Source organism: Barbus barbus (genome assembly GCF_936440315.1).
Source record: "Barbus barbus genome assembly, chromosome: 12".
Lineage (NCBI taxonomy): Eukaryota > Metazoa > Chordata > Actinopteri > Cypriniformes > Cyprinidae > Barbus > Barbus barbus.
Genome location: NC_136740.1, coordinates 3,102,415 through 3,217,910, shown reverse-complemented (window position 1 = coordinate 3,217,910; position 115,496 = coordinate 3,102,415). Strand labels below are relative to the sequence as shown.

Here is a 115,496-nt window from a genome sequence, read left to right as displayed (position 1 = left end):
ACCGACATTAAAATCTCTAAGTGGGAACCAAAATTCAAGTCACTGTGGCACTGATATATGTGGTAGACAATGCTATAAATACAATATAGCTAGATGTAAAATAGAGAGGATCACTTGTATCATCATTTTATATTGTCAAATTGCCCAACCCTAAAACATATAGGGCATTACAGACATAACCGTATAACTTTCTATAAAGCTGCTTTGAAATTGTGTTTTTTGTGAAATAATCATACAAATACATTTGACTTGACTTGAATTTGGCTATAATTATTTATACATTATTTAAAAATACAAAATTAAACAGTTGTACAATATGTCAAGCCCTCAACCAGCAGGGAAACAATTAACCTCGACAATGATGTAAAAGTAAAGCTCAAGTTCCTCACTTAGTAACTCAACACTTGTTTGACATTATAAAACTTTCATTTACAGGCTTTTTATAAAATAATCTTTTCTCTCATTCATCCAGCAAAACAGCCTGGATCAACTGTTTTTCTGTGCCGTGTGTGGAGAGACAGATGTGGCGTTTTCATGGGAGAACTGAAATATACATGCTGTTTCATTTCATCTGATATGATACTGTTTCCGATTTTGGCGATTACAGCATACGAGGTCTGACCACAATAAAGCAGTGAGCAGCGTTTAGTGGTTCTGACCGAGACTCTGGTTTCCCCCCGTGTTTTGCTGTTGTCTGACCACTCAGCCATGACCCACCCCTCTCTGTCTCCCCGCTGGCCGTCCTGCCCAGAGAGTGAGGGGGCACAAACCTCGAAATTTGTCTTCCACTGGCTCGCAGTTGCGCTAATGAGTCAGACTTGCGAAACCCCAAACTGTTGAGGGGGGAGGGGGGGAAGAAGGACGTCACCGCATTTGGCTCGGTTTAAGTGAGCGTGGGAGAGAGAATTTTTAGATGATGAGTTTAGTTTGGGTGCACACACACGAGCAGAGGGCAAAGTGCCTTTTAAATGTGACTTCCAGGGAAAAAACAACACATTTGTAGCGAGAGCGAGAGCGAGAGCGAGAGCTCAGGTTTCTGGACGAAAATGACAGGGTGAGCGGAACAATCGTGTCCCCACGTCTGACTCGTTCACGTCGCCCTTCCACCCTCTCCCGTTGCTCCCAGAAATGTTTGGAAAGTAGGAAATATTGCCAGACAGTTGGAAAACTGATTTTGTGGGGTAACGGGATCACCATGCCACATCACAATTCAGACATGTCAAAGGATAGACACACTTCTCTTAAAGTCTTACAGAGCTGACATCACGAGCTTAGAGAGCTTGAAATATAGGATGCTGACAGGGAGAAGAGGATGAGTGATTACGCTAATGATAAAAATAAAGGGTGTGCGTTAGAAGGCGCAGGCTGAGATACCCCATTTGTAGAGACACCCAGAGACATAGAGTCTGGCCCCTAATGCTCCCAATGATGAGGGAGATGTGCGGCTTGGAGCCAAATCCATGTGTAACAGTACATTTTAGGCTGCCGGCTTTGCGGCGGGGGCTCCTCTCGCACTCATGACATCACTTTCCCTGCCGCCTGTGCGCACGCTTTCGCAAATATAATAAAATTATACGTCTGGTTTATAAGGCAAACATGTTGTGATTCAGTGCGGCGTGGTATTTCGAGAGATGTACGACCAGACGTTCGCTTTCGTGGGAGTTGGCACCGAAAGGTCGACTGAGAAAACAAGGGCAGGGGTCATTTCGAGTGAAATAAATGGCTCTCTTCCCCGTACCAGATGGTGGCCGCTGATCACATATGAGCAGCCTCATTATCATGAGGTGAATTACAGTAAGACATTACCAATCTCTAGCCTGTAATGAGCTTTACAGATGTGGCTCAAACTTGTGGTCTTGTTTCCCTACTGAGCACTCATTTCGAAAGCTCATTTTACCTGGTTAACATGCCCCTCGGGCTCAGGGAGGGACGGGACAGCGAGAAAAGCCCTCAACAGTTGCATGTATCGCTTGAGAGAAATATGGACTCTGAGTAACGCAGCTAGGCCATGTTGCTTTCAATATCTTATGTTCACTTATGATCATTGAAGTTTGTCCGAAATAAATGATAGCCCTTAAATCACTTGTAAAGTATTCAAATGCAAAACTAGCAACATTAAGCCCAAAGTATTTTTCGGGTTTTACGCAAACGTGAGGGTCCGCTGGCCCATGCAGGCCATTGTTTCACAGTAGAAAATGAAACTAATAGAAGGAACATCAGCATTATAGCGGAGACTGCAACAACAACAGACAATGACAAGTGGTGGTGTGAGAGGGATATGAGATAGCTCAAAAGTATATCTTAAGTTTAAAACATTTTTATCGGTCATAACTTCTGGAGAGAAATAGAGCAGACACTAGACAAAGATGACGCTTTCTAGAGTGCATGTGTCGACCGCCTACGTTTGCATATGAAAAGCTACGTTCGACTGTACGAATATGAGCTTTTTTACAATTGTTTTTGTAACTGCGCGCAGGTCGCAGATTGAATTTGTTTTGCATGAATCAGTTGTTCCACAGGGTGGCAACACTGACCTCGGCCACTGTTTCACAGTAGAAAACAACAGATGATGAAACGACAACAACAAATTAGCGGAGACTGGATGAAGCCTTTAAGTGCGCATGTGTCGACCACCCGCGTTCACGCACAACATCAAATGGAGTATACTTTGAAACACTACACGTTCGACTGTACGCATATGCTAGCGTGCACGTACAGAAACAAAGTATACTTGGGGCTTTAGAGTTTGGTTGCATGCTGCAAAGGAACTGTTTCTGAAAATGATTGTTCAGTTTTAGAGATTTCGGTCAGTTCAAGTTCATGTCAGAAGTCTTTAGTATATGCAGTTTTGTGCCAATTTGCCTTTAATTTGACAGGAAGCAATGGGAAAGGAGCAGGACTGGGAAAGGACCTCAAACTTCAGGTTCACCTGAGATGCTGCTGCAACATACTGTTGCCAACTTTAGAATCAGAATCAGAATCAGAATGAGCTTTATTGGCCAAGTTTACCTTTACCAAACCTTTACACATACGAGGAATTTGTTTTAGTGACAGAAGCTCACAGCGCAACAGAGAGACAGAAACAGGACAGGACACAGATAATAAAGAATAATACAAATATCCAAATAGACAATGTACATCATTGCATGGTTTGGGTATTATTAATTTTTTTCACTGCCAGCATTTAAAAAAAAAAGAAAGTTGCCAGTCACTGTAACCATTTTGATAATTTTCACAAAACTTTCATGCCCCCAGAGAGCCTCTGTTATAAAACGTCAAAAAATCTAGCTTGATGCACTTTTATTGTTTTTTTTTTAAATCAACAATTCAATATGGGTAATTATCATTAAAAAAAAGCATAATTTTGAACAAAAAGCCAAGAAAATCTAATTTTTGTCAAAGACTACGCATTAGCAAGAAGTGATAGAGAATGATATTAAGTCTACTATTCCTTCCCCTGAAACTTCCCTTGCTCTTGCTGCATTATACATTGGCTGTGGCCAATTTAATTTCCAATCGAAACACATTTAACACTGTAAGACTCTGAATCGCTGTCACGGTACGCTGTAGGGAGGAGCACGAGAGAAACGGGAATACAATCAATAGTCTTTAATCCATAGAACATAGAGGAAATCCCCACAATAGGCACTGGAGCAAACACACGTACACAACGAGTGGACCCGACAGAGAAGAAACACAGACATGAACTTAAATACACAGGATAATTAATTAAACACAGGTGCAGGGAATGAATGAATTACACTAGACGAGGACCGGAAAACAAGACTAAATAAGGGAACGCTTAACAGAAACAGGTCCATAATCCGGACAATCGCAGAAAGGTCCAGAAATTTAGGCCTATCAGTGCTTCTCTCAGATCACATCTTTGATAATTAACACTATGCAAGAACTGATTTGCCTTAGATTCGTGGTTTTTTCAGTGATTTCCAGAAACTGTCGGAAAGGGAAAATTGGGCCTAAAATGGTCTCGTCTATACTAGTTCCCATGATCCTGGAAACCTCAACTGATAAATGAAAAGTCTGTACATACCAAGGAAGCAGCATTTGTCTCAAACTAATCATAGAATATCCGCAAATGTGAGCAGAATGCTCCACCACTGTAATTTTGTGGCACTTGATCTTAATCACTTAATCTCATTAGTCCTCCTGGAAAATGGATTCAAGACACGTATAGGTAAAATGCTAAAAATCTTTAAAAATTCAATTATTTTAAATATAAAACTATTATAATTTTCAATATTTGGCTATTACAGTCAACTACTTGCACTGTTCAGACGTCCATTAACATCAAACTTACCAAACTATTTATTGACACTGGTGGCAGTCCAGTTTAAATGGTACATGGATGGACCTGCATCATCTGGGTTATAATATGTCATATTTGGTGTTCTGAGAAGGATAACCAAGATAATAGGATTCAACTGAGGACAAGCTGGACCTTGGATTGCAGAAATCATCTAGATTAATCTTCTTCTAGATCCAAGACGTGCTCTTAGAGAGTGGGGCTCTGCCACATCCACACCAATCTTTCAAATTTACCGACAAAGGATGTGCCCAAATACGCATTGCTGAGGGAATCAAAGGCAGCATTTTAAGAACTGGTTATTGAAAACACAATCATCTATCACAAAATTTCTATGGTAGTTACCAAGGGGTCATGGTTTGGCTGGTTATAATGGTCCAGTTGAAGGTAGATGAAGGATGTGGGACTGCATCAGCCAAGCAGCTGCCATTTAGATAAATGGGAATATTAGAGGATAGCTTTCTCCAGGAATTATAAACCTCCTTGATGGCAGCCTTGGCCAGAGGTCCTCATCTGAATCACTTAGTTCTAAATGAAATCTTTGATCCCTTTCCCTTGTGTCTTGATTCACAATCATTATCTAAGAACATTGCATTTTGCTACATTTTGAGTGTTTTTATACATAGTTGTTTTGCATTAGGGGTCATAGAGATGTTAAAACGTTATATTAGTTATCTCAATTCCTGTGTAGTTTCCACTCTTTAAAAAGCTTGTATGGACTTTGTTATGTTTATAGGCGCATATGATTGGTCACACCCTTCCTATATAACATTAGTAAAGATGTCAGTAATCATCTCTCGACATATGAAATGCATTAAATGGCTTTTCAATTTTTTTAGAGTTAAAATGGCTTAAACAACTGCTCCCTGTTAAGAATGCATTACATAACAGTTTTTATGACACTTCTATAAATAAAGCAAAAATAAAAAATAAAACGCTCTGGTAAAACCATCAGTGGTCTCATAAACAACACACCCCTGAACGCCCTGTGAATCTGGCTCTGAACGTCACAGCCCATAAGACCTGGCAAAGACGGCCTATCAAAAATCCATGACAAATACAAGAACAGTCTGTCTGTAATGCAATGCCGTGTGTCAACCACTGGATGGATTCAGACTGCTGGAATGCGATCTAGAATGTCTACAACTATTGGCCAGATCACCCGTGCTATTAGTCAGGCATTATGTGATTGGCTAAAGTCGTTATACCAGCAGCACTTTGTATTTTTAACTCACTCTCAATAGGAGTGACATTTCACAGATCTCCATGCGGTGTATCCTATAGTCTAATCTTTCACTGTTTTTTATTATTCAAGTCAAATCACATGCATTTATACAACACTTTATACAATACAGACTGTTTCAAAGCAGCTTCACATTAATAAACAGAAAAAAAAACAGTGGTAGGTCCAGATTTAACAGCTTGCATAAGCGCAAATCTTTTGGCATTAAAAACTTCTGTCAGGATTTACTAAAGCCATGCAGTTAAAATGTATTTAATCTTTTATTATTTTTGTGACTGACCTTATTGCATGTGCATCTGTAGGAGTTTCCCTTTCAGATGCAAAATTTATGGGAGAAGAGTATTATATGAATCATGCAACGATTTACTAAAGTTAGCAGCTAATCATGGTAAAAATGGTATTTGCCCCATACTTTACCACCCAAGAAAAGCACATTTTGCGCTTGACATGGCTGTGATGATTGCTAATTTGTGCTGCTCATGGTAGACTACGTCTTTATGGAAAGGAGTCTTTATATATACACGATGTCAGCACATCAACTTTCCACTCCAAGTCAGTGCGCATACCCCTAAGCTGCATAGGGCCCCTGAACCACCAGGGGGCCTCGTTGCTCTCAAAGATTGATTTACAGACTGTGTGGTTATTAGCCTGCGTCCCAATATGCATACTATCCATCCTAAATTCTATGTGATAGTAGTAATTTTCAATACTATTTAGGGCAGATAGGGTGGATAGCATGCACACTGGGACGCAGGGTTAGAATTTTAGTTTTGTATTTGATTTTGGCTTCCATCGATTATGACCGCACAATGTTGCATTCTTTTTCTTTCCTTTAAAACGGAGCACTGTTGCCCTTCCCATACGTAACACCCAAATCAGTCAAATCATGTGACGTGACTGTTGTAATATATACCCATGAGCCATTACATTATGACAACCTAACTAAAAACCGGTAAGACCTCCTCTAGCCCACAAAACAGTGGCCATGTAGCGATGCATTGATTTGACGAGGTTTGCCAATAGGTTCCCGTACATTGTTGGGTGGTGGTGATAGCGCAAACCCACTTTTCGACTGAGTTCATGTCAGGTGAATTTTGTTGAAGCTGCTGGTGATTTGTCACACAGTGGCCCTGCAGTCGCTGGAAACAATGCACAACAGTCACTGCTCCCCTCTAGCATCAATGAGCTGCAGGCAACACATGGCTAGACGACGGTTCGTCGTTTGGCCATCCGTGCACCACTTTTGATACATTCTCACTACAGTGGCTTGTGAACAACCCACAATGTGTGCCATTTCGGAGATTGAAGTTCCAAAATGACGCGCCATCACAATTTGTCCTTTGTTAAACTCAATTCTGACAACGAAAACTCTACTGACCAAAAGCCGGTCTTCGGATTGTATATATACTGCTCTGTGAACTGCACCTGCAGCAGCATTCGGTTGCAAGACACACTCATTGCTCTAGGCTGGGGTGGTCATAACGTAATGGCTCCTCAGTGTATTTTTATATCGATACTACAAAAAAAAAAAAGAAAAGAAAAAAAAAGTGTTAAAAGCGTATCGAGCTGTGAAAGTGATGCTGTTCCCCAGGTGGCTTTTTGTGCACAAGATCCAAGACGGAGCAAAATGTGCACATGTATAAGCTACTTTAGGCTTCGGATATGCGCTATGGACAAATACACACAAAAATGTCAAAATGTCCATTTTGGTGAGTTTTCACTCAAATGCGGTTAGTTATGCCATAAGATGACATACACAGTTGAGAAAGTAATTGAATGCTTGTGAGAATATTAGATTTGTGGAGCAGCCAGTAAGCCAAACAACTAAAGAAAACAGAATAATCATACACTGCTCTTCACTGAACAACTTTAGTAACTTTAATAAGAATCAGTGTATATTTAGTTCTTACGGAGAAGACTATGCAGTGTTTTATTTTTATATTTGATTATTCAGTTTCTGTATAGTAGGCTATTATTTTATTATTTTTAGTAGGCTTTAGTGTCTTTTTTTCTATTGTATTTATCCTATTTGTTAGTACTTTTTATTGTATTACTAACGGTTTCAACTCACTGTTTGTTGACCGTGAAATGGCTCTGAAAGAACAGATTAAGTGGTTGGGGGGCATTTTAAAATTATGAATGCACTGGCACGGGCCTCCTGACAAAGTTTTACTTAGGGCCTCCTTTGCTTAGGACTTTTATGGGATTGTGGTCTCAGGCTAATTTGTCCAGTTTAGTAAATATGGCCTTCAATGTTGTGAAATACATCAGTTATAAAATAAATTAAATTTTTGTTATAAGAAACTTCATAGTAGTCTCATTATTCAGTCCGGTTTAGTTCAGTTTTGATTCAATTCAGTTCAATAACGGTGTAGATGTTACAAAGTTAGTGTCATTATTCAGCTCATATCAGTTCAAATTTTGTTCTCGTCCAATAGTGTCAGTGCAGTATTACTGAAGAAGACCAAGGTGCAGTGACAGGGAGCCAAAACTCCATCAGCTGACAGTAATCAATGGAAACACATTGTGGTGAAAGTCAAGGTAGAATTACAGAGCGCACCGTTCCCATTGTGTAAATTGAGGCTATAAAAAAGCTCACCGCATGACTCCACCTTACATTGGCAGCGAGATCAGAAGAATATTTGTGTGGAGGTGCGAGGGGTGTGATCTTACACAGCCGTATGTTTAGCTTAAAAATGCAAGATGGAAAGGGAAAATAGTGCATGTGAACTACAAATAAACAAAAAAGGAGTGTAAAAGAAATCAAGGGGAGTTAAATGGATGGCTGTTTAGCTGAATGTGTGCACCACATCAAAGCGTCACTGAATTTGCTTGTGCGGCGCTTGCTTTGTACTATACCACAGACCTTAAATGGGGAAGGCCATCTATAGCATCTTTGAACACAGTGCAGGCACCGTCTCATGATAGCACAGACTGTAGAAAAATATGTGTTTTGGAGGAGTGCCCAACGCTAAAGTACCTCCTTCAGGCACTAATGTAAACGTTTGGGGACTTCTACCATCTTATTGTGTCTTAAACAGACACACAGAGGGACTGTCTTCCAAGAACTTAATGTACTGAAGCCAGTGGCGTGTATTTTTTAGGTTGGTCCAGCCGATGTGCATGCGTTTAACCTTTGTTGTGCACTGCACAAGTTTCACAAAGGCAAGATTGTGACTGTGCCAATTGATGATTAGCTGTTGTGTTTGGATGCCAGGACTTGAATTACTAGACCTGCCATATTAAGTGTTCCACTTTTGTCTCATTCATTGTAATTTGTCCATTGGCCCGTCTCATATATACAGTCTCTGGTGATACTCTTATAGTTTCCCATTAAATTACAATGTATTTTCCACAAAACAACATTTTCAGTTTGTGATGTTGCACCATGATGTAGAATTTTTTATTTATTTATTTTTTTACCTGAGCCACCATATTGGTCGTTCCAGTTTCTCCCATTCATTGTAACAGTCCCAGTCCCAGTACTATTTGTGCTAGTTATAGTTTCCCATTAAATGTATTTGTCCCGAAACATTAACATTTCAGATTGCATTGTTAAACCATTTAACTTTTTTTTTTTTTTATTGCCATCAATGACCTCAGTGTTTTTGAATGGCAAAAAATGGAAACACCTTACTTAATGCCTTTAGTGTAATGCATTATAAAGTAGCTCTAATGCATTAATTATGCCTTGTAATGCAAATTATAATGCACTGTATGATCAAATGAATAATTGTAACCACAGTTATAATACATTAAGTCAGGTCAATTCAAGTCGCTATTATTTGTATTGCGCTTTTAACAATACAAATTGTGTCAAAGCAGCTTTACATCAGCTTGATATAAAGCTGGGTGGCTTTATATCAGCTTAACAGTATTTAGATTGCTAGTGATCCAGTTATTGATACCAATTTGCAAAATTAACAATGTACAGTTGATAAGTTTCATCAGGTCACGAAGAAATGTAGAGCGGAGTATCATCAGCATAACAGTGAAAGCTAACACCATGTTTCCAAATGAAATCTCCCAAGGGTAACATGTAAAGCGTGAAAAGTAAGGGGCCAAGTACTGAGCCTTGAGGTACTCCATACTGCACTTGTGATGGGTATGATACCTCTTCATTTACTGCCACAAATTGATGGCGGTCAGATAAGTACGATTTGAACCATGCCAGTGCACTTCTTCTAACGCCAACATAATTTTCTAGTCTATTTAAAAGAATGTTGTGGTCGATAGTGTCAAACGCGGTGCTAAGATCCAGTAGCACTAATAGAGAGATACAACCAGGATCAGATGATAAAAGCGGGTTGTTTGTAACTCTAATGAGAGCAGTCTCAGTACTATGATATGGTCTTAAACCTGACTGGAAATCCTCACATATATAATTTTTCTCTGAGAAGGAACATAGTTGTGAATACTACCTTTTCTAATATCTTTGACAGAAAAGGGAGATTCGCGATCGGTCTGTAATTAATTAAATCTTTGGGGTCAAGTTGTGTTTTTTTAATGAGAGCCAGTTTGAAGGTTTTCAGGACATATCCAAATGACAATGATGAGTTAATAATATTCAGGAGAGGATCTATTACTTCTGGAAGCACCTCTTTTAGAAGCTTAGATGGAACAGGGTCTAACATACAGGTTGTTGGTTTAGATGATTTAACAAGTTTGTACAATTCTTAATTTCCAATAGAAGAGCATGAGTGGAATTGTTCCTCAGGGGATCTACAGCATACTATCTGATGCGCGATACTGTGGCTGACAGCTGCATGGTTACAATTTTATCTCTAATAGTTAGTCATAGCATAGTCATTACTACTGTGCTGCTGGGTAATGTCTGCACCTGCTGATGTTATATTTTTTGTTAATTTAGCCACTGTATTGAATAAATACTTGGGGTTGTGTTTGTTTTCTTTAAAAGAGAAGTTAAGTAAGCAGATCTAGCAGTTTTTAAGGCTTTCCTGTAGGAGCGAGAATTCTCCCACCAAGCAATACGAAATACCTCTAATTTTGTTTTTCTCCAGCTGCGCTCCATTTTAAGGGCTGCTCTCTTTAGGGCCCGAGTGTGCTCATTATACCACGGTGTGGACTCTTTTCCTTAATCTTCCTTAAGCGTAAAGGAGCAACCATATCTAAAGTGCTATAAAAGAGAGAGTCCATAGTTTCTATTACTAGATAATGATCTGAGATATCATCGCTCTGCTGCAAAATTTCTATGCCACTGACATCAATTCCATGTGACCGTATTAAATCTAGAGTATGATTTCGACAATGAGTAGGTCATGACACGTGCTGTTTAACACCAATGGAGTTATGGAGAATGTCTATAAATGCTGATCCCAACAAATATTTTTCATTATCAACATGGATATTAAAAATCACCAGCAATTAGGACTTTATCTGCAGCCAGCACTAACTCCGATAGAAAATCAGCAAATTCTTTAATAAAGTCTGTATGGTGCCCTGGTGGCCTGTGTACAGTAGCCAGTACAAACATCACAGGGGATTTATCATTAACACTTGTTTCTTTGGATAACACTTGATTCTTTGGATTATATGAAGCACCATTATTTTCGAACGAATTATACTTGAAACCCGACCTCTGAGAAATACTGAAAATATTGCTATAAATTGTAGCAACACCTCCCCCTTTACCTTTTGGATGCGGTTCATGTTTGTAACAGTAATCTTGGGGGTAGACTCGTTTAAAGTAAAGTAATGTGATCATCTGGTTTTAGTCAGGTTTCTGTCAAACAAAGCACATCTAGTTTATGGTCAGTGATCATATAATTTACAAAAAGTGCTTTTGTAGAAGGGGATCTAATATTCAATAAGCCAAGCTTTATCATTTGTTTATCTGTATTATGTCTGTTTTTTATTTGTTGAACATCAATTAAATTGTTACTCTTACTTTGGTTTGGATGTTTTCTGTATTTTCTAGTTCGGGGAACAGACACAGTCTCTATAGTGTGATATCTAGGTGAAGGAGTCTCTATGTCCTGAGAATTAACTGACTTCTGTGACGTAAGGCGGCTAGCAGATGGTCGGTTTAGCCAGTCTGTCTGCTTCCTGACCTGGGCCCCAGTAAGTCAAGTATGAACTCTCAGACTATGTGCCATATTTCTAGAGAGAAGAGCGGCACCACCTCAGGAGGGATGAAGACCATCTCTTTTCAACAGGTCAGGTCTGCCCCAAAAATTATTTCAATTGTCTATAAAACCTATGTTATTCTGCGGGCACCACTTAGACATCCAGCCACTGAGTGACGACAGTCTGCTATGAATCTCATCACCCCGGTAAGCAGGGAGCGGACCAGAGCATATTACAGTGTCTGACATTGTACTTGCAGATTCATACACCTCTTTAACATTATTTTTAGTCGAACGTCATTAGCGCTGACATGAATAACAATCTTACCGAATTTACGTTTAGCATTAGCCAGCACTTTTAAATTTGCCAAGATGTCAAGCACTCTGGCTCCCGGTAAACATAGGACTATGGTGGCTGGTGTCTCTATTTTGACGTTCCGTACAATTGAATCGCCAATAACTAGAGCACTTTCATCAGGTTTCTCAGAGGGTGCACCACTGAGTGGGAAGAACCTGTTTGATGTTTTGATCGGAACGGAAGAGCAGTGTTTTGACCTCACAGTCACCCAGTTGCCCTGCTGCACGGGCTCTAATACCGGAACCGAACAATGTACAGGACTCCCTGAGCTAGTCGATTCTTCTTTATTAAGAACCCTGCATATAATAAATATCCATTGTTACACCTTTAGAAAGTATTTCCGCGAGCCCTCTGCCCTTACCTATCTATATCCGTTGGTCCCGTACCGCTTGATGCCTCCAGCAAATAGGTTTCCACTTGTTTAGAGAGTTGTGTCTTGTACGGTTTTGTGGATCATATCTAACTGGGCTTGGCTAATGTGGTTTTGTCTGGTGTGGCTGCACAAATTTTCTGTGAGTGCTGTCTTAAACTGTGGAAAGAGATGTCTTTCACTATTAATAACTTTTTGGCTCCGAGACAGCTGGCTCTAGTTGTAGCCGGCCTTGTGTTGTTTCACATTAATAGCATTGATAGCATGGATCTTTGTTATACCTCATCGCAGCTGCATAACCTTAACTGTCCCTCCCATCTGGATATATCTACATATGAATGGTGCAAAACCCTCAGAATTACTCGTCGTCCACGTTACAGCCATCGGTCTGCAAAACGTCGGTGGATTTATGACTGCAACTCTCTTTCTTCAATACCTGTGATCTGGTCGCGCAGATCTAAGCGTCACCATAGTAATGATGTGACTCTCCATCATGTCCATACTCTCATACCCTTAACAGTAGATATTTCTCATTCGCCAAGGTGTGCAACGCATGTGCCCCGCAGACACAACTGTGCCCTTTTGAACACTCGTTCCTTGAATGGCAAGGGTACACTGCTGAGTGACATTATAGAGAAATCTGGATTTACTATTTTTAACTGAAACTTGGCAAATGCCTGATGACTTCATTGAAATTAATCTATTAACCACTCCTGGATATAGTTATCTGACAAAACCTTGTCTCACTGGCAGAGGTGGTGGTTTGGCTGTCGCATTTAAGAACAATAATAAAATTACCAAATATGATGTTCTTAATGTTTCAAGTTTTGAATGTCTCTCATTTAAACTTGCTGGTCCTGCTCCACTTCTGATTCTGTTGATTTATCAGAAATCCTATTCGCGAATTGACTGTATTTTCATTTCTAATTCTTTATCTTCAGCTGTTCGTGATGCCGATATCTGTTCCTTATCTTTGTCGGATCATGGTCGAAATTTGTGCAGATTATCTTTGATCCCTCGGCCATCTCGTGCCAATAGATGGCGATTTAACCCTAAATTGTTACAGGATGAAAATTTTTGCAGTCAATTCAGAAATAAATTTGCTGAGTTTATTGAAATTAACCAAGGTTCAGTGGATGATCCTCGAACACTTTGGAATGCAGTTAAAGGATTTATAAGGAATAACTCAATTTCATATGCCTCTTTCCTTCAGAAAAACTGACACAAAAAGATAGTTGAACTGGGTTCACAGCTCCAGAATCTGACTAGAGATAATCAGCGTTGTTTCTCAGACAATACACTCAGTAAAATCATGGCGGTTAGGTCCGAAATCAATTCATTACTGAGATCCAGGGCAGAATTCCTGATCCAAAGATCCAGGCAGAATTATTATTTTCAAGGGAGTAGACCAAGCCACCTTTTAGTTTTAAGATTATGCAACATTGAAAAGTTTGCTAATATTTCAGCTGTGAAATCCCAATCTGGGCTCGTTATGACAGACCCAAAAGACATTAATACATCAAAAATCGCCTTTCACTCTTTTTACTCTAACCTCTATACTTCTTCCGCTGATGGTGACCCTGACTCTTTTGCATCTTTTCTGTCCAATCTTGATTTACCTTGGCTGTCAGATTCAGATTCAGAATACCTGGCTGAACCGATCTCTCTTCAGGAGCTGGAGTCAGCAATTCGATCTATGAACAAGGGGAAATCCCCAGGTATAGATGGCATTCCAGTCGAATTGTATACTACTTTTTGGTCGGATTTAGGCCCCCTCATGTTAGATATGATACATTTTTCAGTTACTCAAGGCTCATCTCACCCATCTATTAATATAGCTGTTATTTCTCTCTTGTTAAAAAAAGATAAAGATCTGACTTCCTGTTCTAGTTATCGGCCACTTTCTTTGATAGGGACTGATGTTAAATTATATGCTAAAGTACTATCTCGTCGTCTAGAGAAATTTATGAATAGGCTAGTTCATCATGACCAAACAGGATTCATTAAATCTCAGCTTTGGATAACTTACACAGGTTATATCATATTATTAATTCAAACAATAGTTTGTCCTCTCCTTGCACAGTATTATCTCTATGTGATGAAATTTATGGGCGGGTCTGGGATCGAGTTTCATAAATATGATAAAAGTTCTGTATGTCAATCCAACAGCCACTGTTCTCTCAGGTGCTTTTCACTCTAACCCACTCTTTATACATCGAGGTACTCGTCAGGGTTGCCTGCTGTCTCCTCTGTTATTTGCCCTATCCTTGGGACCCTTAGCTCCAGCGGTCCGACAATCTGAAACTATTTCTCCCATAAATATACGGAATACTCATCATCATATGTCTTTGTTTGCTGATGATATCTTATTGTTTTTGGAGAAGCCGTCACAGTCCATTCCTCATGTGCTGAATTTATTTGACCATTTTGGATCTCTCAGGGTTTAAAATTAATTGGAGTCATGTTAATTCCCCTCAATTCTAAAATTGATTCTATGTCCCTTTCTATATCTATTCCATTGGTTCAAAACTTGAAGTACTTGGGGATAGATGTTTTTCCTTCCCTGCTGGAAATCGTCTCAAAAAACTATAATGGTATTCTAGCCAAAGTATCCTCATATTTGGAAAATTGGTCTCGTCTTCCTGCTTATTTTCAGGCCCGTATATCGGTGATTAAAATGAATGTTCTCCCACGTATTAATTTATTTTCTTCCATGATTCCTCTCGTTCCACCGGTTGGCTACTGGAATAAACTAGATGCATGTGTTTCATGGTATATATGGGATGGGAAACGTCCTCATATTAAACTGACTACCTTACAATGACGTAGATTACATGGAGGTCTTTCTTTCCCTATTTTTAGACTGTATGCTCAAGCCTTTTCCCTCTGCCCTTTAGCAGTTTGGTTTGATCCTGACGCTTCTGTGTCTTGGAGAGCAATTGAGGAATCTATCGTTTATCCGTATAAATTGAAGCATCTTGTTTTTTCAGGAGTTACGCTTAGGAAGTGTAAATCTCGGTTTGGTCCCATTGTAACCCATCTCCTCTCCACATGGAGGGATGTTGAAAGACGTTCACAACTAGCTACAAAATGGCATAGGCATTCACCTATTTTCCACAATAATAACCTTTTGTCAGGCAGTACTCCATTTCATTGTCCACAATGGACTCACAGTAAAGTAAACACTCTGGGAGATATCTATGATGATAGTGGTTTAAAATCCTTCCAGAATCTTAAAACTCAATATAATCTGCCAGGCACCTCCTCCTTTATGTATTTGCGCATTAGAGCGGCGCTACGGGTGTATGGGGTGCCTTGGAACTCTCTGCCTGTTCATCCTTTACACAAACTAATCCTTCCTTCTGAGGAATCTCCCTCCTCTGCTTCAGTCATCTATCTCTTTCTTCTTGAGCATTCATACAAACCTTTATCTATCACAACTGTTTGGGCTAAGGATCTTAATGAGGATGTGCATGTTTTATTTTCCTTTATCAGGTATGGGGTATGTTTAAATTGTCTTCTAAAAACCCTAATCACCAAATGATTCATTGGAAATTGCTGCATAGGGTTTACTTGACTCCAATGAAAGTTTTTATATGAATCTGTCGTGTTCTCCTAAGTGTAATCTCTGTTCCCAAGGATTTTTAGGCACGTTTTTGCATTTTTTTAGGGAGTGCCCCTCTCTCCCATCTTTTTGAACTCAGCTCTCACTGGACCTTTCGTATTTGTTGGGTACTGAGATATGTTTGACTCCGTGCCATTTTTTCATGAATGACTTTTGGGACTTCACCTTGTCCGTCCAATAAAGATCTTTACTGTTAGCTGCTCTCACAGCAGCAAAAAAATTTGCTTGTCAACTGTTGGAATCCTCCTCACACAATGGACAGATGAACCTGGACGGTGTATTTGTTGGAGATTATCTCGATGGAACTCTTGTTCTTGTATACATGGATCTAACGTGAAAACTGCAAATTCATGGCATTCAGCTTTTAATGTTGTGTCTTCTTTTCTAAACTCTTTGTAAAAATTATTTTATTGTTATTTGTTTATCTATTAATATTAATTAATGTCTTTATTATTATTATTTATTTTATTTAATTTATTTTTTTAGTCTACCAAGGGTGGGATGGGTTGGGGTGGGTTTTAAATTTGTACAGCTGCTTTTTGTTTTGTACTACTGTTCCACAAAATAAAACTGAATAAACAGTTGTTAACAAAAAAAGAAAATAGATATGTCTGTGATTGCCTTACTGCTCATTGCTGCAGAAACACACTGTAAATAGAAACCTTTGACCTGATCCGTAAGACGACGGGATTGGTTACATGTTTGTGACGGGTGGTTTCAAACTGTGTTTTTGAGACTGTCTTTGGTACTCTGCAGTTTTAAGGAGAAAATTCCATAACAAGAACTCAGACTACAACACTGGCACCTGCGGCTGTACCAAGCATATGTTGTTTTAGTCGCAACATGGCATAGCACTTCTCGTCAGATGTGTGATCCCTTTAGTCAACAAATCCACTGAAAACACAGCAGACAGTCAAATGCATCATGAACGTCATTGGAGCATCTCAAAAGAGCACCAGAATTGAAACCATAATTTCCAGAAATTTTAGGTTAATTTAGATTCAGACATGAGCAAACGTGGTGATGCCTGAGTTATTGGACAGTGTTATTTTAGAAAAAGGAGTGCTTTACATAATTAGTAATATTTGTTGTATTGTATTTTAGTACTGATCGCCTCTGAATCTTTTTGAGGAGTCACTGCCTCTGTCCCGCCTGCGGCTGCGGGCACTACATTAAAAGTAACATGTTCAGCCATTTGATCATGCTTTGAAATGTTAATAGTGTGAAATCTGAATTTGATCCATCTTCAAAATAAGCAGCAATGGGCAGCATGTGTTGTGATTGGAGAGAGAAGTATTTACCCTTGTGCTGGACCGCAGTATCTACAAGCTAGAGGTTTTCTCTGGCAGGAATGGCCCCACGCAGCCCAAATAAAGTGGCGGATGATTAAAAAAAAAATAAAAAAATAAGGTTGAGTAAGTCTCTGTCACCCTGAGCGCTCCAGCTGCCTGGCCCCCAAACACCGAATGAAAACATGAGCGCCCTCACGGGGCTCTGAGTCAATACTGCCTCCTTCCGCTGGCGGATGCTTGCAGCTGCTTTTGTAATCACAGGAAAACCTATCAGCAGAGCTCTAGATGAACCAATAGTCACAAATGCATACGGTCACGCCTGTAAATGCACAATACATCAGTGTTGGAGACTAACTAAAGGTAGAGACGCTATTAACTGAGTCAGATTTTTCAGCAGTGTGACAGTAGCACAGCCGTTTAGCTTTTCCAAGTTAACTATTTTTTCCAAGTGAGTGTTGTGAGGCATAATCAAACATTGAGGCAATAATCAAACACACTTCAGTCAATGTCTAGACTGTCTCGTTCTCAAATAGGGTTGGGAAGTCTGATGAATTTTTAGTAAGTAGTTTGTTTGGATTGTTCATTTTAGTTGAATAGGTAAAAAAATAAAATAAATCATTCCAATCATCACCACAGATGTGTTTCTAGAATACCTAGCATTATATTTTATGACTAATATGAACTATTATGAATAAATATTTTATGTACAACTATGTTTTTGATTCAGCTATACATATATTTGGTGAAAACAGTCTGGTGTAAGATTGCTAGTAAATTTAACAAATTATTACAAAGAAATGTCAATAAATTGAATAAAATGTGAAATGTGAAATTTTGAACTCTATCTATCTATCTATCTATCTATCTATCTATCTATCTATCTATCTATCTATCTATCTATCTATCTATCTATCTATCTATCTATCTATCTATCTATCATTTCACTAAAAAATAAACTCATGTATATGTGTGTGTGTGTGTTTATACTGTATAGTCCAACCAAAATTATTCATACACCAGATATCATTTTTGATATTTGTTTACTTGTGGGTGCAGGACACTATAGTTCATTTATGGAAGTGAGGACTGTGACATATTATACCCAAAATATTCTTCATACAGTGGACTACCAGTAAAATTAGTACAAATTTGGGGCCAAAAATTATTCAGACACTTTGACCTGAGCATGATTTGCTTAAGTATTTTCTTTAATTGCTAATGCAAAATTTTTCCACCACAGACTGAACATAATGAAGCATTGGTTGGTAATTGGTTGACCTAAATTGGTATTATCTTACTGTGCACTTAAATTTATCATTATATTTATGGCCATGACATGTGGAGTCCCACAAGGCTCAATTCTTGCACCGCTCTTGTTTAGCCTGTATATGCTCCCACTAAGTCAGATAATGAGGAAGAACCAAATTGCCTATCACAGCTATGCTGATGATACCCAGATTTACCTAGCCTTATCTCCAAATGACTACAGCCCCATTGACTCCCTCTGCCAATGCATTGATGAAATTAACAGTTGGATGTGCCAGAACTTTCTTCAGTTAAACAAGGAGAAAACTGAAGTCATTGCATTTGGAAACAAAGATGAAGTTCTCAAGGTGAATGCATACCTTGACTTTAGGGGTCAAACAACTAAAAATCAAGTCAGAAATCTTGGGGTGATTCTGGAGACAGACCTTAGTGTCAGTAGTCATGTCAAAGCAGTAACTAAATCAGCATACTATCATCTCAAAAACATTGCAAGAATTAGATGTTTTGTTTCCAGTCAAGACTTGGAGAAACTTGTTCATGCCTTTATCACCAGCAGGGTGGATTACTGTAATGGTCTCCTCACCGGCCTTCCCAAGAAGACCATTAGACAACTGCAGCTCATCCAGAACGCTGCTGCCAGGATTCTGACTAGAACCAGAAAATCTGAGCATATCACACCAGTCCTCAGGTCCTTACACTGGCTTCCAGTTACATTTAGGATTGATTTTTTAAAGTACTTTTACTTGTTTATAAGTCACTCAATGGCCCAGGACCTAAATATATTGCTGATATGCTCACTGAATATAAACCGAACAGACCACTCAGATCATTAGGATCGAGTCAGTTAGAAATACCAAGGGTTCACACAAAACAAGAGGAGTCTGCTTTTAGCTATTATGCGGCCCGCAGTTGGAACCAGCTTCCAGAAGAGATCAGATGGGCTAAAACATTAGCCACATTTAAATCAAGACTCAAAACTCATCTGTTTAACTGTGCATTTGTTGAATGAGCGCTGTGCTATATGTCCGAACTGACTGCAATTAATTTTATGTATAATCATTTTCTTTAAATTTATTTTAAATCAATTTCTATATCATTTTAAAATTCCTTGTTTTTACTATTTTTATTATTATTTATTTTTATTTCTATTTCACTTTCTTTTATGTAAAGCACTTTGAATTACCACAGTGTATGAAATGTGCTATATAAATAAACTTGCCTTGCCTTGCCTTATCAGCTGACAGCTATTCAACCGAATTCATTACATACCTGTCTATCAAAGTTATCTGACATCAAGATGAATTTGTTCTGACAGTTATTGTCATATTTTATTACCATTTTCTTAAGCGAATAAACTGTGATAATGTGAGAAATGTTGAAGGTGTCTGAAGAAATTTTGTCATGTTTCAGTGTTTTGTCACTTTAAGAATTCTAATATATTAGTTTATTTGTGAGATAAATACTGATCTTGTTATCCAAATCCTATAATCTGCTAATTATATAGGTAGCATAAGAGCAGGCGCCATTTGTAACTTGAATGTGTGAGGCATCCGCTGTTGTTCGCCTCCAGTGATTTTACATTATTTATTATCATCATCAAAAACATACTGGTTTGTAGTATAAATAATTTTAGTTTACTGCACTTTGTTGTTCTTCTGGTTATTTATATAGAAGCTAATGAATCTCTTATGGAAACCTGTTTCTGCCACTGAAAAAAAAAAATCAAAACGTTGTTGCGACTTTTTTCTCTCGCAATCGTGAGTTTACATCTCGCAATTCTGACTTTTTTCCTCAAAATTGCGTGATATAAACTCTTGACTTTCTTGTAATTGTGAGTTTATTTCTTGCATATCTGACTTTTTTCTCAAAATTCAGACGTTTTTTGAGAGACATAAACTTGCAATTGCGCATTACAAAGTCCAAATTGCGGGAAATAAACTCACACTTGTGAGTTATAAAGTCTGACTTTTCTTGCAATTGCGAGTTTATATCTCACAATTCTGACTTTATAACTCGCAATTGCGACTTTATATCATGCAATTCTGACTTTAAGATGTAAATTCACAATTGCGAGTCACAATTACGTTGCAATTACATTTTTTTTTTCTCAAGTGGCAGAAACAGGCTTCCATAATCTCTATCTTCTGCGTTGCAAAAATATGGATAACTTAAATGTATTTAATTTACTTTTTTTTTCTTAAACTGTATTTTAAGTGTAGGGTAAGCGATTTCAGAGAGGCAGACCAGCGGCTAACCAGCGACACAATGAAAGATTGTGTCTGTGAGAACAAGGTATTCAAATACATACGTTGACGGGCATGTAGGACAGCCTATCGTAGTCCTCGGACCGAGGGATATGATTGTACGAACATTTTACGGTCCTACGCCTTCAACAGACAATATAAATGCATGTAATAAATTTAGACCACTTAACTTAGTGATTGCTATCGGGATGTGAAGAGACTTTCAACCAGCATAACGAAAAAAGTTTTTGAATCATTGAACTATTTAAACAATTTGAATTAGTTAGTAATATGACAGGTTACAGTTTCAAAGCAGCAGTTTCCTCAAAACTAATTATTCCACATGTCTTACTGGCAACGTAGACAAATAATCAGACTGCTGGACAGCTACGTCCACGTAGACCAACATGAGTCATCTGGTTACGTGTGCTCACAAATTCCCCAAACTCTCACCATGACACGCGCACTGCTGTTTATACTTTCATTATTTAAAGCAGAATATTCCCCGTCTCCCAGTAAAATTTAGAAGCAGTGACACAATGAGTGATTCACAAAACTGTAATGATATCATTGAGTCTGAAAACGGCAGTATGACTAATCTGCGCAGACACCGGTGCCGTTGTGTGTGACATCACTGTAAGAGCAGGCTGATTTGATGCAAGGTATTCACATCTTAATTCCAAAATTTTATACCATGTGTTGGCCGTCTCAAAGAAGGATGAGTGTTCTCTTGGCAAGCGCAAATGTTTTCCAGATAAAAACTCACATAAACACAAAAAGGAGTGAGGGAAGAAAAACAGACAGACAGACAGACACACAGACAGACAGACAGTACATGAGTCATTTAGTCGTGACATTACCACATTTGAAATATATGTGCTATGACTAGCGCAATAGACCGGTCTCAAGGTAGATGCGAGTAAATTTAAGCGTGACATCATCATGTAAAGAACGTCTGCTGCTTTATCTCTGACAAAGTTCCTGAGCTGCTCGCTCACACAGCATCTTTAGTCATGGCAGGAAATCAACCGCACCGGGTAGTTAGTTAGTACTGCACTTTTTACAACTATCTGCTGAATTCAAACTACTTTTTATTATTTTTAGTAGTTTGATCTTCCTTGAAGTTTCTTTAAAGGAATATTTGAGGTTAAACTCATTTGTCAGCATTTGTGGCATATGTCAAACATAAGTAAATAAATAAATAGTCTGTCTAGTTACACATTTATTTATTAAATTTAAATGCATAAAATCTGGCTTATATTCAGGCACTTGCAATTGAACTGAAGCTAATTTGTAAATGTTAATATACTTACTGTTTCAACATTATGGCCACAAGATGCAGACAATATGCTCATTACTTAGTGTGATAAAAATTGCTTATTAACTTTTTCTGTATAAAGTCATGTCCAAGTTAATAATTTAGCTACCATGATGACCATTTAATGACATAAACCTTAAAATGAGTGAAACAAAATGTCTAAACAGCTTTACAGCTCAAATAACACACTAATTAATCACAATTAAAAACCATTATTTTAGTATCAATTATGATTATAGTATTTATTATTGTTGAATGAGCTTTTATTTTTATAATTTCAGTTTTGTTTTTAATTTTAGTTTTTGTAAGTCATTTTATTCGTTTTTTAAATGTCTATATAGTACTTAAACTTGTTTATTTCAGTTATTTCCATTTCCATTACATTTTTTATTTTTTTTTACTTTATTGTGTATGTTATTTCATTTTATTTTATTACTAACTACACCAATTTTTAATTACGGATGTGTCAAAATAATCTTTTTTTTTTTTTTTTTTTTTTTATTTAGTGTGAATCAACATTATGCCACAAATACTGCTGTTTGAGTGGATCACAAAATGTCTTTAAAGTGTTTGTTGGCCCAGAAAAACAAACTTCTGTCAGGATTTACACAAGGCTATTAAATAACTTTGGAAAACTTGGCACACTAGACATGTAGACTATTGTTATGATGCTTTGGAGCCTGATGACTTCTGTCCTCATTCATTTTCAGTGCACATTCTGTAATAGTCTCCACAGAAAAAAAGCAAGTCATACCAGTCGGAGAAAGCGGATGATGGAGAGCAAATAATGACAGAACATTTTTGGATGAACTATCCCTTTAAGATATTTTTTTCCTACATTTGGGTTTGTTGTCATTGTTGCTCTCCACAGTAAAACAGCCATATTAGCTTGTTTATTTGGTGACCGTTAAATGCATAATGGAACCAGCTATTTTTTAGGGCTTTTTAATGTTATAAAGCCTATCCGTAAGAAACAGGAAAAGGCCAATTGGATTAGGACAATTAGGATGAGCTCAGCTAAAGCTGCTTTCTTATGGCCTCATGCAGGCGAGCTGCTCCTCAGGGAGAGGGCTGGCGCTCGTATAGGGAGATAAGTCAGCATGGAGCTCCGCTTACGCTAGCTCTCAAATGCCCATGAGAAAGCAGGAGGTAATACGTTTTCATCATGCGCATATACACTATGACACAGCCTACGGGAACTCTCGCTGCATAATTTTGAGAGGCCCTGCGAGGCCACTGACAAACAGAGGATGACAATTAAAAACACAGATGTCTTTGAGCTCAGGGGTGGCCTTCTCGTGCCAGCTACGACTACATTCAGCTGCCTTGAATATGGGAAGTCCTACACTCCCAGAAACATCGTACAGCTCTGTTGCGTCGGCACTCGAGACCATAATAGCGTGAAAATGGAAAAGCCATAATAGGAGGGCAAATTCAGCACTGGGGGTTTAGAGTGCATGGGATCAGGGGAAGAATAATATGGGGTATGGGAACAGAATGTCTGGAATAATTACGTGTAGTAGTCCTACTGTGGGTGTTTTTGCACCTCCCATAATTTAATTAACATTTAACATAGACATGAATGCATGAATTAAGACATGAGAAGACTGTGGTGATGTCATGCGTTTGTAAGGCTTGTGCATGTGTCTGTATTGGGACAGAATCAGAGATGAGCAGGGCTTAAACAAGAAGCATGTCAAACTAAATGAAAAGGCAATTTCTTTAATGTAATTCTAGTCCATTTGAAGTTTCTATTTTGCAAATATGCCTCGTGTACTACACAAGTATTTTTTTTTTATCTTGATCTAAATCAAAGCTAATGTATTTAACATAAATGTGAATGATGGATACTATAGTTTTGAATCTGTTCAGCAAAAAGATTCGTTCATTCTCCCTTTCAGCAGGATACAATGACAATAAGTGACTTATGATAATATTTTGTGCCACAATTTGGTGCAAGTGAGTCATTGAATCATTAACACAACAAAGTTGTAAGAAACAGCGAGTTGTTCATGACAGAATTAACGCTTAATATTTATTTCATTTTAATTCCTTTGTTGAAATTCAAGTGTACAATTCTAAAGCGAGACTGCAAAAAATCCTGAAAATGACAACAAAGCAGATCTATTATTTTTTTCTCAGATGATTGAGATGCTATAACAGTTTTTATTACTCTTTGGAATTTTTTTTTTTATCATTTGTTTTGTATTTTTCTTATTTCTTTTATATTTTCATTTCATTGTAAATTTTAGCTGTAGTTGTAGAAATTTTGAGTTTTGTCATTTTTGTCAGTTTTTAAAAAATATTTAAAAGTTTAAACCTAGTACTGAGTATCTGATAAATTTAGCATTCAGAACTTGTAGAGTTCAAGCAAACAGCTCTCCGGTGGAAAACCTGTTGACAGGTGAAGATCAGCAAACCTTGGTCTCACACATGTAACATCTTCATTGAGAAATCATGATCCTCCGTTCTAGACTAAAGAGAGAGAAAGAGGAAAGGCTTGATTATTCACCGTCTGACAGATGAATTGAATAAAATCCAGTTTGGGTTTCAAAGCCCAGGGTTAGAGCAAACAACAGTGTGATTGTATTACCCTTAATATGAACTACAGATCTGGATGTGGTACAGAAGTTCAGGTCAGTCGTCCAGCAGAGCAGTGACCCTCAGATGGGGGGCGTGGCCAATGGGGGCGATCTGGGATCCGTCAACACCTCCGTTCCCCAAATAAGCTTCTTCTGCCCAGAGCCTCTGGAGCGGCACCACATGGAAAGTAAGTGCAGAGTGGAAACTTGCTGCCAAAAAGTCCAAGCTCTGCACCTCTTCCAGATTAGCATTCCTTCCATCTGACACATGTGCTGTGAAGCAGATTATCATCTAAGTGGACAAAGCACAATTTAGAGAAAGGTGGAAACCTCAAAGGCAGGGTGAGGAGGTACCTTATAACAACACCATTCACGGAGGGTAATTGCAGCATGGGAAAATGAGGCAGTTATGTGATTTGGGAAATGGTCACCGGGAGTTTGTGGAATGTAAATATTACACGTCATCTTAGTTGAGACTCAGGTGGGCAAACCATTATTTCATAAATACTTTGATTCCACAAACAGTTCTGGAATGTCTGCGTAGGAACATAGCATCATTATAAAATATCAGAATAAAAATAAATAATAAAAAACTGCAACTTTATCTCACAATTCTGAATTTATATCTCAATTCGGAAACACAGAATACACACACACACACACACACACACAAAAACAGAATTGTAAAATAAAAAAAAATAAAAATCACAATTACCTTTTTTTTTTTTTTTTATTATTATTAATAGACAAAATTAATTTTGGAGAATTGTGAGATGCAAACTCAAAATTCTGCCAGTCCCACACTTCCGAGTTTAAATCTTGCAATTCTGAGTTCATATCTCGTAATTATGACTTTTTTCTTCTGAATTCCGATTTTCTATGTCACAATTCTGACTTTCTTTTTTGTTTCCACCACAGAAAAAAATAAATAAATAATAAAAAAAATCTGGGTTTATATCTTGCAATTCTGTTTTCATATCATACAATTCTTCAGTTATATCTCAACAATTCTGCATTTTCTTGCAATTCTGCCTTTTTTTCCTCAGAATTAGAAGAAAAAGGTCCAAATTATTAGATATAAACTAGGAATTGCGAGAAAAAAGTATAAATTGTGAGATAAAAAGTTGCAGTTACCTTTTTATAATCAAACATCAATCAGTGGCTGTGTATTCAGACTGAATCTTCTGCAAATGAATCATTCATCCTTTTGAACCAATTCCATTCAATGAATCTGTTGGTCAAGTCTGATTCGTTTACAAATTTAACTTGATGGCTTCAGTAGACTTGGAAAATGGTGCACAGATTTTATGGAAATCTTTTATTATACCTTAATTGTGTTTTTCGGCCTTGTGCTTTGTTAATTTGACAAAAAACAGAAACAGCAATTCATATGGCTCGAGTAAATGATAACAGAATTTTCATTCAGTGAGAACTACTCCCTTTAAAGACATCAAGTTTAAAAGACACTGATGTGTGTTCATTTCCTCACCTGATGTTACCCCATGAGGAGCAGACGGTTAGGAGCCATCTTCATTACCGTCATCTATCCCTGCAGTTAAATCATAAAATGCCTGAGCTGCAGTCTGGCTCTGGCGCTGGATGAGGAGGAGCGGAGCAGAGCAAGTGTGGGAGAGGATGACACCCTACTCTACAAACAGCTGGAAGTGAGAGAGAGGGAGAGAGACGTGACAAAAACAGAAAAAGAAAAGGACAGAAAGTCCAGTTCTATTTTAGTGTCATTGATGTCCTTTTACAGTTTTTGTTAAAACAGGTTTTATGAAGCAGTCAAAGACTTTTTAAGACCTTTTCGAGACCAAGTACAGAAAATTTAAGGAATAAACTAAACACAATTTGTCAAAATATCCAGGAAGCACACAAGTCGCATTAGCAACACTACAAAATTTGACAATACAACTTCCAACTTCTTTCACTGCACCTTCTGATCAAATTGCAAAAAAGTACGGTTCTTCATCTGTTTTTGTCTTGCTTTCCAGAATGGGCTCAGAAAAATTAAAAAAAAAAACTTAATTCAAAGGGAAAAAAAACTTTTTCAAGTATTAACTCATTTAATGTTGTTCAGTTTCTCAAAAAACAAGAATTTGTGTAAGACTTTTGGCTCAGAACTTGTGGAAGGAAGACCCAAAGAGACCCTGTAATATTAAGATGAAAAAGAAATGAGATTATTTTTATTTTATTTTTAATTTTAGTAAAAGTTTTCATTTATATAATTTTTATATTTTTAATTTCAGTAAAAGTTATAGTAACCACTGGTAGGTAGTAACGAGTTACATTTACTTCATTACATTTACTTGAGTAAATCTTTTGGGTAACTAATACTTTTAGAGTACTTTTACTCTTACTCTGTACTTTTACTTCGCTACTGTGGGCGACGCTCCTCTCGTTACTTTTTCTTAATGCAATACAAGTTAAAAATGCTTCAATTTATTCCAAACGCGCGCCGTCTATTTTTCCCTGGGCAATGAGCGATGCTCATTCGCGAATGATTCATTATTTTGAGTCAATTCTGTTCAAAGGCTTGATCAAACCAGTTGGCAAACCGGTGAATTGGCTCGCGAATCAGTTTGAATGATTCGTTCAGTTCCTTGCTGCACGTGCTGAGTCGTCTGAAGCGGTTCTCACTCAGGGTTGTAACAGAAAGTTTAAGAACATCAAGATCGTTGAAGACGTGCCTTTGGATCTACAGTCAATTGAAAGCAAATCTGCAAAGGCTATTGTTTGCTAGCTATAAAGATCTTTATTAGATAAACACCGCGTGTGCTGTCTACGCTTCCACTGGTAACGTTATAGATAGGCTACATTCGATTACAGTACATGATACCACTATATGACATTACTAGTTTGCTGTACATGTACCTTATACATTAAATACAAAGTATAATTTATACATCAAATAAGCGGCGCGCGACCTGTTCTAGGAGGAATGCCTTTGCCTAGACACAATTAATATAGGCTGCATTTGTTTACATTTTGCAGAACAGACCTGCGTGCAACCCTCTTGATGGAGGCCAATGCAAACAGGAGAAAAGTCCTCATTGAAAGAAACTTCAGCTCGACTGTCTGCAAAGGCTCAAATGGGCCCTGCTGTAGTGCTCTGAGCACTAGAGACAGGTCCCAAGAGAGTATAGAGGGGGGCCGTAGAGGATTTAACCTTCTCGCCCTCCTAAGAAACCTGATAAGCAAGTCATGCTTCCCGACCGACTTCCCTTCCACGGGGTTCCATGGTTAGTAGCAATCGCAGCCACATAGACTTTAAGGGTGGAGGGAGACAGCCTTCGCTCCAACCCTTGCTGCAAAAAGGACAGCACAACTCTGATCGGGCACTTCCGGGGGTCTTTTCGGTGAGAAGAGCACCACTCGACGAACAGGTTCCACTTCAAAGCGTAAGTGTGTCTCGTAGACAGTGCTCTCGCCAAAGTGATGGTGTCAACTACCTCTTGGGGTAGATCACCCAGAATCTCCGCGTCCCGTCCAGGGACCAGACACAAAGTTTCCAGAGGTCTGGACGCGGGTGCCATTAGGTGCCCCGTCTCTGAGTCAGTAGATCCTTCCTCAGAGGAATCTGCCAAGGAGGGGCTGTCATGAGGAGCATCAGTTCGGGGAACCAAGTCCGAGTGGGCCAATACGGCGCCACGAGAAGGACCTGCTCCTCGTCCTCCCTGATCTTCCACAATGTCTGTGCGAGAAGGCTCACTGGGGGAAACGCACACTTGCAAAGGCCCTGCGGCCAGCTGTGTGCCAGGGCGTCCGTGCCGAGTGTTCCCTCGGTCAAGGAGTAAAACAACTGGCAATGAGAGGTCTCTCAATCAGCTGGACCATCTGGGGATGAAATCTCCACTCTCTGGGGAGCGCAGCTCGTGAAAGCTTGTAGGCTGCCCGGTTGAGCCCGGTGACTGCCGCTGCAGCTGTCATATGCCCCAGGAGCCTCTGAAACACCGACTGAGTACGTTCCTGCATGAGGCGTGCTGTCTGATCGACCGAATCCAACTCCTTACAGAGAAAAGAGATCCTCTGGGTCAGGGAGAGTTTGCTTTTTTCCCAGTTGACCCAAAGGCCCAACTGGCTGATGTGCGAGAGCACCAAGTCCTTGAGTTCGCACAACTGATCCTGAGACTGAGGCAGTATGAGCCAGTCGTCGAGGTAGTTGAGAATGTGAATGCCCTGTTCTCTCAGGGGAACAAGGGCTGCATCCGCAACTTTCGTGAAGATTGACACATGGAAGTACTCATCCTTCAGGTCGATCGCTGCAAACCAATCTCAGGGACGGATGCACCCGAAGATTTTGCTTCTGCATGAGCATCTTGCCCGGTTCAAGACGTGCATATCCAAGATTGGTCTCAACCCACCGCCTTTCTTGGGCACAATGAAGTAAGGGCTGTAAAACCCTGTCTCCATATCGGCTGGAGGGACCGGCTCAATCACGTCCTTCGCCAGTAGGACAGCGATCTCCCCACACAAGACATGAGCATCTGCTGCCTTCCCTGCTGTAAGGTGGATGCCCCTGAACTTGGGAGGACGCCGGGCGAACTGAATCGCATAGCCGAATCAGATGGTCCAACAGGAGCCAGCGAGATGGGCTCTCCACAGGCCACATTAGCATCGCCGGACAGACCAGACGAGTACCTACAGGCCCAGAAGAGGAGGCACGGTTTGCCCTGCCACGTGGCATCGCAACCGACCGCTCCACCGAGGGGGCCCCCATATACCCCCTAGCTGCACCACCATCGAGGGTGGTGAGGGAGGAGGACCTAGGAAGTGGGTTTCTGGCAGTAAAAGGTGCCGTCCATGACCTGTAAGCTTCCCATGCACCTCCGGGAAGAGAGGCACCGGGGCAGGGCGCTGAGAACCAGCGCAAGCTACCCCGAGAAACCAGTCATACAACCTCGAGGGCTCGGGACACGGTGGAAGTCTCTACTCGAGCCCTACCCTCTAAGTGGCCCGGGAAAGCATAGCCGTCATTTCCGGATCCAACTTAGGCATTGCTACCGCCGGAGCAGCAGCGCAGCCGAATCTTCTTCCCCAGAACCGATGCAGCGATCCGGTCGTCAGGAGGAGCGCCAAAGATATTGCTGGTACGCTATAGAGGGCCCAGCATGTTCCATTGGCAGCTCAACTGGTTTCGGAACGCAAGAGGAGCGATGGTCCCTCGAGGGTTGCCACCACTGTATTGCTCAGAGCACCCGTGCCACTGCCTGAAGTAGTCCTCGCCTGTCTGCAGCCAGAACGAGAACTAGATTGAGGCAGAGGCAACAGAGATCCGCCCATTTGTCGAGGTGACGGAGTCTGGCCCGCAACTCAGAGGTGATCATCTTCCCACATTGAGAAGATGACTCATTCACGAATGCCACCTCAGCGTGCTCACTGCCCAGGCACGTGAGGCAATTATCGTGACCATCACCCGGCGCCAGGTAACGACTGCATCCAGAAACGCACGGGTGACACGTTGTCTGTAGCAAGACCCAACTCGTCTTTACAAAGACATAACGTCGAGTTTGCCAGATGCAACATCGTCTTTAAAAAGATACACCCATGAATGCTCTTTTAGGGAAAAAGCTCTTTTAGCGTACAGAAGCGCACAGGGGAGATGGTCGCCTGCAACACAAACAGGGGGTAGTGCAACCTGATGTGTGTAATCCACTCGACACGGGAAGAACCACCGCCGTTGTAGTGTCGTACCACCAGCACGAGAGTCTTCCGAAGAGCGTACTCAACTCGTTGAATTCACTCGTCAGCAAAAGTCAGGAGCAGAACGATGTAACCGCTCGGCTCTGAAGCGAAAAGCTGAATATGTGCTGCACCTGCTGCCTTATACTCATGCTGTGATCAGTGACAGCTGGATAAAATAATCGCATGCCAATGTGCATTGGCTCGTTTAGTTTCACTCGAAGTGGATTGGTCTGTCTAAGCGAGATCCCAATTCGTCGGTCACCTGGCGTGACTCGGAGTGACCGACTGAAAGGGAAATAGTAACTAACTACTTGATTAGGTTTTTTTTCCCCGATACTTTTTTACTCTTACTCAAGTAACTATTCAGACTATTAATTTTACTTTTACTTGAGTAAATATTTCTATAAGTACTTTTACTTTTACTTGAGTACAGTTTTTGGGTACTCTGCCCACCTCTGTTAGAAACCTTATTGTGTTGTTGTTGTTGTATTTTTTAGGGGCCAAGCACCAAAGGTGCTTAGGCACGTATTGTATCCGTTAGTTGTCGTCTTCTTCTTGACAGCCCATTGAACCGCTTGCGGGAAAGTTATGAAATTTAGCAACAGGCCAAATTTGCCCTCATGTGTCTGCTAGTAACTTTTGAACCGTAAGGTCTAGAAGCAAAATCCGTGCAAAAATCTTCGCAACACTTTAGCGGATTCAGACCAAACGTGGTGCGAGTTATACCAAGCATGACCAGAGAGAACATGAGTAGTTTGGCACAGCATCACCAACTGGTCAAAATTTACATTTTTGTTCATAATTTCTGATCAGTTTCACCAAAAATCATAAGAATTAGATCTCGTTAGATTCGGAGTGGCATACCGAATCAAACAATACTACATTTTCCAACATAGGCTCATTGGAAATACAGACCTCTACCTACATTTTTGCAAAACTCGTACCTATACATATGAATCGCTGCAGTGTCAGTTGAAATGAACACTAGAGGCAGTAAAACTCCCACAACTTTTATTCCTTTTCAAACAAAGTATGATTTGCAGGTCCACAGTTTCGATTAATAAAGCTTAATTTTCGAATAATTACTTGAGGAATATTATGTTATGAATTCAAAACTATTTTAACATGCTGCGAGATTTTAAAACTGATGCATTTGAAGGTTAGCATCACATATCCAGCTTCATATGCATGAGTTTTCTAACGCAGTAGGTTTGCTCCGTAGCTCACGTGATGAAGAGCTTCAGTATGAACCACGTGAAACTACGGTTCAACAAAACAGCTCAAATCCGCGAAAGGAAGTGTAAATAGTACAGCTGCATCAACAAATGCATTTTTATATCCCTTTTGCATATGTTAACACTATCGGGTAGGTTTAGGGTTGGGTTTCGTGTAGGGGATATTTCCAACACGATAGAGCATTAACTTTTAGCGACACTCATCTGATATTTGAATTATGAACCACCGCAATACGTACCTGAAGCAATGTAATAAAACACAGCAATACGTGCCTATATCAATGTAACAAAAACCTGCCAGGGTCACGTATTGAACCCACGTTTGAGCGCCACTCACTAGACGTTTTACTTTGAAACTGCTGCGAAACGTGCAGTAAGGTACGTAACAACGGTGCTGCAGAAATGTATTTAGAGGAACGTATTTCGAATGAGCCTGGGTTGAAATTTTCCTATATCAGCCATTTTGAGCATGGATCATTTCAGTAAAATTTCATTTCAGTGGACCATATATAGTAAAATGCTATATTTTTCAAACGCTTTAGTGTGTTGTTATGAATATTATAGAATCGCTTGCAGGAAATTTATGAGAGATGGCACACGGATAGAGGACAGTCTCATCATTAACCACAGCAAATTTGGAGTATCTAACTCAAACTCTCTGGCGCCACCAATAGGCCAAATTTGCACTCATGTTTCTGCTAATAAAAGATACTTCATTTTCCTATATCAGCTTCAACCCTAATCAAACACACATGAACCAGTTAATCAAAGGTGTTCAGGGATACTTAATTACAGACAGGTGTGTTGAAGCAGGGTTGGAACTTAAGTCTGCAGGAAGGTATCTCTCCAGGAGCAGGGTTGGAGAACCCTGGTCTTTACTGAGTAATTAAAGACAGCTCCTTAGCTTTTCATTTTACCTCTGTTGTGCTTGGCCCGTTAATTGCTGCTTGCAGCTATATTTATTACTGTTTTAATTTTTAAATATGTCTACAGTTTGTTTTAAGGGATAGTTCACCCAAAAATGAAATTATTTTTTATGGTTTTAGTTTTAATTCAATAATCCAACTTCACACAGCAGCATATGTTCTTGTTTTATAGTGTTGATTTTTCAAATAAAAAAATGTGTACTTGCCTTGTTTGTATAAGTAATGATGTTTACGCATAATTTGAAGGTGATATGTGAAATTGGTGCAACTATAGCATCAAAGGAAATAATTTTTGCATTTTCAAACAAGTTTCTTTAACACTCCCTACTCTGTGACAAACACTTTAAGTACTCGTTGTGGGCCAGTATGCACCCGTAACGGCCGTTCCTTGCTATTCTATTAACAGCAATTATTTTTGCATAATGGCAGGTCTTGCTGGTTCTCTCTCATCAGAAGAATCTCCAGACAAATAACCTGACACCCCTCATAAACACCATGAATGAGCGATCTACTGTGAACAACACTGAAAAACTGTTGATCATCAAGACCCAATTTAGCATTTCTGCATGATTCAGAAAAATTGTCTCGTGTGCAAGACGTTTTCAGAGCAACTGATGCAGCACTTAATATGCTACTGAATAGAACAGGATGTTACATAAGTTTTGGAATGCAGCTGAATTTAACAAGCCTCACTGGCCGAGTAAGAAATGGCTTGCCATTGCCAAAACATTCTGAATATACAGTTTATATGACGGAATGACAGTGAGCATATATAAGTAATGCAAATAAAGTTTTGTGTAGAAAATATTTGCTTTTGACTTTCCAGCTCTTTCTCCTCTGCTCAAGCTGAGTGTCTTTTAATGTTGCTGTACTGAAGCAAAATATGGAAATCAAACACACTGGGATGTTTTCAAATTAACTGACTGTGCAAAATCCAGCTGACTGGGCAAACCGAGAACTGCACGCACACTAATACCGTCATTCAATGAGGAAATTGGGTAGAGGAAATTAATATTTCTTGTGATCTGCTCACTAAAGCTGCATTTATTTGACTAGAAGTGCAGTAAAAGAAGTAATATTTTAAAATATTATTACAATAACTCTTTTCTATTTAACTATTCTGTAAAATGTTATTTATTCCTGTGATCAAAGCTGTATTTTCAGCATCATTACTCCAGTCTTCAGTGTCACATGATCCTTCAGAAATCATTCTAATATGCTGATTTGCTGCTCAAGAAACATTTCTGATTATTATCAATGCTGAAAAGAGTTGTGCTGCTTCATATTTTTGTAGAAACGGATACTTTTTTTAAATTCTTACACGAATAGAAAGTTCAAAAGAACAGCATTATTTGAATTTTGTAATAAATGCATTTACATTCTTGCTAATTAAAAGTATTCATTTATATATACAAAAAAAAGTTAAACAGTAGTGTAGGAACTTCTTCAATAATGAATAAAAGCATCCAGCAATGTACAATTGGTTGAGATTATATCCAAAGTGAGCACAGCTGGAATCCAGACAAAGAAAAAGCTCAGATATGGGAAATTTGGTCACTACATAATTCCCATACTTCCATTTGTGCCATTGCATACGTTTGATGATTACTATTATTCTAGCATGTGGAAAACAGTCCTAGTAAAGAATGAGTCTTTGCACTCCTGACTGGAAGTATATATTCTCATTGTGCCCATTACAAATGACATTTGCAGTATCTTTGATGCATTAAGGTCTTTTAGCGCTGTCGGAAAGTCATTCTCAGTGTCCAGACGGTGCATGTTGGTACTGGACTGTAGCCTCACTACATCCACAGGACTTTAAAACCTGCTAACCACTTCCCCCCAATAACCATTAATGAAGCTACTGTTCGAGCGAACCTCCAAACACATGTACAGCAGATTTCATGCCGAGCAATAATAGTGTGGAGGGAAAAAACGGGTAGAACAGGAGTGAGAGATACCTCACTCTGCAGGAAACAAGATGGTGCCAAACAGACCGAATTCCGGCTCCAAACCACAGAGCCGAGTGGCATTCCTCCCCTCCGGTGTGATGGCTCTACCTGCCGCTTCAGCCTGACCACAGGCTCTAGAGCCAAACCAGACTCCATGGAACAGTCATCACAGCCTGCAGAATGTGCTCCACTGAACACTTTAAAGTGGTTAGCGCTACAGGCTATGAAATGTGCACAATAAGTAGAGTCTTTGTGAGGTGGAACACATGCTGGTGAATCAAAGTTTATACAGCTATATTAACTCTGATTAAACATGTGGATGGTTGCAAAAACTTCAGATTTTTCACACTCAGCGCATTAGTTCCAGCAGGTGCAATGCACAAAGTTGGAAAAGAAGAAACATAACAGTTTATTCTGAGTCAAATAAGCAGATAATTTAAAAGTAATAGTTGAATTCTGTCATTTACTCACCCTAAATATTATGTTATTATCCTTTTTCTTGTTTTGGAGATTCACTTACAGTATAAACACTGTATATAGAGAGCGATTGGAAAATTTTAAGATCAGTTTTGTTTTTTGTTTTTCTTTTTGAAAGAAATTAATACTTTTATTCAGCAAGAATGCATTCAATTAATCAAAAGATTCAATTGATTCAGTTGAGCGTATTCAAAAGATTCAACTGATTCAAATAAATGCTGTCAAATAAACTACTAAAAATAAATGTATCACTGTTTCCATGAAACTTGATTGACTGATTGATAATGTTTCTTGAGCAGTAAATCAGTATATTAGAATGATTTCTGAAGAATCATGTGACACTGAAGACTGGAGTACTGGAATATATGACTGATTTTACTGTATTTTGGTCAAATAAACGCAGACTTGGTTAGCATAAAAGTCTTCTTTCAAAACTGAAACATTTTAAATGGTAGTGTACTCTATACTTGTTGTTCTGTGTGTATATGTGTATATATATATATATATATATATACACACATGTACATATACACAACACACACACACTAATAAAATGCCATCTTGTGACAACATGAATGAGAGTACAGTACATGCTGATTATTTTAGGATATAGGGAAGCAGTGCATGGTGATTATTGTAGGATATAGGGAAGCAGTGGCCATTGTCCAGCATTAATAATGCTCTAAAGAAAAGGTTTCTTCAGGCTCCAGGAGCACAGTAACTCCAGTTCTTGTCGACACAACTGGTGGTTGAGGTCTGGGAAGGAATGGAAAGATGTGCTGAGGCCAGCTTTCTTCAACAGTGAGTTGGTCTCCTCACCCCAGCTATGGAAAACCAGCTCATCTGCTGTGCCGTGACACTGAAGCAGCTCAGGTAGAGGCCGTTGGGATGCATTTTCAACTGCCTGTGCAGAAGAATAGAGATGTGTTTGACATCGTGCTATGAAAAATCCTTGGTCGTAAGGCATTCTGAAGGCTATTAACTACCTAATATACAACTGAGTCTTTGTTAAGAAAGCTGGACAGAGTGAAGATGCCAGACACATCCTAGTGATACCTGCAAACCAGGTGTAATGCCATGGCACCACCCATCGAAAAGCCACCTAGAGTCAAACATACAGACATTAGACAAGGTCTCAATCACACTGTAAGCATTCAGTGGCTCTGTCTTAAAGCCTGTTGAGCTGACTTCTCTTATGGTAATTTCTACTATACTTGAGTCAATGTTTTTTACTGTGCTACTCACAAAGAGCATTTTATGCTAAAATTAGGGAGCTTAGCAGCCAACATACTGGGCTGCTTACAATTTGAGACAGACCTCTCATCAGTAGAATGCATTTGGTACCTTAAAATGCTATTTAGTCTGCTCACTAGGTTTGGAGACATCATGGTTTAAAGAAAGTGTCACCTTGTGAAAAAAGTGTGCTTAATTGTATTGAATGCACTTTTAGTGTGCTTCAAAACTTGATGTATTAATGTATTGACTAACATACTAAAGCACACGTAAACTGTATTGTGTTGTTCAATTTTACATTTAAAGTTATTATATTTTAATTTGACTAAAATACAAATTCATAATTACAAATAAAAATCAAATACATGAGATAAGTTTCTGCAGACATTAAGTGTATTAAGTTGAAATTATGTACATATAAAGATACATTAAGTTCTACTTATGTGGGTCAAAAAACCCCCCCAAAAAACTAACAGAGCTACATGTAATGTAAAACTACATTTAATATAATTTTAAACCATGGTTTGCACTTAGGAGTACACTTTCAATGCATATGATTTATTTAATATGCTCTTTTTGTTAAAGTATACTGCACTTCTTTTTGTGTCAAATAACAGAGCCAGTGTCTGAAAATGAAAGACTATAGAAATATTAAACCCTGACATTTCATGATTAAGGCTGAACTGAACGTCTTAGATGGGAAAGGCATCACTTTAAATGTAAATTTATTATTTTTGTGCAATCAATTTGCCACGCGACGCAGCAGTCGCATGTTTAATTTGTTTCAATGAAAGACATGCAGCAAGTGGCAAATCGCAGGTGGTTTGGTTGTAAACCCTTTTCCATGATCTTTTCTCACTCTGCAGTGGCAGATGCACCGGTCTTGATGAGTCATTGATTCAACCACTGCTTTAAATTAAATATTTTAATTTTTTTTTCACTTCTACAGGTCAGTGACCTCTCATAATCAGTGCATTTTTTTCATGCATTATACAGATATGATTATTGTTAATAATCACATTATTGGTTTGCATGCAAACAGTCTGTGACAGAATTTTTATGTCTGCAGGCTATGAAAACCTTATGGAGCAATTAAGTCAGGAGGACATTAATAAATGCACGCAATTCAAAGTGGTCTACAGTAGCCAATCTGCCCAAACTGAAATTTAAAACAAAAAAAGAAAGAGAGAAGAAAGCTGGCCTTTAGTTTCACTTCATCATTTTTCTGAAGTCCTCTTTCATGCCTGTGCTTAATCTTACACATCTGGGCACTACATCTGGGAAAGTGAACAAGTACCCATCAGGCTGTCAGAGCCGATGGGAGGAGCCATGTTGAGACAGAGGATGGATGGAGTTCACATGTTCTTCAAACCTCTTATAGAGATGTTGTAACCAGGACTAATTAACAGGTCTTCTACTTTTCCCTTTACACACTTCTCAGAGACAAAACCAATGACCGCCATCCTAATATTGAACTTACTGAGAAATCCACATGATGTTTGGCTAAAATATTCTGTGCATGCATGTTTGACTTTGGCTTTTCCCATTAACTACGACACCTAAAAGATTGAAAAACGCAATATATATATATATATGACAGCGTTTTCCATGGAAAGTTCTGGCGCTTGTCAGTCCGTCAGCCTGGGAAGTGGACTCAGCGCACAGACCACTTCGTTTCTCCAGCGTGCAGAGTGACTCCAATGAGTATTTATAGTTAATGACAAAATGTTATGATTTAGGAAGATAATATTTCAGCAGTCTCACAGGAACATGTGTTTTTTGAATCAGTTTCTTTGGAACCGAGTTCAGGGGCTTTTCTGTCCTTCCACACAGATCCTTTTCACACAAAGACTTTTTTTTTTTGCACTCTTCACGTTTTACTTGTAACTATTTCAGGGTATTTATGTGTTATTGGTTTGTCGGTTAACCCTTCCTCGAATGTTGCTATTGGGTTTAACTCTCTGAGCAAATCGTAACCTCGGTTTAATGTCTATCCGGTCTTCCTCACACTCCCTGAGGGAATTTACCTGGGTTCTGCTAAGATCTCTTTAAACTGAATGATTTTCTGCCACTTTTATCTCACTGTGATATATATGTGAACCCGATAACCCGAATATTCTGAGATAAAGCTTAGCAGAAACTCGAGAATCATCCAGAAATTCTTCTTGGCCCATTCTGGCAACAAATGAAAGGAATAAGACACTTGATAAGTTTCATTCTTCATTTTACAAGAGGGAGAGACTTATGAGCAGTGGTCTGAGACTCTGCTTAATTTGGAACAAGTGGAGTGTGAGAGTATGTAAGACAGAGGAAAGCAATAAGGTAGGGAGAGATAGATGGATGGGGAGGAGAGAGAGAAAGGATAGGAGAGAGATGAGCCAGTAGCCATACCAATAACCATCCTGTGTTTCGGGATTCCCGCTCGGATCTCCTCCTGGACAATGGAGCTTAAATTATCACACATGGAATCTGTAGACTCCAAATGTTCTGGGCAGTCCTGGGAAATCTTGTGACGATTGAACCACATACTGAGCCCCTCGCATGGGTGTGTAAGGCCTAAAAACAAACAATTATAGCACTGAAATGAAGAAACTGAAAAATTTATTATTGCATTTACAGAGCTGTGAGAAATGTATGTTTGGAATTACATGAATTTCTGCTTGAATTGCACCTTCATTTAACCCTCTGATGCTCTTTGGTCACTTTTGTCTGAAAAATTTTCTGTTTTGAATTTTTAAAAATCATAGCTTCAGCTGAATGGTACGAGGCAACTTTTATGGCATTTGGAATGTGAACACAAAAAAACTGAGGGCATGATTCGAGCAGGCTATGCGGTTGTAAAAAAATAGTCACACTTGTGGTCTTAGGTCAAAAATGACCGACCATAGGAAATGAATGGGAAATTGACAAAAACACAAAAATTCAGCAGCTTTTTGTGTGTACAATCTACAAATCTGCCACAATGCAGAAAACAATACACAGCAATGTGAATGGGGAGAAACTCTAAAACATCAAGGGCCCTATTTTAACGATCTAAGCGCATAGTCTAAAGCGCACGGCGCAAGTGAAAGTGAAAACGGTCGGCGCGCCCGGGCGCATGGTCTAAACTGATTCTCCCTATTCTCTTAATTCTCCCTTGTGCCAGGTGTATGATAGGGCCCCAAGAGTGCAAAACCAACACATCCACTCACACACTTATACACACGCACACCTATGAACTGGTGTGACTGTAACACAGCAAATATATAAAATAAAAGCAATAATTCAACTACAATGCAGTAAAAAAGTGGACAGCAAGGAAGGGGTTACACTCTGAAACATCAAGAGTGCAAAACACACACATTCACTCACTCACACACACACATACACACACTCACAGATACATACACACACAAATATACACATTCAAATGAATTGGTATGGTTATAAGCATATAGCCATAGCAACTCAGAAAACTGAAATAAGAGGTTGAAATCAGATCAGACCCAGAAGCATTAAGCTCTGATAAAACATTCCTGTTCATTTTGGTTACTTTTTATAGAATTTTTATATTTTGTGTTACAAAATGCTTTCTCTGTGTTCAGGTTTGACAACATATATATATAAAAAAATAAAATAAAATCTCAGCCTTTACAAAAAGTTGTCTTTGAAAATGTCTAAATATATATCCAAACCCACAACTTATTTTTATTAAGTATTTATGTATAAAATCAATTAGAGAATTAATAGGCCGTTTATATAGAGTGAAGTGAAGTGAAGTGACATTCAGCCAAGTATGGTGACCCATACTCGGAATTCGTGCTCTGCATTTAACCCATCCAATGTGCACACACACAGCAGTGAACACACACACACACCGTGAACATACACCCGGAGCAGTGGGCAGCCATTTTATGCTGCAGTGCCCGGGGAGCAGTTGGGGGTTCGGTGCCTTGCTCAAGGGCACCTCAGTCGTGGTATTGAGGGTGGAGAGAGCGCTGGACATTCACTCCCCCCACCTACAATTCCTGCCGGCCGGAGACTCGAACCCGCAACCTTCGGATTACAAGTGCGACTCTCTAACCATTAGGCCACGACTTCCCAGAGCTATATTATCTATATTATCTTAACTCAACTCTTTTAGGGAACTATAGACCGGTTTCCCTTTTTCCTTTCATTGCAAAAACACTTGAACGAGTTGTGTTCAACCAAGTCTCTGTCTTTCTCACACAGAACAACCTCCTGGACAGTAACCAATCTGGCTTCAGAAGTGGACATTCGACCGAAACTGCATTGCTTTCTGTTGTTGAAGCCCTAAGACTTGCAAGAGGGGCTTTCAAATTTTCATTACTTATCTTTCTGGATCTGTCTGCTGCTTTTGATACGGTCAACCATCAGATCCTCTTGTCAACCCTATTGAGAGAGGGCATCTCAGGAACCGCACTCCAGTGGTTTGAGTCTTACCTCTCTGATAGGTCCTTCAAAGTATCTTGGCGAGGTGAGGTATCCAAGTCGCAACATCTAGCTACTGGGGTGCCTCAGGGCTCAGTTCTTGGACCACTTCTCTTTTCTGTCTACATGGCATCACTAGGTTCTGTCATTCAGAAACATGGCTTTTCATATCACTGCTATGCTGATGACACTGAACTCTACCTCTCATTCCATCCTGATGATCCGACGATAGCAGCTCGCATCTCAGCGTGTCTAACAGACATTTCTTGCTGGATGATGGACCATCACCTTCAACTCAACCTAGCTAAGACAGAACTGCTTGTAGTTTCACCTAACCCATCGCTTCATCACAATCTCACCTTCCAGTTAGGCTCATCTACCATAACTCCTTCAAAAACAGCCAGAAACCTTGGAGTTGTGATTGATGATAAGCTGAATTTGCATTATACAATATTAAGAAGATCAGGCCCTTTCTCCCGGAACATGCAACACAACTCCTTGTTCAGGCTCTTGTTCTGTCCAGACTTGACTATTGCAATGCTCTCTTGGCAGGACTTCCAGCCAATTCTATTAAACCTCGACAATTAATCCAAAATGCCGCTGCAAGATTAATCTTTAATGAGCCGAAAAGAATGCACATCACGCTTCTGTTCATCAATTTGCACTGGCTGCTCACATTAAATTCAAGGCATTAATGTTTGCCTACAGAACCACCACTGCCTCTGCACCCCTTTACCTAAATTCATTACTTCAGACTTATGTGCCCTCTAGAAGCGTGCGTTCTTCAAGTGAACTACACATTATTGTGCCATCCCAAAGACACACAAAAACACTTTCACTGACTTTTTCATTAACTGTTCCCATCTGGTGGAATGACCTGCCCAACTCAATCTGAGCAGCCGAATCCTTACCCATCTTCAAGAAACGGCTAAAAACTCATCTGTTCCATCTTTACTTGACCCTCTAACTCTAGCACTCTCTATTCTAATTTTATTGTATCTATGTCTTTTCAAAAAAATAAATACAAATAATAATAATAATAATGATCTGTACTGCGTTAGGCTAACCAAGACTTGTAATATTTGTAAGTCGCTTTTGATAAAAGCGTCTGCTAAATGACTAAATAAAATTAATAAATAAATATGTGAATCTATGGGCTAAACCATGGAATTGCAAATGTTTTTCTTATTTTACTCCCACTAGATGGCAATAATCTGGCTTCAAAAATTTGATTTTAAAGTCATTGGCTCTATTTTAAATGAAATACTGTCATAACTGAAAAGTAATAGAAAATATTTGAAAAAAAATTTTTTCAATGGGAAAATTTTTAAAATAATAATAAAAAACATTTTTCAAATATAATATTGCTTCTATAAAGCAAGATAATAAATTGTATCATGCTGCTTTTGATCTTTTATTCTCTTATTTATAAAATTCTTATTAATAAACAAACATTTCATTATTAGTTTTTTTTTTTAAGTGGAGTTTTGTTACTACTACTGAGACTAAGACTGTAGCAGACTCCACATAAAGAGAAGAATGTCTGTCACAAACATGTGCATTTACGACGAAACAAATATTGTTTTAATAATTATTGTATTTGACCAATACAAATGTAAAGGTGCTGTGAAGACGACAGACAGGGAATGCTTACCTGGTGCTGTGGGATAAATCACCCGGATGTGTTCAAATGCCAGGTTTTGTCCCAATACATTATAAACCCACCTGCGCAAACCTGGCCCTGTGTCTCCAAAATGAAACTGAAGAAAGTTATTATGCCACCATACATCTCAAATTAACCTAAATTATTCAAATATGTCTAAATTAAACGTATTCAAACATTTTGATCTTTTAAACAGAAAAACAAACCTACATGGAAATATTAGTTGCATGTTAAGTAGCTATAATGTTATTATAATGTGGTTTATAAAGTGTTCTAAAGTCTAAAGAACCCACCACCGAGTCTCTAGCTGTGTCCCAAATTACATACTATAAACTATGCACTTACTGTATACTATTTACAAAACTGTTAATAAGGGAGCCCATTTGCACCAGTGAATAATAAATAAAAAAGGTAATTACAATTCTGACTTTTTTTGGAGAACCGAGTGATATAAACTTGCAACTGCCAGTTATAAAATCAGAATTGTGTGATAGCACCTTGCAGTTGTGAGTTACAAAGTTGGAGTTGCGAGATAAATTGAGAAATCAGAATTGCAAGATACAGTTTATATCTCACAACTGTGACATTTTTCTCACAACTGTGAGTGTATATTTTGCAATTCAGACTTTATAGCACACAACTGTGAGTTATAAAGTCAGAATTGGGAAATATAAACTCGCAATTGTAAGAAAAGTCCGTCTTTTATTCTCTCTCAGAATTGGACTTTATAACTTGCATTTGTAAGTTTCTATCTCACAATTCTGAGAAAAAACTCTGAACGTCCTCAAAAAAATCACTCTGAAATCACTCCATCACTCTGAACGTAGGAGCCCCACAGGGCTGTGTCCTGAGTCCCCTGCTCTACTCTCTCTACACGCATGACTGCGTGTCCTCTCACAGCTCCACATCTATCATCAAATTCGCTGATGATACTGTGGTTCTGGGCCTCATCTCCAACAATGATGAGACCGCATACTTGGATGAGGTAGAGAGACTCACATCATGGTGCCAGGACAACTGTCTCTCTCTGAATGTGAGCAAAACTAAAGAGCTGATCATGGACTTTAGGAAGAGACAGCAGCAGCCCTACACTCCTCTTATGTTCAGTGGGACCCCTGTGGAGAGGGTGAGTAGCTTCAAGTACCTCAGTGTAAACATCTCCGAGAACCTGTCTTGGACTACACACATCCAAACACAGGTTAAGAAAGCCAGGCAAAGACTGTACCATCTGCGACAGCTGAGGAAATTCAGGGTCTCACCAGCAATCCTGAAAACTTTCTATTCAGGGACCATAGAAAGTGTATTGACTCAGTGCATCTCAGTGTGGTATGGAAACAGCTCCAATCAGGACTGCAAAGCACTACAGAGAGTTGTGCGCTTAGCTGAGCGCATCTCAGGGTCTGCTCTCCCCTCTCTGCAGGACATCTACCTCAAACGCTGCAAAAATAGAGCTGTCAAAATCATCAAGGACTCTAATCACCCTGGTAACCGTCTATTCACTTTGCTTCCATCTGGTAAACGCTTCCGTAGCCTGATGGTAAAAACTGAGAGACTTAGGAGGAGCTTCTTCCCCCAGGCCATCAGGCTCCTAAACTCTAACTCTGTGTCATAACATCACTTGACTCCATGTAAATATCAATATATCAATAAGCTATTCATAATTTTTCTCTACCTCATATTGCTGCTATTTAAATACCCTGTACAACTTTTTTGCACATTCTTTTGCACATTCCTGTTATATTACTATTTATGTCAACAACATACTGACCTGCACATTTATATTTATATATTTTTTATCTTTTATTTTATTCTTTTATTTTTTTCTACTTTTCTTTTTCTTAATATTTGTATTCTATATAATTGCACTGTCCTTGGAGCGGACCTGACTTACATTTCATACTCTGTATAATTGTGTATGTGGCGAATAAAAATCTTGAATCTTGAAATAAATGCCTCTCATCTCGTGTTTTCTGATGGTAAAAATTAGGGTGAGTGTTGCAGTACAGCTAATTTATTTTTATTATTTTATTTATTTGATCTGTTAGTAAACATTGTGTAGCTTTTCTGTAGCTCAAATAGTAGAGCATGGCGCTAGCAACGTCAAGGTCATGGGTTCGATTCCCAGGGAAAGCAAGAGCTGATGAAATGTAAAAAATGTAACTTGAATGCAATGTAAATCGCTTTGGATAAAAGCGTCTGGTAAATGCATAAATATAAATTTATTTGTAGTTATATCAAGAGAAAATATTCAGTACAGTAGTTTATTTCCCCATCAGTCCAGTTTTGGTAGCCTCCAAGCCTTGCTTTACGTTATTCTACATCCTATATATCGTATAGGCTAGTAATTATCCAAGTAATACAAAAACACAGGCACAAAGTTAAGCAAAAAGAAGAAGAAAAAAAAGCACAATAACAAAACAACAGAAATTGAGTTGAACACCGTGCTTGAAATTTATCATCATGGCTAACATGCCAAAAACTCTCTAATTTAATAAAACCCTTAGTTCCCTATCGATACTCCACTCGTACTGCGTCTTGCTAAAGACGCTATGGGAAAAAGCCTTTTTTCTCCTTTACTGAAGCCTTATTCAATCACGCAGTGAAACTGCACGATCATTGGTTTGTGCAGTGTGATAAAACGAACCAATGCGTCGGCAGCGGAGCTGCACGAGCCTATGGCGACGGAGCCCGCCAGATCCCGCCAGAATGGGCGGGGTTATCTGGCTATATAATCAGCCGTCTCGCCATAGGATCCTCAGATTTCTTCTCCTTCAGCGACGACATCTCGCCTTCGCTGATCCCAAGAAGCCGCCTCGCCGTTGACACGCCTCGCAGCTGAGCCAGAGACCTCCTGCCAGCTGAGACGCCGCTTTCACCGCGCTCCAGCCCCGCAGAAGCCCCGGTCTGTTCGCTGCCGCCATCCGGTGAGTGCTATAAAAATGCATATTTATCGGCGTTGTTGCAAATGCCGCAACAGCGAGTGTGGCTCGTGCAGGGGATCCTGCACGATGCAAAAGAGCAGTGAGCGCGTGCCGCCTGTCTGGGTCTCGCCCACGCACTGACTGCGCGCTTACTGAGACAGCTCGTTCGAGTATGAGTCTCGCTCTTCCCGCTCGCTGTCCGTCTCTGTGGAGGCAGCTCCGCTCTCCCGTTTCCCCTCTCTCAGCAAAGCTCGGAGAATGAAACATCAGAGCCACGGAGCTTCCTGCAGCGCTCGGATCCGCCGGTGTTCACACGTGAGAATCAGAGCTCCTCCTTCATTGGGCGGCTCTATTCTCTTTGGCGGACCGGAGTGGAAAGTTATGTGTGTGCGTCACTGAGACTGCGCTCACACAGGCAGCCTGCTTTCACCGAAAGCCGGGCTTTACTCTGATTTGCTCGCGGTCCTCTATGTAGCAGGCCCCGCCTCCCCCCTTCTCTTCTCCCAGTCACCTCGGAGACAGGAACAGCGAGTGAGGCTGAGCAATCAGGTTGAGTGATTTTTCGCGCCGGCTTAGCCCCGTGTGTTTCACTCTGCATACAGCGCTTTGATCTGCCAGCGCGTGTGGATTAGCGCGCCTCATTACATTGAGTGGCTCAATCCTTCTGCGCGCATTGTAAAATGCTGCGCTGGGCGGCCACCCACTCACGTTTATTTTCTCCCAGTCACCTCGGAGAAAAAGACGGTAAAATCGCATGGCTGGGCGTTCAGGCTTGAGTGATTTTTCGCGCCGGCATAGCCCCGTGTGTTTCACTCTGCATACAGCGCTTTGATCTGCCAGCGCGTGTGGATTAGCGCGCCTCATTACATTGAGTGGCTCAATCCTTCTGTGCACATTGTAACATGCTGCACTGGGCGGCCCCGACTCTCGCGTTTCTCTTCTCCCAGTCACCTCGGAGAAGGAGACGGATAAAAAAAAAAAAAAAAAAAAAAAAAAAAAGGCTTGAGTGATTTTTCGCGCCGGCATAGCCCCGCGTTTTTCACTCTGCATACAGTCTTTGATCTGCCAGTGTGTTTACACTAAGTATTAGCGCCTCTTGCAGCTCTTTGATCTGCCAGGGCTACTTTCATTATGAAAGCTTCAGTCTGTCCCTGCCGCGCTCACGGTCCCTTTCTTCAATGAAGGTGGCCACGCCTCCCCTGCTCTAGTGTTTCTACTCTCCCAGTTATCTCGGGGAAGAAACTGCAAGCTCCAGGGTTCGCGCGATCAAGCTTGAGTGAATTTACGCCAGGGCAGCCCCGCGTTTCACTCTTTGATCTCGGCTCGCCTTCTTCAGTGAAGATGGCCCCTCCCCTCGTCCGCTACGAGCGGATCTGAGAGGATGCGCGCGGCACTTTTGATCTGCTGGTGTGTTTACACAATGGTAATTAATACCCCTCTTCTAAGAGTGGTTGATCCTTTTAGGCAGATCGAAAGCAAGTTGTCACTATGATTATAACTGACAGCTTCAGACTCCTGACGCTTCTGGGCTGTGCCCACGGCCCAAATGGCCTCTGTCATGCCTCCAAACACCCCATTTAGCTCCGGGTGCCGATGGCAATGAGTTTGTGGTAAATACTGTTGTGAACACTGGGCCCTTTCAAAAAGCGCCCACACAACTGATCGCTGTTATAGCAAGGAAATAAGACACAAACATTTTCAAAAGGGAGCACATTCCTCTCCCTCTTATCACGAGCTTCAGGTCCCCGCTTGGCGGCCTGCCACTCGAGTTTATCCAGCCCCTTGCCACGCGGGCCAAGGCCTGGAGGGCCATCCCCGGAGTGTCAGAATGGGTTATACGGATAATAGAACGAGGTTACTCACTCCAATTCGCTCGCAGACCCCCGCGCTTCAGCGGCGTGGTCTCCTCTTCTGTAGACGGCTAGAACGCTCACGTTCTACGTTCAGAAATGATGATGCTGTTGAAAAAAGGAGCCATAGAAATGGTTCCTCCAGCTCAGAGCGAATCAGGCTTTTACAGCCATTACTTCCTCGTTCCCAAGAAGGATGGCGGCCTCCGGCCCATCCTCGATCTCAGACGCCTGAATCGCGCCCTCGTGAGGAGGTCGTTCAGGATGATCACACTGAAGCAGATCCTCTCGCAAATTCGCTCAGAGGACTGGTTCTGTTCCCTGGACCTGAAAGACGCATACTTTCACGTCCAGATAGCCCCCCCATCACAGACGATTCTTGAGATTCGCCTTTGAGGGAGTGGCTTATCAGTACACGGTCCTTTCCTTTGGACTGTCCCTGGCCCCACGCACTTTTACGAAGTGCATGGACGCGGCTCTTTCCCCTCTCAGGCAGATGGGAATCCGCATTCTCAATTACCTCGACGACTGGCTCATTCTGGCCCAGTCAGAGGTACAACTACTCTCACACAGAGCCCTCCTCCTCAGCCACCTAGAATGCCTGGGGCTCAGGGTCAATTTTGCCAAGAGCGCGCTGTTTCCCAGCCGACGGGTGTCGTTTCTGGGAACAGTTTTGGACTCAGCTCAGATGAGAGCTGTGCTAGCGCCGGAACGCGCTCTGGCCGTTTAAAAGCTCGCAGCCTCCTTCCAGAGCGGCACCGCTCGCCCCGTCAAAGCGTTTCAGAGGATGCTGGGCCTCATGGCCACAGCATCGCCGGTGCTACAGTTGGGCCTGCTTCGCATGCGGCCCCTTCAGCGCTGGTTGAAACCACGGGTTCCACCCCACGCATGGCGACATGATCGCCTACATATCAGGGTGAGCCAGGCCTGTGTAACAGCCCTGGTCCCCTGGAAGAACCCACGATGGTTCAGAAAGGGTGTGGCCATAGGGATGGTCTGCAGCAGGAAAGTTGTCACAACAGACGGGGCGCTGTGCGAAGGCAAACCGACCTTTGGTCGAAGGCGGAGCAGAACCTCCACATCAACTGCTTAGAAATGCTAGCAGTGTGTCGAGCCTGCCAGTTTTTCCTGCCAGAGCTAAGGGGACGACATGTGCTGATCCGCTCAGACAACATGTCAGTGGTGTCCTACGTAAATCACCAGGGAGGTCTCTCCTCGAAGCGCCTCTTCCTTATGGTAGAGCGACTTCTGGAGTGGGCTCAGCTCAACTTGCGCTCGCTGAGAGCAGCACATTTGCCGGGCAGATTGAACCAAGGAGCGGATATGTTATCACGGAGCAACGTCCCCTCAGAAGAGTGGATGCTCCACCCGCAGACGGTTCGAATGATCTGGAGAATCTTTGGCAAGGCCGAGGTAGACCTTTTCGCCTCCAAAGACAACTCTCACTGCCCAGCCTATTATTCGAAGGTCAAGGACGCGTTGGCCCACGACTGGCCCAACCTCCTCCTCTATGCATTCCCTCCGATCGCTCTGATTCCTCAGGTCATCAGGCGAATCAGGGAACAACGACACAAGGTCTTGTTGGTGGCCCCCCTGTGGGAGAACCAGCCTTGGATGTCAGAGCTGACCCAGCTGCTAACCGCAGCCCCCTGGCCCGTGCCCCTGAGACGAGACCTCCTCTCTCAGGCGAACGGTTTATTGTGGCACCCTCGTCCCAAACTGTGGGCGCTTCACCTCTGGCCGCTCAACGGGAGCCTACCAGCCTCCCAGAGCGAGTGCTAAATACCATTTCTGAGGCTAGAGCCCCGTCTACGAGACGCCTCTATGCCCTTAAATGGGCGGTTTTCTCCGAATGGTGTCTAAACCGCGGTGAGGACCCCCCTACATCTGAGTTGGCGGTGATTCTGTCCTTCCTGCAGGAACTGCTGGATAAAGGACGCTCTCCCTCCACACTCAGGGTGTTCGTATCGGCTATAGCGGCCTTCCACGCCCCTATCGCGGGCCAATCAGTGGGCAGGGACAATGTTATCGTCCGCTTTCTAAGGGGTGCCAAGAGGCTGAATCCGCCTCGGCCCCTTACTGTCCCTACGTGGGACTTACCCACTGTGCTGAGGGCCCTGAGGGGCCCTCCTTTTGAGCCGCTCCAGTCTACGAACCTTCGGTCGCTGTCGCTGAAGACTGCTTTGCTACTAGCACTAGCGTCAGTCAAGCGAGTAGGAGACCTGCAGGCGCTCTCTGTGAGCCCTGCCTGCCTGGAATTTGGGCCAAACGACTCCAAGGTCGTCCTAAAACCAAGGCATGGATACGTACCTAAGGTACTTTCCACTCCGTTCAGAGCTCAGGTCATCACACTCTCCGCGCTTCCTCCCTCTGAGGAGGACCGGGAGTTCATTCTGTTATGCCCTGTTAGAGCCCTACGGATCTACTTTGAGCGTTCCGCCTCCTTCAGGCGCACGGAACAGCTCTTTGTTAGCTTCGGTAACCGCGCCAAGGGGCTTCCGGTCACGAAGCAGAGACTCTCTAAGTGGATAGTGAATGCCGTTACGCTGGCTTACTCTTCCTTGGGCCTTCAATGCCCCATTGGAGTACGAGCCCATTCGACTAGAGGCATTGCCTCGTCGTGGGCCTGGTCTAGCGGTGTGTCCATTACAGACATTTGTGTGGCGGCCGGCTGGGCCTCGCCGTCCACATTTGCAAAGTTTTATAAGTTGGATGTACCGACCTTACAGGCCAAGGTCCTATCTGCTTAGATGAGTATGACTTATGTTGTGGGAACATCCCTAACGGAGATCTCTTGACTGCATGGGCACTCAAGCTCTCTGATGGGTTCCTTACATATCTCAGCCCTGAAAGTGCTGAGTATGCGAGGAATACATGGAATGACCCGGGCCGAGCGTGACCTCTATGAGCTCAGCTCGCTTTAGCCCGAGTATACTATTATACTTCCCTCTGAGCATGTAATGCTTATGGAGATATTTTACACAGTCGTTCCTCTACCATAGCACGGCGTGATTGAATTGTGTTCCCATAGCGTCTTTAGCAAGACGCAGTACGAGTGGAGTATCGATAGGGAACGTACTCGGTTACTATCGTAACCTCGGTTCCCTGAGATACGGAACGAGTACTGCGTACTTTGCCGTGCCAGGTAGCTGCACGACTCAGTCGTCGCTTCAGTCGAAGTAAACCTGAGGATCCTATGGCGAGACGGCTGATTATATAGCCAGATAACCCCGCCCATTCTGGCGGGATCTGGCGGGCTCCGTCGCCATAGGCTCGTGCAGCTCCGCTGCCGACGCATTGGTTCGTTTTATCACACTGCACAAACCAATGATCGTGCAGTTTCACTGCGTGATTGAATAAGGCTTCAGTAAAGGAGAAAAAAGGCTTTTTCCCATAGCGTCTTTAGCAAGACGCAGTACTCGTTCCGTATCTCAGGGAACCGAGGTTACGATAGTAACCGAGTACGTTCTAACTACAGTGTTGTTATCACTAAGAAGTGGGCTGTAGAGAGCTGGCTATAAATGTCTACTTAAGGATATTTACAGTAGTTTTAAGTTAGGTGAAACCAGGACATTTGAACATCCTAGTTCTTTGTCATCTTTTGTTATCTTTGATTTTTACTTCTATTCTGGACCAGCATCCAGAATTAGTACTCACCAAATGCCAAGTGTTGGTAAAAAATGACTTTGGCCAGTAAATCAAACCATTGATTGGCTGGCCAGCTGGCAGGTTAACATGATGCATGGTTTAAATTGCAAAGTGAGAACAATCCTCTGACCTTTTCCCCATTTCTGTTACAAGAACATCAGAATATTGCATATATTGAGATACTGCAGAATATAGTGTTTATAGCCAGTCTCTTTTCTCAATTCACACCCATAAAAAATGTTCATTCAGGACCTACATCAAGCAATACGTACTTGCAAAAAAATCCCTGTCTAATAAAAAGTTCCACAGCTCTGTTACATTGAACATCGTTGTTTGCTCACAGAGATGTCTATAACTTAAACACATACTGGGGTCTTATCTTTCATAAACTAAGTGCCGTTTCACTTGTTTCTGGTAAATTTCAGTTGCTTTGAACGCTCAGACCACACATTCTGCGTCCTAAATCTCACCTTTTCTCTCACTGTGTGGGAGGGATGGACTACATTTGTGTGTCTCTGTCTCTAATACTGTCAATGGCTGAAGGAGATCCCCCACATGCTAAATCAGTCCTGTATCACCCTGTCTGTTTATGCCCTCTATAGACCCTTTTTCTGTTAGTAAACACTGTGAGGTTTTTCTGTGGGCGGAGCTTAGCTGGAGGCAGAAAGATTCCACTGACCGCTTCACTAACACTAGCTATTAAGTCTGTTTAGCTTGTTTTTAATACTAACTGGAGAAATTCAGATTTTACCTGCATATGTAAGGTATAGCTGCACTGTCTGGGACCGCACTGAATCTGCACTGGCTTGAATTGGCCGCCTCCAGTATTTGCTTTGTTTTGCCTCCAGCTAGCGCTCTGACGTAACCGTGACGTCGGCCCTAAAAGGGTCTATAGGCAGTTTGATAGTGGATCTGACATTTTGAGACGGGACCAGTTTGTTTCTTTGTGTCATAATGTCATAACTTACATTTTCTAAGGCAAAGTATGTCAAATCGTGTAAATTGCTCACACGGAAGTGACTGAGATAATGTAATTAATCTCAATTGGTAGAAAAACATTCAAGGTCTATGACTTTTTATAGATTATTTGATTAATGCTGTAGTGTTTTAGGAAATTTGATTCCTCATGTCATGACCATGTCATGGCTTCATAAAAAAGGTTACACCTTTATTCAATTAGAGTTTTATTCAATTAGATTTTAAATTATACCATGTGTCTATTTATATAATATTAAAAGGATAGTTTACCCAAAAATGAAGATGGTAGCATAATTTACTCCCCCTTAAATTATTCCAAATCTATGAATTCTCTGTGAACACATATCAGCATGTTAACAAGAATATGGACTTTGTATGGAAAGAAAAAAAAAACATTAATCTACAAAACACATACTTTCGTAAAATAGACTCTTGGATTCAATCCCCATGAATTTGTTGTTGGTGTTTCTTCCTGGCTGTGTTTGCAAGAGTGGTTGTGGCTGTCGTGTGTTTGACGCTTGAGGTTGTGGCATTTGTCCTTGCTCTGTGGGATGTCGTGGTTTGTTTCATTGCTCCAGGTTTGGAAGCTTTAATTGCAATGGTTGAACTGTGTTGAACTGATCTCACAATGGTGGCCCCTTTAGTGTTTCATCTTTTCTTTTAGCTGCTAATCCTAAACTCTTTATTTACAGTATCCAGCAAGACTCCACCTTCAGCTTGGTCTACCTGGGAGATGTTGTGATTTCTTCAGAGTACTTGAAAAGCATCTTCTTGGACCAGAAGGTGCTGGTTGGGCTCGACTAACAACCAATCCCCCAAAAGTGTCCTGGCATGCCAAAATATCATAAATGGACTGAATACAGAGGAGATTGGTAAAGCTCCAGGAGAAGGTTGAAGCGTTGAAGAAGTTTCATCAGCCAGCCACCGATCAAAACCCAGGTATGTGCTTTCCATAGGTTGGCAGACTACTATATTTGTTTTCTCCCAAATTATTTCTTGTTGGCCTGCCCCTTCACAGACTCGACATGGAAAAGACAGCTGGAAAATGTTCTTTGCGTTGTGATTGGTGGGATTAAACGATCATGCTTTTCCTAAACTTTCATTTGAACCTTAAGCACATTGTAACAGTGCCACACAGAAACAGTGATATTAATGTGCCAATGGCAAAAAAGTGATAAAGAAACAGTTAAAAGGCACAAATCACCTCCAGATGTCTTTTAGATGCTGTTTTGTTCTTGCTGGTTGAGCAAAAACTACTTAACCACACCATATTAAAAGTAATATAGTGTCACACTGTGTTACCCTTTTTCTGAAGTTTGGGTGAGTGACAAGTAAGGGCGTCTAAGATTGAAAAAGAAAAATCTAGCTAAAAACTATGAGAGGTTACATTTTTAGAAATGTAAGGTCACACTTTAGTTTGGGGACCAATTCTGACTTTTAACTAATTATTAACTATGACTTTTGCCTCAATAAACTCGTAATTTGCTAGTTAGTAAGGTAGTTGTTAAGTTTAGGTATGGAGTTTAAAGATTAAGGGATCTAATATATGCATGCAGAATAAAGCATTAGTATTTTTTTAATATGTTAAATAATGGTCACAGACAAGCTTTTTGATGCACTGTTTTATTAATTAAACATATTCTATTATATACTGTATATATACATTCTATATAAGACTTTAATGACACCTTGGACATATAACAAAGCATATCATGTCAACTAGCTTAATACCTTTCTCTGCTTTTATCATACTGGACAGTTTAAGAGGGGAGGAACTGCTCTCTGAAGGCTGTGATTTTTCATCACATTGTTTTTCTTTGAGTTTTCTTTTCATGTTGCTCTTTTTTTAAAGCATGATCTCACTGGTTCATCCCCCCGTGAGGTTCTCATGGCGCACCACTTAGTGCTCATCAGTCAGTGTTGATGAAAGACTTGCCACATTCATACTAAGCATAGCAATGACTAAAACAACTGACCATTCTGAGTCAGCCCATTCTGAGGTGATTTAAGTTTTCAGTGCGAATAGAGGATGATGGCCTCCAGATGAGTGTTTCAAGGCTCTTCTTCCACAGAGATGAAGCTCATCCGACGGTCATGTGCTGGTCAGTCATGCATTAGAAGTCTCTCTTCAAAATGATGTACACATAATCACAATGTATTATGATTTTGGATTCTGATCGTGGATATGGTGTTCTATTTGCTTGTGCTTTTTGCATGGTTTCAACACATGATTCACTGAAAGAGTTATTGAAATCAGGTAATGGCCCAAAAATAACTGCATAACTGCCAATATGGCTTCTAGAAAATGTACGTTTGTTTTAAACACATTCTCTTTATCTACCGCTAATAATGCAATTGTAAAATTATGTAAATTAGTCTTCCTGTCTCTTGTGAAAAAGAAGTGCACATAATTGTACTCAATGTGCACTTGTGTACTTCAAATCTTAAAAGTACATTTTTAAAAATAGTACTTACATATAATATTCATGAAATAAACCACTTAACTGTACTCTTATTTTGATGTTGACTAACATAATAACGCACATGTAAAGTACTTGATTATAATTTTAAATATTGTGTTATTCAGTATTACATTAGGATGATATATTTTAAATTAAGTTAATGTATTTTAAATGTACTAAAATGCAACTTAATGTGTAATTACAAACCTATTTAAATACATGACCTACAAATTTCAGTGGAAATGACATTAAAGTATATGTTAGTTTACCATAAATGCATTGAGCAGTAACACTTTAACCATATTTCAAAGTCAACAGGAGTAATTATGAAATTACATAGAAATTCCTACTTAAATAGGTCAAAAATTAACATGCAATTAAGTGTCCAAAAACATTACATTCAGTATTAAGTATAAAATAATATAAGTACTCTTTTTTTTTTATATATATGCTCAAGTGTACTTCTTTTTCACAAGGGATGGCAGCTTTACTTAAACCTCTCATGCCAGCTAATATGAGTGTATTGCCGTCACATAAGTGCATGTTTCAAACTAAACCCAGTGTAATTATATTATAGCACCTGTCTTTCATTTTGACATTTTTGATCCAGATCAAACTTTTGCATGAAATTGTGTGTGCTACACTCCGTGACCGGCGTTCTGGCGTGGCTAAAAAGCACGGCGCACTTTCATCTCTCATGTGGTATGCAAAAGCTTTGAGTTGAGCTGGTGATATCAGGACGGCTTTAACACTCATCTCCCCCCCGCTGACTGCTCGAACCTGTGTCCTGCTTCCACCTCTACAGCAGCATGCAATGTTGGCCGCGTACGTGCAGCATTTATGGCTGCACTTCAAAGCTCCTACTGTAGCTCTGCCAGAGATCACCACATAACTCAGCCAACATGAAAGTAAAGCCTGTCGTAAATTTTGCGAAAAATTGAAACAAACATACTGAAGCCAAACACGCTAAATAAGTAGAAGAACAATGTCATTGCTCTGTGGGTTTGTTTATTTGCTGCGCTCCGTCAGCTGTTGCAGGTTTCACTCGCTGTGTTTAACAGCATTTTCCGTATATATGCCCAGGTCATAATTCCATAAACTTACAGCTATGACGAGATATTGGGTTTTGTGGAATGCGCAATGAGGAGCCAAGGAATTTTTTTGCCAATGTAATTTTATTTTCTAGTTTGACTTTGATGTCGGTCAGCGTTTTCTCTGTTCATTCTTTTATAGGGGAAAATTGGACAAGAGCCTGTCAGCACAAGGGTCAAAGAAGAGAGAGAACATTTACTACAAATATGTGTGTAATAAGAAGTATTCACCTATAAAGGAATAACTATGAGAAAATATTGAAGTGACTTAATTTGCACCACTCTCTTTGTTTGGCTTAAGTTTTTAATCAAATCTTATAAAAATTAATTCATAGAACTGATAATGCTGAATAATTTTCTCATTGGCAAGACAGCTATGCAAAAGCAACTGCAAGTAAGCAATTTGTAGGTCAGTGTGGAAGGAAATATGACTTATCACAATCCATGCGTTGTCATATCTCATTGGTATTGCCAAAAAGCTAAAGCAATTTCTCCTTTATATTCTTCTTTTATATTCCATTATATATGGGATCCCATTTCCACATATTTCATATTATCTCACAATTACACCCTTTTTTGAATTTTGAGTTTATGTCTCACTGTTCTGACTTTGTTTCTCGCAATTCTGAGAAAAATATAAATATAAGCAAAAGTGTGAGATATAAATTAGCAATTCTGAATTGCGAGACAAACACACATTTGCAAGAAAAAAATATTATTTTTATTTATTTATTTTTGTTTCGTTGAGGAAATAAAAAAGTGAGAATTGCAAGAAGTAAATTCAGAATAAAAAAGTAAAAATAGGTAATTGGAGCTTTTTCTCTCACAATCTGGATTTGTTTATCGCAATTCTGAGAGAAATGTCAGAACTGCAAATAAAAACAGAATTGCGAAGAGAATTGTGAGACACAAACCCATAATTGTTAGAATTCTGAGTTTATATTTTGCAATTCTTATTTTGTTTCTCAGAATTTTTTTTTGGCGAGAAACAAATTGCAAGAAAACTAATTGTGAGATGTCTGAATTGTGAGACAAAAAGGTCGCAATTACCTTGTTATTTAAAAAAAAAAAAAAAGTAATACGTGGTAGAAATGGGGTTCCGTAGCTTGTTTTCTAGTCCATCTTTCCAGTGAACTTGGCATTGTATTGCTTGGCTCTGTGACAAATTGCTTATGTTCCTCTATTGTCGTTCGCTTAAAAGCATCTGCTGAATGCCACATCTGATTCTAAATATTAGCATGGTCAAACTTGCATTTATGTCAGAGAGGTAGTTCACACACTGCAACTTGGAGAAATCTTGGATAAACTTAACCAAAAATATAAAACTATAGTTCACTTAAAAATGAAATTTCTGTCATTGTTTGCTAACCTTCATATTGTTCCATACCCATTATGTCGTTATTGTTTCAGTGGAATGCACTTTGAAGAAAGCAGTTGCAATGGGATGTGGGAAACTATGTTTTCATCCACACTTCATCTCTCTCACGTTTGCTAATGTAACACTATTTTTGGAAGATGAGGGTTAAAAAAAGCATTACAGGAATATTTGCACGAGAGAGTCATGGATTTTAGAGTTGACTTTGGAGTGCCATGGCACTCTGGATTCGATCTTAACACTTTGTTTTCATAGACCTGCAATTAGGAATGAAGAAAGTAAGAAAAACAGCTGAAATCTGATGGCTCGGTCAAGGAGAGAGGACATAAAAATGACACAGAAGAAAAAGGAAACATTTCAAAGCTTAAGATTCACGTCAAAGTCTTGCTCACTTTGTTGAGGTATATGTTGTGATAATGAATGTACATATTATATTTCCCTTAAAAGGCATTATGACTTTCATCTACAAGTGTGAATCACGTTCATAAGCTATTATTCAAACTTACTGGTATTATTACAACTCCTTGCTCCAGGTTCATGAACTGAGAGGTGTGTTTTTGAGATTTGCTGAAATGTAGGTAGAGCCATGTATTTTCAATTAGGCTGACTATAGTGATTCATAATTGTATTGAATGTCTGAAAATATTATATTCAGTTCATACTTCCATATTTTCTTCAATGAGTACTAAATAAATAGGAAAAGTATGTTAAAGTGTACTTCTTTTTGACTGCTCAGTCAGAGCAATTTTCTGAAAGCACCACTGGGTCACAGTGTTCTTCAGGAAGTTGACCCATGAATGGCTTATCTGTAGTCGACTGCTGAGATAGCGTGTTGTAGCATCAAAAAATTACATGCTTTACTTTTAAACACCAGAAATATTTTTCTTTGAATGGAAAATGTTTTATGTTTCACATTCAAAAATGGAGATGATTCATCCTCCCTCCTCGCGCGAGTTCACACGCCGTCTGCGCTGCCGGTAGAGCCGCGGATGCAAGAGGCTTTGTCCTCGGCTGAAACGCAATAGTCTCCAGGAGAGGAAAGGCTGGGTGGCTCCAGATCTAATTTGCAAGGCCCATTCCTCCCCGCCCTCCCTTTTGGGTCCCAGATCATTAGATGGCTCTTCCCAGGAGTCCACCTCTACTTCCTTCATCATATCCCGACCCTGCCTTTCACCTCTCTTTGAAAGTAGACACTGGAATGATGAAGTTATTTATTATTCTCCGTCCTCCCCACTCATTCTCCTCTGGAGGAAAAGGAGAGGGGGAGCGAAGAGTGAGAAGAAAAGAGGCTTTTGGTGAAAAAGGGAGTTATTGAAATCTCCTCCCCTCTCTCTCTGTCAACATGATATTCGTTCTTCCCCTCGATAAGTATCCAAGCCCAGCTACCGAACGCACAGTGGCCAAATCTCAACTTGGCGGCTATGCAAAGTAAAGGCATGAAGAAAGCATAGAGACCTACTTGTTCCCACAGAAGCAGACCTTGAAGTCAGGGCTGTTTTATTTTACACAGCCGTACTCTCAACAGAGATGTCGCATATCCTGACCTCTTTGAGAGCATCCAGTTTCTGGTACCACATGACTCTTTGAAACTTTGAGAGTTTCAAGTATACATCAAGCCAGATTTGTTTAAATCCATCTCAAATTTCAGGGATTTCTGTGACTGCCCTCCCTGAGATCGGTGATGTTTCTCCTTTCGAAAGTCTCCTGCTTCTCAAATGTTTCTCCTGAGAAAAAAAACTCACGGCCTTCTATAGAGTTTCCAAAGAGATTTCCAAGATAACACAGTCTGCAATCAAAAGTCAGGGTTATGCAAATGCCATTACTTGTATAGCTCCATACACTGACTGGATGCCAAGAATTTTCTCTTATGTATCTATTTTTATTTCTTCTGAGGATGTTTAGGAGAATTTAATTATCTTTGAAAGGGCAATCTCTGAAGAGTAGTTTTCCTCTGGATCCTAAATCAATAAGATTGTGTGGTCTGTATTTTGTAATTGCATAAGAGTTGTATGTTTTTTCAGTTGTTGATCCATCTTCTATGGTGGTAAAGCAATTATTGTGGCTTGGCACAAACTAACTCGATGACTTTGGCCATGGTTTTGTAGTGTCAGAGCAGCAGCTGCTGCCAACAAATGCCATACCAAAGCATATGGATCTGCTGGTAACCCAAAGCTTTGTTTCCCCTTCCTCCCAACTAGAGTGAATGCTGGCAAATGAGTCTTGGAATCTGGAAGAGCATTTCAAGGATTTGCACCCAAGCAAAGTGCCACAAAATCTTACAGACTGAAGTCTGTCAACCCAGGCTCACTGGAAAAGTTTTCTGCAAAATGAGATTACGCTGCTTCTTGCGTGTTTTGGGACACTTTAAAAAGTTAAATGGCCAGTAGTTGGCACTGAAAAGCATTTCATTTTATTCAGAACAGATGAACATGAATCTGGCAATGTTTTATTACAGTGGTTTTTGATCATATTGCAGCATTTCAGAAACGTTTTGGCAGTTGAAATATCGTGTTCATTATCGCAAATGAATCGCCTGCGATAATGAACGCGATATTGCTTAGAGCCGTAGTTCACTGACAAGCTGTCTAGTAAATGCCGCTCCATCTGAAATCAGGTGATGGCGATTTACTGCTAATCACGGAACCGGCTTTACTGATGAGATGCGCATGACAATCGCATGTAATTACTTGTACAGCCCTAAACCTAATTGATGGTCTTTTTTTAAAGATTTATTTTTTGGCTTTTTTTGCCTTTGTGACAGGACAGATCAGAATTGACAGGAAGCAGAGTGGGAGAGAGAGGGGGGTGCGATCGGGAAAGGTCTTTTGAGTTAGGATTCAAACATGAGACACCCGTAAGGCAACGGCACTGTATGTCAACGCACTGCCCAAGGCTAACGACGCTGACACCTAATTGATAGTCGTAACAAATGCAAATGTGAGATAAAAATACATTTGCTAAAGGAGCCGTGGCATTTTAGCTCTAGAAGTCTTTAAAGTTAAACTCTTTTTTTTTTGCAATTCGTTTTTGACAGGACTCACCAAGTGCAATGGTGTACCAGGTGCGCTAATGAGTAAGTTTACCAACCCAGGCTTACTGAAAATATGGGCTTGTGGTAAGTTTTCTGCAACACCGATATTACGTGCTTTAATGCACATTTTGCTGCAGTTTCACAGTGAAATGTTCAGTGAGTCATGCTAAAACGGGCATTAAATGTGACCTTTTTTATTACGGACGTTCATAACTCAAATGTTCAGGGATTGTCGCTAAAAGGTAAACGGTCTATTGTATTGGAAAATACCTGATAGTGTTAATGAAAGCAAAAGTGATATAAAAATGCATTTGCTGATGCAACCATGCTATTTGAATTTCTTTATACACGGGTTTGAGCTGTTTTGTCGAACCATGGTTTCATGTGATTTATACCAGAGTGCTTCAACCCACATGCACAATGCTGTATTGCATGAGCTACCGAGCAAACCCAATGCATTAGAAAACCCATACATATGAAGCTGTATATGTGATGCGAACATTCAAAAGTATTACTTTTCAGATCTTGCAGCATGTTAAAATCGTTTTGAAGTCATAACATAATATTGTGCAAGGAACTGTGCAAGAATTTGGCTTTCTTAATCAAAACTCTGGCCCTGTGTGAAAATGAATAAAAATTGCAGCGATTCGTACATATAGGTATGTTTTTTTGAGTTTTGCTGAAACATAGATAGAGGCACATGCATAGTTTCAATGAGCCTGGGTAGGCTAATGCTCTGTTCCGTTTGAAAATATCACACTATCTACACTAAACCTAACCAATGATTTTAACAAATGCAAACATGAGATAAAAATGCATTTTTTAAAGGAGCCATGCCATGTCAGCTTGCTTATTGAAGTCTTTGAGTTCCTTTATAGTGACTTGTTTTTGACAGGACCCATACCCCATGCTGTGCAATGCTGTACCGTGTGTGCTACAGAGCAAGTTTACATATGAAGTGTTTTGAGGTCATAGCACAGCATTCTTCAAGGAAGGAACTGTACGAAAATAGGTCTTTATTAATCAATCTGGCCTGTGATCATAATTTGTGTGAAAAGGAATGAAAGTTGTTGGTGTTTTACTGCCACAAGTGGTCATTTCAGCTGTTATCTAAAGTGTATTGTATTTTGCAAAAATGGCACAGGCATGTTATTCCAATGAGCCTGGGTTGAATTTAATTATTCAACAAAATCCAGATTTGGAGAAGGATAAAGATTTGACTGTTCCAACATCTCTGTTCAAGTCAACAAACTCATTATCCACCGAGATATAATCTAGATGTGGTAATCGATATGATAAAAGAGATTCGAGAGACTGGTTTGGGCAAAGCAGTGCAATTTGAAATCACATGCTCGTTGAAGAAAGAATGTTGTATCTGAAGTGTTACTCTGAGTGGGGTAACGTAGATTAAACAGCTCTCATCAAGATCTGTCTGTCGGTTTGTGCTCTCGCGTTACAGACTCACGTGTGATGTGTGATGAGTGCTTTAACTTAAGACAGGAGATTTAAGTTAAATGCCAGAATTCGTTTTCATTGGATGGGGCAAAGTGGCTTTGTGTTTTCAGGTGTTTAAGAAATAGTTCACAAAAAATGAAAATTCTGTCATCACTCACCCTCATTCTGACCCTGTATTATTTTCTTTCTTCCGTGAGGCACAAAAGGAGATGTTTGGCAGAATTTCCATTTAGCTTCAGCTTTCCATACAACAAAAGTGGATGGGGATTTAAAATGGCAAGAGGAAAAGAGCAAAAATCTCTTCTAGATCTTCTATCATATCATATGATATTATATGCCAAGCTATCATATAAATTCAGTAGTCTTGGAATATAGCACATATGTCGTATGGACTTTTTGCCATTTACTTTTGTTGCAATGGAAAAGAGCAACTTACACATTTTCAATGAGATCTCCTTTAGAATAAATAAAATTATACTGGTCTGGAACAACACAGAGTGGACAAAATGTCAATTTTTAACCAAGAACAGTTGTGCACTGAAGATTGCTCAGAAGAGATGATGATGTTGAAGGAGAGGCTGGTTTTTGCCCAGTGAAATGGTGAAGCTCTTCGTACCAGGCTTATAAACGTCTTCCCTGTTTCAAGGACGACTGGAGAGCGAAGGGTCATAAATCTCTGTTATTGATGCGTCACTGACATATGAGATCCCTGGGGAAGCCCACTCTCATATATTCAAGCTCAAGTTCAGCACATTTCTTCTTGGGGCGTAAAGCAGGGGTCAGGAGTCAAAGAGCCTGTCAAGAAGGAGGGGTCAGGGGTGTTTAACCAAGCCGGGACAATGTGATCGGTTGGTCTTGAAAGTTTGTTACAACATTCATTCACAATTAAAGATGATGAGTGTTTTCTTTGTTGAAATACTTTTTCCTTTCCCAGTTTAATGTACAGAAATATCTATAAGTAAAACAGTCATAGGTAGATTTCCTGAAGGATAGAAACACTGTGGCACTTTCAAATATTGTTTAAGCAGTGTGACACATCTGTTTGGCACGAGTTTGTGGTGGAATTACCTGCTGTTTGACCAATATAGAAGAGTGGCTGGATGTTTAGAAACATCATTATTGTTGCAGTTCAGTTTGGTGCTGCAGAAATGATGCACATCAGCTTTCACATAAGTTCTCTTAATTTAATGAAATGTATTAAAAAGGGAAGGTACTGTGCAATTACAGGGGAAAACACAGGAAAACGTTCTCTGCAAAAAATAAATAAATAAAAAATCAGTGTTTAAGAAGAGCTTATGTTATGTGGAAAACACTTTGGAGAAAATATTTGGGAACTTCTGCAACACAAAAGAATTTTGTTTTTTCCATAAAAGGAAAATTGATGCTGACTTATATTGCCAAGCTTCAAAGAGTATTGTAAATGTGTCACACAATAGTCCTTATGACTATTTATATGCACTTATATTACAGCTGTTTTTTTTTTTTATGAAAAAAAATCAGCTTTGATACTTTTTTTTTTTTTATCTCCCTTTTTGTTTCACATAAGAAAAAATTACATAGGATCAGATCTTTTAAAATGTGTTTTTAATTTGTCATTTTATACTGTTATTTTAAAATCATTGACATTTGGTTGTAGGTTTTTTTGTTAATATTTTGGATTGCATTTAATTTTGTATATTTCTTGTTTTGACGTTAATTTTAGCTAAAGTTTTAGTAATTTTATTTTGTGCGTTTTTGTCAAATTTGATTAGTTTTTAATGTCTATATAGTATTTTTTATTTTTGCTTATTGGTTTTTTTTTTTTTTTTTTTTTTTTTTTTTTTAAAGAGTTCTTTTAGTATTTCAGCTTCAATGAAAATGAGAAATGTTGCATTGGCAATTAGCTCAAATAACATAACGTTTTTTTCTTTTAATAATTTTATTTCATTTAAGTTAATGTTTATTTTATTTCAAGTAACATTTATTTCCTTATTTTTTATGGCTTTTGTTATATTTTAATTTTAGAATCAGTTTGTTGGCTATTGGAAATTCCAGTACATACAGAAGGTAAAACAATCAAACATAAATTCATACAATTACATGTACAAGTTATTGTTAATATGGTTAAAATAGGACCGCGATGGTGCAGAGATGTGTTGTTTGTGCAGATATTTATAAATAGAGAATATAGTTATTGCTCATGGCGGTTAAATTAGTGGCATAAATAAAATAAAAGTGAGTTATACATACATATTGCACTTAGGTTTACTTAGGTGTGCATTGCAGAAAAAAAGAAAAGAAAAATGAGAGACACTGATTTAATAATGGCTTAATAAAAAATCCCACGCTACAGTTGTTCTTAAGGTTACTGTGCCTTCAAAAAAAGACACACATCAGCTTCCACAGTTGTCATGATGTGGATTTAGGATGAGATCAAACGCAAAGAGCAAACAAATCTTGATCCGATTATTCCTGGACCTGGATGAGGAAAAGTGATAGGTATTATAGTGTGATGAATGGTGATACTGTACTTCCTGCCTAACAAACAACATATGCTTTCACTTTACATTGGAGAGAAACATGATTTGGCAAAGATGGGAAAAGGTTTTTGGTGGTAATGAATATTCCTGTGTGAACAAGGCACTGACTGACTTCAATTTCAGCTCGTTATTTTCCAGCTTTTAGGAATCAGTGAATGTGTAAAAGCCATTTGGACTGTGTGGAAAAAGTGCGCGCTAAGTGAAGAAACAGGCGCTGGTGCCGTTCCAAAGTCATATAGAACATGATCCTAAATAAAGGATGTGAGGGGCTCCTTCGCTCTGTGTTCTCGTGTGCTGGAGTCGGTGCACGTGCGTGAGGAGGAGGATGAAGATGATGATGGTGTTTGTGCATGTGCACTGTGTTTAGATGGCTGCGTCTGTGAGAGCCACCAGACCCGCTTTCGTCGCACGGCCCAGGTGTTCACCGAGCCTTTGAGGCTGAACCAGGGTCAAGGTCTTCTGACGGATCCCTGCGGTCACTCTGCTGGTGGCTGTGGGTAATAAAGGTGCGCAGGTGGAGAGCTGGATTTGCTGAATGGCCACCCATGTGCAATTCACAAGAGCTGCTGCTATTACAATGGACTATATGGGAAATTATTCATATCATAAACTCACATGACATACCTTACAAATCATGGTCAGAAGATATAAAATTGGTGCCTTTTCAGCTTGATGAGGTGATTTTTAAAAGTAATAAGATTTCAGTGATATTTGAAACAATTTATCAGAAAAATAATGTGTTTAAATGTAGACATGATACTAATGTTCACTCTTCAATTGACAGAACTTTGCTTTAAAATCAGGTTAATGGTTGATCATTTGAAGCTGGTCCTGCAGGGTTATTATAGCTGACTAAAATAAATCCATAAAAAAAAGTAAAAACTTCAGCTAGTTTCAAAGGAAACATTTCTTTATTTTGTTTAATTGAACTAAAATAACTAAAACCAGAATTATTATAGACTAATAGCAAACTTATTAATGCTTATTAAACGTACTAATAGCAGTATATAGTTACTAGTAGTGTCTTGTGTATATATGTTAAGTACTCTCTCATTTTTGTTACTTTAAATAAAATAAATAAAAAAAATGATTAATATCAACTTTCATAATAAATAAAGTACTTACTGAACATTAAGCAATACTATATAGAATACTATAATCTATGTACAAAACACAAAAAAAATACAAAATTTGAAGTGAAAACAGGAAATAAAAATCAAATGTAACAAAATGTTAATATAAAGAATTATATCAATAATACTAAAATAACACTGATCCTAACAAACAGAAAAGACTAAAAATAAATAAAGTGAATAAATAAACAAATAGCAAAGTTGATCCATAAACGGTGTATATTCTAGACTTTATTATAATATATTAGGTTAATTACAATGAATATAGATATAGTCTATAGATAAAGTCGTAAAAAACTGTTTTATGTTGGCATTAGATCTTAAAGACTTTTTTTCTATTTTCCGCCCTTTTTTTAGAAAAAGAGAGCAACACAAATGGCATGTTTTGTGAAATTATTATTCTTTTACATATAATTGAATTTTATTTGATCACATAACTTCCAGGGAAAATGTTCTTTTTTCTGAGCACTTAAAACAGACCTTTTTTTGTCATCTTATCCTACCTGCTAATCCATTCCTAAAGTCCTGATGTTCCTCAGGACACCTGTATGCCGTGTAAACGTAGACTCGCGCCGATGACCTTTTGCACAGGAAACAGTTCGAGTTGCAGTGGATTTACATGCAGTTCAGGAGGTCAGTATAATCAGCGTGGGACGATCAATCCTGGAACGTCTCACTTCTACTCCAAACCCCGCTTTCTTTTACTGCTCCTCTTTTATCCTGCCGTTCTCTGTGATTGTAATTCTGTATGCAGATAAAATGGGTGTAGGAAGCACACATATGATATTTCAATGCACACTTTGTGTGTGTGCTTGTGCATGATATAAATTTGAGTGAAAGGAATTTTGTTGCGGAAGACTGCATTTACACAGTCATGCTATTCCATAATGTGGATATGATGTGTTTTCACAGCCGCTGTGAGGCACAGTAGGATATCCTGGTATATATGCATGAAGCTCAGAAATCCTTCAAACGCCTGGTTCTGCTTAGCTCTTCCACACTGATCCTGATGAGGCCTAGAGTCATTTCCACCAGCATTGGGTCCAGGATCATGCGTTTCACAGTCAGGTTTTGATTTACTTGTATATGTCAGTTACCTGATTTTACTTTTTGTATGTTCATAATGTGCTCTATAGACACAGACCACACAGGTGTGGAATTAACACGGCTTATAGTGAAATTCATTAGGGAGATGCATTTTAGAAACAAGCTAAAATGTATTAAATTGAGGTGAAAATGCTGAAGTCATAATCATATTAACAAAAGTATTTAGACATGTATGGAGCAAGTTAATACACTTTAGCATATATGTTATACATTTACAGCAATAATACTTAAAGGAATATAGGTAAGTGTGAACTGAATGTAATGTTTTCGGACACATGATTGCATAATAAGTGCATTAAATATATTATACATTAAAATATATTATAGCAGGGAAGTCTAAATTCAAAGGTCCAAATTCCAGACCAGAACAATTGGTTATTACCAAACGTCTTTTTAATAAACATACATAACATGCATAACAAATCAACACACATTTTTGAAAAAATAAAGCATTGAAAATACATTAATAACAAGTGCAAAAGTGGCAAAACAATTCATTTAAGTGTCAGTATTAGAGGTCAACCGATATGGGTTTTTCTAGCGATCGTTGGCCAATATATGATGCAGATGTATTTAGCCTACACCCCCCCCCACCACCCCTTCATCTCATAAAAGTGAGTAGAGTAATTGTTTATTGCAGGGCACAAGATGGTAGTAGTAGTAGCCTAATTCATAGTAATAATACAGCTCAAAACTTAAGCACCTTCTCAAAACAGTTCTGAAGCTTTTTGTTTATGTTTGCTGACAGACACCAATGTTTCCCACAGACTTGCAAATGCAAATTGATTCTCTGCCAGCAGGAGGCGCTGTTGGAGCGGGAGCTATAATGGTTTCCCCGGTAACGGCTGTAATCAAATCACTGCTCTCTCAAACACTACATTTCAGGAAAGACGAAATGAAAACGACATCAAGCTTTTCTGAAAACGGACGGTTCTTTTCAAAGATACATTCATATAAAACCCCTGCGCCACATTTTTATTTTGAAACATGTAATGCTTATGTTTCAACGAAGTAACGTTATAAGCCTTTTGGAAAATCTAGCTATTTGTGCCGGTCAGTTTTGAAATAGTGACGGGCCGCCACTAATAACTCAATTTACGGGAAACACTTGCTATAAGTCAAATGCCTATATAAGTGATAACAAAAAAAGAAAAAATGACAACAAAGGTCACGAAAAAAATAAAATAAAATGTCACGAAGGAAAATCAAAATCAAAATTCCTGCCTCAAGTGGAGGAGTTTAAGTATCTTGGGGTTTTGTTCACGAGTGAGGGAAGGATGGAACGGGAGATTGACAGACGGATCGGTGCATCTTCTGCAGTAATGCGGTCGATGTACCGGTCTGTCGTGGTGAAGAAAGAGCTGAGCCGCAAGGCGAAGCTCTCGATTTACCGGTCAATCTACGTTCCTACTCTCACCTATGGTCATGAGCTTTGGGTCATGACCGAAAGGACAAGATCGCGGATACAGGCGGCTGAAATGAGCTTTCTCCGCAGGGTGGCTGGGCGATCCCTTAGAGATAGGGTGAGAAGCTCGGTCACTCGGGAGGAGCTCAGAGTAGAGCCGCTTCTCCTTCACATTGAGAGGGGTCAGCTGAGGTGGCTCGGGCATCTGTTCCGGATGCCTCCTGGACGCCTTCCCGGGAAGGTGTTCCGGGCGCGTCCCACTGGGAGGAGACCCCGGGGAAGACCTAGGACACGCTGGAGAGACTATGTCTCCCGGCTGGCCTGGGAACGCCTCGGTGTCCCCCCGGAAGAGCTGGAGGAAGTGTCTAGGGAGAGAGAAGTCTGGGCATCCCTGCTTAGACTGCTGCCCCCGCGACCCGGCCCCGGATAAGCGGAAGAAGATGGATGGATGGATGGAAGGAAAAGTTTGAATATCTCGCATTCGCTTTCATGTCGGACCATCTCCAAAAAGACATTAAAAAACGAAACAAATGATTTAAAAGTTTAACATGCGTTTATCAAAGTAGGAAATATAATTAGTATTCTTGAGATATGAAATTGAGGCGGGTCCCGATTGAATTCCCTCTGGGTCCGGATCCGGTCTGGACTTTGAGAAGCACTGTATTATAGTTTAAATTTATATTAAATGCAGTTAGATGCACTTTAAAGTGTGTATTGAATGTACACTTAATTGTAACTCACATCACTTGTAATGCGTTACCCCCAACACTGTTCATACTGTATATAACTTTTATAGTACTTTTTTTAAACAATCGTGAAGTAAGTTCCCTTACTCGCCAAACTTGTTAACTATGCATTTTGAGTACTTGAGCTTAACTGAGACTTCAGTGTTTGTAGAAGTTTGCGAGGCTGTTGTGTTGACCTTGATTTATTGCAGTTTTGAGGTGTTTAGATTTGTTTTGATTTTAGAAATAGATAGGATTGCTCTCCTCACAAATCATATCTTAGGTGCACTAGTGCATCTTTAAGCCTACATTCAGAATGAGTACTTAAGTACTGTTAAAATCCTTTCACTCAAGCTTTATTGGAATTGGTGACTTGTAATTGTAATGGAGTCATTTTGTCTGTAATGCATCTGTATGTTAACTCAAGTATGGTTTTGAGGTCCTCTAATTGCTCCCAGCAGCTCAGGTGCTTTTTCCGCTGTGTGTCTCTCCTCAGAATGATCAAGATGAGATCACTTCACAAACGTGTGACACGACTTCAGATGTACTGAGTGTTGGTACGCTCCACCCGGTTTGTCCCCGTGGGCCCGGCCAAGCCACACGTGCTTGGGCCAACCTCTCACCTCGGACACAACTGTTGAAATCTTTCCCAATTTTATTAGATCATCGCCTGTGCCACGGTCCAAAGCTTCTGCGGAGAGGAGGCCCTTCATCCAAGTTATCGCAGGAATGTTGGAATTGTGTAACAAAGCAATGAAAAGCAGCACTGAGCCCAGATATCAAAGCCAGAGATCATACAATGGCTCACTGTGGAGTTCTGAAATTGCAGTAATAAACATACAGCAGCTTAATGTGTTGTAAGATGATAGTACACATGCTGTTTGAGCTGAGTGTCCACTTCTGTAGAGCTGAATGTCATCAACCATTAACAAATGGGATATAATTCAGAGTTCTGTAGGTGTGTGAATGCAAGGCCTTTTATTGGGTTCTGGAACTGGGATTTTCAGCTACATGAAGAACACCCACCACATTTTCAGTAGGAATGACAGTGCCATTGGATGTGTCACACTGAAATTTCTAGAATTAAATGGTAACACTTTACAATTAGATTCATTAGTTAATATTAATTGACCACTTTAGTTAACATGAACTAAGAATGAGCAATACATCTACAGCATTTGTTAAGCTTGGTTAATTTCAACATTTAATAATGCACGACTGCATATGAACAACTGCAAATGAACGACTGTATGTTCATTAACTAAACTTAAAGATTAATAAATACTGTAATAAATTTATTGTTTATTGTTTGTTCACGTTAATACAATAGCTAACATTAATTGATGGAACCTTATTGTAAAGTGTTAAAAAATTATGTAAAACTTTTTATTAATAGTAACACATACAATGTAAATGACCAATGCAAATATCTAAAACACTGTGAATACAGATTAGATGAGGAGATTCTCGACTGGTTTTTCATCTTTTTTCTTCACTTTGTGCAAGTGATGACTCAACAAACAAAACAGATAGATTTTAATTATTAATGGTCAACAACAACCTTTGATATCATCAACAACAACGTCTCTAGGTCATGAACCACCAGAATCACTATTACAGTGACCATTTTAAACTATCTGTCAAAAGTCTGGAATAATTAAGATTTTTTAATGTTTTTGAAAGAAGTGTTGTGCTTAGGGCTGCATTTATTTGATAAAAAATACAGTAAAAATAACAATATTGTGAAATATTATTACAGTTTAAAAGAACTGTTTTCTGTGTGAATATATAGTAAAATGTAATTTATTTCTGTGATCAAAGCTGAATTTTCAGCATCATTACTCCAGTCTTCAGTGTCACATGATCCTTCAGAAATCATTCTAATATGCTGATTTGCTGCTCAAGAAACATATTATGATCAATGTTAAAAATGGTTTTTGCTTTATATTCTTTGTGAAACCTATAATACACTACCATTTCAAAGTTTGGGGGTAAGAGAGATTTAAAAGAGGGGGGGGGGCTTCTATTCAGCATGGATGCAGTACATCGATCAAAAGTGTCGGTAAATGCATTTATAATTGTCACGAATCCAGTCCGTAGCCTTCCGTCTGCTCATCACCAGATGTTGTCTTCTCTTTACATTGACTTTCACACCACACAGACTTTTACATGTCACTCCAGACTACAGTTCCCATGAGCCATTGCACTGATTGAACACACAGCTGAAGGCACTGATTACACACACACAGCTGAATCCATTCAGATTTGGACTTCTTCTTGCAGATCGTTGAGTATTATTCTGCGTTTATCACTCAGCTAGTGATAGCTGCTTTACTGAGTCTAGTTTCCAGTTCTAGTTAGTCTTGTCATTTTGTGTAGCCTTGTTTCTTGATTCCTGCCTGTGTATCTTGGATTAACTCTTGTCTCGCCGTTCGGACTCTGTTTGTACCTCGTTTGGATTATTGCTCATGTTATTGGACTACCCCTCTTCTCAAGCCCTCTGCATATTGTTCGCCAATCACAGATAATGCTTGTAACAAATCAGATGTGATGTCTTTCAACAAAAGGGTAGCACTATCACTATCTTTTTTATGTAGGATATTCCAGTTCAACCTCAACTAAACTAATCATAGGCAATTTAGTGAACATTACACAAATGAAAATGATACCTAAATAATCAAAAACATTTTTCACACAATTTTGTTTTTTATAGGGCCAGCAGAGAAGGCCCTGCTTCCCCTGAAGGCCCACCACTGCGCTAGTAGTATAGACGAAAACCAAAATTTTCTTTAAGCCAAACCCATTCCAAACAAGGTTATCTTATTATATTATTGTTACCTTATTTATTTTACCAACCAAACATGTTAACATATTTGTTGTCGTCTTCTAAATGCCGCGAGTGGGGCTTGAGGAAGTGACGTCGCCTGCGTCTGCGAAGTGCAACCTGATGCAGCTCCTGAAGAGAGACACAGGAAACAGAAATTCTGCATAATAATAATAACGCGACTAAACGAGACGAAATAACGTTATAACATTTCGTTTCGTCTCGTTTTAGTCAACGAAAATGAAGAGACATTTTAGCATAGTTTTTATTTTGCAAAACACATTTAGTCTCATTTTTATTCATCAACAGTATTGCATTATACATTTAATTATCGTCATTGTCACATGACCAGCATTTACGTTGTGTCTCGTCTCGTTTTCATCACGTGATAAAGGTTCGTTGACAACGATATTTAGTCACAATTTTCGTTGACGAAAGCAACACTACTGAAGCGCTTCCCATGATAGGGATCGCTTTGTTGCATTTGTGCACCACTACAGAACTGCCCCAGGCGATGGCACCCACTGCAGCTTCTCCAGAAGTGGCGGCACATGCTGCAGAACCTCCTGAAGCGGCGGTGCTCGCTTCAGCTCCTTGTATGGTGGTGGCGCCCAGCAATGTACTCTCAGCCTGTCGTGTCGCGGTCAAAGAGACTCTTTCTTTCCTGTCACAACCAGAAGGGCTGTCCCTGAACTCTCGTCCTGTCCTGTCACGGCTATGTAGGCCGTCTGTGAATCCTCGTCCTGTCAAGGCTAAGGAGGCTGTCTGCAAATTCTCGTCCCATCCTGTCGCAGCTATGGAGGCCGTCTGTGAACTCTTTGCCTGTCCTGTCGCAGCCAAAAGGGCTGTCCCTGAACTCTCGTCCTGTCCTGTCACGGCTAAGGAGGCTGTCTGCGAATCCTCGTCCCATCCTGTAATATTGCCAATTTATTCACAAAAAGGTCAAAATATTTTTACAAGTGAAAGTGAAATATGTTTTATTAAACAGCCTCCCTCAGTCAAACTGGTCTGGTCCATGAACAGGGAAGTCATTCATCATATATAATGACGTCACTCTTATTATAAACAGTTACTACTCTAAAGAAAGGAAGCATAAGCGCACATCTCCGGTATACCTCTTCCCATCACCCCAGCTGAATAAATGTTTTTTTCCCTTTTTTTGTTAGTGTTATGCTCATGTGAACATGACTCGTGTAATCATTTCATTCTCAAAATACAGAATATTCTCCACAGATGAATAAAAGGAAAGGCACAGCTGTTGATATGACATGATCATGACGTGAAGACAACATGCCATGATGAGATGCTGGTCATTGCAACATGAGAAGATCAAATCTGGAGAGTGCTGTTCACAGCTTTGGCAAACGCTTCCATCCAGCCTCTCCCCTATTGCTCGTGTTGCATTTATCTGCAATCAGGATCTCCATCAGGGAGCCCATTGTGAAAGAAATGGGCTCCCTGATGGAGCCCCCCCCCCCCCCCCCCCCCTCCTTCGCAGTGCCTTCCAAAGCCCACTGGCCCGTTTGGTCCAGCCCTCGCACACAGAACGGACAAATGACTACCATCATCCTTAGAGAGTGTGTGCGTGCTCAGCGAGGGGGAAGGAAAACTGTAAAACCCAGTCCCCAGCAGAGATGTTTCACCAGCACTGAGGGCATTGCACTGATGAGAGCCATTTGGAACAGGGAGTCCTTTCGAAATATATGCAACAAAGATTAGATTGTGACATTCTTAAGAAATGCAAGGAACAATTGATGATGATGGTCTTTTAATTGTGTTGTTTGAATTTTCGAATGATTGCATTTGAGCCAGTTAATTATGCCTGATGATATTTTGTGTTTTATGTTGCACAAAAGGTTAATTTCATGAATATTAGAAATAATGACACTACTTGCAGTGCCATTATAAAAGGAATAAATGGGTGATGAAATTCCAAGTGAAACGGGATATCCAACGATTTACAAAACAATGTAGGGCAAGACTTGTTTGTAGACATCAAGAATTGTTTGGATCGTGAAAGGTGGATGTTACATATTAGAATGGAGCCAAGTGGTTGGAAGAGAGGGGCTAAAAATTATGTTATTATAATTATTCACTTTAAAACTAAACCAAAACATGCACAAAACATGTCAACTATGGCGACACAATACTCAACCATAAACCAACTTCATAACTCATTGGTTCTCGCATTTCACCAAACCATTTTCTTTTTGTTTTGGGGTGACCTTACTATAATGCTAAGGACATAAAAGCTTTAAAAATTATTCAAAGCATCTACTTTAGTGTCACAGAAAAAAAAAATCAAATTAGAATAAAAAAATGTTTGAAATGGCATGCAAAATTATGCGCCAATTAGACTAATGCTGCATTTCATTACACCTTACAATCATTGATCATGTGCGTATGTTTTTATGCCTTGCAAATGATAAGCAGCAGTTTATACATCTATAGTTATCATAGAGTTACATTACAGCTATATAATTTCCAACATTTTTCAAAAAAGCCTGTACAGTACAGTAGGTCCAAAAACAGTCAGTAAATATAATTTACAAAAGAGATTTCAAACCTAAAACAAAAGCAACAACCACACACAATTCAGTTATAAATTAAGAGCCAAAGAGAATAATGTGTCTTAAGCTTTACTTTAAAATTGTGTAATGTGTGATGCAGCCCCTGGCTGGATGACCCTAGAGAGCTTGCTGAATCAGAATTCAGAGTCCAAGGTTGCCAGGTCTGTGTAACAAAACCAGCCCAACTGGTAGTCAAAATTAGCCCAACCATGGCCAAAAGTAGCCCAGTCACAATCCAGAGGAAAATGGCTATCAAAATCGTGTTCTGAGGGGTCAAAACCTCCTTCTAGAGAGTCCCACCTCAGTTCCAGGGGCGGAGGGTTTCGCTTCAGCAAAAAAACTAAACAAAAAGAAAAGCATAAACTTGGCAACACTGGTTAAGTCAGTGAAGTATGCAGATGCTAGTCCATTCCATGTTTTAAAAACAAGAACCAACCATTTAAAACTAATTCTGTGATGAAATGGAAGCCAGTCCAAAGAAATTAAAACTGGAGTAAAGTGCTCTCGTTTCAGCACAGCAGTTAAGAGCCTAGTGGCTGCATTCTGTACTAGACGAACAAGAGATGCATGGTTAATATCCATATATAGGAAGTAATCAAGCCTTCTCTAAATTAAAGCATGAATCACCCTCTCAAATTCCTTATAAGACAGAAAAGCTTTCACCTTTGCTAAAACGCGAAGGTGATAGAAAAAACTAAAATAAGTTTTAATCACAGAGCTGAGCTGTTTGTCAAACTTCAGTGCACTATCAAAGAACACACTCAAATTCTACACCAGCAGTTTGACAAATAGAGACAAGTCACTAAAGTTTCAATTTGATGGACTAGCAGCTTCTGAGGGTTCAAAAACTAAACTCTGTTTTGGCCTCAATAATGTGTAAAAAAAAAGTAAGGACATCCATGCCTTTATCTCAGAAAGACAGGCCAAACGGGTGTTCAAATCCCTATTCACATAATATTTAGAGAAAGTTGTCATTCTGCACATAATATTTCCAGGTACTTTTTGCTCTGTCAATGAAAACAGTTCAAAATTATACCCCAGCAAGTATAACGCAACATTGAGAAACTGGATTGATTCCATGCTTTTGAACACATTGGTTGAGTGAATAATTCAATAACTCCCTCATTAAGACACTCACTTGTCGTCACCTACTGGTGTAACAATAAAACCCCCCTTCCATGAATGCACAGACCCCCCGGTTTCACAGACAAGGCTTAAACCTAGTCCTAGACTAAAATATAAGTCTGAGCTGTTTCAACTGAAATAAACTTGCACTGACTGATCTTAAAATATATCAGTGCCTTTGTTTTGTCTCAAGATGCACCCCAGTACTGTTTTATTCTAGGTATGTTTATAAAAATGACTTCAATGTCCTAATTGAACTATGGCCTAATGCTGGCTTAGTCTAAGGCCTGTCTGTGAAACCGGGCCTAAGGGATTGATACAAGCATTGAACATCTCCATTGCTGTTTGACTCCTAAAGCGTTGCTCAACCAAACTGTTGTTTAAAATTAAAAATGGAATTGACCAGTTGGCTAGCAGAAAAATAATTCTTATTGCTGCAATATCTTATTTGGAAAATTATAGTTGAACTACTTTTCATGCCTTTTATTCAACAGTACCTGACTTCACTAATGCCGTTCTTTCTGATCCACTGTGTCTTTCCTTTGATCAAAGTAGAAATCACTAAATCTCTACAACCTTGCTGAAATATCCACCTACTGACCAACAATAACAAACATGTTATGTTCAAATTGACCTAATTACCAGCTATTAAAATGTTCCTTTTGCACTAATGATTGGTTTAATAATTTATGACTAACAGGAGCGGGCTTCAAACACATTGTCGGGGCTTAGTAACGGTTTCTTTTTTTTTCCTTCCATTTTTTTTCTATTGATTGCCTCAGCCTCATCTGATCTGATGTACGCTGTGAGGAATGAGGACAACATGGAGCGCTGTGATATCTTTACATCATCCCCTTGTGTTTTTCTTCCCTCCCTCGCTCAGGATTTGGAAGAAAGGAGAACTTTTGTGATGCAATGTTTCTCTGAGTGTGAATATGCATGTGTTTTTGCCAAAGAGATTCAGCTGTGGAGAAGGGAAAAGGGCACCTCTGCTAATATATCAACAACATAACCCATTAGAGATTGTCAGGCTATTTACCATGGGACAGTATCTGCTAAACAGCTTTATACTTGGTGTATAACAGGGTCTGCAAAATTCAGCCCCCACAGCAAAGATATGTTTTGTTTCCTGGCGGTTTTCCCCCAGATGTCCTGAATACAGGGTGAACGAGTGCCTTGCTGCTCTGCAAAGCAGTCCTGATCTCTGTCTCACTGGCCAGTGATGTAGTTTCTCTGTTTATGTTTGAGAGATATAGAGCAGTGATGCACAGGGTGAGCAGTGTCTTCTGTGAATGGTACAGAACATTCTTGAAAGGCCTTTGGGAAGCTGCTCCAAACAAATGAAAAGGACACAGAAATGAATGGAGAAAAATGAAAACGTCATGATAGCTTATCAAGATGAATCTTTGTCACAAATCAGCTTCGTTTTGATTAAGCAAGATACCAGATAAAAAGAAAAGTGCATGAAGCGACTGTAAAATATTTCAAAGTTTTATCCAAAACAGATGAACGTGAATCCGGCAAAATTTTATTTCATTCGTTGTTCTATGTATCGTGAAATTAAATGTCAGTGAGTGGCCTTAAAAGGTTAATGCTCTGTTGTATTTGAAAATAATGTACCACTACACTAAATCCTTTGGAAGCCTGTTTCCGCCATGGAATAAAATAATAAAATAGGTAATTGCATCAGTTCTGTTTGTTTCCTCACAGTTCTGAACCGTATCTCAAAATTCAGTTTCTCACAAAACGGAATTGTGGGATAAAGGGTCGCAATTTGTTTAAAAATGTTTGTCCTGTGGCAAAAAAAAAAAAAAAAAACTTCAAGATGTAAACGGAGAACTGCAAGTAAAACAGTCACATTTCGAAGATAAAAAGTTGCAATTCCTTTTATAGTTTCTTATTCTGTGGCAAAAAAATAAATACATAAATAGAAATAAAATAAAGAAATAAATAATAAAAAAGAGACTCATATTTGCAAGTAAAATACTGAGTTTATATCTTAAAATTCTAACTTTTTCTCAGAATTGCAAGAAAAAAGTCAGAATTATGAGATAAAAAGTCACAATTACTTTATATTTTTTTATAAAAAGAACAAAAAGAGTCATGTAAACTTGGAATTGCAAGTAAAAATGTAAAAAGGTCAGAATTCTGAGTTTAAATCTTTACATTGAAATATTGAAATATTCAATTAAATAGAATTGAGAATTGCTCGAAACAAAGTCTGAATTGTGAGATTTAAACTCTGAATTGCAAGAAAAAGTAAGAATTATGAGATGAAAAGTCGTTTTTTTTTGTTGTTTTTTTTTTTTTTTTAATTCTGTGGCAAAAAACAAAAACAAACAAACAAAAACAATTGACATAAAGATGTAAACTCTGAACCGCAAAAACTACTATGCAATTTTAGTTTGCTTTTACAGTTTAAGTCCTTGAATTCTTTAATCAAGTGTTGTGTGTCACGGGACTCGGACACGGACATTCCACATGTACCAGGTGAACTACTGCGAAACATCATATGGAGCTGTTTACTTTATGTGAGGCAAACGTGAAAATATATTAGTTTACAAATTGGACTATGGTAAGAGTGTTTTAAGGTCATAACATTGTAGCTTTTGGATAAGGAACTGCCTTATTAATCCTTATTAATCAATTATCTGCTCCTGTAATCATAATTTGTGTGAAAGGGAATAAAAGTTGTTGGCATTTTACTGCCACTACTGTTCATTTCAGCTGGAAACTGTAGTGAACTGTACGTAAAAGTAAGTTTTTGTAGCTTTGCAAGTTTTTCCAATGAGACCAATTTTCCCACATCACAAACAAGAAAACATTCATGTTCTGTATAATTACAATACCAGTCAAATGTTTCGACACACTTGACTGAATTTACATTTCTGCCTAAATGCTTGAAATTAGCTGTGCAGATAAAATAAAATTGTGCTTACATATGAAGAGCTACAGTATACAAAGCTAAAAAAAAATTAATGTGTGGGTTGGCGCAGCTAGAGATGGAAAACTAGTCATCACGAGGAACTCCTTCAAAACTGATTGAAAAGAGCTGGAATCAAGACAAAGGGCGGTGACACTGAACAATCTAAAATATAAAATAGCGTCGTAATTTGTTTAACATTATGTGGTCACTGCATAATTCCTATACTTCCATTTGTGTTATTTCATCATTTTGTTGACAATAATAAGTGCTGAAAACAAGAAAAAGAAAAATGCCTGCTGAAGAGAGGCAATGGATATTGCAAAGATGAGCAGGCAAAGAACAGACCAAAGAATGAGCTGAGACTTAGATAGAGATATATGTGACCCTGGACCACAAAACCAGTCTTAAGTCGCATGTTTCAGGAGGTAGGGGTTTGCATGGGGTTTCAGAGGGGGGCGGGGTGGTTTGAGTTCAGGGCTCTCACAGCCTGGGGGAAAAAGCTGTTGAGCAGTCTGGCGGAGCGGGCTCTGATGCGCCGGTACCGTCTTCCTGATGGTAGGAGCTGGAAGAGACTGTGGGAGGGATGGGTGGAGTCCTTCACAATGCTGTTGGTTTTGCTGGAGCATCGTGCAAGGGAAATGTCCAGGATGGAGGGGAGAGGGGCACCGATGATCTTTGCAGCTGTGTTCACTGTCCGCTGGAGGGTCTTGCGGTCAGCAGCACTGCAGTTCCCGTACCAGACAGTGATGCATCTGGTCAGCACACTCTCAATGGTGCCTCTATAGAATGTGGTGAGGATGGGTGGAGGGAGACTTGTTATTTTCAGCTGGCGGAGAAAGTGTAGGCGCTGTTGTGCCTTTTTGGAGAGTGACATGGTGTTGGTGGTCCAGGTGAGATCCTCTGTGATGTTGTATCTTGGCCAAATATTGTCTGAGCGTAACAAACCATAGATCAATGGAAATATTATTTATTCAGCTTTCAGATGATGTATAAATCTCAATTTCGAAAAATTGACACTTAAGACTGGTTTTGTGGTCCAGGGTCACATATGAGCTACATCAGGTAGGATGTGGAAAACAGCAATAATAATAAATGAGTTAGTGTGTCCAAATACCTGTGTATATTTATAATGTATATATAAATACACACACCCATGTATTTTAAGAATAATATTGTTACAGAAGTAGGACTCGGACAGAGAGATGGATTAATTGACAGGTATTTATTGACAAATAGCGGAGCAACAAGGAGTGAGACAGGTGAGTGGTTATCCTGGAGGTCTTCGGTAATCTGGAGAAGTGTTAACTTGAGTATCTTCTTTTGACAGGAAACTTGGAACACGAACTGGACACACACCTCACCAAGATGGCAAACTGGGACAGAACACAGGAGCAGGCAGACTGGGACAGAACACAGGAGCAGACTGACTGGGGATCGCTGGAGAACACACTCGGGAGGGGACAATGCAGGTAAGTAGACAAGGAGGTAAGTAGTAGGCATAGAGCTGTGATAGCTATGGCAGTCCTCTTCGCATGAATGAGACCGGACACTGGAGTGCTGTGAGGTGTGTGTGTTTATGGTATGGCTAATGAGTGGTTCAATGATGTGCAGGTGTGTGTGATCAGTACTCAGGTGAGGGAGTGCGCTGTGATTGGCTGGTGACAGAGCCTGGCAGATCTGAGACACTACCCCCCTCTCCACGGCCCGCTCCCGAGGGCCGAGGACCCCGACGTCGTGGTGGTCTACCTCTCCCTCTGGGTGCTGGACGTTCCGGATGGCTTGCATGGAACTCTTCAAGTAAGACAGGATCAAGAACATTAATGATCTCTCTTCCGGGCCGTAGCCCTCCCAGTCTACAAGGTACTCCAGCCGACCACCACGGTGCTGGGAGTCCAAGATCTCCTTGACTTGGTAGATGGCGCCTTCTTCCAGGATCAATGGGAGAGGGGGTTCTTCCGTCGGGCCAGGATCTGTGGAGGGAGAGACCGGGTTGACTTGCTTGACTATGGTGAAGGGGCCAACAAATCTGGTACTTAATTTCTTGCAGGGTAGGCGCATCCTGATGTCCCTGGTTGACAGCCAGACCTTCTGTCCAGGTTGGTTCTGGGGAGCTTCGGATCTTCGAAGGTCGTCTGTCATTTTGCGCCTACGCACTGCTCGCTGAAGATGGTGGTGAGCAGCGTCCCAGACCCTCTCGCTCTCTCGGAACCAGTAGTCTACTGATGGTACATCTGACGGTTCCCCAGACCAGGGGAACATGGGTGGCTGGGAAATCGATCAATGACCACCAGGATGCATGTGTTACCATCGGAGGCAAGTAACAAAGTCAACTCCTAGGTGTGACCAGGGCCGACTGGGAATGGGCAGAGGAAGCAGCTTGCCTGCTGGTAAGTGGCGTGGACTCTTGGACATGGCACAGTCTACACAGCCTTGGATGAACCTTCTAACATCTCCGGCCATATTGGGCCACCAGAAGCGATCTCTTAGCAGTGAGAGGGTGTTGTTGGCCCCTGGGTGGCCAGTGCCCAGAGATGAATGAACAGACTGATGAGGGGTGTGCGTTGAGCCCTGGGAACATATTGCAAGCCAGGTGGACAGCCCGGCGGAGTGGCCGTGGAAGCATTGGAGGGGGGTGAACAGATTTGAATTCCACAGAATGGGACTAACGATGATCTTCTCGGGGATGATGGATTCAGGTTCTTCACTAGTTTCTTCCTTGGAGTCATAGAGGTGAGACAGGGCGTCGGTTTTGACATTCTTGGGACCTGGACGGTAAGAAATCGTGAAGTTAAAGCGTGTGAAAAAGAGGGCCCATCGGGCTTGATGAGGGTTCAGTCTCTTGGCCTCACTCAGATATTGTAGGTTCTTGTGATCGGTGAGAACTGTGAAGGGATGTTGTGCACCCTCCAACCAATGTCTCCACTCTTCTAGGGCCAATTTAATGGCGAGAAGTTCTCTGTTACCTATATCGTAGTTTCTTTCTGCCGGGCTGAGCTTGCGAGAGAAGAAGGCACATGGATGGAGTTTAGCTGTGAATTTTTTTTTTTTTTTGTGAAGTGACATACGGCCAAGTATGGTGACCCATACTCGGAATTCGTGCTCTGCATTTAACCCATCCAAAGTGCACACACAGTTGGGGGTTTGGTGCCTTGCTCAAGGGCACCTCAGTCATGGTATTGAGGGTGGAGAGAGCGCTGGACATTCACTCCCCCACCTACAATCCCTGCCGGCCTGAGACTCGAACCTGCAACCTTTGGATTACAAGTCCGACTCTCTAACCATTAGGCCACGACTTCCCCAGTGGTGTCCCCTGCTGCTGGGAGAGTATGGCTCCAACTCCTGAGGTGGATGCATTGACCTCCACAATGAAAGGTTTCTTGGGGTCTGGGTGTACAAGGACTGGGTCATTCATAAACGCTTCTTTGAGCCTTTCAAAGGCTTCGGTGGCGGCTGGGATCCAGGATGGATGAAGCGGCGGTAAAAGTTGGCGAACCACAGGAAACTTTGAAGCTCTTTAATGGTGTCAGGACTGGGCCATTTACGAATGGCATCCACCTTCCCCTCGTCCATCTGGATGCCACCGCTGTCGATGCTATATCCGAGGAACTGCACTGAGGACTGATGGAAAGAGCACTTCTCTGCCTTGAGGAATAGGTGGAAGTCTCTCAGGCATTGCAGGACCTCCGCAACGTGGTGGCGATGTTCGGCCATGCTCCGGGTGTAGATGAGGATGTCATCTATGTAGACCAACACGAATGTGGAGATACTCCCGGAGCACCTCATGCATAAAATCTTGAAATATGGAGGGAGCGTTGACAAGACCATTAGGGCATGACCCACATTCATAGTGGCCAGTAGGGGTCACAAAAGCGGTCTTCCACTCGTCCCCCTCACGTATTCTGATGAGGTTATAGGCGCTGCGGAGATCCAACTTGGTGAACACGGTGGCTCCGCGAAGATGTTCTAACGCCGCTGGGACGAGAGGAAGGGTATAACGGAATTTGACTTATTTTGTTCAGGGCTCGATAATCGATGCAAGGTCGTAATCCTCCTCCTTTCTTGGCTACAAAAAAGAAGCTTGAATAAGCAGGGGATGTGGAGGGACGGATATAACCTTGATTTAGTGCCTCCTCAATATACTCCATGGCCTTCTGCTCGGGTATGGAGAGTGGGTAAATTTTCCCACGGGGCACTGGCTCACCCGGTAAGAGGTCTATTGCACAGTCCCATGGCTGGTGTGGAGGCAACTGGGAGGCTTTCTGGGGGCAGAACATGTCACTGAAATGGGAGTAACCGGCAGGAATGTCTACTGATAACTTCTCTGGATGGCTTTCAATGGTCATGGAGTTCAAGGCGATGGACTCAACTGAAGGAGAGACAGGTTTAGGTGCATTGGGAAAACAGTTGGTGAAACATTGGTTACCCCACTTCAGGACCTCACCAGTATGCCATGAAATATTGGGCTCATGTTGAACAAATCAAGGCCGTCCGAGGATAACATCGGCAGTGGAACCCTCCAGAACTAGTAAATGGATGTTCTCTTCATGCAGCAATCCACTTTTCATATGTACAGGCCCAGCACTGTGATTAACACATTTACGACTGAGTGGGCTGCCGGTTACCGATTGAATTTGGTAACTGGTCTTTGTGGCTGTGGTTGAGAGGTTGAGCTGACAACAGAGGCTTCCCGAGATGAAGTTCCCGGCTGACCCAGAATCAAGGAGAGCGTAGACTGGAAGAGAGAATTCGGAGGCAGTAAGCAGAACTTCTATCACCAGTGGTTTTAAGTTGTGTATAACCGGGTGAATGGGGGGGTGGGTATTGCTGCTTGAAGATGCCCCTTCTCTCCACAATACAGACACAAACCAAGAGCAAATCTTCGTTGTCATTCCTGATTAGACAGTCGTGAATGGTCTACTTGCATGGGTTCGTTGACTGGTTCTGGAGGGCGCTGGCCTGTTGGGTGGCGGAGAAGTGAATTGCAACCTGAAATGGGAGTTAGTTCTTCAAGACAAGATATCATTCGTGTAGCGCATCGAATGGAATGTTGGATGAGACTTTCCAATCCATGGGAATCATCGTAGGCAGCAAGCTGTAAGCGGAGTCTGGGCTCCAACCCTTGACGGTAGGCAGTTAAAAGGGCTCGTTCTTTCCATCCGCTGGCTGCTGCAAGGATGCGGAACTGAAGGGCATAATCATTAATGGACATGGTATCTTGACGTAAATTATATAATTTGTCACTTACTGAAATGTCGTGCACAGGTTTGCCAAAGACTTCTCGGAAGTGATGTACAAAATTTTTTAGGGATTGAGTGACTGTACCTTCTTGTGCCCAGATGGTTCCTGTCCATTGTAACGCCTTTCCCTTCAGAAGAGAAACGATAAAAGTGATCTTCGCTTTTTCATTGGGGTACAATTGAGGTTGCATTTCAAGAGCTAGGGAACATTGCAACAAAAATCCATTGCACTCCTCCGCCATGCCAGAGAAGGGCGCTGGCCTGGCCATGGGACTGGAGATCACGGTAGTGGAAGAACTTGTGGATCTGATGACGGAAGTGATGGGAGGTGCAGGCGGTGGTGCTGGTGTGAGAGCTCGTCTGCGTATATCCATGAGCTCTTGGAAGGGGTCAGGATATACCCCTTCCAGGGGTCTTGGAAGGGGTCTCCAACAACGATGAGACCGTATACTTGGATGAGGTAGAGAGACTCACATCATGGTGCCAGGACAACTGTCTCTCTCTGAATGTGGGGAAAACTAAAGAGCTGATCATGGACTTTAGGAAGAGACAGCAGCAGCCCTACTCTCCTCTCAGGATCAGTGGGACCCCTGTGGAGAGGGTGAGTAGCTTCAAGCACCTCGGTGTAAACATCTCAGAGAACCTGACTTGGACTACACACATCCAAACACAGGTTAAGAAAGCCAGGCAAAGACTGTACCATCTGCGTCAGCTGAGGAAATTCAGGGTCTCACCAGCAATCCTGAAAACTTTCTATTCAGGGACCATAGAAAGTGTATTGACTCAGTGCATCTCAGTGTGGTATGGAAACAGCTCCAATCAGGACTGCAAAGCACTACAGAGAGTTGTGCGCTTAGCTGAGCGCATCTCAGGGTCTGCTCTCCCCTCTCTGCAGGACATCTACCACAAACGCTGCAAAAATAGAGCTGTTAAAATCTTCAAGGACTCTAATCACCCTGCTAACCGACTATTCACTTTGCTTCCATCTGGTAAGCGCTTCCGTAGCCTGATGGCAAAAACTGAGAGACTTAGGAGGAGCTTCTTCCCCCAGGCCATCAGGCTCCTAAACTCTAACTCTGTGTCATAATATCACTTGACTCCATGTAATATCACCATATCAATAAGTTATTCATTTTTTTCTCCATGTAAATATCATATATCAATAAGCTATTCATAATTTTTCTCTACCTCATATTGCTGCTATTCAAATACCCTGTACAACTTTTTGCACATTATTTTTTGCACATTCCTCTCATTACTATTTGTCAACAACATACTGACCTGCACATTTATATTTATATTTTATTTATCTTATCTTATTATCTTATCTTTTATTTTATTTTATGTTTGTACTTCTTAATATTTGTATTCTTTATAATTGCACTGTCCTTGGAGCGGACCTGACCTACATTTCACTGCTGGTTATACCCTGTATAATTGTGTATGTGACAAATAAAACTCTTGAATCTTGAGTGCTCATGCTGTTTGTCTGTCGGTGTTGGTCTGGTCTTCTGTTACAGAAGTAGGACTCGGACAGAGAGATGGATTAATTGACAGGTATTTATTGACAAATAGCTGAGCAACAAGGAGTGAAACAGGTTAGTGGTTATTCTGGAGGTCTTCTGTAATCTGGAGAAGTGTTAACTTGAGTATCTTCTTTTGACAGGAAACTTGGAACACGAACTGGAAACACACCTCACCAATATGGCAGACTGGGACAGAAAACAGGAGCAGACTGACTGGGGATCGCTGGAGAACACACTTGGGAGGGGACACTGCAGGTAAGTAGACAAGGAGGTAAGTAGTAGGCATAGAGCTGTGATAGCTATGGCAGTCCTCTTCGCATGAACGAGACTGGACACTGAAGTGCTGTGAGGTGTGTGCATTTATGGCATGGCTAATGAGTGGTTCAATGATGTGCAGGTGCGTGTGATCAGTACTCAGGTGAGGGAGTGCGCTGTGATTGGCTGGTGACAGAGCCTGGCAGATCTGTGACAAATATGTTATGTTTCTATATTAAATAAATGTATATATAAAATAAATTATATGAATATAAATATATACATGTAAATATTTTTTAAATATATACTGAATGTGTGTGTCTTTATATACAGTATACATAATAAATATACACAGTATACACACATATATAAACAAAAACTTTTATTTCAGATGCGATTAATCATAATTAATCACTGCCCAGCATATATATATACAATACACTCTCACACACACACACGCACACACACACACACAGTATATATATATATATTAGTATGTAAATATAGATTAGAAGTGTTAAGGAAATCACTGTAAAAAAGATGAGGATGAGAGGATGAGATTCAAAAACTGGAGAAACGCTACTCAATGAGCTAAAAACTAGGAAACTCGTTTTTTTTTTTGCCACCAGACTTTTCATGTTCAGTTAGATTTCATAATTTCCGACATGTTATATTCATCATAGCTGAAATGAGAATTTAGACAGAGAGAAAGAAGCAATCAGTTTTTCCATTCTCTCACTTATGCTGAAACGGGCCGGGCAAATGAGGGGCACGGTATGTTGAGGAAATGAGGGAAAGAGGGAAGCTAGAAAGAAAATATGAAGAGAGAACCACAGTAGCTTTAAGGCTTTTTCTTGTGTTACAGATGATCTGAACGGTACAATCCTATGTTTTCAAAGGAGTCTTCAATCCAACAGTGGTTCACAGTGGTTGAAAACTATGCTAAATCCAAATTCTTTAATGCAACTAACCATTTAAACAGTTAAAATGGCAAATTAATTGGACTTGCCAACTTTTAAATGGGAGGAGAGATCCTTTATCCCATATCTTTTATTGACATCAAAGGCTGTTGGCCAATTAAATGCTATGGAATTTTATGATAATATAATTGGTATAATAATATAATTACATAATTGGAAAAAGCTCATCAAATTAGCATCAAATACCAGGTTGCGTGAGATGCCCTCATCGTCAAAATCCATCAACAAATTGCATTAAATATGAGTGCACTTTCAGCAAGAATAAACATGCTTTGTACCAACCACAATGTTTTTGTGTGGTAAATTATTGGCTGCTTTAGAAGACGTTTAGAAAACAAAATTATCCATTTTCCTATTCAGCCTCTGTCATGTTAATTTTTTTGCATATTGTTGAACCTATGCAGTTCATTGTAATATTTTATACAATTTTATAGACTGAACATGTCCGCCTTTCATTGTTGTCTGCAACTTAAAACTAACAAATTTCAAACTGATTTGAAATCTTCGTGACCACTGTGCAGACTAGTGATGAGAAACAGTCAATAAAAAGTTGCAAAAGACAGCAAATGAGTGCCAGAGCAGGGTGAAAGAGTGTTAAGGGGGATGCAAAAGTAAGAAACATCTTCCCACGTTTCTCCAACCACTGTTTCATCCTCAACCTTGGTCTATTTTATCCATTCTGTGCAAAGCAAAAACCGCAGTCCCTTCCTCCAGGTTGATGTTAATCATCTCTTGCATTGCTGTGTGCATGAGTTGACGTGAAAACGGAAGTGGAATGAGCTTATAAGTGACTCTAGGGCTTGCATGTCTACTTATTTTTGCTAGTTGTTGAGAAAAGTTGCCAACTAGTTGACGGTTCAGTGATTACCTTATACAAATGACTCAACATGCAGCATCGGCGGTCTTTGCTGTTTCAGGCAAATCCAGCACTGTTTATTAGAGAGAAGTTCCCACACCGCTGAGATGATATGACTGAGAAACGAAAGCTTGAATGTCTCCATTGCCTATTCATACTGCTTGTATTACCATGAGCTGTGAAAAAGCAGTCCTGTCACACTGGGTTAAGGTTTCTTTCAGGCTCTGGGCGACAATCGATTCGTTTCAGGGCGATTCACAAGAATGTTGGCTTATATTTGATTAGATTAGATTCAACTTTATTGTCACTGTGCAGAGTATAAGTACAGAGCCAATGAAATGCAGTTAGCATCTAACCAGAAGTGCAAATAACAAAGTGTATAAATAAATATATAAAATATGTGTATATAAATTAAGTTTTATGACATATACAGTGGTGTGAAAAAGTGTTGGCCACCTTCCTGATTTTTTATGTTTGTCACACTTTAATGTTTCAGATCATCAAACTAATTTAAATATTAATCAAAGATAACACAAGTAAACACAACATGCAGTTTTTAAATGAAGGGTTTTTTTAATGAAGGGAAAACAAAATCCAAACCCACATGGCGCTGTGTGCAATCAAGAAATCACTTAAATAGGACCTGCCTGACAAAGTGAAGTAGACCAAAAGATCCTCAAAGGCTACACATCATGTTGAGATCCAAAGAAATTCAGGAATAAATGAGAAAGAAAGTAATTGAGATCTATCAGTCTGGAAAAGGTTATAAAGCCATTTCTAAAGCTTTGGGTCTCCAGCGAACCACAGTGAGAGCCATTATCCACAAATGGCGAAAACATGGAACAGTGGTGAACCTTCCCAGGAGTGGCCCAAAATTACCCCAAGAGCACAGCGACGACTCATCCAAGAGGTCACAAAAGACCCCACAACAACATCTAAAGAACTGCAGGCCTCACTTGCCTCAGTTAAGGTCAGTGTTCATGACTCCACCATAAGAAAGAGACTGAGCAAAAATGGCCTGCATGGCAGAGTTCCAAGACGAAAACCGCTGCTGAGCAAATAGATAAAGGCTCGTCTCAGTTTTGCCAGAAAACATCTTGATGATCCCCAAGACTTTTGGGAAAATACTCTGTGGACTGACGAGACAAAAGTTTAACTTTTTGGAAGGTGTGTGTCCCATTACACCTGGCGTAAAAGTAACAGAGCATTGCAGAAAAAGAACATCATACCAACAGTAAAATATGGTGGTGGTAGTGTGATGGTCTGGGGCTGTTTTGCTGCTTCAGGACCTGGAAGACTTGCTGTGATAAATGGAACCATCAATTCAGCTGTCTACAAAAACATCTTGAAGGACAATGTCCGGCCATCTGTTCGTGACCTCAAGCTGAAGCGAACTTGGGTTCTGCAGCAGGACAATGATCCAAAACACACCAGCAAATCCACCTCTGAATGGCTGAAGAAAAACAAAATGAAGACTTTGAGTGCCCTACTCAAAGTCCTGACCTGAATCCTGTTCAGATGCTGTGGCATGACCTTAAAAAGGCAGTTCATGCTCGAAAACCCTCCAATGTGGCTGAATTACAACAATTCTGCCAAGATGAGTGGGCCAAAATTCCTCCACAGTGCTGTAACAGACTCATTGCAAGTTATCGCAAACGCTTGATAGTTGTTGCTACTAAGGGTGGCCCAACCAGTTATTAGGTTTAGGGGGCAAGCACTTTTTCACACAGGGCCATGTGGGTTTGGATTTTGTTTTCCTCTGCAGTGAATGGGTGCCGTCAGAATGAGAGTCCAAAAAGCTGATAAAAACATCACAATAATTCACAAGTAATCCACACCACTCCAGTCCATAAATTAATGTTTTGAGAAGAGAAAAGCTGCATGTTTATTAGAAACAAATCAGTCATTAAGACATTTTTAACTTCATTTTAATCTCCTGTTGTCATTTCAGTTCAAAATCCACCTACATATTTATTTAGAAATGTTTTGGCCTGTAAACGTTGCTTGATCTGTGCATATTTCTCTCCTGATTCAGATGAGATTCTGACTTTTCTCATATACTCAAATGGATTAAAGGGTATAAGGAAAATGTGTTACTTGATGTATTAGTGTATTTTCTTTCTTGAAAATTATCTTTTTTTTTATTTTGAATAGGCCTACAAAGAGTACATATATAAAATGTTGTCACATGTCTTTTAAACTGGATTTTCAAAAGGGATTTTAATCATTACTTTTCATTGACCCACAGATTCAACTAATCTAATTGGATTGGTTCTGTAATATGTGCACAAGAAAAGGACAGTTTATACAAAATTTTAATTCTAGGTCCCACTTTATATTAGGTGGCCTTAACTACAATGTACTTACATTTAAATTAATAATTTAATTCAATGCACTTATTGTGTACATAGATGTTTTTGCATTGTACTTATATTAAATATGTATATATATATTTCTGTAATTACATTTTTAATTACACTGTTGACTCATCCCTTACACATTAACACTCCCACCTACCCGTACCACCAAACCTGTCCCTAACCTTACCAGAATCCCACCTCAGTAGCAGCAAAAGTGTTTTGCAATACAATATGATCGTACTCGTTTTGTGATGAAAGTACATAGTAGTTAAGGCCACTAAGATATTTTGAAAAATGCTGGTACTCAAACAGTTGCTGGTAGCCATTGACTTCCATACTATGGACAAAAATACAATGAAAGTCATTGGCTACTGACTTCAAAATATCTGGTTTTGGTTCTTCAAAATATCTTCTTTCATGTTCAACAGAAGAAAGAAACTCATACAGGTTTTGAACAACTTGAGGGTGAATAAATGAAGACAGAATTAAAATGTTTAGGTGTACTACCCCTTTAAACAAGACATTATTGTTAAATGTGCACAGATGGCGAGCTTCAGTCTTGTAGTGTGCGCATTCACTCTCCCTCTCCATCTTTCTTCCATTTAGAGTCCTACTAACTTCTTCCTCATCCCAATCTGCAGCCGTTCTCCTCCTGCTGACCTCTCTTTTACCTCTCTCTCCATCCTGGTCCCACACTCTCTGGCTGCAGTTCCCCGCTGCATGCCTCTAATACTTGCTCCATGTGCTTTTATATGGCCTTATTAGAATTTATATCTAACAACTGTTTCCCGATGTTATGATTCATCTCCTGCCGCATTCTCGCTGCCTGAAGCTGCGAGAATGGATTCTGGGAATCTCCTCAGTAACACAGTCTCTCCAATGCAAGCGTGCAACACATCGCTAGAAAACTAGATCGTAGATAATAAATCTAGATTCCATTATAATCAACAAAGCTGTTTAGTGGTGCTCAGCGTAGCGCCGTGTCCCAACCAGGTGTAAAGCAGTGTTTTTTTGGTCCACACCGAGTGCAAAAATGCTGCGTGACGAAAAAATAACAGATAATCAGAACAGTGTGTGAACACAAGTTCACTGAGTAAAACCAAAAACACATAGAGCCTACTTGTGTTTTCATGGCTTCTATCACACTGCTTCAGACAGGAGGATTTTTATGGAATTCATCATTGAACTTGAAGGATTTTTCATATCATATTTAAAGTTAGTCAATAAACCTCTCCTCATGTATGTTTATTGTTGTTTAAAAGGGATATATCACCCCAAAATAAAAATTCTGCCATAAATTTATCACCTTGAAGTGCCAAATGCACTGAAAAAAATAAGTTTATTATTATTATTTTTGGAGTTTTAAATAATAATAACAAACAAACAAACAATAAATATTATCAGAATGTTTTAAAAGAGAATATTATTTCAGTCTTTCTACTTCAGAATGTTAGGTTTAATTAATTTCATGTTTAATTCTATATACTTGCCATTACTTTGTAATTATTTGTTAATTATACTAGCAATTTCTGTGACAGTTTATTTTCAGTGCATTTTTACCTTCTTCTGAAAACAAAAATACATTTTTTGTGTGTGTTTGGAAGAAGATCTTTGATCAAAAGTGCAATTTAAAATAACTGGCTTCTATCTGAATATATGTTAAAATATAATTTATTCCCATGATCAAAGCTGAAATTTCAGCATCATTACTCCAGTCTTCAGTGTCACACGATCCTACAGAAATCATTCTAATATACTGATTTGCTGTTCAAGAAACATTTCTGATTATTATCAATGCTGAAAACCGTTGTGCCGCTTCATATTTTTGTATAAACTGTTGCTCGCTGTCGGTGTGAAGAGGGTTTAAGGGGAACCTCTGGTAAAAAGCACATATAGCCTTGTTTCATTCAGAGGGAAGATTAATAAAAATGAGCAAAAAATAAAAGTGAGTGGGGAAGAACTGTAATGTTACATGGTTATTGTTTGACAGTGGAGTATCCCTGGAGCAAAATGGTCAGATTTTCCACAGTTTGGGAGAGAGGGTTGGAGGTGGGGGTGAGGGGCTGTTTAGAGGGGAAACTCCACTGGCGCTGAGGCCATTGAGGCCGTTGTGTGTCCACGTGCACACAGAACCAGAGAAAGACAGGCGCTGCATGCTCAGAAAAGCATTTTAGGTATCATAAGCAAATGACATTTTAATAGACAGTCAGTGACATTATGCTTTTTGTTGTTGTTGTTGTTTATCCTTTACAGTGGAGACAAGAAAATAGTGACATATGTGAAAATAGACATAAAGGTCAGATTGAAACCTGGGCTGCGAGTCTGTGCGCACCACAGCTATGAGGTGATTTCTAAGACAAATCACAAAAGATTATCCATTACTGCATCACAGAAAGCTCAGCGAAGAAAAAAGCACACAAACAGCGTAGCAACAAAGAGAGATAATGAGATAAGAAAATGAAACGCTATATTTTATTACTGCTGGTGTCACGGTGCACACAGCAGGGAGGAACAAGGAACACGCAGACGAGGATGTAACTCAAAATAACAGACTTTACTGGAGACAGGTCAGGACAAGGCAAACTCACAGACATCAAACACCGGGGGTAACGAGTAGACCAGACGATATACCACAACACAGACAGGCCATAAATACTAGGGATAATTAGCGAAACACACACCTGGAACAGAATAAACTACTAATTACATCAAACAAGGACAGGAAACAAACCAAATATGGGCATGAACACACAGGGAGCACGTGGAAACACAAGACACACACAACAGAGGTCTGACAGCTGGGTGTTTAAGATTTATAACGTTAAATAGTTTATGATAGAACAATATTTAATGTTTAGCTACTTTAGGTTTATGTTTATTCTTTAGGGTCTTAATGGAAAGTCTGTAACATAGTTTGGTTAAAATTTCTCAATGGTAGTGTTAAACACATAATTTTTACCCTGTCAAAAACAGCTCTGTCTACAGAAAGCTGTTTTCTTGCATGCCGCTTTAAATGCAAATGAGCTCTGCTCACCCCACTCCTCAACGGTAAACTTTAGCCGCATTCATTGTGAAACTTGCTAATTAGGACATTATTAGGAAAGGCGATTTGCAAAGATTCATTAAAAAACCTTGCACTCACCTGTAGATATATTGGGGGCGCATTCCCTTCAAAAACAAATGTAATCCACTGCGTCTTCAGAGGCTCAGATGTCAGAGTAAATGACGACTGCTATGGTAATTATTACATCCAACAACAAATCACCTCAATAGCTTAGGAGACAATCTTGTCTACATCTGCTCTGGTGGTGAAACAATAGCGGACTGATGACAGCTCACTCAGGGCGGGTGTAAGGTAAGACACCAGTGCAGTCTGTGCTAAAATGCTAGTGTCAATCAAACAATCGTGGGAGGGGCCTGTCTGTGTGACGTCACAAAATATATTTTAAACAGACTTCTGAATGTCAGATGTCAGGCTTCTGAAAAATATGTTAATTTCTATGCACTCAGTACTTGGTTGGGCCTCCTTTTGCATGAATTACTGGATCAATGCGGCGTGGCATGGAGGCAATCAGCCTGTGGCACTGCTCAGGTGTAATGGAAGCCCAGGTTGCTTTGATAGCGGCCTTCAGGTCATCTGCATTGTTGGGTCTGGTGTCTCTCATCTTCCTCTTGACAATACCCCATAGATTCATAAAATGAAATCAGCATCTCCATAAAGCTTGTCAGCAGAAGGAAGCATGAAGTGCTCTAAAATCTCCTGGTAGATGGCTGCGTTGACTGTGGACTTCAGAAAACACAGTGGACCAACACCAGCAGATGACATGGCAGCCCAAATCATCACTGACTGTGGAAACTTCACACTGGACTTCAAGCAACATGGATTCTGTGCTTCTCCACTCTTCCTCCAGACTCTGGGACCTTGATTTCCAAATGAAATGCAAAATTTACTTTAATCTGAAAAGAGGACTTTGGACCACTGAGCAACAGTCCAGTTCTTTTTCTCCACAGCCCAGGTAAGATGCTTCTGAAGTTGACTTTGGTTCAGAAATGCCTTGGTAGCCCTTTTCCTGAAGATGTCTGAGCGTGGTGACTCTTGAAGCTCTCACAAGTGTTTGAATCGGCTTTGCTTGACAGTATTCTCAAGCATTCCCTGTTGCTTGTGCACCTTTTCCTACCCAAATTCTTCCTTCCAGTCAACTTTGCATTTAATATGCTTTGATACAACATCCAAAATGGCGGCTTGTATGTAGTGTGCGTGTTAGTATGTACCGATGACCTCAGTTTTTGTTTTCAGTTTTTATATATAAGGATATCAAAGATTGCTTTACGATTGTTCCTGAGTTCGTTGTATAATTTTTTGCATTTTATTAAATTGTATTGCGAAAATGCGGATACACTCTGGACTTGTTTACCTGCTTGGCTGCCTGGCGTTGTGGATCCCTACTGTCGGCATGTTGTCTAATGCTAATGCTGATGAGGGGAGAGATAAACCTGCGCTATGGCACAGGTGGACTATCCCGAGTGCTATGACTATCCTAATACGCAATTATGTGGAAAAGGTCACGGTTGAGGTAGGCCGAAGTACCGAGTCAGTAGGCTTTTTAATATTAAAACACCAAGGATACGCACAGGAAATGGGCATTTTAAACGATAAACTGACACAAAGACATTTGAATATGTGTATAAGGTCCTCCTTCCGCACATTTGTAAACACTGACTCGGTACTTCCGCCTAAGTCAACCGTGACCTTTTCAACGTAATTGCGTATTACGTGACGTCACGAATGCGCATCACAGAACAGAGCAAGGCGAGCATTTGTGCTTATAAAACTTAAACTTTTTTATTTATTTTTGAAATGACCGATCGTTTCGCTAGATAACACCCTTATTCATCGTCTGGTATCGTTTAAAGCCCTTTGAAGCTGCACTGAAACTGTCATTTGGACCTTGAACCGCTTGGGTCCCAATGAAGTCCATTATATGGAGAAATGTTTTCATCAAAAACCTTAATTTCTTTTCGACTGAAGAAAGAAAGACATGGACATCTTGGATGACATTGGGGTGAGTAAATTATCAGCAAAAGTTTTTTTTAAAAGTGATAAACTAATCCTTTAATGTATATGTAAACTGTTTTGTGTGAAACTTTTTGTGCTGCCATTTTGGCCAGGACTACCTGTAAGAAGAGGTTTTATATGTCAATGGGACTATCCTGGTAAAATAAAGGAAATAATAATACAGCACTCTGTAAACAGCCACACCTTTCAGTGATGACCCTCTGTGACTTACCCTCTTTGTGGAGGGCGTCAGTGTTCGTCTTCTGGATCATTGCCAAGTCATCAGTCTTCTCCATTATTGTGGTTTCAAAGAACAAGAGATACCCAGAATTTATACTGTAGGGATGGTCATTAATTGAAACTCAAATGCAAATTTTTTAATATTTTGAGATACTGATTTTTGACTTTTATAAGCTGTAAGATCTAATCATCAAAATTCAAGCAAAAAAAAAAACTTTTGAAATGTTTTACTTTACATGCAATTAATCTAACACATGAAAGTTTCACTTTTTGAAATAAGTTACAAGAAAAAAATTACTTTTTCATGATATTCTAATTTTTTGAGATGTACCTGTACTCACTCTCAGGCCATCCACAACATAGACTTTTAGAACAATATAGAAGATTTTTTGGTTAAGACTGTGGTCCTTGTAATTCATAAAATCACATATCAGTGGCTACCATCATTTTGTGAGTCAAAAAAAGCATATCAGGCAACACAAAATGAATACCTGTCACTCCTGACAATATATTGAGGTCTTATGATATACAACACAATTGTTCTATGCAAGAAACTGAACATTATTCACCTGTATTATTACCTGTAATCCAGAGCTTCAAGCAAACGGTCTGGAGTGATGTTCGGTTCACAAACAAATCATCTTTTGAACCGGTTCTTTTTAGTGAACTAGTTGAACCAGTTCGCCCAACTGGACTAAAGTGTGATTACAGAAGTGAACAGGTGAATCAGTACAGCAAACTGTCCAAAGGAACCAGTTCGCAAAAAAAAAAAATATATTTCCCCATTTGCCTGAGGCTCTGGATTACAGATAAATAATGTTGCAAATAATGTTCAGATGATGCATGCTTAATAATACACACATAAACACAACAACAATGTGCATCATTTTCTGAAGTCACCTCATCTTTATAAGCACAAGAAAACCATTATGAGGCTGGTCCTGAACATGTCCAAGCACATTTACACACCAATTATAGCATTTGTAAATATTTCATGCAAAATAACTGTTTGACAGAAAGCAGTGTGGCTTCTTATGTAATGGTTTTTATGTATGTGCATAATAAAAAAGAAAGCGTCTGTCCAGGATTATGTGCAACTAAAGGATCAGGTGGCAGCCAAGGCGTAAGTGTGTGTGTGTGTGTGTTAGGGCTGCTGGGTGGGACGGCAGCAGGTGCCTGCACGTCGGACAGCTCGATCACAAGAGGCGATGGCCTCACATGCCTCAGATTTGGCACATGGCTCCACCGGCTTCACACAATACAGACAGATCCTCTTTCAGCATAGACACCTCTGTTATGTGGGATTCCCTTCTACTCTCTGTTTTCTCCGCTCTGTTCTGCGTCTGTCTGAGGAGACAATAGCTCCCAACACAGCCCTTTGTCATTGCACTGCAAAATATCATTTACTTAATCAGTATTGTTCCTATATCTTAAAAACAAGGTATGCTTGAGAAACAATGTTGCAACCTATGGAAGCCCATTTTCAGCATAAGATAAAAAAAAATTAAAATAAAGAAATTGCGGCAATTTTTCTCATAATTCTGAGTTTATATATCACAATTATGCTTTTTGTTTTTTCTCGGAGTTGCAAGACATAAACTTAGAATTGCATGATGATAATGCAGAATTGTGAGATATTTTTGAATTTAAGATTACTTTAAGAGACTTGCAAGAGTCAGAAAAGTCACAATTAAGTTTTTTTTATTTTGTGGCAGAAACCCAACAGAATTATGAGGGGCAATTATGAGTTATAAACTCAGAATTGTGAGAAAAAAGATTGCAAAGGGCAGAACATTTTCAGAAACGCCCTGCAACTTTACAGAAATTCTGCAAAATTCTGGGATTTTTGGAAACTATTGGAAAATTTCAGGAATTTTCAGAACATTTTGAAAATTTTCCATCCCTTTGCAACCCTACAAAAAAGTCAGCATTCTAAGTTTATATCTCACAATTCTGCTTTTATATAGTTTAAAGCAAGAATTAAAAATAACAATAATAATAAAATAAATAGCATAATGTTGCATAATGTTAGACCTATGTTAAGTATGTAACTTTTCTTTTGCTAAAGGGTGAAGTAAAGTAAAGTAAAAAAGTAAAGTCGTGACGTATTGTCAAGTATGGTGACCCATACTCGAAATTGGTGCTCTGCGTTTAACCCATCCAAGTGCACACACACAGCAGTGAGTAGTGAACAAATCCACACACACACACACACACACACCGTGAACACACACCCGGAGCAGTGGGCAGCCATGCTGCAGCGCCCGGGGAGCAATTGGGGGTTCGGTGCCTTGCTCAAGGGCACCTCAGTCGTGGTATTGAGGGTGGAGAGAGCGCTGGACATTCCCTCCCCCCACCTACAATTCCTGCCGGCCGGGGGCTCGAACTCGCAACCTTTCGATTACTAGTCCGACTCTCTAACCATTAGGCCACGACTTCCCCCTTTAAGTCAACTTAAATGGGCCAAATAAGGTTGTAGCATCATATCTCTTTAATTTTTTAGAGAAAATCACAATAACTGATCTTGAATTGCTGCTTCAACACTTGTTGACATGTAACAATATTTATTGGTCTGACTTTTTTAAGGCGGGCAGGGCAGAGTGTTACACGAAGCTAGTCAGAGAAATTGTAAGGTAATTGAGCCTGACATAGAACATTTCATTAATCACTAATAAGGTTAATAAAGCAATAATCAACAATGTTTTGACATGCTCTTTCAAATAAAAAAAGTTTAATTTATAAAAGAAACTTAGATTTTTGTGAAAAAGGTCATTTTAGGTTGAAATGGCTGGGTAAGCTAAAATGGGCCACAATTTTCAGCTAAAATGGGTTGCATGCACACACACACACACACACGCACTTTTAGACAGAAATTGAGGGTGAAAATAGGTGTATAGGCCTAGATAGGTATCCATACAAAATCTTAAGAGTCTTTAAAAAAAATGCAAGCATACACACATACATGCACACAAAAGACACCAATGCACAGAAACACATGCATGATCAGTTCATTTTTTAATTGCATTGCTTAATTAAATATTCATTCAACTTTCTATTTAATGAAATAAATTTATGGTGATGCTATGCCACACCAAAGACAATAGTGTCAATTTACTGTTAAAAATAAAATGATTTAAACTGAAATTACCTGTGTTGATCTCCTGCATAGCTTATTTGATGGTATAAGTCATTTACCAAAACGTGGCCCATTTTAACTGAACAGCTGGCCCATTTTACCTGAATGTTGTGCCGTGGCTCAAAAAGGTACCTGCTGATACTCTAACTCTCATAATTTTAAAACTTTTATACTTTTTCACATTTAAAAAAAATCTAAATCAAGAGACCCATAGTAATTTATAAGAATATCATTAGATCTCATGCATAGCTTATTTGATGGTATTATAAGTCATTTACCAAAACGTGGCCCGTTTTAGCTGACTTCACCCAATATATATATATATATATATATATATATATATATATATATATATATATATAAACAGAACAAAATATGAATTAATTTAAATTTGAAAGATTTTTGCAGTTAATAGCAGTTGTTACAATACAATACAAGGTTATTTGTATAGCACATTTAAAAACAACTGGTGTTGACCAAAGTGATTTACAAGGCTAAAAGAAACATGCAATAAAGACACAAAGCATTTAAGCACTAGAGAAACAAAAGTATCCCTAACACCATTGTACTGTAAAAATGTGGTTGGAGTTTATACTGTAAATTTTAAAGATTTGAACTGAGAAACATCTGGCCTGAGATGAGGCCTTCTGCTTCTCTCACAAATGATGGCTAAAGACCGGGCCATGTGAGACTACACAGCGACTAGCTATGTCAGCAAACTGTTAAGGTTTAAGTAGATGAGAATCTCAGACTTCCGACAGGAAATGGCCATTAATAAAACAAGGCTTTATTGTTCTAGGGCAGCGCAGGGTTGATTTGTGTGTTATGTTATGTTGTGACCCCGGATGAATCTTTGAGCTGCAAAGTAAATATGTTAGAGACCTAGGATTACATTGCGCCTGGGATTCACAGATACAGAAACAACAAAAGAGCTGATTTTACCACAGTAAAATGGCTAGAATCAGAACACAACTGAATGACATCAGACACCCTTTCCACCAGCAGGTTAGCATTTTTTGTAATGCGAAAATTTTGTGATTCACATACACTGCACAAAAATGAATTTCTTACTTTGTATTTTTGTCTTGTTAGTCTTGCTAGCAGAAATGTCTAAACATTCTTGAATCAAGATACAAAATGATTTAAAATAGTACTGTAAGGTTTGTTTTCTAAAAAAAAAAAAAAAAGTAAAAAAAAAATATATTTTTATTAGTTTTTGCTTGAAAAAAAAAAAAAAAATCTGCCAGTGGAATAAGAAAAATAATCATAATTGAAAGGAAAACAATTATTGGCAAGTATTGGCAAGATATTTTTTTCTCATTTTAAGCAAAATATTTTGATAATGTTTTCAGAAAACAAAACCTTATCTTACGTCATTATGCTTCTCAAGTAAATGTACTTAAAGGGGTCCTATTATGCTCTTTTTTACAAGATGTAAAATAAGTCTCTGATATCTCCAGAGTGTGTATGTGAAGTTTAAGCTCAAAATACCCGACACATAATTTTTTATAGCTTGTTAAAATTGCCACTTTTAGGCAAAACGCTCTGATTTTGAATATGTTGCTTTAATGCAAATGAGTTGGTGCTCCCGAAGAAGAGGGCGGAGCTTCAAGAGCTCTGGCATTAGCAGTGCTAGCCTTTGCAAATAAACATTTCACTATTAGTACAAGCCTGTTATCTTTACAGAAAACGTACTCTGTTTAAAAGTCAGTCATCTGATTGTACTGTGCATAATAAATTCGTGTTTATGAATTACACAGACGGGGAGCACGGCGGGACAAAAATAACAACATAGCTGGTTTCATTGTGCATGGCATGCTATCACAAACTTTATAAGTCCCACTCGTGATTATGAGCTCAATAAACTTAAGCAATCGACTCACATTGCTTTCAGATGCAACTTTTAACCATCACATTCCTATTCATGATCATTCATGAAGGCAGCACCATTGACAAGAAGAGACAGTGGTAGCTTTAGCATCATTAGCCTTACAGAGTGCCAAGAAGCTCTTTCAGAAGGGCACAAACGCATGACACTTACTTTGTCTGGAGCTGACGTTCGCGCATGAAGCATTGGTATTGATCCCTACACGTATTGGGGACTTTACCGTTTTTTTCCGGGACATTTCCGTAGACAATGAAAAATAACCACAGTGTCCTCAGCGGCTCAGATGGAGGGAGTCTATGGAGACTCCTATGTTCGTTAGTGCATCCCAAAACACAACACTTGAAATGTCTCTTTGGCGCTGACATTGTACTGTATACCTCCAGCAGCTACAGCACGTAATCAGTAATGAATGAATGAATGATGCATTTATATAGCGCTTTATTGTGTATTGCTATACACCCAAATCACTTTACAATCATGTGGGCGGGTCTCTCCTCAACCACCACCAGTGTGCAGCATCCACTTGGATGATGCGACGGCAGCCACGGTACAATGGCGCCAGTGCGCTCACCACACACCAGCTACAGGTGGAGAGGAGAGAGAGTCATAGAGCCAATCAAGTGGATGGGGATTATTAGGAGGCCATAAGTAATGATGGAGGCAGACCACAGCTTCTCACTCAGGGCTGTGTCTATAGGGCAGAAATGGGTGGGACTTTTTCCCCTCGGTGACATGAACAGAGGGAGAATCTGAAACAGCTCGTTCCGAGAGAATGTTTATGATTTTTTTAGATTATAAAAAAATGAGTGGGTGGATTTTTACCATTATAGGCTGTTGTTTTCACACACTGCGGCCACACAACTGTGTTCAAACACCTTATAAAAGTGATTTTTTTGCATAATAGGTCCTCTTTATGGGGGGAAGTCGTGGCCTAATGGTTAGAGAGTCGGACTCGTAATCCAAAGGTTGCGGGTTCGAGTCTCGGGCCGGCAGGGATTGTAGGTGGGGGTATTGAATGTCCAGCGCTCTCTCCACCCTCAATACCACGACTGAGGTGCCCTTGAGCAAGGCACCGAACCCCCAACTGCTCCCCGGGCGCCGCAGCATAAATGGCTGCCCACTGCTCTGGGTGTGTGTTCACGGTGTGTGTGTGTTCACTGCTGTGTGTGTGCACGTTGGATGGGTTAAATGCAGAGCACGAATTCCGAGTATGGGTCACCATACTTGGCAGTATGTCACTTTACTTCACTTAAATTAAAGTTTAGATATTTCAATGGAAAACAAGACATGTATTTTAAACAAAAGTTGAGCACTTGCTCAATGCCCAATAAATGATACAATAAATACTGAATAATAATAAACATTAGCAGTACACACACACACACACACACACAATAAATTTATAAAATGTATATTTATTATACAAAACAGTAGCTTCAGTTACATCAAAAGTTCAAATAAATTTGAAAAATAACTTTGCGTGTTAAAATGTTAAAGTTAAGTTCTCAAGACTAAGAATAAACTATGTAAACAAATATCTCAATGCATCACATATGTTTTTGAGTGGGTTTTGTGGTAACGGACCATTCAGCACAGCACCATTTTTTGGAAAAGGGGTAAATATTAAGGAAGACTTCTGCCAGCTGTTCAATTAACCAAATGAACTCAAGCGGTCCAGCTAATTTTCAATGAATAATAATTATGAATGTTCATGCTTTAATGAAACACCTGGAGGAATTTGCTCTCAAGTTTGTCAGCTCTTGCGGTCTCTCTCATCTCCAGCACACGCTGTTGTTTCATCCCCTGATTCTGATCAAAACATCTACCCACAGTCTCCAGACTCGGAGACGATGCACTCCATGAGTTACGGCACCTCTTACACCCACTTAAGAATGTGCATACTGTGGATTCCTCCGCTGCGGTTCACTTCGGCTGTCCTCCACCCCCGTCATACCTGCGAGATTATTCTTTTCGGCCCAAATGCTGTGAATTTTTCACATTCTTTCCCCATTTTCATAATGCTCCGGAAAAGTGAGATGAGAGCTGACTGGGAAGGCCAGGAGCTGCCTCTGAAGTTACAGGGTTCATTGCTGGTTCACTGTGTTTGGTTGCAGATGTGTGTTTTAAATTGTGTGGGAATGTAAGAATGAGCGATTTAGAGCTGCTTTTTTCTACATGGGAGGGTCAAGAGGACACGCTTGTCAATCGAGTGGCTTAATTGCCATTCGCCGTGCATCTGAAGTCACGATGCATGATCGTCGGCCGTTTTCCAAACTGTTGGTGTGCGACTCTAACATGAGAGATTTTCATAAAGGCTTTGGCATGTCAGCTAAAGAGCAGGATCCCATTCAGTGCAGTCCAGGTTAATGTTATCACTTAACAGCTGGCTGGGAGATGACATCAGATAAAGTCAAAAATGTGTTTTGGAGGGAATCTCAGGTCATGGAGACTGGGAAGAAATAAGAGGAGAAAAAGGGGTAATGGGAAACAACTGTGTGTCAAAGTAGCAGGCTGTCTAACATCTTCTACACAGCCGAGAGATAACCTACCACCCCGGCTTCCTGCTTCCAGAGTAACACGACCCCCTTCGACCTTACAGAGAAGTCCAGCGTGAATTCCCCTTCTGAGTGCTAGTCGGTGCTGGTTTGGTGCTGGTCTAACTGGACTAACTTTACCACAAACTGAAACACTGCGTTTGGATTAGGGACACACCAGTTGGCGGCAGTGTTGTCAAAGCTGGCCTTGCACTTTAACATGCCATTTTCAACCTGATCCCACAAAACAACGTAGCTATTTTACTAACGTAGTGATTTCATATGAATTAAAAAAAAGGGTCCAAACCAAATCCCAACCCTAAACATAATAATCACTGGGATGCAAGTAGATATTTATATCTACCAAGCAGGTAGCTACTAATTCGCCAAAACTTAAGAAAAAAATACTTTGCAGTGAAATTGTGTTGGCCATTTTTGAATCTGAATACAGATGGAAATTATGTAAGTTTCACTGGAGGGGAATATTTTCAGTCAAGAAAGTTTTTTTAAGACCAAAATTGATTTTTTACCGAAACACTGAAACCAAAATTTAAGTTTTCATTTAGACGAAAATTTTCAGTAGTTAAATTTGGGTAATTGAACACGGTATGCTATTCAGGGTGTTATTTTCACAGGTAATAAACCAGTTGTAGTAAAGTTGGCTCAAAAATTTCAGCCAACATTTACATATTGCTACTCTAGCATACTTTTTGGTCACATTGATGAAATGTCTACCTGTTGTAGCTCATCCACATCGTGTGCACAAAATAGATGCAAATACAGTCAAAATATGTCTGCTTTGGTCAGTGATTTCTGCATTTGAAATAAAAAAAATGGTCAAAACTAATATTTATTTTGCAATTTTGGACAAATATTTTCAGGTGCTGAAATTTTATCACATCACTACAAAAAATGATTAATATTTTGGTCTGCCCACAAAAATATCAAGTGAGTTCAGAGGACTAGAAATATAGCTTACAAGTCTAACTTATTTTACAGTACTTTTATGGTAAATGGTAAGTAAGGAATAACTAAAAAGAAACCATTGAATTAGTAGAAAATAATGCACACTCGAGGTAGTGTTGTGGTTTACAACGTGAGGCGGATCCTTATAATAGTGAAGCTGTAAGTTAATCTGCTTCAAAAACAGCACCATTATTACCTTGTTTGTGAGAAATGACATGTAGCTTTTAAGTTGCTAAACTATTTTACTGATGAAATTATCAGACCAGCGCTGACAACACGTTTCTGTGCTCATGAATGTTTCCGGGTGTGTGCACGTTTTTATGGGAGTGAGAGCGGGAGAAAGGGTGTTTGTGTTTTCCGTATATAATAAAACAATTTTATGGTAAAACATGGAAATAATTTGTAAATTTTATCTAATTGTTTACTATATTTATTTGCTTGATCAGTGTCATTGATGGTTCTGTTTTTTTTTTTTTTTTTTGGCTGTTGTAGGCTGTAAGGACCTTTTGAAATAACTGAAGAAGAGAAATATTGACAAGTCATGCAATAAAGACCTGCCTGGAACTACTTTAGCTGTACGTTTCCCTGAAAATAATTACACACCTTAGAACATTCATTAACCAATCAAATACAAGTGTTCAACAGCCCTGTATTATAATTTCAGAAAGCTTTTATTTAACCTTTTAGAATATGAGAACTTTGATGTGTCTGATCAGATTAGAACGGGGTTAAATGCACTTGAACCAGCTAATCAAGATTTTCCAAATACTAGAAACTTCTAGGTAGTTGTGTTGGGTCGAGTAGGACCTTAATTCAGCAGGATGTTGGCCCTTTGGGAGCAGGACTGGACTCTCCTGGAGAACTGGAAAAGAGGGCTGAGAATGTTTCAGAATGTTTCTATGAGTTTGAATTTGGGATGCAATGGTTATGAGAAAGCTATGTTCCCATGCCACTCTGACTCACTGGCCAATGACAGGAAATGCTTAGACCTTCAAACAGGAAGTACCAGCACTTGCTGACAGTGCAGCAGACACACACCAGTGTGATTAAACACACACCCCTATATACAGTCCATCACACACTCAGCTACTCTCTGTTCTGTCTGCCTCCCACACACAGTCTGTCTATAAAACTGGCCACAGACACAGAGAATTGCACGGAGCTCACTGTATTTAGATAAGATATGGAGGAGAGGGGCTTTCCCTGCTGGAGTGAAGAACATCAGATGCCCTCTGTCAGACCAGCGGCCTTCTGTAACTCTCCAGTAAAACACACAGCTCGGATTCCCACAGGAAAGAAAATCACAAACAAGATCTCTGTAATAGCTCAACTGTTTCTCTTAGTCAGCAATGAAACTAAATAGACAGTAAATACTTTTCTACAGGGTCACACTTTGTATTAGTTGGCCTTTACTTAAAAAATTGATACAATTTACTTAAAGTATTGTGCACATACATGCTGGTGCATAGTAATTAATTTTAAAGTACTTGCATTTAATTAATATCTGTAGATACACTAACTTTATCCCTAACCGTAATCCAACTCTTGACCAAAACCTAACCACTTTAACCCTTTTAATCCTAACCCTAATCCTACCCTTACTCCTAAATCTAACAATACCTCAAATTTAATAACAGTAAACGTGGTAATTTTCCAGAACAACGTGTAGTTACACAATAAATCCATAGTCATGTAGGAAATTAATATTGTACATTGTATTTAGAGTCACCTAATACAAAGTGTGACCAGATACTGGAATAAAAAAAAGAGATTTTAGTGTGAACAAAAATATTTCTCATGAAATTTCTCCAATACTAAATTATCCAAATTATGATCCCACTCTCTTGAGCTATGAAAGAGAAACTTCTGAGCAATAAAACTCATGAGGTTATTAGTTGTCATGTATTTATGTGTATATATATTTTTTCATAGGCACTTTTATTCTGGTTTTACCATGATCAGATTTTGTTGAAGAGTTGTGAACAATACTTTCAGTTCACACTTAAATGTTTAAATTAAATTATCTAGTTTCTTCCTGTGTATTTAAGTTCCTGTCTGTTCAGTTAGTTTTCGTCTGGTCTGCTCGTTACAACCCTGTGTTCCTGTCTGTCTCAGCCTTGCCTTGTCTTGCCCTTTTGGATTTATTTAAGACTGTTACATCCTCGTCTCGTGGTCCTCGTTCTTCCCCGCTGTGTGCACCGTGACAGGGACCAACAAATTTTTTAAAATTTCATTAAGATTTAACAGTTCCCATTAGTAATGAATTACATGACATTAATCTAGAATGAGAAATACATTTACTGTATTTGGTGATTTATAAAATGCAAGTCAGTGGCTATCATCTCTTGAGAGTTTAAAAAAAGCATATCAGGCAACACAAAATTAATACGTGTGGTTCCTGACGATATATTGAAGTCTTATGAAGCGAAACAATCGGTCTGTGCAAGAAACTGAACATTATTTACAACATTATTACCTGTAAGCCACAGTCTCAAGCAAAACTCATCAAAACTCACTTTCAGACGCACTCGCCAATCATTCTGACTGGAAATGAGCCAAACTAGAAACTTCTAGGCAAGCGTGTTTGGTTAAGTGCAACAGCACACTGGTCTGAGTAAACATTTTGGACTGAGCTAATGCAGTTAATTAATGCTAACAAATGGAATTTGTCCTTTTTGTTTCATGGAAGATATAAAGTCATATGGGTTAAGAATAGCACAAGGGTAAGGGATGACCGGATTTATATTTTGAGTGAACTGTCCTTTTAAGGGTGTTGTTTGTCTCATTCTCCTCTTACCCATCTTTTGAAAGGTACTGTTACACAAAACAGTATGTAGCTGAAAGTGGGGTATGGTCAGAGAGATGTCTGTAGTGTAGGCTCAGGAGCCGCCCGTGTGAAGTCATGAGCTGTTTAGGACAGCGCCTGTCTGAGTGTCTGCTCGCTTTCTTTATCTCTACCAATTTTCCTGCCAGCCTCACATTCAATAGCGCTTCCCCCATCACTCACACCTGTGCCCGGGAGGCGTTCTCTCCCTGCCAGTCACTGCAGCCTGAGGGGGAGTTCGGGAGTTCACTGTCTCAAACCACCCAGCGAGACATGCAGGTACCGTTCATCATTACGAGTAGAGATAGTGTCGATGAAAGCAGCCAGCAGGTACTACACCCTCAGCAAACCACCCAGGATGCACCACTAACGTCTGTCAGCACTGGAGTCAGCCAGTCTCACTGCATGTGAGTTATGAGACTGGGCCGGAAGCAGAGAATATGTGCTGATGTGGAAGTATTCAATAACAGAAGAGTGCAGAATAATAACCTTACCATTTTTTTTAATGAATGCACCAAATTTGGGGCCCTTTATTTCAGAATATCTATTGTTGTAGGATTGTTTAGAGTAGAGTTTTACATTTTCTTTTAAGTTATGTTTTTGGATTTTTTTTTTTTTTTTTTTTTGACAGGACGGCCCAGAAGAGACAGAAAGCAGCAGGGAACAGGACCTCAATCTGGCTGTCTAATTCGCCACTACCCCCATTGCGATAGTTTTTATATTTTATTATACGTTTCATATTTTATGAAGAAAAACTGAGCTGTGTACCAGAATTAAACCACACCATGTTGGTTCATCTGGCCAGAGGAGAACTGGCCCCCAACTGAGTCTGGTTTCTCCTGAGGTTTTTTCCTCCATTTCTGTCACAGATGGAATTTGACTTCATTGCCACTGTCGCCTTTTAGCTTGCTTAGTTGGGGACAATTAATAATTGGCAACAATATCACCTTGATTGCACAGACACTATTGGATGAGAACTGAACTGAGCATGACATGTTTTCTACAGAGCTGCTTTATATATGAATTAAACATTCCAAAATTCATTAAGTTCAGTTTAATAACTCTGTAAAGTTAATCAAAAATGAACTGAAAAATGTACTGTTTACTATTGCCCTCTTCTTAGAGATCCTTTACAGCAGAATATAAATTTGTTTGCATTATTGAAACAATTTCCTGTTTAACACTTTATAACTGCTTTGACACGAGCTGTATTGTATAAGGCCTTTATAGAAAAAAAGCACAGTGTTAATGAATTATCTTCCCTACCAGGATGCAAGTACACTACATTTCCCAGACTGCAGTATTGAAGTTTTTTTGAACTGCAAATTCTTTTATTAAATAATTTGATTCCAAATTGAATTTGAATTCAACTTTTCTTTAGGCATGGCTAATTCAGGTCAAATGAAAGAGAGACAGTTATTCAGTTCTGAATTTTGCTCAACTCTTGTTGTTGACGGGACAGTACAGAAGAGAAAGGAAGCAGCAGGGAACAGGATCTCAATCTGGGCCTCGAACTCTGGTCACCACTGCATGTCAGAACACTGCTCACAATGCTGCAGCTCCAACAGGTTTTATATTTTATGAAGGAAATATGAGTGGTGTCTACCATTCAGAATTTCATTTGGAATGCTTTTTAAATTCTAATTTAAGTCCTGAAATTTGAATCGAGGCTACAATCAGGATGTAGAATTACAAATCAAGTTTGAAGGAAGCAGAATTAAAATGAATCTAAATCCAAACAAATTGCTGTCATCTCACAGCATGAAGGCTCCTGGTTCAGTCTGGTCAGTCTTTCTTTCTATGTGGAGTTTGCATGTTCTCCCCCTGTTGGCGTGGGTTTCCTCTGGGTGTTCTGGTTTCCCCTACAATCCCAAGACTAGCAGAATTATCGTAAAGACAAGTTTTCTAGTTGTAAATTGGACATGAACGACCTCTTAAATAATTTTTATGACTGGGAAACTCTGATAATTTTGATACCCCAGTTTCCGAGTTAGGCGGGCCATAGTTTTTTTTAACATGATGGAGGGGAGAACCATTGCTGTAGTGACTGTCAGGCTTTATTTGTTTTTTCTCACTACATCTATATTGCTCTCTGTTTTTCTAACGGTATATAGAGGTAGGTCCATATGTATTTGGACACTGACACAGTTTTCATCATTTTGGCTCTGTATGCTACCAGAATATAATTAAAATTAAACAATCAAGATTAATTGAAGTGCTGACTTTAAGCTTTAATTCAAGGGGTTGAACAAAAATATAACATAAAAGTCTTAGGAATTACTACCATTTTTATACACAGTCCCCTCATTTTTAGGGGCTCAAATGTATTTGGACAAATAAATATAATCATTTTTTATATTTTGTTGAGAATCCTTTGCAGGCATTGACTGCACTAAGTGTGAACTTATGGACATCAGCAGAGACTGGGTTTCCTCCTTTGTGACGCTTTGCCAGGCCTTTACTGCAGCTGACTTCAGTTTTTGTTTGTTTGTGGGTCTTTCTGCCTTTAGTTTTGTCTTCAGCGAGTGAAATGCTGCTCAATCAGGTTGAGATCCAGAGATTGACTTTACAGAATAATCCACTTTTTACCTTCTAAAACTCCTGGGTTTCTTTTGCAGTATACCTTGGGTCATCGTCCATTTGTTCTATGTAGCGCCATCCAATCAACTTTGCTGCATTTGGCTGAATCTGGGCAGACAGTATATCTCTATACACTTCAGAATTCATCTGGCTGCTTCTGTCTTCTGTCACATCTTCACTAAACACCAGTAACCCAGAGCCACTGGAAGCCATGCAGCTCATGCATCACACTGCTCTACCATGTTTCACAGATGATGTTGTATGTTATGGATCATCAGCTGTTCCAAGCCTTCTTCACACTTTTTTCTTCCGTCATTCTGGTACATGTTGATCTTAATTTCAGCTGTCCAAAGAATGCTTTTGCAGAAGTGCATCTTTATTTTTATTGATTTTTTATTTTCAAATCTAAAAGTCTAATCTGACCTTGTTTGCACCTTGTGGTGAACCCTCTGTATTTGCTCTTGTGAAGTCTTCTCTTGATTGTAGACTTCGACAGTGACATGTTTACCTCCTGGAGAGTGTTCTTCTCTTGGCTGAATGTTGTGAAAGGGTTTTTCTTTATCATGGAGAGGATTTTCCGATCATCCACCACTATTGTCCTCTGTAGACGTCCAGGCCTTTTTATGTTGCTGTGCTCACCAGTGCATTCTTTTTTTTTTTTTTTTTTTCTCAGAATGTACCAAACTGTTGATTTGGCCGCTCCTAATGTTCCTGCTATCTCTGTAATGGATTTGTTTTGTTTTTGAAGCCTAACAATTGTTTCACTTGGAGAGCTCCTTTGACTGCATGATGTGGTTCACAGCAACAGCTTCCAAATAAAAAATGGCACACTTAGAGTCAACTCTAGACCTTTCACCTGCTTAATTGATGTAGTAATAATGAAGGAATGGCAAACATATGTCCATTAAATGGCTTTTGAGTCAATTGTCCAATTACTTGTGGTCCCTAGAAAAAGGGGGCAGGAACATATTAAAGAGTACCCTCAAATTAAAGCTCAGAGTGTGCACTTTAAGCCCATATTCATTATATAACTGTAACTTGAATAAGTTTTGCTAAAATAATAAAAATTGTGCCTATGTCCAAATATACATAGTTTGTATATAATATATACTGTATATAAATATAGTGCAATATATATTTTAATATAATATAGTATATTAATAAGTACTCTAACTCTTATTAAAAGTATGCTAAAGTGTATTTCTTTATCACAAGGGCCTTAGCAAGCTCCACTAATAAGCAGAGCCAATGGATAAACCTTTGGTGCTGCATGAAAAGACTCGACTAACCTGCTCCAAAAGATCAGACCTCAAATGTTAGATTACTGGCTGGTTTGATAAACACAGTGAAGGAGTGTGTATTTGTCCATGTGTGTGCTGAGTTACGAGACCACCGTGGCTCTGAGCTTGTGCAGTGGTGTGTTTGATCTTGCTCTTGTAGGGCATTAGTGTGGTATCAGTGCACACCGCCTGTGGCATTGAGACGACCACTATAGAGTATCCATGCTGGCAGAGAGAAAGGCGGCACATTGTTTAGTATATGAGGGAGGGTTGCTTCAGAGTGAGCTCGCCACACACACACATGCTGGCAGGTTTAAGCTCGATTAAACCCGTCGGACTGATGGACAGGGACAGTTGGGTTTCCTGGCTGCAAATCAAGAAACGCTTTATTCAGTTAAAAGCACATTTCACATGGAAGCTCTAGCATTCAGTTCTATTTAATGTGCTTGACCTCACCAAAGAAAGAGTGTGTCAAGCATGTGCATGCATGTAGTTTCTGCACGCTGTAATTGCATGCACCTCCATGAATACATTGGTCTAAGTGGTGTGCAGGGCTGTGTCTTTATCTTTGTTTGAGTGTGCATGCTGGAGCTCGTAACTCGAGCCAGCAGGGATGGGATTTTGTCCGCAGTCTCTCCTAAAAGTCGCTCAGCTGATTCCCATATATGTAACAGCCAGAGCTGCTGAGCGCGGGCTAAGCCATAGTGTACGGGATGCAGATAAACTCTGGTAAACAGCAGATTCGTGGCGGCTATAATAGAATCTGTCTATTTGTGCAGAGCGGATGCAAGCAGATCAAGGAAGTCATTAGCAGCCTTTTTTTCTGCCTCTGTGTCTTGCTCAAAATGGCAAAAATGCGAGACATCCTCCGTTTGCTTCTGTAGCCAGTAGTTCGTGCACACAAAAGATGTTATCGGCTTCTCTAAGGACTGATTTGACTGCATGGAAGCGGCTTAAATGCACTTGGTCACACCAGGAGTTGATGACTTGCAGAGACAAAATGTGAGAGTGGGTGTCCTAAAACTGCAGTCACAGATACGTGCGAGAGTAACAGCACACACAGCGAGAAAAGCTGGAGGTCTCGGAGGAGGTGCTGCAGATTCCTAGAGGCCTGGTAAACTTGGGTATTATTAGAGTAGCAGGAATTTTTAGGGACATGTGAAAAATGATGTTGGCTCTGCAGTTGCTCAAAGCCACCACTGACAGCTCGATTACGCCCAGCAATGCGAACCATTATGCGCCATTAATCTTGGAGGCTAGCGTGAGTCATTACACGCTATTAATCTCAGCGAGCTGGGCGCGACCCATTATACGCTATTAATCTTTGGAAACGAGGTGCAGCATTCGTGACCACAAGCTGAGCTGGTTCTTCGGGTCAAACCCAGCTCCCTACTGGTACCTGAGTGCAGAGCATTCATCACCACCCAAAGATGGAGTGCCGTTTAATTGCTTCCTTACACAGACAAGGTAGAACATGGTTAAAGGAGCAATGGTTATTGTTACGTCTCAGCCTCGCTCTGACCTCGCTGCCCTCTACCAATCCATCTCACCCACACCAACTAATAGATGCACTCAAACTTCTTTCTTTCTTTCACAATTGAACCTTTTATTAAGTAATGATGCATTTAATTTCCCCAAAGTGATATATTAAAAGACACTTATAACGTTCATAACAAAATATTTATATTTTAAATAAATGTTTTTTTTTAGAAAATTTTATTCATCAAGGAACAAATGTATCATGGTTTCTACAAAAATATGAAGCAAATTAGCATATTATAATTATTTCTGAAGGAACATGTAACACTGAAGACTGGAGTAATGATGCTGAAAATTCAGCCTTGCATTGTAGGAATATATCATATTTTAAAAAATATTCAATTAGAAAACTATAATTTTAAATTGCTATAATATTTAAAAATATATATATATATTTTTTTTTATATTTTATATTTTTTAACAAAATATTTGCTGTCTTGGTGTGTATAAGAGACTTCTTTCAAAAACATCATACCGACCCCAAACTTTTGAATGGTATTTTTGAACGCTATTATTTCCAACATGTATTGCAAAATGCAGTTATAAAATGCAAAATAAATTTGTAGTTGTGATTTGTGAAGCCCTTGTGAAATAAACACAGACTTTTGACCACATGTTCTATATGAATATGGTTAGTTGCTACATTTCAACAGATAACAACTTACTTTGTGTTAAGTAGTGGCCAAAAGTGATGTCTGGAGGGAACATTTGCACAATATTTGCATCTAATGACCCTACGATTTTAATTAAATCAGTAAAATATGATTATTTGCTAATTTTAGTTAAGGTATTTAATAGGCAAAATTATTTGGCCAAAAAAAGGCTTATCATGGAATATGGGATTTATTTTATACTATGCAAAAAAAATAAATAAAAAAATTGGATAAAACTTTATCAATAGCAATATGCTTAGAAATTTACATCAACCCAACATAAACAATATGTTTGAATAAAGGGGCGAAGATATCAATTTTCCTAGGCCAGACATCACTTTTCACCACTACTGTATATTATTTGGTGGAAGAACTGTTAATTCTCATTTTTGTGTTTTATATATTTAAATATTTAGTGAACAAACACAGTCTTTTATAATATCGCTGTTGACACTATTTTAAAAAAGCATTTATATAAGCATTTATGTAGTTGACATAAGCAAGATCATGCTTGCTGCTGTGGCTTTTATGTGTGTGTGGAATGAAACTGAAATAATAATAAACTGAATAAAACAGCAAAACAAAAGACAACAACAACAAAGAATGGCATGCAGTGAAATGCACATGTGGTGCGAAGATTATTGTAGCTGACAGGAGCAGGACTGCCGTCTGCAGAAGTCTGGGAAAGCCACGCAGCTGTCAACAACACACTGTCTGCGGCAGGAGCTGCTCCGCTCATCCTGTTACCAAAGCCACAGGCATTCCTCCGAGAGCTGAAACCCCGGACAGGTCATTTGCTTTCAACTAAATAATAAAAAAAAAAGACAAAAGAGATGACAAGAGGACAAGACAAGTGGAAGATGAGCTGATTTTTTCTCTCTCTCAGATGTGCCATTTCTCCTTTAATGTCCTTCATGGAGGGTGTAGTGTGGCATGGCTTATTTTATTAGACTTTATTTGCACTAATCTGGACATATCCTTGTGGAAAAGAAATACACTTTAGCATACTTTTTAAAAGAGTACTTATTAGTAAATATATACTTGAGAGTAAATTGAATGTAATGTTTTCATACACTAAAGTGCATGATATTTGCAATTAAATGAAAATGCATTGTTTAAATGCTATTAGATGAACTTTAGAGTGCTTTTGTCCCATTGAACAAGGACTTAAGGACTTTATCTGTAATTTCATAATTAATTATATTATCTTCAAAATACTGTATGGTTAATGTGTTACTGCTGGATGTACTGAAAAGTGTTTATTATAAACTAAAATATACTTTAACGTCATTTCTATTGAAACTTATTTGCATTTGAATGTATTTGTAATTACAATGAAGTTGCAAATATTTTAACTGTAATATATACGGAATAACTCTAAATATATGAGGCCGTTTGAGCTGAATGGAAGCTTTCTCATACACAGAGCTTCATTCTAGTGAGGTGAGGAAACACACTTATGTGCTGAATAAGCTTCACCAGCACAGCCATGAGGAATGTCTCACCTGCTACCTGCTCAGAACTCGTTAGAGTTAAGACTATAAGCTAGCAATCCGGTTCAGAAGCCTTTTGCTTTTGAGCCAATCACTTGAGCTGCAAATGCCACGTGACTAATCGCTCTACAGTAAATAACTCCATGCACAACCATAATGTCATAAAACACCATATATGTCTTCATATAGAAGATCTAAGAACATTTACAAGTAGTTCATCACTTTTGAGTTCACAAAGTGATTACTTATGTGTTTGTATATGTAGCTACGAAATATGAGTATTGCAAGCTAAAATGGACAAGTTGAACTAGTTCAGCCAACTTAAAAGGGCAGTTGACCCACAAATTTAAATTCTGTCAATATTATAGATATTTTGAGGAACGTTGGTAACTAAACAGTTGATGATAGCCATGGACTTCCGTACAGAAATATGGAGTAAATGTTGACAGAAATTTCATTTGTGTGTGTGTGTGTGTGTGATCTATCTCTTTAAGCTTATCAAAATTAAATTAAGAGAAATAGAAAGCACAGCGACCCCCCCCCCCAAAAAAAACAAAACTTAAGTCTATTTATTCTCTTTTTTCTCTTTTCTGTTTTAAAGTCTTATAATCTAAAATAATTAACTAAATAATGTGGTTGTTTTGCATGCTGAATGTTGATGTTTCTGCATGTCTACACAATTACTAACTAGTATAATACTTATGATACGTACGTTAGTATTTTAATCTATCACAACTTCACAACTTTATAAAAGTAGCCCATTCACAAAGGCTTAAAACTTGAAGAACATACACTTTCTGTAGTGTACTTTTTTTTTGATAGTTTTTTAACACTTTTAAAAAGGGCAACTTTGTCACATTTAACACACTGAGCTTCTCTTCTCTTCACCTCCAATGGGAGGCCGGGTTACTTCCAGGGGCTGCTGAGTTTTAATTGTTATTTTTTACTGTAGTGGGTCATATTTTATATGTAAAGCTGGAACGCTCCACAGGGATCCTAAACGTCCCCTCACTCAGCAGCAGGCAAGCTTTCTCACAGCAGCAGAGAGAGATTGAGTTCCCACACTGAAACACATGTAACACTCCTCCTGATGTAGAATATGTGAGAGATCAACACTGTACAGATCATCTCACAATGATGATTACGCGTTCATTAGCAATAGCAACAGTTTTAGTGATGTTCTAAACCAGACTGCATTTGTATGAAATATAGAGATAGATTCCCTTGCGAAAAACAAGTGCCCTATATTTTATTAATTGTGGTGTACTTCAAATCTTAAAAGTATATTTTTAAAAACTGTACTTCCAGATAATATTATATGATTTGATAAATAAAAGGCTACTTAAGTGTATTGAAAGTGAGCATACATTCATGAATCTTTCTTAACACACTTAAGTATTTTGCTTGTCTGTGTTTATTAATTAGGTGTGTACCTCCAGTGTTTTACATTAAGTGTTTCAGAATGTCCTAAAAACCGTGCCTTGAACTTAGCACCGACTGTATTTCTTTATACTTGAGTCCAAGTTCAAAATAAAACTCTATGAAACGCTACATTAAATGTACGGAGCTGTATGAACCACTTCAAGCTATAAAGTAAACAGGAAGTGTTTGTCAGAAGTCAACTGGTTTTGCGAGAGAACACAAAAGTCTTACGAGGGAATGCAAATATCTTTGCGAGAGAACACAAAAGTTTTGTGAGGGAACGCAAAAGATTCAAAAAAATGTTTTTCCTCCCACTGAATGTCCACACTTTTCTCAACTGGCTGTTGGACTTCCTGACCGGGAGACCTCAGGCAGTACGGGTCGGCATTAACATATCCAGCACCATCACACTGAACACTGGGGCCCCCCAAGGATGTGTGCTGAGCCCCCTCCTCTTTACTCTGCTGACCCACGACTGCACACCGTTACACAACTCCAACCTTTTCATCAAGTTTGCGGATGACACAACTGTGGTGGGTCTCATTAGCAACAGAGATGAGACAAACTACAGGAGCGAGGTGAGCCGCCTGGCCGGGTGGTGCAGTGACAACAATCTCTCTCTGAATGTGGAGAAGACGAAGGAGATTGTTGTTGACTTCAGGAGAGTACACACTCAGCATGCCCCATCAACGGTGCGACTGTGGAGAGAGTGAGCAGCACCAAGTTCCTGGGTGTGCACATCACAGAGGACCTCTCCTGGACTAACAACACTGTAGCACTGGCCAAGAAAGCACAGTAGCATCTCTACTTCCTCCGCAAACTTAGAAGAGCCAGAGCCCCGGCCCCCATCATGTGCACCTTCTACAGAGGCACCATCGAGAGCATCCTGACTAGCTGCATCACTGTGTGGTATGGCGCTTGCAATGCATCCTGCCGCAAGTCACTTCAACGCATAGTGATAGCAGCTGAGAAGATCGTTGGTGTCTCTCTCCCCTCCCTCCAGGACATTTACAGCACCCGTCTCACCCGCAAAGCCCTCCGCATTGCAGGTGATCCCACCCACCCGACACATAGCTTCTTCAGTCTGCTGCCATCAGGGAGGAGACTGCGGAGTCTCCAGGCGAGGACCAGCAGACTGAAGGACAGGCTGTCAGGAAGCTGAACTCCCTCCCGTCCTTGCCCCCCCTCCCCTCTTTTACCCCATGCAACACTGAACA

The 115,496-nt window shown here is 39.7% G+C and overlaps 1 pseudogene across 1 annotated transcript; it reads right to left on the bottom strand.

The window, feature by feature from the left end:
- Positions 1 to 35,664: 35,664 nt before the first annotated feature.
- LOC306878038 (lysophospholipase-like protein 1) lies at positions 35,665 to 79,512 on the bottom strand (annotated as a pseudogene). The gene is made up of 5 exons: positions 79,201 to 79,512; positions 42,288 to 42,406; positions 38,607 to 38,771; positions 35,969 to 36,084; positions 35,665 to 35,886 (listed from the first exon to the last, which is right to left on the bottom strand). The product of its transcript is annotated as a lysophospholipase-like protein 1 (transcript).
- Between the last annotated feature and the right edge of the window lie 35,984 nt (positions 79,513 to 115,496).